The sequence below is a fragment of the Mesocricetus auratus genome, unplaced genomic scaffold (genome assembly GCF_017639785.1).
Source record: "Mesocricetus auratus isolate SY011 unplaced genomic scaffold, BCM_Maur_2.0 Super-Scaffold_100691, whole genome shotgun sequence".
Lineage (NCBI taxonomy): Eukaryota > Metazoa > Chordata > Mammalia > Rodentia > Cricetidae > Mesocricetus > Mesocricetus auratus.
Window position 1 is genome coordinate 38,778,367 of NW_024429267.1, and position 121,896 is coordinate 38,900,262.

At 42.0% G+C, this 121,896-nt stretch overlaps 3 protein-coding genes and 1 long non-coding RNA gene across 11 annotated transcripts; 1 reads left to right on the forward strand and 3 right to left on the reverse strand.

Annotated features, from left to right (window-relative positions):
* Positions 1-16,371: 16,371 nt before the first annotated feature.
* On the reverse strand, positions 16,372-43,720 carry Il20rb (interleukin 20 receptor subunit beta). Its single transcript, XM_005072012.4, has 7 exons — positions 42,961-43,720; positions 33,467-33,593; positions 31,480-31,670; positions 26,488-26,612; positions 24,497-24,647; positions 20,646-20,788; positions 16,372-17,854 (listed from the first exon to the last, which is right to left on the reverse strand). The coding sequence occupies exons 1-7, from the start codon at positions 42,998-43,000 to the stop codon at positions 17,741-17,743; spliced, it is 891 nt and encodes a 296-aa protein (XP_005072069.1). The 5' UTR covers positions 43,001-43,720; the 3' UTR covers positions 16,372-17,740.
* Positions 43,721-51,251: 7,531 nt separating this feature from the next.
* Positions 51,252-93,912, reverse strand: Nck1 (NCK adaptor protein 1). Of its 5 annotated transcripts, XM_021228337.2 has the most exons (5): positions 93,779-93,896; positions 93,118-93,196; positions 66,644-66,887; positions 55,151-55,863; positions 51,252-53,071 (listed from the first exon to the last, which is right to left on the reverse strand). In XM_021228337.2, the coding sequence occupies exons 3-5, from the start codon at positions 66,867-66,869 to the stop codon at positions 52,877-52,879; spliced, it is 1,134 nt and encodes a 377-aa protein (XP_021083996.2). In that variant the 5' UTR covers positions 66,870-66,887; positions 93,118-93,196; positions 93,779-93,896; the 3' UTR covers positions 51,252-52,876. The 5 variants fall into 5 exon arrangements, with proteins under 5 accessions (XP_021083996.2, XP_021083994.2, XP_021083997.2 ...); XM_021228335.2 differs by lacking the exon at positions 93,118-93,196 and having other exon boundaries at positions 93,779-93,912; XM_021228338.2 differs by lacking the exons at positions 93,118-93,196; positions 93,779-93,896 and adding an exon at positions 93,449-93,578.
* Positions 93,913-93,976: 64 nt separating this feature from the next.
* On the forward strand, positions 93,977-108,685 carry LOC121137437. The gene is made up of 3 exons (XR_005874657.1): positions 93,977-94,108; positions 98,180-98,227; positions 108,408-108,685. It is a non-coding gene; the product is annotated as an uncharacterized LOC121137437 (long non-coding RNA).
* Positions 100,420-121,430, reverse strand: Slc35g2 (solute carrier family 35 member G2). 4 transcript variants are annotated; one of them, XM_040739459.1, is made up of 3 exons: positions 121,124-121,430; positions 103,243-103,380; positions 100,420-101,855 (listed from the first exon to the last, which is right to left on the reverse strand). In XM_040739459.1, the coding sequence occupies exon 3, from the start codon at positions 101,835-101,837 to the stop codon at positions 100,599-100,601; it is 1,239 nt and encodes a 412-aa protein (XP_040595393.1). In that variant the 5' UTR covers positions 101,838-101,855; positions 103,243-103,380; positions 121,124-121,430; the 3' UTR covers positions 100,420-100,598. The 4 variants fall into 4 exon arrangements, with proteins under 4 accessions (XP_040595393.1, XP_040595394.1, XP_005072070.1 ...); XM_040739460.1 differs by lacking the exons at positions 103,243-103,380; positions 121,124-121,430 and adding an exon at positions 120,787-120,806 and having other exon boundaries at positions 100,420-101,017; positions 101,324-101,855; XM_005072013.4 differs by lacking the exon at positions 103,243-103,380 and having other exon boundaries at positions 121,124-121,425.
* Between the last annotated feature and the right edge of the window lie 466 nt (positions 121,431-121,896).

Sequence of the window (121,896 nt, forward strand, 5' to 3'; positions counted from 1 at the left end):
GCAAGTTGGAGGCCACCATGAGCTATCTGAGTCTCCCTCCCTCCCTCCCTCCCTCCCTCCCTCTCTCTCTCTCTTTCACACACACACACACACACACACACACACACACACACACACACACACACACATCTATTCACTCCAGACAGAAAACAAAAAAAAAAAGTTAGACCAAAGTAGTGATTCTAGCAAAGTCCAACTTGGTGAACCATTGAGTTTATTGGGTTCCTTACGGGAGTGTGGATGAGGAGTTCTTAAAGGGGCAGGGAGAACTTAGTTGCACTGTGAAAAAGCGCACACCCCACCCCACCCCACCCCTGTGAGTCACAACTCAGAAAGGCTGAGAGTCTCAGAGCACTCTGCTCTGCTTGCTGGCACCCTCTGAAGCCCGCTCTCCGGACATTTGTTTACTGTGCTTACATCCTTGAGCTGGGGCCTTGTGGGTCTTATTTTGTGAGCTCCCCGATTCTCGTAAATTTTGCTAGCTTTCTAAGTCTTTTGAATCCCCTTTCTCTTTCCAGGAGGGAATGCTTTTATTAGGAGGAATAGCGAGTGACAGACACAAGCCGATGGTGCCACTTTAGTGTAACGGGAATTATTTAAAGCATAGCACTGCAGCCCAAGGAGAGTGGAGAGTGGAGGGATTGGGGTTGAACTTTTTTTAAAGAGATGAAAGACACCTGCAGTCTATCTGTAAGCTCGGGTGACAATCCCTCTGCAGACCCTGGAGAGCGCAGCCATCTTCGATCAGCCTGGCTTTCGGGGAGGGGTGATGTTGAGAGCATCCGACCCTCCCGTCCCAACCCGGTCCGGGCTGTACACGCGGCTCCCCCACTGGGTCCCCTCTCTGCAGTGACATCTCTATGGCCCATGCAGGACTCAGCCTGCTCAGAGAGCATCGCTTGGCCTCACTTTACCTCTCTGTAATAATCTCATACATCAAAGCCTGAGAGCCTGGGCCTGCCTAGGAGCGACTGCGGGCGGCGTTTGAATATCATTAGCAGGGGCCTCGCGTTCCTCGGCTTCATATGCAAACTCCTGAGCTCCCTGGAGTACTTCCTGAAGAAAGTACTCTGCATCGTGGACATTTGTTATTTTGCGAGAGAGGACTCAGAGGATCCGCAGAGACCCAACCAAATCAAGCTCAGTCCGGAACTGACAACAACCAAGACCTCTATTGACACCTAGTGGCGACTTCTGGAATGACAACCGGCTCTGTTTCACCCTCCAAAGTCACTTTGGAAAAGGCCAAATATTGCTGATCCAGGTAACTTACAAATATCCAAAAAAGAGGACAGAGGGAAAAAGAAATTTTTGTTCTCACTGTCTCTCTGAGGATCTATGAACCAGAACGATGTGATTAAATACTTGAAGTTGGCAAAGGGAAGGAGAATTGACGTTCTAACTATCTTCCTCTGGACAAAGCTTGGTCACAAAGAAAAGGAAATAGAGAAACAGAATCAAGAGGCAAATGAGACCCAATTTTACAGTGCACTTGCTCCAATCCTACACATGCATGAATGTGTGGTCTTTGAAAGCCAAGCATAGCGACACATATCTGTAAGCCCAGAACTTGGAAGGCTGAGGCAGGAGGACTGTCATGAGTACCAATCAAGGCTACAGAGAAATTATCACTCTGGGCTACAGAGAAAGATCCTGTCTAAAAGAAAAAGAGAAAGTCAATGTGGGCTAAACATGGTGGGATGCACCTGTGATCCCAGCACTTGAGAAACTGAGGTAGCAGGGTGATCGTTTTAAAGCCAGTCCAATCTACAGAAGAGGAGGGAAGAGAAAGAAACAAAGACATATGGGAAGGGAAAAGAGTGGAGAAGAAGGAGGGGGGAGAAGGGAAGAGGACAGAAGAGGAGGGGGAAGAGGAGAGGAGAGGAGAGGAGAGGAGAGGAGAGGAGAGGAGAGGAGAGGAGAGGAGGACAGAGACAGAGAACATTGTGGCAGTATTTGGGATAGCAAAGCTTGGCATGCCATACAAATGTAGACATATCTAAACAGAGACATGTTTCAAGCAATAAAACTTAGATATACATGGTATTTCATGACTAGGTTCTTCATCAGTTTACCTGGTGGGCTTTGCTCTGTGTGTGTGTGTGTATGCGCACGCGCGCGCACACACACGCATGTTTATGTACGTACACATTCATATATTAATATCATTTCTCGTGAGTTACCCACCTTTTTATTGAGACAGGATCCCTTTCTGGCGTGAAGCTCACCAAGTAAACTAGGCTGACTGGCCTGTGGGCTCCCCCGGGCTCCACCTGTCTCCACCTCGCCAGTGCTGGAGTTAAAAGTGTGTACCACCACACCAGGCTTTCATTGTTGATGTTTAACACGGGTTCCAGAGAGCAAACTCAGATCTTCATGCTTGCTATGGAGCTGTCTACCCAGCTCTTTACTCGTCATTCTCGGTACAAAGACTGTGAGTGATTGTGAGAGCTGGGAAGAGGAGGAAGGGAGGAGAGGGATGAGACCAGACAAGACTAGCATCCCCCTGAATCTGGAGGACTTAGTGTGTGCTCACATCTTGATCTTAATCAGATGACTACAGTCTTTTCTCAGACACCACTGAGCTGGACAAGCGAGATCTATGGGCCAGATCCCAGCTCTCACAGTCTGCCAACAGAGTAGGCAAGCCCATTTTCAGAACGGCATGGTTTTCTGGGTGATAGGAGGACTTTGTGCTTGTGTGGCTTTAGAAGAAATCCATCCCTTCCTGTCCAGTCTGGCCTCTTTCCACTGATGCAAGGCAGACTGGTTCAGTGGCCTGAAAAAACTCAGTGCACTGGGCCTCTCCATTCCCTCTTGTACATAAAATACCTGAGAGTCTAGACATAAATCCCGGGTATGAATAGTGAGGTCACACAAGCCGGTGTGCCCAACAACCCCAAGGGTGCAACTCACGAATTCTTGTTCTCTCCTGCTCGGCTGGCCAGCCCAAGCCAGAAGCCCCGATAGCCAAAGCTAAAGGAGTGACGCTGTACGGATGTCTCACTTAGTGGTTAAGGCACTGGTTGCTCTTCCACAAGACCCAGGTTCTATTCATGGTGAACCTGGATCCTGTGATTCACAAGCATCTGAAACATCACATGGTGGCTCACAACCATGTGAAACTCCAGTTTCAGGGAATCTGATGCTCCTCAGGCAGCATACACATGTGTGGTACACAGACAGATATGCAGGCAAAACACCCATACACATGAAATAAAATGAAACTAATTCAAAATCAAAGGAGCAAAAAGGTGGTCTGGGTACTGCCTCAGGAACTGCGTTGATTGGCAGATGACCACGTCACCCTGACTGAAATCAGAACAACTAGCCCATTTACAAAAGCTGCTGTTAGCTGGGATCACTGGGTAGGTAGCGGCCACCCGCCAGCCACTGCACAGGTTATCTCATTTGCGTCTGCATTGTGATATGGGAGAGATGGTTAGTTCCATTTTTCAGATAAACAGCTAAAGTCAGGGGAGTTAAGTGACTTTCCCAAGCCTACAAAACTTTCAAATAACTCAACCAGAACTCAGACTCGGGGAGCCTAAGCCCGGATACAACACTGGTGCCTCTGCTCTACTGCCTCTGGCACTATGAGTCTCCAGGGTGAGACACATGCTATTCTGGACAAGACGAGACGAGCCACGGCCTGCTGAGACAATTGGGGATGGAGCAATGCCTGCAGCATGCAGGGGAAAAGGTATCTATCTGCAGAAGCAGAGCAGGAGGACCCTTCAAGGTAACTCGTCCAGTCTCCTTTGCCCCCTAGGATAGGGCCTGGGTACAAAGAAAGGGGACAGTAATGCGTCCACAGTCATAGAGCAAAGAACTAGCTACCCAAACCCTCAGCATCTGCCTCAGCACAGGAACAGCCTCTTCCCTGCACGGCCCAGAGCTTTGTTCTCCCTACTTCTTTTCCTTATCTTTGCGTCTGCTTCTTTCTTTCTTTCTTACGGTAGTTTACCGCATTCGCCATCTTCAAGTGCTCTGTGTGAGTCTGGCCTGTCTATTTCAGTGCTTCTCTAGGCAACGCTGGCTACTTTCTTGTTCTGCTTCTTTTCTTCCTGTACCTATTTCGGGAGCCACCACCCTTCATTCATCTCCACTCCAGTCTTTCCGAGCTCCGGGCAGTGAGACACTCTGCACCCACCACTGACATGGCCCTAACAATCATCTCTGCCCCAGGCCCCTTCCCTTTCTACCTTGTGAGCCCAGCACTCAAAACCAATACATCCCCCAATCAAGCTCATCACCTTTCTCCAGGACCGCAGCCTCCATCTCCTTCATTGGCTAGTACTTCAACCACAGGCAGGGCCAAACACACAGTATGCGGAGCCTCTTGAGCATAAAGTGGGGGGAAAATGTCACTACGGGCACACAAACAAGCTCTTTCATTTCTCTTGTGGCCTCTTTTTGGAATTCTCACCTTTAAGTAAAAAAAAAAAATGTTCCAAATGTGGGTGGGGGACAAGGAAAATCATCAGTACAAATTTTACTCTCCATCATTATATTGTATAATATTAATTGTTAAATGCAAGCATTAAAACATTTAGATGTCATGCAAAATCACCAAAATTACACACTTCAGTGTGTGTGTGTGTGTGTGTGTGTGTGTGTGTGTGTGCCATAGCACACTTGTAGAGCTCAGAGGACAACTGTGGGAGTCGATTCTCTCCTGTCACCTAGCTTCCAAGGATTAAACTGTGGTCATAGGGCTTGGTGATGTACAGCTTGACTCCCTGAGCCCTTCTGCTGGCCCCTAAATCACACAATCTTTTGTCATGATTTATCACAAGGGGAACTGGCTGGAAGAGACAAATACAAGCCAGATTTAGTAAGTATGGAGGAGGAAAAGAGGCACAGAGGGGCTGGTGAAGGGGTACCCCCACACACCTGAGGGCCTGCCCTGTGACGTAATATATGTGTGCCCTTCCTGTACCAGCCAGCCAGGGTATCTCACCTCACCCAGTACGGACGGTCTAAGAAAGACAAGCCAGTTTTTCTGTCACATGGTCTACCACCTCCAACACACAAAACATAGGTGATCCACAGTCCCATAAGCCTGCCTGTAGAATGCGCTAAGTACCTGGATACAAGACACAGACGCATCATGGTAACACAAACCTGGCGTGGGGGCCAGTCACAGCCATGCCATGACCTCACTGGGCCCTGTGAGCTTCTAGGATCCCATGTGCACCACAGGGTAGGGAAGGGGGATCCATTTGGACATGGGAATTAGAGGATAGAGGGTTAGGCAGCTGAGAACTCAACCAGGGAGCACACCATGAAGTGAGGGTAAAGCTGGGTCTCCAGGCTCAGGCACAGGCTCCATTGAGCCACCATACCTCACTTGGAATACATAGATTCAAAGGTGAAATTACTTGAGATTTCAGGACAGTAACCACAGAGCACCAAGCTCCTTAGAAGGAAGGCCATCTGAATTCAGCCACACTAGCCAAAAGCTTTGAAAGCTGGTCCTGACCAGATCTAGCCACACTTCCTACTGCCCCCTGGTGTGGTAAAAAGAAAGTAAACTCCATATGAGTTTCTTCGATGCCCATCACCCTGGCGTGGTGGTGGAAACCATCAGAATTCTCTCCCTCCCTCGGGCCACACCTCTATTCTATGGTTCTACTGCTGGCTCGTTCTGGAAAAGCTCTGCTGCTGCTGTGGTCTGAGATTTTACCTGACCTGGTCATTCCAGTCCACCATTCCTAGGCTTCTGTCAACTCCTGGCTGGCTTGGGGGAGCAACAACACCACTCAAGGTTTGGGGTGAGATGACTGCAGCACATTCCCCTTAAAACAGTCTTCACCTGGACCCAAAGGGTCTCAGTGTACTCTGGAGGAGGACCTGGTCCTACCGCCTTGGTTGCAGTTCTGGGCTCCGCTCTGAGACTTACCTAACCCCAGACAGGCACCCAACTCAAGTGCCGGCTCAAGCAGATCCTCTTTTGACAGAATCTAAACCAGAGAACCCAGACGCTGGTTCCTGGAGCTAAGATTATGGCAAAGCTCAGGATCTAACCCTGACGAAGGTCAGTGAAGGCCTCATGAGCTGTGGAGAAAAAAAACAAAGAACCAACCCATTCAGGGAGAAGATGAGGTAGCCAACCAGGAGCCACACAGACAGACAGACAGACAGACAGACAGACAGACAGACAGACAGACAGACAGAGAGTGCTGTGCTGATTCCTGAAGACAAAGGAGGACCGGCAAGGACATCCAGAGCCTGTTCAGACCTGAGGCTTAAGCAGATGGGCACCAGCTTAGAAAAGAATCCAAACTCTGATTACGAAATCGAGACCAAAAGAGAATATTTAGTTTAGGAACTGAAAGTGAATCGTAATGGTACATGCTACTTGGTAAACTATGCGTGTCAGAAATCTAGAAGTCCTGGTGTGGTTTTGGTCACTTCTTGTGCTGACTTTGTAGTCATTATCTTAAGAGGTCACAGAAAGGTAATTAGTCCTTCCTCTAGCAGAGGTGATCAAAATTCACCTTCTTACTGAGAGTTCATGAAGCATTTCCACCATTTTCGTGGTGACCAATGTCATGTGCACATTTGGGACTGTTGGTTTTATTATTTTGTTTATTGTTTTATGTGTTTATTTATTCAGTCATGTGTACTTGTGTGTGGGGTGCATGTGCCTGTGGAGGTACAAGGTTGATGTTTAGCGACTGCCTTGATCACTCCCCATTTTACTTATTGAGACAGAAACAGAGTCTCCCAACTGAACCCAAAGCTCACATACTCAGCTGGTCTAGGTAGCCAGCTAGCTGGATCCTCTGTCTCTGTCTTCTGAGGGATGGAATTACAGGCAGGCCAACACACCCACTCAGAATCTACATGAGCTCTAGCGATCCAAACTCTAGTCCACACAACTGTGTGGCAGCTAGCTGCTTTATCCACTGAACCCTCTCCCAGTCAGGTTTGGGAAAAATCCAACTTTGCAAGTGTGTGTGTGTGTGTGTGTGTGTGTGTGTGTGTGTGTGTGTGTGTGTGTATGCACGAGCATGGGCACACCATGACTAAAACTGAACACTTAAATGCAGTTGAACTTGATGGCACTCACTCATTGACTTTCAGTCACTTTCAGGGCTAATTATGAGATTTGCACTGTTTCTTTCAAAGTAACTCTTTTGAATCAATGCTGTGAAAATGAGACATAGATCCAAACAATCTTACTTTTCAACAGTGCCTTTACAACGAACTTAAGAGCTGTGTACAGAAAGAAAGAAGCCTTGGAACAAGCCAGAAGCCAGGGAGGGCCATCAAATCTCAGCTCCCACACATCAGTTTTATGGCTCTGATCAAAGACAACGCAATGCACCAAGGATCAAACCAAGGGCCTCACATACACCCACACACAACCACTGAACCCCAGCCACTTTTATTGCAAAGTTAAGCGTTACAGTTAGTCCACCATGTTCCTCTTGAGCGACAAAGCTTCCTCTGGCTGATGCTGCTTCCTCTTCTGTTTTGTCTGCAGCCGAAGGGTGGTAGCAGCGTGCCACCAACATGACAAGCTCCTTCTCTTCAGCAGCTTGATATGGACAGTCTCTATGTATGTGCCATCTTAGACTCGTGACTCCCATGTATTTTGAACACTGACAGACATGTTATCTCATCAGCGGCCGGCAGGACTCCCGTCACGATTCCTGCTTCCTTTGGATTTCACTACTTCATGTGAGCAGCCATGATTTCCTGGCCCTTTTGTTCAATATACTCACATTGATTTTGAGTTTTTGCTTAGGGTGGGATCTGCAGGAGTGTTTGATTCATGGGTAGGAAAGAATACAAGTGATCAAAAAGCAGGAGTGTGTTAAGGAATAACAGGGCTACTGGCCATTTCCATAGACACAGAGAGAAAAAGTATGTTTGGTGTTTGTTTGTAGGATGAAAGTTGCTTGCTTGGTGGGTTCTGGTTGGTTGTTTTGGGGGTTGGGGTTTTAAGACAGGGTCTCGTTGTAGCTCAGGCTGGCCTCAAACTGGCTTTGTAACCAAGGATGGCTTTGAACTCCTGATCCAACTACTTCTGCCTCCCAAGTCCTAGGTTTACAGGTGTGAGCCACCACACCCACCAAAAATATGCATTTTTAATGTACTGCTTTGTTCTCTTAAAAAGTATGAGTTCAAGCTGAAGAGATGACTCAGCAGTAAAGGGCACTGGCTGCTTGTTCTTCTATAGGTCCTGAGTTCAATTTATAGCAACCACATGGCGGCTCACTACCATCTACGGTGGGAGCTGGCACCCCCTCTTCTGGAATAAAATTGTACATGCAGAGAGAGCACTCATATCCATAAAATTAATTAATTAAGATAAAATTATGAGTTATATTGATGTTTCTTATCCAGTTCTAGCAATACATATTCCCACTCAAATTCTTGATTATCTAACTGGAGTTCTTCTTATAATAACAAAAGCAAATTCCCAAGTAAACCTAATTCCTTATGTCCATTATGTGGAAATAAAGTAGTTCCAAAAGTTGCAACCTTGTCTAATAAACTATCCAATTATCAAATAAAACTAAATTTTCCTAATGCTTTTGCTGTTGTAGCTTTAAGCCACATTCCACTAAGGGTCTGGGAAAATCTCTTTGCTCTAGAGTCATTCCCACCCACCCATCCTTTGACTACATGAATCTGCCTCATAGCCTAAGATGGGAAGCCAGCTCACCTGTCTTGCTTTACTTTCATTTTGAGGGCCAACCAAAGGTCTTAGAAAGAGGAAGTTCTAAGACAAGTGTACCTGCACACACACACACACACACACACACAAGGGGAGGGGCTGTCAGTCACCAAGACACAGGGCATTTTTCCTCTGTAAGACAACGGAGAAACCTTCATCAGTAAAGTGACCAACAAGTTACCCCATGATGTGGGTAGGATAATACCCAACTAGACACCACGTTCTAGCCAATAAAAACCCCAGTGTAGGAATGGATTATCTCTTTGAGTCATTGATCAGTAGAGTCCCAGACATTATAGGGAATTGCTATTCCCCCAGGTTACTGTCTACAACTTCACAGTAAGACCCTATTGCTGAAGACACCACACACTCACGGGATACGTAGAAACCAAGCTGATGCTGACCTGGAAGCGTGTTACCTACTATCTAGCTCTTACAGAAGATGCCATGTGTGCTAGCAGAGGAGACATGTAATCACCAATCTCACTCAACTATGAATCCTGCGAGCTACAATAATGACTGGTGTGACAAGATACACCCAATGGTGTGACAGTGGCATGAATGTTATTCCACTTTCTGATTGGCTCTGAGGCTTGCCCCGTGAGGTAGAACCCATATATGTTAACAGGGATAAGAACCTATGGATTATAGGTCATAGGCCCCAGGGAAGAACCTAATACTATTATTCTGCTAAATGTATAAAAATGACTCCTGGTGACTTGTTACTATAGTCATAGGTCAGCCCATATCTCATGCATCTTCAGATAAGCTTCTTCCTGCAGTAGATGGACATTAACACAGAGATTCGCCCCTGCTATACATGTAGAAAAAAAGAAACTGAGCCAGGCACTGGTGGTACACGCCTTTAATCCCAGCACTCGGGAGGCAGAGGCAGGTGGATCTCTGTGAGTTCGAGGCCAGCCTGGTCTACAGAGTGAGTTCCAGAACAGCCTCCAAAACAATACAGAGAAACAGAGAAACCCTGTCTCAAAAAACCAAAAAAAAAAAAAAAAAAAAAAAAAAGAACGAAAGAAAGAAACTGGAGTGTGCTTGACCCTAAATGTAATTTAGGGATCACACTCCTTCCCCCAAGGCTCAGGGATCTTTGAGAACAAGGAGGCAGAAACACTGTAAGAGCCAGAGATAGTGGATGATTTCACTGAATCTGTTTTCTGCACACAGCAGGGCAGTGGCATATATAAACCCCCAGGCACTGTGACAGCTTGCACAAAACCTGTGCAAGCTCAAGCCAGACACAGTCCCAGTGTGGGAAAAGATGGGCAAAGCCCCCACCCCTAGCTGCTGGGAGAGGGAGAGCCAGTTTTCTTTTAAAATCTAACTCCTGGTGGGTCGACCACACTCCAGGGCAGGCCCCGCTCCCCAGAGCAGTTGGGTAACACAAACTGAACTCATTTGGGGAGGAGACTCTTAAGTGGGTAGGTGAGTAAGTGAGGATGGGAAGGTGATCGTAAGAGGTGTTAGGGGAGAGGGTAAATATGATCAAAGCCATTGTATAATATTCTCAAAGAAGTAATAAACCCATTGCCTTTTTTTTAAAAGTGGACATTTCTTCACAGAATCCTACAGTTTATAATCTTGCGGGTTCTCCTGAAAGACAACAGTATTTCTAATCACAGTGGCATCGGATAGAGGCTCTGGCTGCATGTTGTTCCTAGGGAACCCCAAGTCCTCCCCCTGAAATCAATTATGAAAAGCTCCAAAGCCCTGAGCCAGCATTCTCTCAAAGCTTCGTCTATGATTTCAGAGTAAACTTAAAATGTTGAACTCCAGGCAAATGGACACATCATCTGGTTTTAGTTATCAAACTATACGGCTCTCACAAACTTTTTTAATGACACTCAGTTCAACAATCCCAGCTTGAAAACTAATATTTTAGTCGTAAAATAAGGCATTGGACTAAGGCCCCCACTTCCTGCAGCACTAGATGAACAAGTTTTTCAGCAACACGGACGGACACTCAGCCACACCTCACATCCAAGCTTTTGATTAACACTTCGACTTGAGGCTCTCCTCTGCCTTCAGAAGAGCGGGAAGATGGAGGAAGGGAATGAGAGAGGAAAGGGGAGGGGGGAGGAGAGAGAGGGAGCCAGGAGGAGAAAGGAGTAAGATGGAAGAAGAGGGAAAGGGGAGGAGATGGCAGGGGAGGGGAGGGGGGGATAGAAAACGCAGAAAGGTAGTTGGAAAGTATGCAAATGACAAACCGCTTAATTCCATGGAGACGCAGACTCGAGTCTGTGCGTGTAAAATCAATACAGCATATTCAGTAAAGACCAACAGCATGTCTCTACCTTAGCACCCTTTACAGCCCCACTGTTTGTCCAGAGGCCCCTCCAGCAGCTAACACCCTGACGCCTCTGAGTATTACCTGACACCGGATTCGTTTGAAACGTATCCCAATTAGAGCCTTCCAAACTTTTTTTGTAAGTGGGAAAATCCTTTTATCTGAAAGAGTACCTTGTAAATTACATGTCAGCATCTTCCTTCTGTCATTCCCTAGAGGAAAACTCCTTAGTGAAGAAGACACAGCAGTCTCCCGCGCAGGCTCCGGTACTCTAGGAGTCTTCTAAGAGCCAGGCTGTTTAACTTGGATCTGTCTCCAAGGCCCCAACAGCTGTGACAGTGGAGCTGGGTGAATGAAGTGGCTTCACCTGGCTAAGGGCCACAGGAGGGTGTCAATAGACCACACCTCTGCGCCTTCCACCATGGTACCCCGGCCTGTGCTTGCTTTGCAGGCAAGTGTGAGAAACTTGTCTGCGGTCCCTAGACAATCTGGAAGCGTGTGGTAGGCGAGAAGTTCAGGAGCAAGATAGGAACTACCTTGTGCTTTTTCTGGTCCCCGGAGGGCTCCTACCCAGGTGCTCCTGGTGTGGAATGAGAGTTCACAGCCTCTCCAGGGGCTGGCAACTGCTCACTAAGGGATACAAAGAGGGGAAACCGTGTCTTCCTTTGTGAATCTCCAACTCTGGCAAGGAAACGTGAGGGTCTCAGGAGCCAGAAAAACAAAACCAAATCTACAGTTTGGGTCCGCTCTGATGTTCCCAACTTCACAGAGTGTGCACAACGCTTTCATGGCTGGACGAATTGGGATTCCCCACGGCTGCTGACCCTTGGCCTGAGGAACACCTTGAGAAAGTCAGCGTGGTCCAGGGACAAGTTAAAAATAGGGTGTGCAACAAAAAGAGGAAGAGGGATAACTTGGTTTAGGTTAGAGTTTGTTGTTGCAGCCTCCGCCCTGAAGTCATCATCGCCATCATTTTCTTTCCCCCTCCCTTCTTCCCTCCCTCCTTCCAGACAAAGGTTCTCTGTGTAGCCTAGACCGACCTCGAACTCGAGTCCTCCTAGGGGTAGGATCTGAGCATGTGCCTGCAGAGTGAGTCAGATGCAGAAACCTAGAAAAGAAAGCGAGCCTCTCTAGTGTCAGAAATGGAGAGCAAGGACATGGTGGCCGCTAAACTGCAAGCGACTATGGAGCTGTGTTCCGGTCTAGGATGGGGGCTTTCTCCAATTGATTCCTGTTTCCCGGGAAAACTAGCCTATTCCCTCTAAGCGAGAAACACAGGGAGCTTCATCTCTAGTGGGAACAGAAGGATTTCAGAATTCACCACAAGGTGGCACCAGACACCCGTGCACACAATGAAGTCGCTCCCTCCCGGTGGGCGGTGGAATTGGACTACCGGATCAGGCCCGGCCAGATTCAAAGGAAACAGATCTGCATCCGCAAAAAAGTCACGCCGGCCAAAAAAGAAAACAGGCCCACGGAAAACAAGAAAGATGCCTATTTTAAAGAGGCAGGGAGGCGTAGCACGGAGACCAGATAATCATCTGTAATTCCTCCGTAAAACGAAAAGTTTCCCAGAAACCCCTTGACACGCCAGGAGATAGTAAAGTGTGGGAGACAGGCAGTGGCGAGCCCAGAGATCTCAGCAGTTAGCGGCCTACAGGTGGGCATAGGTGGTGTCTGGAAGCATGGACTGGTGGTGGAGAAATAGGCCTTGTGACAGACTTCCTTACATTTGCTGGTATTTTTCACTAATAAAAATGAGTGAGCCAAGAAGCCCAACACAAATGTGTACTGTGAGGACACAATAAGGAAGCCGCTGAAACGGCCACCCCATGAGTAGGGGAAGGTGTTTGTTGTGAGTAAGAGAGAGAGAACATCCAGAGGCGCCTGAAATAGTCCAGGACAGAGGCAACAAGAAGCAGACTGGACGGAGCCAAGGCTATCTCGTGGGAGCAAAGAGCAGCAGGGAGATACATAGAGTAGTACAGAGAATAGCCAGAATAGCAAAAACGAGAAGAGTAGTTGCAGCAGGTGGGGTGGGGGGCATCATGTACAGAGCTAAGCCACATCTAGACAGAGAGCCTGGACACCGCAATAGCCTGGGAGGGGGCGGAGCCAGGATGGCCTGGGCTTTGAGATCTAAGTAGGGACTGAGGGAGCCTGGAGACCAGCGTGGACTCTGATGTGCAACCATGGGTATGTATCAATGGAGAGGCATATGTCCCCTCTGCCAGAGGCAAGGGAAATGACTCCTTTTGGCAGAGGGGAACCCATTTCACAAGTTCCTGAGGATGCTAGCTTTTATCTAACCACGAGAAATCTTTCTACAGTCCAGCTTGAGCTGAGCTGAGACTCATTCCTGGACACAGGCACTTCTGAGACCTTACAGGTTCATAGTAGAAATACACACTGTTGCCTCTTTTCAATTTTTTACTTAATGTGTGTGCGTTGACACTTTGTGCATGTCAGGGAACAACTTTGTTGTTGTTCCTCTCCTTCCCAGGGGTGGGGGAAACCCAGGTCTCCAGGTCTGCTGGGCCAGCGCCTTTAGTCTCAATTCATGCTGAGAATTAGCTTGTGGGAATTTCTTTTGGGGTATTATTACAGACTGATGGTTTCAGATCGTGTCAACTGATACTGGCCTTTTCTCCTAGCGTGCACACTGCCCCACCTTCAGTCTGTAGGGACTCATTAGACTGGTTGTGTCAAGCTTTGACTGACCAACCGTTCAAAGCTTGTTTTCTGACTGAATATGGTATACATGGATGTCCCAAAATTCCCAAGTGCCTTTCAGTCCCAGGCCAGACATGGAATTAGCCATTGCTACAAGACATGGAACTAGACATTGCTCTAAGACACAGAACTAGACATTGCTCTAAGACACAGAACTAGACATTGCTCTAAGACACAGAACTAGACATTGCTCTAAGACACAGAACTAGACATTGCTCTAAGACATGGAACTAGACATTGCTCTAAGACATGGAACTGGAGCATCGACTCTTGAAAGATAAACAGCATTGGGAACTAAAATGGGGTCATCGGTGTGCATTGTGAAGGGTGGTATTTCTACCCTGCTGTTTTAGCAGGAAAAAGTCAAGTACTTTTTTTCTTTTTTTAAACACCAAATTATCTGCCTATGGGTTTCAGATGGTGCAACTTTCAACATCAGGTAGTTCAAAATACTCGTGCATTTTATTCAGACCTGGCCTCATGTTACCTTGCTTAATTTTGTCTAAGTTAGGGTTTCTATTACTGTTATAAAACACCATGACCAAAAGTAACTTGGGAAAGGGTTGACTTTGCTTTTACTTCCAGTCCCTCACAGAGAGAAATCAGGAACCTAAAAACAGTTGCTGACACAGAGGCCATGGAAGCCAGGAGGCTTGCTCCTCATGGCTTGTTCAACTGGCCTTTTTCATAGAACCCAGGAAGACCAGCCCAAGGATGACTCTATCCACAGTGAACTAGGCTCTCCCACGTAAATCACTAATTAACGAAATGCCCCACAGGCTTGCCTACAGCCCAGTCTTAGGAAGGCATTTTCTCAGTTGAGGCTCTCTCCACTCAGCCGTCTCTAGCTTGAGTTAAGTTGACACACCACTAGCCATCAAAGATTTGGTTATAACGACATACTGTTCTTATGCAAATTTTGAGGTCTACAATTAGCCCTCCAGTTCACTGATCCCCAAAGCATGCTCCTATCAGAATAAACACTATTTGTTTGCTTTATTTCATAGCTCAGGAAAATAACTTTTTAAGGAACTATCAATAGAAACAGTACAAACACTGAATACATTTGGTTTTAGACAGCCCATCCCTAAGGATTTGTTGCCAAGTTACTGTGCTCTCAAGTCACACATAATCTCTCACACCATGTGGCTACACAGGAACACATCTAACAGAGGTGTTTGCACTCATTTTCATCTTGAGATGGCTGCAACCTGTCCCAGGCCTATTTTGTGTTCTCTACCTTCCCATCTTTCCCTAAGGCTTATCAACTCTCAGTATACTAATAATTCAGTAAATAATAATATTCTATCATTGTTTAATCATTTTCCCATTGCCCATTGAAATCCAGGCTCCATGGAGCAGGCTTTTGGTTTTGGATGGTGACAAGTATTCCCTGAAGGCAGAACTAGAAAACCTGGGTCTGTGGGAAGCTTCTCTGTGAGCAAGAATCACAGATACAACAGAAGCCACCCAGGACTGCTCCCGGATGACTCCCTTGTAACCTCTTCCCCTAGTGTCCAGGGACTCTGACTAGCTCTGGAGTGAAAGCAGAATTTATGCTGAGCTTGTCCCTAGGCTTCCGGTCTTCCCAAAAGAGTGCCAGCTACAGCTACTGCCTTGTGATAATTGCTAAATACACTCCTGTCCCTATCCATGTGGGATGTTCTAGGTTAAAGGCCAAGGCTGTCCTAGTTTAGTTTCTGTTGCAGTGATAAACTATCCTGACAAAAAGCAACTCAGGGGATTAAGAGTTTATTTTGGCTCCCAGTTCACAGTGGGGAAGTCAGGGAGTCAGAAACAGTCCATGCACCGTCAAGAGCAGACAGAAATGAATGCATGGGTACGTCTAGTACTTAGCTGGCTTTCTCCACTCCTACACAGGCCAGGAACCAAGCCCAGGGGATGGAGCCACCTACAGTAGGCTGTGTCACCTCACATCAATCAACATAATTAAAACAGTCCCCCATGGACATGGCCACAGGCCAACCTGGTCCAGACAGTTCTGTAGAGCGAAGCCTTTTCCTTGCCAGCCACTTTGGTTTTTTCCCACCAGTCACCTGGGCTCTGCCGCGTTGCAGCCCCCAAATAACACACAAGACGCTGTATTAATTATGAAGCTGTTGGCCTTACTTGTTTCTTACTGGCTAGCTCTGACTTAATTATTTATCCCATAATTGTTATTCTAAGTATTTCTCTTACTGGAGAATAGTTCCAAACTTCTTACCCCTATTGCAGCTACATCTTGACTCCTTGTGTTTCTCCTACCCATCGTCCTCCTGAACTCCTAGTCCCACCTATCTTGGTTCTCTATTGGCCAACAGTGCTTTATTGACATATGCACACGACTTCCCCATCACAGTTCCTCACCGAGTCTCTTCCTATTCTACATAGTCTTAAGTTGACAGTTAAAACTGTGACACAGGTAGAGGGGAGGAGAGGGGGTTCCAGGACAGAGTGGTCAGCTTTGAGAAGGCAGCTACTCCCCCATCAGAAGCAAGTTGGGTTTATGATGCTTGGGTGGAGTCCAATAAACACATGTTGGGGACATGAAAGACAACAGACTAACTGAGAGAGGTATATATGTAGCTAAAGAGGCCAGCAAAAATGGACAGAATCCCAAGAGAATCTGTGACAGAGGAGGGCCAGGTTATTTCTTTATTCTAAGCCTAGACAGGTGGCAGAGGAACAAGGCCCCTGGAGTGAAGAGGTGAGAAAAAGAAGGAGCAAAAGTGAAGACCGATGTTAGGATGCATTTTTTCATTTTGCAGACAGTACATATGCTTCCAGATCAGTTGAAATATAAAATTAACACACTTCACAAAACCGTCATGGCAGAAGTGTACCGAGCATTACAAAGGCAGAGAGCCCCAGTCCACATCCCTGCAAAGACCTGCCCTCTTCCTCCTGGAGTCCCCAAGGTGGAGATAGGGCTGTTGGCCTCTGTGCTGAAGACGGGAAGCACCTGGTAGAAACAGCTGGCCTGTCTCCACCCCTGCTGGCTGGAGAAGCCCAGGAGGTTGGGGCAGAGACGAGCCAGCTCTAGGTTCCAGAGCTGGGAGGGGTAGAGATCCTCACTCTGCAGGGCCTCTCCCCTCAAGAAGGTTGCTCCCCCATCATCCTCAACACAGCTCTTTTCCTAGGTAGGAAGGAGTGGTACCACCTTGGTCAGGGAGTCCTGAAGAGCATCCGAGTGAACTGTCCTCAGGAAGAGGGCTCGTGGGATTTCCTGTGGACAAGGCCCTAGGATCTGATGGCACTTCATGTACCCAGAGCGGCATCCACGCATGTCCCTCCACATCACCCTCAGCAGAGCCTGCTGACTGTCACTTCAGCCAGGAAATGAAATGGCCTCCACTTCTTCCTTCCCTCAAGGATTCCTCTGGGAAAGTGGGAAGTCCAAACCAACAGCGGTTTGTGTTTGGTTTTCATACAGGAGTTGTGTTACTCTTTGATTTTTGATCGTTTATTTGAGACAGGGTTTCACTCTGCAGTCCAGGCTGCCTCGAACGTGTGATTTTCTCACCCCTTCCTCCCAAGTACGGAGATTACAGGGATGCGTCCAGATCCGTGTATTCTGTTGTCATTCTTAACACATATGTATACCCCACAGTTCACAAGATCTGAATTCCCTGTAGTGCATGGCGCCACTGGTCTCCCTGCTGCCCTGCAAGTGCTAGCGTGTACACAAACAGGGACAAGGACAGAGACATTTGAATACTGTGGTTAATCCCCACTACAGGTGACAGAGCTGGGGGTCCAGAGGGACGAAGCCATTTTCCCCAGTGTCATTCAGTGAGCACGTGGTAACTGCTGCTCTGTGGTCTCCTGTCCTCATCACTTGCTGTCTGCTGGCTGTACCACTTTGCCTCTGATGGCTGTCACTGGACATGCACACAGCAGGCTCTTTTTGCTTCTCTTGTTTTTTGTCCCCAGAGGAAAACAGCAACACGAGCTTCCCATCCTGGGGTCTGAGTCCTGCAGAGCAGGTTGCTAATCCATCAGGCCCTTCCTCAGGTCTGTGAGATCCAGACCCCGAAGAGATGCTCTGAGGATAACACAGCCACAGCACAGGCATCCGCCTCCTCCCTGCAGGTGATCAGCTTCTGGGACGAACCAGTGATTTTCTAAAAATTCATTGTCACAAAAAGCATTCATTAGTACTGTAGCAACAGAGAATATCACAGAAATCCCAACTATTTCACTGGTGTGTGTGTGTGTGTGTGTGTGTGTGTGTGTGTGTGTGTGTTCTCTCATGTGTGAAGGTGGGTACATGTGCTCATATGTGGAGACCCTAGGTTGGCACTGGGAGTTTTCCTTGGTCCCTCTCTCGGCATTTCTGTAGGTTCTGGGGATCCGAACTCCGATCCTCACATTGGATGCTTGTGTGTCAAGCACTTTAACCACTGAGCCATCTCCCCAGCCCTAGTTAACTTTCATGCAGCAAAACCCTTCAGGACAACCCAAGGCCCTAGATCAGGGCTCCCAGCATCTGTCTAGCAATTCCCACAAAAGCTGCATCAGTGCTTTTCTGTGAGAACTGGTCCCACAAAAACTCATATATAACTCTGGGGGTGGGATGACCACCCTTCTATACCCGAGAGCTCTGAGAAGGACCTGCTATGTGAGACTTTAGGACTGTACCTAACCTGGTGCCCAGTCCAGACAGGATCTCAAGTGCAGGCTTGTTCCTAGTCCTGTATCACACTCCTACAGTGTCTCCCAGAGACCCCAGGCATGACCAGAGCTGATTTTAAACATACAGAGGGCAACTTTGCAGACAGTCCATTACTAAGTAGCCTGCTATGGGTTTGAATCTGAAGCATCTCCTGTTGGTACTGCCGGGTTCTGGGCAAGTGATTAGAGCGATGGAATAATCCCTCGATGTGTTCACAATTTGACTTTATTGGAGGTCATGAAAAAGAGGTAGGGCCTCATTAGAAGTAGGTTACTAAGAACTCCCTGGAAAGATATCTCTTGTTCCCTGACCTGCCCCCTCTCTCTGTAGTGGTTTGCATGACAATGGCTCCCATAGGCTCATATGTCTGAATGCCTGCTCCCCAGTTGATGGACTGTCTGGGAAGAATCAGCAAGTGTGAGCCGGGCGTTGGTGGCGCACACCTTTGATCCCAGCACTTGGGAGGCAGAGGCAGGTGGATCTCTGTGAGTCTGGTCTTCAGAGTGAGTTCCAGGATAGCCAGAACTATTACACAGAGAAACCCCATCTCAAGAAAAAGAAAGGAAAAAAAAACCAGTACTTAAAAATACATGAAAAGCTGCTGGGTATGATGATGCATGCCTTTAATTCCAGCACTCGGGAGGCAGAGGCAAGTGGTCTCTATGAGTTCAAAGCCAGCCTGGTCTACATAGTTAGTTCCAGGACAGTCAGGGCTATGTAGAGAGACCCTGTCTCAAAAAAAAAAAGTATGGAAAGTTTTCATAAAGGAAGAAACAGATGTAGTTACGTTCATAGTTAGGTTCTTTGTGCCCTTCTCTCTGTCAATTAGTAGAACTACTATACAGAAGCCAGAGCGAACCCAGCGAACTGAGTTAACATAGCAACATCCTTACCACAGCCCTGGCACTCAGCTCTGTGTTACTGTCGGCTAACCCTGTTGTGTCCACTTGGAAGTATCAGAGATAGGAGAGCTGGCATTATAGGGCAGAAGGATGGCAGGGCATCCTGAAGACGGGTTAAAGGGAGAGGCAAGAACAAACCACAGAGATGTTACAAGAGTGCCGTCACTGTAACTGCAGACTGTTAGGGAACTCCAGCAGTATGTTGACTACAGACAGATCTGGTTCTGATGGCTCTAGAGCAACTGACAGCTAACTCCCCACCAGAAGAGAACTGTGACACCTTGAGGGTGACAGGGGTGGAGGGGGTTGCTCTGGTTCCTGTTGGTTCTTTCTCTCTTTGATTGTGTTGTGGTTGAGATCCAGGGGGACTCTGAAGAGCCACAGCTGGAACATGTGTGAGATGCTGGGACCTGCCCTGATCTTCCCTGTCCAGGGCACCTGCAGAGAGGCTCAGAGCCATGGGCCATTGTTTTCAAGAGTAAGAGAAGCATCCTGGGCTTGGGGGGTGGGGATCACTGAGAAGACAGCATCTTGAGCAGTCACTATGAAGGTTGCCCTTGCCCATTCCACACCTAACCAAGGCAAAGCATATTCCACGCCACATGATCTTAAACGTGCAGGCATGAGACTCTTGGCATACAGACTGAGTATGTTGAGTCAGAACCTGCTCTTGGCTGTAGCTGCTGTTACGAGTGGGGGAGCTGAGGGAGCTCGGAAGGCGCTTTGGAAGACAAGACTGCAAAGCGTATGGCTAAGCACCCTAGGCTGAGCAACATAGTCACCCTCTTGGTAATGCCAGGTGCTATGGGAAAGCAGAATGGCCGGTCAGAGCCTCAGGGAGGTTACTATACCCTGGAAAAGGGAGGACGCACCCAGACCTTCTGATTAGGGGTTGCTGTGACCTGAGCAAATCCCCCAAAAACCACAGGCTGGAAACAAATCCCCAGTGTAAAAGCGGTGGGGCAGGAAGTGTGGGACGTGAGGAGGATGCAAAGGCCTCGGCTTCGTGAATGTGGGCTATAAGGGCCGTGGGCCGCATGGTGATAACTTGTTCAATGACTTCGGTGACAGCTTCAGCCATGTTACAAGAACATACGGCCCTACAATCTTCATTCCACCACCCCCAGCCCCCAGAGGCCAATGAACTTCTATTCTCTATAAACTACCTAGTGTGTGGTGTTCTATTACAGCAGCACAGCCTAGCACAAGTGAAGTCCCATTAGCAATTTTTCCTCTCTCTGCCTATCTTCATAAACCATGAAAAATGTGCCTATGCCCAGCTAAGGCCCATGATGCCTCTGGGCGGTGTCACACTGAAAGTTAAAAGAATGCTCTTACCAAGGTGTCTGGGAGGACCACAGTGGGGCAGCAAGAGTACTGGAGCAGCTGGCCCATCTTCCAGACGGAGAGCAGTACAACCATGAGAACCAGCAAGAAGGCAACAAATGCGAACAGAGCCAGTGCCAGCGGGAGAGGCTCTCCTGTGAACAAAGCAGAGGAGACGGCTTGGGAACAGCAGGGAGGGGAACCACCAGTCCCACACCACACCTCTGAGGGTTCCTTAGAGCGTTCTCAGGCCAAGACGGCAGGTGCCAGCATTTGGTGTGTCCTCCAAATGGCTGCAGTTACCACCATTCTCCTAGAATCTCAATTAAAGTACAGTTTTCCAGAAAGTCGCACAGAGGATTACCATCTCTATCTTGGGAAGGGGAGGGAGGAATGTAAGGCATTGCCCATGGCAGCATGTACCTGGCACCACTGCCAGAAGAAGGCAGGCTGCCAGGCCCCAGGCAGGATGAGGGGGAGGTGTTGGAGCAGAACAGCCCAGAACAGGGCTGGGCGGAAACCAAAACCAAAGTGTTTCACAATTTGCTCTTGGCATTGGCTCCTATGATGGATGAAAATATTAAGTCCCCAAACAGTCACATTAAAATGACAGATCAAGCCTCTGTTACACGTTTGGTCTGCTTCCCTTTCCCAGCATCCTGCTAAGTTCTAGGTCCCTGCCCCTCACAGTGAGTATCCCTTCATAGAAGATGGCATTATTTATGCTCGAGATGGTTTAATGGCCTACCCCAGGATGAACAGCTAGGGCTACCTCCAAAGTCCATGATGAGTTTGCTAACAAATTAACAAGAAGCACCAGGTCTGAGTATCTGGAGATGCAGAGGAGGGGATGAGCTAGTTTTTCCCCTCTCTGTGTTATCTAACCACATGCAACCGTTTATCACTTCCTGCCTGGACCATTCACACACAATGTCAGGGGTGACTTGGCCCATGTGTCTGTGGCATGTGGGGTGGGGCATGTGCATTGTTTCACTTTTGGGAAATATTTTGGCAGTAGATATTAAGAAATGAACAATGTTAATGCCCTTCCAATGGACTCCTGTGATGTCCGTTTCGGAAAATAGTTCCAAGAAGGAAATAGATGTGTGCATCAGTCAGTTCACAGGAATGTCCAGACCAGAGCCACAGGCTGTCACCAGTCTTCTGCCCAGTGGTCCACTGTCACTCATGACTCTCCTCACAGCACGCTCCACACACGCTGGGCAGCGACTCATAAGCGCATTATCCTGCTGTCTGTCTCTGCAGCTGGAGGCAGGGACTCCCTTCTCTGCCCCAGTGTACAGGCCAGGACATGGCATGTAGTCAGTGCTCTGCAAACCCTTATTTAATAGAAGGAAGAACCACATCTTCCAGAGCAAATAGGAGTGATTTAAATGCTAAACAAAAGGGACTGACCTAAGATATTACGGAACATTGGCATGGTAGGTTAGCAAAACAGCTGTTAAAAGGAGAAAAGGGATAGACATATCACAGTTTGACCAATAACGGAGAAAGTTAGGAAAGTACATAGTATTGCCATCAGTGAGGACATACTTGTATATGTTGGCTTACTGTGTGTCTTTAAAAGGTAATGGCAAGCTAGGGACAGTGACACACGCCTTAAATCTAAGCATAGGTGGGTCTCTGAGTTCAAGGCCAGCCTGCTCTACAGAGTAAGTTTCAGGACAGCCAGGAATACATAGTAAGACCCTGTTTCAAAGGGGAAACAAAGTAAGGCAGACCCACACTGACACTGTGAGCTGATCCAGGTAGAGAGTGGGAGCACTTGGGGCCCTGTGTTGAGGAAGCACTGGATTCTACAGACGACAGTGGAAGAGGAAATGAAGGATTTGCCAGCACAGACATATCTGTGACTTTCCTTGGTGTTGTGATCAAATTCCTGACAAGAAGCACCCAGAGGAAAAGTTCATTTTCTCTCGTGCTCCAAGAACGTATTCTGTCCCGGATCAGGAAACTGTATGCTTACATCCCCATGGCTCAGGAAACAGGACAGGAAGTAGGGTTGAGATTTAAACCTCAAGGTCTACCTCCCCGAGATGCACTTTCTCCAGCTAGACCCACCTCCCAAAGGCTCTCCATACCCCCAAATAGTGCCACTAGCCAGGGACCAACTGTTCAAACACATGAGCCCATGGGGGACATTCTACATCCAAACTGTCACAGCAATTCTCTTGAGAAGCATGGAGAAGGACAGCATATTTAACTCATATAGATCTGTATTATTTGGACTTTTCATAAGCTTGGCATATAATTTTTAAGTACCAAGAAATATTACTCAGAAAGAATGAGTGGAAAATGTTATGAGTGTATTTGTGACGGAAAAAAATGAATAAGCCAGGTATATATAACATATGTGTCACATAGAGTTACTGTGTATCTTCTCATGAATAACAACTGAGGGTCACAATTCTATGGAGGGCGATTTTACAACAGTGTCAAAGCTAAATGTGTGTCTTTTGACCAAGCTACTTTACTTCCAGGGATTTATCTTTCAAGTGTGAATTGTGTGTGTGTGTGTGAGAGAGAGAGAGAGAGAGAGAGAGAGAGAGAACACGCGCACACGTGGCAAAAGTGATCTATGTACAAGGAAATGAATGCATTAATTGCAATAGCAAAGTATTTGGGGGTAGGGAATCCAAGCCCATCAATACAGATCAGTTAAATTAGCCAGCACACACATACTCACAAGTGGAATAGCATTTGGTAATAAAGAAGTGATGATGGAATTTCTCTATCGTTTGGAAACATCTACAAGATACATAAAAACAAGATTCAGAACAGTGTATATGGTATCACTTTTGCCCAAAAGATGATATTTATGTACATACTCACATATACATGTCCTCATTTACATGTATATGAGTTTAAAAGTCTCCAGAAGAATGTATAAGAAACTTGCATTGAAGGGAAAAGATGCAGGAACCGTGTGAATGGAGAAGAGACAGAAAAAGATAACTTACATGCACGTTATGTATTCTGGACCACATGAATAGACTCTTTATTCAAAATAGTAATTTTTTTACATCCAAGAAGTTATGCTGAAAAGTAACTAGTGGTATTTGCATGGTGGGATCATAGGATGTAAGGTTTTGCTTCTTTTCAAAGAGTTTTACATTACTGTAGGTTTCTTCAGATCACAAAAAAACTAAAAGGTCTAGGGAGATGTCCCAGTCAGTCAAGTGGCTGTAATGCAAGCATGAGGACCTGGGTTCGGGCCCACAGCACCCACATGAAAGCCAGGAGTGGTGATGTACACCTGTAATCCTGGAGCTTGGGAGTCACAGAGCTTGCTGGTCAGTACGCTCCATTCAGGGAGAGAGGCTGCCTCATAAAATAATGTGCATAGGAGTCCAGGAAGATGACTAATATCAGTGTCTGTCCTTGACACCCACACTTGCATAAGTACATATATACACCTATACGCATGTACACACACCAATTTTTAATTGTTTTAATTCAATGAAAAATTTTAGTCAAAAAAGAGATTCTATAGACTGTAAGATCCCTTCCAGACAGAGGAAGCTGTGATATTGTTACATAGTGCGCTGCCTCCTTCCTAGACCTAACTCTTTTACAGTCATCTCTGCCCCACAGGAAATAGCCTCTGGCAAGCTAGCCTGTACCATGTGCCCAGGATGGAGAGGCTTTGGGAGAAAGTGCTCCAGACAACTGCTCAAGAAATCCCACCCAGCCCCCAGGGTGGGCCCTTACTGCTGGGAAGAACTAGAGTTTACCTCAGAACCCACCAAACCTGGAAGCAAATATGTAAAGCCAGGGAAAGAACTGGAACCATTGGTAGGGCTGTCAAGCGCTGGGACCCAGGGGCAGGCAGTTATCCTTACCTTGCATCTCCACACACTGAGTCTGGCTGAAGGTGCTGTGCCTCCCAATGGCCTTCACCCACGCCTGCGCCTTCACACAGTACATGGCCCCTGGTTCCATGGTTTCTATGTGCACTGGCGTGTCCCTACTCTTCACCACCTTAACATGTTCCTTTAAGAAATCAAAATACAGTTACTGACTAAGGGCAGCAAAGCTAAATACAGTGGAGAGAGATGGGCAGGAGAAAGGGCAGACAGTTCTTTCCCAGAACACAGAGAACAACCCTTCTCACTCGTACATGGATGCATTCATTTCCTCATCATCCACTCGTATTTAGTAAGCCTGTACTATGGACATGGGCACCCCAGCATGGGAGCTTGCGTGTGGAAGAGAAATATTACGTAAATACATCCCATGTAATGATTAGGGCTGTGAAGAGAAAGCAGGGCAAGGCAGAGAGAGTGGCGAGGGGGAACGAGGCTAACCAGGGGTTTAGAAGCAGCCTCTCCAGCAGGGTAACATTTGAGGGGAGCCCATCCACCTGTCTCCCCATCCTTCAACGCCAACTCTAGGCCCCAGGCCTGCAGAGGAACCTGTGGACGCTTGTATGACCCAGCCCAGATGACTCAGGGCACACACTCAGCAGTGAGCCTCCCAGTTACAAGGGTGGAGAAGAGACTCCCGCCCCCAAAGAATGTGAAGTTGATACATGCTCCTTCCTGCCAAGCTACAGCCTTTCTCCCACCCGGTTCCATCTGCCTGGCTGGCAATGCCCTGTCCTACCAGTGTGTCCTGACCCAGCAGGGTCAACACTGGCCAACAGCCTGTCCCACCTGGCCACACCATGTTCCAAGGATCACTACCCCACTCAACTGAGGGTTCACAGGAACATGTGCACAGCCCCCAGACATTGCTCTGTGACTCTGAGCACCCCACTCTGAGAAGGGTACCCACAGAGCTCAGCTGGCTGCCTGAAACCCACACAGCTTAAACTCATGAGCACAAGCAATGGTATTCATCCCTGGAGGATTTGCTCTTGGGAAACTGGATACCTCAGGCTGGATAGGAGGGTAAAGGGAGAAGACTGTGTGAGAAGGGCCTGTCTGAGATGCCTTCAAGGAGGCACGGTCATGAGTTTGTATAGGACCAGCAAGGCTTCCACAGGCCAGGGTCCCCAAGCAGTTAAGACTATACCTCTGCCTGGTCCTGTGCTGGTTCTGCTCATGGATTTAGCGAGAGTCTCTGTTGCCCATATTGATACTTCTGAGAAAACTAGCTTTCCCTGTGTCTACTGGAGTGGGTCACTAGACCTTGTCATTATATCAGTTTAAACAGGACTACACAGGAAGTGGTGTCCCCTGTGTCTGCTAGAGCTTCACCCTGCTGCTGCTGCTGCTACTGTGGTTTAGCTGACCATCCTTCCACGAGGGCCTGCCTCCCACTCACCCGGACTACAGCAACCTCCCTATGGGGAAGGGCAGCTCCCTTCCAGGCTTCTGCACGACCCACCCGATCATAATTAGATAGGCTTCTTCATAAGCCAGTTCCTGGCTCGCTGCCCCACATCTCCACTCTGCCAAGACACACACCCTCGAGAAGTTCGCGCCCACCTTCTGCGCTTTTGAAATCATCCGGAACACCCTGAGCTGGAACATCCTGGCCTGCTGCCCCTAAGTGTCTGAGACTAGCTGGTGAAGGAGAAAAAACAAATGCATCAAAAAGGCATTAGGGGGTCCAGTGAGGTGGGGCATCAGAGAGAGACAAGCAGCTCCCCAGACTTCAGTAGACCTGGCCTAAAAAGGGCTCGGGTGTCCTGCCAAGGCCTAGGATGAACAAAGGTTAAAGGTTATGTCTTTGAGGCAGAGTTCTCTCATCTCTCCCTTTCACACTTCACCCAGATCGGGCCATTTATGCCATGAGCACTACAAAGCCAAACTTGAGTCCCTCATCCCCAGAAAGCTGTGTTCCTCTAAGGCCTGACTCTAAGGCCAGGGTCAGTGGGAAGCCTCACCGTGGCGCCAGGCTCCCTCCTCCAGTAGACCACAAGGAACTCAAACTGTGGCCCTGGGTCTTCCAGCTTAACAACCAGATGCAAGCCATGTTCAGTGACCTCCATCCTGGGTGCCATGAGGACAGCTGTTGATGAGAAAGAAGAATCAAAGCCAGATCCGGACAGAACTGATTGTCTTGGGGTAAAATGATGAAGTCATCAGCGGACACATGGCAGCCCTGCGGGCAAGGGAGAGGTCTACTGACGGGTAGTAGTGATGGAATCATGTACATGAGCACTCTCCTACACTCCATGGAGGCTCATGAAGTTCTTTTTAAATTCTATTTTTATTAAAACATGTCTTTGGGGCTGGAGAGACGGCTCAGCGGTTAAGAGCACTGACTGCTCTTGCAGAGGGCCCTGGTTCAGTTTCCAGCACCCACACGGCAGCTCACAACTGTCTGCAACTCCAGTTCCAGGGCATCGGATACCAATGCACATTAAATAAAAGTAAATTTAAAAAAAAACATGTTTTCAAAAATTGTGTGTGCACATGCACATATGCACACACTTTCCTATAAAACATAGAGGCCGTTTTTCTCTTTCCACCAGGTAGGTCCTGGGAATCAAACTCAGGTCATCATGCTTGGCAGCAAGTGCCTTTGCTCGCTGAGCCATCTTGGTGGCCCTCATAAAATGCTTTTTGAATGATGACTGAGGGAAAACAAATGGTAGAGACTTACTACAATTCATTTTTTATTCCAAAGTCATCTGTCCCTTCTCCAGGAGCATAGGCTCAAGGGAAAGGATGAAGGACTCAGGTAAACACCACCCTCCCGTTCAAAGTTCATGCTGTCTCCTCTCCCCACCGCTATCCCACTGCTCTTCACCTTTGCATCCAGTGATCAGACACTGTTCATTAATGCTTGCTGAACACCTGCCTGACTCTGGACTCCTCTGGGCACAGCTGGCCTGGTCTTCGTCCCTTGGGAATGGACCTACCTGGCAGGGTCAACCACAGCATTCCTAGTGCCCACACAGAGCATTAGTAAATACTGATATAGCGTGCCTTGCAGACATCAGCAAATCAGCATCTCGGGTGACTTGGCCCCTCAGTTCTTGGCCCTAGCATTCTTCATGTCACATAAAAACTGTCAGCAAGTCAGAAGCTTCTTACAAACTTACGCAAATCAGTTCTAGAAATTACAAACACCATCCATCCTCACTTTGCAGGTTCCCAAACAGAGAGACCGGCAGGCCCTGGGGACACTTACCTACCAAGAGGCCAAGAACAGAAGGCCCCACACAGGTTGCCTCCCCTCCCTCGATATCAATCTAGAAATTGCAGGACCAGGGGGCCAGTGTGCCGATTCGTTTGGGAAGTAGGATGGGATGCCTCATGGGCTAAATCCCTCTAGCCTGGGGCCAAGGGACGTGGAGAAGGGCAGTTCCTAGGTGGGACATTCAGAGAGCAAAGTATTTTTCCCTTACCATTCTCACTGGAGAAAATACCCCTGGGTTTGGTGAGCTGTACCTGGAAGGGACAAGAGGACTTGGGAAGTCAGGCCACCTGCGCAAATGTAGCTCGTCCAGACACAGCACCACTGCCTCTGTGACACCTGCAGACCAAGAAGGTCCACCTCCCCCATTTTTAAGTCACATATTATTGGAATCTGAGCCTCTGGTTGTCATTTTTTTTGATAGACAAAATGACCTGAAATTTCAATTTAGAGAATTTTCTTTTCTCTTTCTTTTTCCTTCATTCAGCACTAGGGCAGAAATCTCTGTCCTACACTCTATACTTCTCTCACTTGATCCAGCCAGAAACTTCAGAAGGTAAATCTTACTCTTGTGGCACAGAGATGTTAAGGGAGTTGCCCAGAGTCACAGAGCTAACAGCCAGAATTAAAGCCCATGTCAGTTTCCGTTTCCAGCCTCCCCTGTGTGAGGTGTCCATCTGCTGCTGTGGAGAATCACAACTCTGGCTGCACATGACAACAACACATCATTTAAATCAGACACCCCTGGAAGGACCCCAGACAGGTGGCCTTGAAGCTCCATATGATTATAATATAAAATCAAGGTTAAGAATGTCCACATTCAATAAGCTTAAGAACAGGAGCGCTCCATGGAAGAACATTAAGACACAATTTTTCAAGGGTCAGAGTGGGCCTCTCAAACGGAAAAGGGAAGTGGGGGGCTCTTAATAAATTCAGTGCTAGTCAGGGGATGGTGGTATACACCTCTAACCCCAGCACATGAGAGGCAGAGGCAGGCCAATCTTTGTGAGTTCAAGGCCAGCCTGGTTTACAGAGTGAGTTCCGGGATAGGCAGGGCTGCACAGAGAAACCCTGTCTTGAAAAACCAAGGTGTGTGTGTAGGGGGAGTGTCCAGAGCCACTCCAGCTAGGCCACTGACTCCACTATCCACGATGCCCACAGGATTCTTGAGAGAGGTTCTACCTTCTTCAACACCTGCAAACTCCTATCCCTCAGATTCCCCTGCAGCGAGGCCTTTTCCTGTTGATGCTGGCCTCTTGAGAAGCACAAATTTGACTGCCCAGCCCCTCCCAAATAACTGTTGGCACTCCCTGATCTCCATCTGACCTGGCCTTCCTTCCAGCAAGAGTTGCCAGACCCCAGTGAAGTTCTTGGCTGGAGCCCCAGGCTCCCAGGTGCCAAAGGAAGTAGAGCTGGGAGCTACCTGAACTCTGCGGGCACAGGGAGAGCTGCAGTGTTCACCAGTGTCCCTTAGCCTCCAGGTGCCTGCCCCGGGTCCTGCCACGTCAGCCATGTCTTCCCAGCGCCTGGGAAAGATGCCTAGCGGAGAAGTTCACATTTTGCAACTAAAGCCTCCCTGGAATCCCGTTCCAACAGTCCTGGGCTTCTCCTCTGCTCCCTGGCTCTCAGCTCCAGCATCCCCAGGGCAACAATACTAATATTAACAAAAGTTGAGTGCCGTGGTAAGACTGGACTGCGTTGAGCATCGACACGTTTCACTTCATGTGGTCCCCTCGACTATCCCATGAGGCAAAATGGTGCATGCACACAGCTCTCAAGTTCCAAGTTGGATTTGAAGCAGCCCTCATAATTCCTAAGGGTCAGTTTGGGAGCCCTCACCATCTAAATCCTCGTGACCTTACTCAGCAGCCTCTGTCCTCAGTAACTTGACGGACCCCGTTACTGGATACTGGGACCTAATGTTCCTGAGCCCTCACTTCAAGCAGATCTTCTGTCACATGAAGAAAATGGGCCACCGAGGGCCCTGCCCCTCCCAGCACCAAACTCCTGGCATCCCTCCCATCCCACCTTAGACAAGGAGCTGCCCCTTCCCACCTCCTCTCTGTCCTCTATGTGTGGCAGTTACAAACCACCATCGCTTTCTCAAGCACCATCCAGGGACCCCCACCCAAGCTTATCAGGAGCTTCCTGCTCCTTCCACCTACCCAGTCACCTCCTCACAGTTGTCCTCTGTCTACATTTTAGACCTTGAGGTTTCTGGGACCCTGTCCTGGATTCTCTTCATTCTCCCTACCTTGTCCCTGGACATTCACATCTATTTCCAGGCCGATAGCTAGTAACTTTGTGTTGTGTGTTTGCTTTCACCCCCAAGGGTCCCAAGGCCTGATGTCCAGCTGCTTGTCAGACACCCACAGCATGCCATGTTGCAGGAACCTGAGCTCTAAAAACTCATAGACAGAGTGTTTCCTGTTCTTCAAGATCTGTTTCTCCTCTTGGGTCCTCTGCCTTCGACAGTGTTCTCACCCACCCAGGTGGTCTTCCTACTCCATCCCCAATAACTGGTCCCCAAGCTCTGTCCATTTTAAATGCAGTCATGTCTCCTGAATTCATCCACTCCCCTGTCTTCATTAGGGTTTCTATGGCTGCAATGAAAGACCATAACCAGAAAGCAAGCTGGGGAGGAAAGAGTTTACTCAGCTTATACTATCACTGTTCATCACTAAAGGAAGTCAGGACAGAAACTCCAGCAGGACTGGAACCAGGAGGCAGGAGCTGATGCAGAGGCAATGGCGGGGTGCTGCTTATTGGCCTGCTTCCCATGGCTTGCTCAGCCTGCTTTCTTGTAGAACCCAGGGCCAACAGCCCAGGGTGGGTGCCACCCACAATAGGTGGGTCCTCCCCAATCAATCACCAATAAGAAAATGCCTTACAGCTGAATCTTATGGATGCACTTTCTCAATTGAGGTTCCCTCCTTTCAGAGAACTCCAGCTTGTGTCAAGCTGACATAAGACTAGCCAGCACACACACACCCCATCTACTCTGCTCTTCTACAGACAAGAACCACTTAGCTGAGGGTAACAATTCCCTTGTCATTGTTCCTCTGCCCTGCAGGCTTACCCTACTCTAGGTCACTTTTCTCCCGGTGGCCATAGTGTTTGCTCTGTAAGAAAGACATGGCCCAGACTCTTTCTTCTCTCGTTGCTCCCATCGACTGACTTAATCAAGCTTCACTATAGGGCCAGTTGCTTCTCTATACCACTGCCCATCCAGTCCTCACCTCATTCCAAACACACACACACTTTTACACTCTAGCCATGGCATTTGTCCACTTACCTGGATTCCTCTCTTCCCTTTCAATCATTTTCCAATTATAATTGCAACAGAAAAGTTACTTGCCAGCAACCATAGAGAGGAAAGGTCTCTAGTAGCTGTTAAATATACAGATGTTTTTAAACAACCAAGCTGCTCTCAGCTGTATGGGGGGAATGAGGTGAGGACTGGATGGGCAGTGGTATAGAGGCTCCAGATGGGAGAGATGTATGGAGGCATGATCAGAATAAGAAGCCTAGTGCCAACGCTACAGCTTCAATACCTGTAGACCCTAACAAGGACTGACTTCCAGAGTGGGGGAGGAGAAAGACAGCACATGAGTTCGGCAATTTTACAAGCATGTCAGTAAGGGTGGGTTGTGTTTACAAGTACGACAGTTAACTTGATGCTGAACATCTAAGTAAAGGTAGTTCCTGCAAGGGTGAGAGGGGAGTGTCTTACTTGAGTTTCGATTAAAGGGGCGCTCCAGGGTGCTCCAGGCTGAAGTCTGTGAGCCCAGCAAGGCCCTGACCCTGAAGTTATATGGTACTGTGGCAGTGATGTCATCAGTGACATCACATTCCAGACTGTTGGTAGGTGAGCACCGGCTGCTGGGGATCCAGATGTGGCTCATGTACAGGCTCTCGTACTCCCTGGCCAAGGAGAAGAAGACACAGAATTATATCATATCCTTTGAGGCAGACTCAAAGATGAATGTAACTGCCTTGGTTCTGCCTTTGTGGGTCAGCAGAATAAGTCTCCTCTCCCTGACTCCAGATCCTCTACTTGCTTCCCACCCTAGCCATCACTCTCATTTATTCCTCAGGAACCTTTGCATAAGCCTAAACCTGTCCACACTCACCACCCTCACCTCAGGCACCATCATGCTTTGTTTGCTGTGGTTTTCCAATCTCCTCACTCTGCTGTGGAGGTCCCATCCTTCAAAAACTCCACACAGCAGATCATGATGTTTATGTACCTAATGGCTTCCTGTGAGACTCTGGCCTTCTCCCATCCTGCCCCTGAGGATGCTGCTTTTACTCTACTGACCTGTGACTCTCTCCTTTAAAATGCTGGTCTCTTTTAGCCTTGGGCCTCCGACTAGACAGTCACGGTCTCAAATGTTCTGCCTCTGCTATCCCACAGGTAGGGTATAAATATCATGTCCTCCAGAGGCTACCACCTAGGACAAAGGAGCTGCAAACTCAACTCCAATGCATCAGCCTTCACAGCTTCCTACTAGGACTCAAAACCCTGCATCTGGCTCAGAGCTCTGCTGCCCAATCACTGCTTGTGATGATGGAAAGGTTTTACATTCTGTTGTTCAGAGGACGTAGTCACTGGCCATCTGTGGCTACAGAGCACGTGGAAAATGAAGAATGAACTCAAAACATGTTTCAATTGAATTTAAACTTAAATAGCTGCTTTTAATTGGTGGCTGCAAAACTGAGGAACATACACCCAGTGCATTCAGTATCTCTTCTTCTAGTCCAGTGGCTCTCAGTGCATTCAGTATCTCTTCTTCTAGTCCAGTGGCTCTCAGTGTATTCAGTATCTCTTACTCTAGTCCAGTGTCTCTCAGTGTATTCAGTATCTCTTCCTCTAGTCCAGTGGCTCTCAGTGTATTCAGTATCTCTTCTTCTAGTCCAGTGGCTCTCAGTGTATTCAGTATCTCTTACTCTAGTCCAGTGGCTCTCAGTGTATTCAGTATCTCTTCCTCTAGTCTAGTGGCTCTCAGTGTATTCAGTATCTCTTCTTCTAGTCCAGTGGCTCTCAGTGTATTCAGTATCTCTTACTCTAGTCCAGTGGTTCTCAACCTTCCTAATGCTGCAACCCTTTAACACGCTCCCTTATGTTGTAGTTGACCCCAACCAGAAAGCTATTTTGTTGCTACTTCATAACTGTACATTTGCTACTATTATGACTTACAAGCCAAGGGGTCATGACCCATGCTGTTCTAGAAGCTAGCTTCCCTGTTTTAAGTAGAAGTACTAGAGTCTAGAACAATGTCCACACATGTAGGGCTCTGTCTGTGCTCGTTGCTAATGAAATATGTTGAGCACCAACTCCACCAGCCACTTCTCAGTGACTGCAAGTGCCTAGACAGCTGGAGTAAATTAAAACCAGGCTCAGCCCTGGGTGAGTTGACCTTGTGTGGGCTTCCAGATATATGCTCATAGTCAAGAAAACTGTGGCCTTCTGTACCCCAAAGGAGTGGCTCTCCAGATTTGTCCATTCCAAATCAGGCCCAAGCTCACCAGGCTTACTGTTGAAAACAGGTGCAGCAAACTGTATTTGGTCCTCCCATACACATTCACACCAAGGGGTGGGCTGGGAAGAACATCTATTCTTGGTTCTCAAAGCTTCCTGGAGCACAGAAAGAAGGGCTATCTATCCCTTTCTGGTATGTTGTCTAAAGGAGAAAAATTATTAAACAAGGCAAACTCACCCCTGGTACTCCACAGAATAGAGCACTGGCTCTCTGGGCTGGGCCACTGGGTTCCACATCAAGAGATGTTTCATGTTGATTGACAGTACAGTTAAGTTCTGTGGGGCAGGCAGAACAGCCACTCCACCTGGGATGAAATTAAGAAAGAAGTTGACCTCTGAGTGACAGTGAGAGCTGGCATAGCTTCATATTTATCACACTTGTGCAAGTGCTAAATTTTACTCTCCTTAGTTTAGTGATGCCTTATGACAGCAGGGCATATTTGTATTAATAACAGCTCAGTTTTAGCAAACCTCGCTCATATTCTAAATAGGTCATTGCTAGATTGTTACACAATTAGCCCATTTAATTTTCTTCTTTTCTTTCCTCTCGTTTTTTGTTGTTGTTGTTTGTTTTTCAAGACAGGGTTTCTTTGTGTAGTCCTGGCTATCATGGAATTCCTTCTGTAGACCAGGCTAGCTTTGAACTTAGAGATCCACTTGTCTGTATCCCAAGTGTTAGAATTAAAGATGTACACCGTATGACCCTACTGAGTATAAGGACCATTATTTTTTCCATTATATAAATAAACAAAGCAGAGGCATGTTATTAATTTGTTCATGGATGTTTTTCATTTTATAATTTTATTTTAGTGTGTATGCATGATGTGTATGTATATGAATATGGATGTACATATGCCATGGTGTATATACTGATGTCAGAGGACAACTTAAGGGTCCTATTCTTCCACCAGTGGGAATCAGGTTCAAACCTGGGCCATCAGGTTTTCTTGAAAACATCTTTATTTGGTAAGCCATCTCACTGGCCCTATTTATTTTAATGAACATATAAAAAAGTACCCATTCTATTTATGGGTATGTATGTGGTACATGTATGCAATGTATGCAATATGTTACTTCAAGTAAAAGCAAGCCTATCTATCTCAAACATTTATATTTCTTTTTAACACAACGCCTTCAAATATCCTATGTTCTGGGCCTTTTGAAATATTTTTCCTCTGTAGTTAGTCTTCTGTGCAATAGGACACCAGCATGCACTCTGCTATCTAACTATAACTTAGCAGCTGTAAACCTATCTTTGCCCTGTCCTCTGTCTGTACCCACTGTCCTCCCTCTGTACCTACTGTTCTTTCCAGCCTCGAGTTGCCATTGTCATTTCTTTCTAAACATACATGGGGCCAACCCTTTGATGTTCCACCTATGAGTGAGACTATGTGATATTTGTCTTTCTGTGCCTTGTTTATTTCATTTAACATAATATCTTCCAGATCACCCATGTCTGCCTTTTATGGCTGAAAAACATCCCATTGTGTATAGTTACTTTTATCTATTTATCAGTTGATGGACATTTAGGTTATTTCCACGTCTTGGCTTCTATAAACAGTGCAGCAGATGTCTCAACATAGTTATTTAATTTTCCTTTGGATGTATTATATAACCAGTAGTGAGATAGCCAAGTCATATGATAGCTGCACTTTGGACTTTCTGTGGAAGCTCCACACTGCTTTCCATAAGGATTATAATAGCTTACATTCTCAGTAATAGTGTGTACCAGCATTTGGCTTGTTATTTTTAACTTTTTAATGAAAATCACGTTTACTGTTGTCCTGGGGATGAAGTCCCAGGGGCTTACACTTTTAAAGTAAGTGTTCTCCTATTGAACTACATTCCAAGTCTGGAATAAGGTGATAATCTTATTTGGTTTATTTCAGTGGGATGATTAATGATGCTGAACATTGCTTCCCATTCTTGCTGGTCATTGGTATCATGTACTTTTGAGAAATGTCTAATTTTACTGTCCATTTTCAATCAGTTTATTAACTGACTTACTATTGAGTTCCTTACAGAGTCTAGATGATAGCCTTGATGCCAGACTGACCTGGATTCAGGCTTTGACTCAGCCCTGGACTATGTTATCTTATGCAACCTCAATAACCTGAGCCTCCCACTTCATTATGGCAAATCCACTCAGGGGCTAGGCAGTTTCTCATCACGTCTCTCTCCAGCTCCTGCCATCCTTGGGCACCAGAACACATTAATTTGTGACCAACAAAGCCAAATGGAATGGGGCATCAGCAGCCAGGTGGAAAGCTGACTCAGGTCTACTAGAACATAGAACAACTCAGAGACTCCCCCGGGGAAAACTGCAGGCCCAAGAACCCAACGTGGGGCACAGGAAACTGCTCACATGGATAAAGGCCATGTGTCCAGAGTACGCACACAGTGGTACTACAGTTTGCAAGAACAAAACTGGCCAGCAAAGCCTCACCTGCACTGATAAGGGCTTGAGGAGGCCCAAAGCTCAGCCTTGCATGCAACCCTTGGGTACACTCTGCAGTCATTCTTTTTTCACATGCTCTCCTTTAGTGCCAAGCACCTGCTCCTCTGTTCTTACCGTCACACACAGTGATGGTATCAATGTCAAGGCAGACAGAACGACAGCTGGGGCCTTTACCTAGGACCTTTCTGTTTCTGCCTCCAGATTGGCACCTGCTGTTTGTTATCAGGCATCAAGTCTTGTGCACATGACAGAGAAGGGCACCTCCTGAAACATGGTGTCTGGCTGAATGCTTTGCCTTGCCTCCTATCTAACACAGGACCCTGGTGATGAACCTTCATCTCATCCTTAATCTCTGCCTGAAAGAAAAGACCTGGGACACCCATAGCGGGGGTTTCTTGGCTTTCCAGCCCTAACTTCCTTATTTTTGTTTTCTTTTTTCAGTTTGTAATTTTGCTATTAGCTTATGCTCATTGTATAAAACACTCAAATGTCTGCTGGGTGGTGGTAGCACACACCTTTAATCCCAGCATTCAGAGGTAGAGGCAGGCAGGTTTCTGTGAGTTTGTCAGCCTAGTCTACAGAGTGAGTTCCAGGACAGCAGGGCTACACAGAGAAACCCTGTTTTGAAAACCCAAAAAGCAACAACAACAAATAACAAAAACCAAAAACCTCTCAAGTGTGCACAGCATATTCTTGATCATACCCACCCCACCCCATTCTGTTTCCCTTCCTGCTTCTAGTGGTCCACTTGTCCTTCACAAAAGCCAACCTTCTACCTTCATGTCTTATTACTAAAATGAATAAACAAACAAACCTAGACTCTGCATATGAGGAAAAATAACATGTGTCTGAGTCTCAATTACCCTGCTCAATGTAATGTTTCATGTTTCATCCATTTTTCTTCAAATGATGTCATTTTATTCTCACTACAAAGCCAAGGCTGGCCTGGAGCTCATTATGTAGCTTGGCCTGGTCTCAAACTCATGGCAACGCCCTCTCCCACCCCCAGGCCATGGAACAGTCAGGCATGGTCACTCACATCCACAATCTCAGCAGTCCAGTGCTGAGGTAGGAAGATTAAGCTAGAAATAAGTGTGGGCTGTGTAATGAGTTCCAGGCTGCTACAGAGCTAGACCTGTTTCATTATTTAAAAAAAGAAAAGAAAGGGTATGAACTAGAATAACTAAAACTCAGACGGATCCACTCAAATACACTCGTTTGATTTGACAAAGATACAAAGAAATTCAGTGGAGAAAAGGATAGACTTTAAATCAAACAATAGTGGAACAGTTTGGCTTGCACAGGAGAAATAAACCTCAACCTAAACCTCTCATGTTATATAACAATGAACTTAAGATTGGATCTTAACCATTATCTCACAAAGGATGACTGTCTAGGATACATGAAGAACACTTAAAAATCTAATATCAGGAAATCAAACTACTAAAAGATAAAACAAAAGGCATGAAGAGATATTTCACTAATAGAAATACAGAGAGAACAATAAGCACATGAAAAGATGTTTAAATTGGAGTTGGTATGATAGCTCAGTGGTTAAGGGCACTGACTGATCTTCCAGAGGACCCAGGTTTAATTCCCAGCACCCACATGACAGCTCACGACCATTGCAACTCCAATTCCAGGGCCTCCAATACCTTCTTCTAGCTTCCAAGGGCACTAGGAACACATGCCACCCAAACACTCATACATGTAAGTACAATTTGTTTATAAAGATGTGTAATTCATTTGCTAAGGAGGAAATGCAAATGAGACACCACTACTGTGTGGTTAATGCTACAAAACTGAAGTCTGGCAAAGGGACAGAGAAGATGGATCCCTCATACACTGCCAGCAGACTTGTAAGCTGGCATATTGATTCTGGAAAATTGTTTGGCAGCTTCTTTCAAAATTAAATATGCAATTACTATCTGACTTAGGAGTTGTGATTTTAGGGATTTGTCCGAGAGAAATGGAAACTTCTGCCATGTATGGTCCAAATGACTATCCAAAATTGAACTCGTATTGGCCCGAGGGTCTCTCAATAGGTGAATGCTTAATTAAGCAAAGGGTAACAAGCTGGTAATGAAAGGGGGCCAGGAGCAAGGAGCCCGGGTGGCCTCTAGTGGCTTGGGATGGCAAGGAAACAGATTGACCCCATGGCCTCCAGAAGGGACTGCTAACATGCTGCAATCCTATAACTTAGCAGACAACTTAGTTCCATTGGAAATGTTTTCAGACTTTCAGCGATGCCCAATAGCAGAAGGAGCTTCTGTATTCCCTCTCCCATCGTTCTTTGCATCCACAGACATAGTGTGACTGTAAAATAAGAGAGTCACTGCAGTGTCACTGACTCCAGTCTCATTCAATTTCACGTTTCCACCTTTCATGCTTTATATTCTTTCTTCCAGGAACCAGTCCAGGACTCTCCTTGTAGTTGTCATACCAAGTTAGTCTCTTCCAATTTGTTCTCAATCCATCTTTGGCTTTTATGACCTTGGTATTTCTGAAGAGCACTGGTTGGCTGTTTTATAACTTTGTTCTCAGTTTGGGTCTATCTGTTTTTATGATTGGAGTGAAGTTATACATTTTTTAAGGGTAGCTTGTTTTACTGGATGTCTTTGTCATTACAGTACCATCTTACACTTGGGAAACTTCCCTCAGACACATGCCTGCGAGTGACAGGATGGTACACTAATTTCAGTTCCTTCTCAAAGGTTGATGAAGCATACACACACACACACACACACACACACACACACACACACACAATCCTAGTTTCCCAGAAATCAGTCTTAGGTTTGTCTCTTTTATCATTTTAACTGGAGACAGGTCTCAGCTATGTTACAGTACTGAGAGAGGTGTTCAGGTCAGCATTGGTCATTGGCTAATTCCAGACAAGCTGCAAAATCTCTTGGCCTTGGACCTGATAGTAAGACTCATGGTTCCCCACATTCCAAATTGTGGTGATATATTATTTGTGATTTAATAAAGCTTGCTTGAGGGTTCAGGATGCAAATTCACCCACAAGCTATAGAGGCCAGGCAATGGTGATACACATCATTAATCCCAGCAACCATACTAGCTAGCCATACAAGCTAGGCCCTGGTGGTACACACCCTTAATCCCAGGACTCATAAGACAGAGGCAGATGGATCTCTCTGAGTTAAAGGCCACTTGGTCTACACAAGAGTGAATCAGTCTAAAAGAGAATTAGAGTTCATGCTTTTAATTTCAGTCCTAGAGAAGTATATAAAAGACAGGAGCCCAGTGTCTTAGGCTACATTCTGAGATTTATTCTCCAGCGTGATTCTGGGGAGAGGCAGCAAACAGAATCAGCCCTTTCAGTTTGAGGTAGAGGTAAGAGCTAGTGGCTCGGCTGCTTTGCTTTTCTGATCTTCAGCTTGAAGCTTGAACCCCAATATCAAGTTACACCAAATTATATCCTTCAATTCAACTACTTTGCCCTATGAAGTACAACCATGGTGAGTGGAGTCTGGTTTGAGGCTGAATACTCCAGTTGAGTGAGGGTGTCGTTGTGTACCTACTGCAGTGAAGGTACGCATCCCCAAGGCCAAATATGCTCCTCTTGGCCCTCTTCCATGAGGTACACCAGTGGGGCATCAACATCCTCAGGCAAAGTCTACCATGCATTCTTGCTAAGGGCACTCATTTCTATCTGTGTACTCTTTCTACGTGCTTCAGAAGAGGGTAAGTCCTAGCAACCGGTTGCAAAATATACGTTTAGCCTTGTAGTCACAGAAGGACATGGTGTCAATATATGTAATTACCAGTGATGCTAATCTTGACCTGCAAAGCTACCAATTTACCTGTTAGTTAATAAGCATACTGGGAGAGGTATGTGAGAGTATGTAAATCCTTTTCACCCTTTCACACATTAACTTTGACAGGTGTTGGTAGGTAGTTCTTTTAGCCATCACTGCACTTATGATCTGAATCTCTTGTAATTGAATTGGGGTTCTGTAAGAGCCATTCCTACACCACTGTTCGTTGTTTTCAGAGATCTACTTATTTGAATAGACTCAAAGCTGATTCATTTTATGATTAAAATCCAATGCTACTATTTTTTACTTAGTTGTTCCCTTTGTCCTATTAAAATTCTTTCAGGTTGATTCTTGTATCCATTTGACTCATTGTCACCCACCTACCTTTCTTTTTCCATTCTATTTTTGTCACCTGACTTTGTTTTATAGTGTTTTGTTATCGTTTTTGTGTTTTTATTTATTTATTTTTGAGACAGGGTTTCCCTGAGTAGCCCTGGCTGTCCTAGAACTCACTCTGTAGATCAGGCTGGCCTTGCACTCAGAGATCTACCTGCCTCTGCCTCCCAAAAGCTGGGACTAAAAACGTGCACCACCACCACCCAGCTTGTATTATATTTTGTTTGTTTTTGAGAAAGGACCTAGGTAACCTTGGTTGGCATCAAAATCAGAGATCCACCTGTGTCTGCTTCTGAGTGCTAAGATTAAATGCATGGATCACCACACTCAACCTTGTCGATGGGCTTTTAAAAAGTAACTTTAGATCTACAAATTCCAAAGATAATGTAAGCTCCAACCAACGCTAACATCTTATGTAACCATGATACAGTTATCAAAGCTGTAGGACCAATGTAGGTCAATTACCATAACAAAATCCTAAACTTGATTTGGATTCTGCCAATTCTTCCACTAACAGCTTTTTCCATCCTGGGATCCAACCCAAAACACTATGCTAGATTTAGGCCCTCATCCTATTTTAAGCACTTCATTGCTTACCACAAGATGCTCCTGTCTCATCTTGCATTTTCCTGCCCGGTACTGTAAGCATTCACTTCTCCAAAGAGCCTCACCCAGGGAGTTTCAAAAATTCCAGTGCCTAGGCAGCACCCCAGACAAATGTGGAATCTCTGGCTGTGCAGCTTTGGCAGTTACATGTATAAAAGCTCCCCCAGTGACTCCAATGTTCATTTGAGACTGGGACACTGATTTAGACTTTACTTCTGATGGATAAAGAATAGTATGAAATGTGTTAAATCCCTAATGTTGTTGGTGTCGGTGTGTTCTCTGGTAAGCTTTATGTTTACTGTAAACAGAAGCCAGTTCTGTTCATCTCTAATCAGCACCCAGCCCAGACAGACGGGAAATGTCTGAAGATCAGATATTGCTACTCTAGAGTATACATATACTCAGAAATGTGAGCTATGTCTAGTGGCACAGGCTTGCAATTCCAACTCCTGAAGCAGGAGAATTCTAAGTTCTAGGCCTGCCTGAGTTACAGAGCAAGCTCAAGACAGCTTAGAAAATTTAGGGAGACTCCATATGAAACAAGAGAAAACAAAAAACAACAACAAAAACAAAAACCAGGGCTAAGACAAGGGCTCTGAGAATACAGCTCAATAATTGAGCAACTGCTCCAGCATAAGGTCCTAGGTTCAATCTCAGGGGAGAAAGGAAAGAAAGGAAGAGAGTGAGTTTTTTTTTGGGGGGGGGCAGTTGTGGCTGTCATTGTTATTAGTAAGAATGTTTCCCGAATCACTCCCTAGTATTTGGAAGGGACAAAGCAAGACACCTTTACTCCTCTGCCTAGTGATCTAGTAATAGAAGGTCATTCTGCACTTGCAAATGCTCAAAATTACATGAAGGCAACCTTAGCTAAAACAACTATTTTCTCACACCACCATTTGCATTACCAAAAGATCAGGATAATTAATATTTGAGACAGGGATGTAGACATCTTTAAAAGCTTATTTGTCTTGTTTTAACCCCTCAAGACTTCAAGGTGGCTGTTATACACATCTCACAGATGGGGAAAATGAAGTTATATGACCAGCCACTAAACTAGTCTCACACACACACACACACACACACACACACACACACACACATATACACACACACACACACAGAGACAGAGAGACAGAGACAGAGACAGACAGACAGACAGACAGACAGACAGAGACACGAGAGAGAAAGAAACTTGGGGTGGGAGTACAACACATTTGCCACAGGAAGTTTGTGGAGGTCAGAGGACAACCTGAAGAAGTTGGTTCTTTCCTTCTACCATCTGGGTTTTGAGGACTGAACTCAATTATCAGACTTAGCAACAAATAACTTTACCTACCAAACCATCTCACCAGCCCCTGTTAGAGAATTTTAACAGTAAAGGCTAAGGCAAGAAAGCAAGGATAGAATGCATCAACTGTGAAGACAACAAGTAGTCTGCAATCTATACTTATTTTCTAAAAGTAGGGAGATATAGGTTCAAATAAATATGAGTGAGGCCTGAATATGCAGATGAGAAGCGAGCAGAATTTGGACACCGCTTGCTTTTTTTTTTTTTCCCAACTTTTGGAACTGTGAAGGTTTGGAAGCCAGGATTACCAGGTAAGCTCAAGATTTCCAATTTGCCTTAGTACTGATTTGTTGTTTAAGTGCTCGAAGCTCCCACTGACACCACAAAGTAACCAATATCTTGGAGTGTTAACACTAGATGTTTCTTAAATGCAGTTTGACTTTAAGAAGCATTTGTTGGTAAGGAACTGCAGTTTGGGAACAATAAAGGAGGCAATTACAAGGAGCCAGCAGTGGCACAGAAAATTACATAATCTTACTAGCAGAGAAAATGCCCCAAACTAAATCTTCTCTTAGATGGTATGAAGTACCTTTTTCTGTGATGATCAAGAGAAATCTAAGTTTTATAAATCTTATGTTCAATATGAAGCTTATAAATTATGTCTTTTGTGTTTGTCAGAATTTTTAATCATTTTAAGCGCCACATGGAAAATGACTGCTATAACTATACTTTAACCCTTCAAACACCAAATGAAATAAATAGCAACACGTATAGACTTCTGTAAACTATATTGATGACATCTTTCTAGATTGGTCTGTGGATACTGGGAGAAAATTATCCAAATAGAATGCAGGCATTTGAGATGTGGAAGATGGTGATAAAAGGTTTAAAAAAAAAAAACCTTTAGTCCCAGCACTGGGGAGGCAGAGGAAGGTGGATCTGTGAGTTCAAAGACAGCCTGATCTACAGAGTTCCAGAATAGCTAGGACTATTACACAGAGAAACCCTGTCTCAAACAAACAAAACACCGAAAACAACCAAACCAAAACATTTTAATTCAACCCCAAACCCAGGAAAGTACTGTAACCTTCTTAACCTATATTCAGGGCCCAGACTTAGAATGCATGTAATTTCATCCTTACCTGTGAGAAAGCATGAGATCAGGCTGCAGAAAATCCACATGATAGGGCTTGTGCAGAATCCTTGTGGAACCACTGCGGGCCTGTGTTTGGTATGAGGGTCTCTGGCAAGCTCAATCTGCCCTGAAACACTGTTTCATTCCAGAAAGAATCTTTCTGTCCACCCTAGCCATGTTGCTTAGGGAAGCAGAAGTTGGTGCTGAGGTCAGAGCTCCAATGAAGCTTGAATTGTTCTGGAAAGAGGAGTTGGCCCAAATGCTCAGAATGGGCGTACTCTGCAGCACCCTTTCTGCCCAAACCCAGATATTGCATCAAGGGGAGCGGCCTGTGAGAGTTCCAGAGAAAAGATAACTAGGGAACTTGAGACATCTGCCCAAGGGAGACACCTGGGCATACAGGTTCAGTTGTGGAGGGCCCTGGCTCTTCCCAGAAGTCAGTGAACATCCAGGATATTTTCCCTACTCATCAAGTAGCATCCTCTGCCAAGTGCCTCTGTCCATTCATCCAAGCTGAGTGCTAATTAGCTGTTTGCTAATACATACTTCTGGAAAAGTGGAGAAGTTAAATGATGTTATCACTACTGTATTCTGCAGAGCTGGGGGCTGAACAACTGTATTCTGCAGAGCTGGGGGCTGAACGACTGTATTCCACAAAGCTGGGGACTGAACCCAGGGCTTTGTGCACTCTGCCACTATGCTACTACATCCCAGCCCTGTCATCTCATTCTTTTTTGTTGTTGTTGTCTGAGACAGGTTTCTCTTTGTAGCTCTGGCAGTCCCAACTCACTCTGTAGATCAGGCTGACCTCAAACTCACAGCAACCCACCTGCCTCTGCCTCCTGAGTGCTGGAATTAAAGGACCCCACACCCTAGTTCTTTTGCCTCAATTTTAAATACCATTTTAAAAGTCAAAAGGTAAAGAATAATAGTTTTATATTTGCAAGTTTGCAGTAAGAAAATCTACAACATGATATGTTAACAAGATTGGCACCTTGAGGTAGAAGGAATAGGAAATGGAGATTTAAAACATGAACAAGATTCTTTATCTAATCTTTTAAAATTGATTATTGAATCAAGAATGCACTACTAAAAATTAAAATCAATTTAAACGATTTAAAATGAAATCCTGCAATAGGAATTTAAAATGAAATCCTGCAATAGGAATTGGCCTCTTAAACTTCAACTCCCTGAGGACTTTAGAAACCCCAATGCACAAATTATAATGGTAAAATGAGCACTGGTTTGAGAATGCACAATGATTTTTGAACATATTCTGATTCCTGTTTCTTAACTTATTTGCAAGATAATTTTGGATTGTTCATTCATTGATTCATTCAACAAACATTTCCTAGGAGTTTACTATGTGCAAAATCTTGGAATTCAGTAAGTTCTTATCCTTTGTCAACTAATGAAGATGCATACAATAACAACCATGGGGCAATATTGAATACAATTAAAGAACCACTAGAGATACTGGAGTACTGAAGAGAAACACCTGATCCACTCTATGGGATCCTAGAAGGCTTCCTGAGGAGGATACTAGCACAGAGTATTGAACTCAGGAGAAAGAATTAACTACATATCATGTTTAGAAGAATCGTAAGTTTTGTACAAATAGCAAGGATTGGGGAGACAAGGTGAGGCAGATAGAAACAAGAGTCTGGTGAGCTTTGAGTGTTTTCTTAGTGGCTTCCAGTTTATCCTGAGAGCAGTATCAAGAGCAGGGTTTTAAAGCTCAGATCTGATGGTGACATTCTCTGCATTTGAGCCTTAAAAGGGACAGACTAGAGGGGGCTCTGGCAGGCATCAGGGTGAGAGATACTGTCAGCCTATGTTAGGTTTCCCATGTCTGTGGGAAGAAACAAAAACCTTAAGATGCAGGACTAAGAATAGCAGCTCCTACATGCTGTATGGATTGGGAAAGGCCGGGATGCCAAACACGACTTTCCAGTTCTGGTTTGGATAACTGGGTGGAAAGAAAGATCTCAAAAGAAAGAATAAAAAGGAACAGAGTAGGGTGAGGTCAGGGCAGGCAGAGTCAGAGGTCTGCAGAGGCTGCATGTGCTCAGACTCACACACTTTGATTTGAAGCATTTATGTGAGCAGTCACAATCCCCACTACGTAAATAATCTATCTCCAACTGATGTCAAGGAAATGATCCCTCTCCTGCCCATGGGGTTTTATGGGTAGTGGGTGAGCTTGTGCAAACAGAACATGTCCACTAAAGAGGATGTGCAGAGATATATACAGACCAGGGCAAGGACATGAACTAGGAAGACAGGGGTGGGAGTGGTAACTCAGAGAAGTGGTTCTAAAAACAATGAGGCATGATGTGATTGTTGAGGCAGAGTTCAGAAGAGTCCCCAGTGAGTTAATCATTGAAAAATGTCCTCTGGATGTAACAACTGGAAAGTCATTGTAATCCCAGCAAGAGGAGTTCCTGTGGAAGCCTTGGATAAGAACCTAGACCATTGTGGGTTGAAGAGTAAATGGAAAAAGTAATGACCATTTTATGCAAAGAGGAAGAAAACAACTTCATCAGCCTTACATTTCTTTTTCTTTTACAAAGAAAATACAGTAATGCATTGCAAAATAGTTGTGGGAATCAAGAATGGGGACAGGAAATCCAGCAGAAATAAGCCCAACTCCAACTTCTTTTCATTTACCTCAACTGCTTCCCAGTTAACACTAAAAGGGTGTGATTCATGAAACTAACAAAGGTTTAGAGAATAAGCAGGAAGTGAACCTCAGAATGGAATTTCAAGAATATACCCATCTGTGTTTGAACAGAAGGGGTTAGATGAGTTCATGATTCAACAGTCCAGATAGAAATTGAGCAAAGCCCAAAAATGGAACGTTTGAGAAATTGAGAATACATAATGAATCAGAGGATACAAAAGAAAAGGTAAACAAAATGCAATTAAGAATAAGCCTCACACAGCTGAGCTGTAGGCCTGTCTGTCACTGAGCCATGGGGTCTTAAAATCGTTAGTTCTGCCAGGCATGAGTCTATATACCAAGACAACCCAGCCCAACTACAAGGAGTTTCAATCCTGGGCAGCACACACCCACGGGGCTGTAAGAGGTAATGTCATTAATCTAGTTTTGAATTAATTTTTCTCAAACCTGGGTCAACACCCAGTAAGAAACTCAGATGCTCTGCCTCTGCCTGGCCACTAGACTAGGTTGACAGCTTCTAGATGGCTATGCCTCATTTGCTCAACTCTACCACCTGATACTCCTGGCTATGCTCTTGTTTCTCATCTGCTTTGTCAACTCTCTGCCTATACTATCTCTTCAGCCAGTTGGAATTTCTTGTCTATGCAACATGCCTAAACCAAACTATCCTTTATCCATTTGCCTGCAGGTTTGTTTGTTGTTGACCCAAGGTCTCAAGGAGCCAAAGCTGGCCTCGAACTCACTATTTAGCCAATTTATGGATAACCTTTAATTTCCTGATCCTCTTAACTCCATCCCCAAGTGCTGGGATTGATGTACCTCAACACAGTTTATATGGTGCTGTAAATCAAACCCAGAGGCTTGTGAATGTTAAGCACTACTCTACAAACTGAGTAACATCCCCAGCTATTTTGTCAGAATTTATGGGATTTTCTGTAGAATTGGAGGATCATTCAGGCCTAAAGATGAATAGTTGGATGGATGAATAGTGGGTAGTCTAAAAATAACATTTCTCCCCATTTGCTACCTAAGTCTTTAGTATTTAATTTTGTTAGGAAAAAACAATAACTTTATGTAAAGGTAAAGAGAAGTGAGGCAGAAAGAAAACTTTGATGGTCACTTATCAGACTCTGAAAGAATCTTTACTGTTTTTACAATCTTCACTTGCCCTGCTTGCACAAAGATTCCCATGTACTTATGCCTGTGTACACATATGACATTTAGCTCTCATTTCTTTTTCCTGGAAGTCACACAGAGAATTTAAAACAGTGGAATTCGTTTTAGACTCTTTTGTTTCCACCAATTCTCCTCCAGCTGTAATTTCGAAACTACAGTTTTCAAAGCTGTCTGACTTTTAAGCTTCAGCTGAGAGACTGGAGAAAAGATTCAGCAGTTAATAGCACCAGCTGCTCTTCCAGAGGATCTGGGTTCAACCTCTAGCCAATGTTGACTTACAACCTTCTCCAGTCCTCCAGAGATCCAAAGCCCTGGGTCTCCCTCCAGGAGCACAATGCAAGCAAAATACCCATCCACATTTAAAAAAAAATTAAAAAGTCTAAAAGCTCCCTTTGAACATAGTCATTTAAATCTGCTGATGGTCTTCAAGAAATTAATCTTTTGAAACTAATGGGTTAAAACCTTTAAGTCTGTAACACTGTCATCGTGTAGTTATAGCTGGTTTCAATGTAATACTACCCATAACTCCTATTAAGACAGAGAATCGAGTTTTATTCTGAATAGTCCTACAAATTAAAAGTTCCATATCTGAATAAAACAAAGACAAGTTTAAAATTCTGGGAACCAGAAATGCTTTGTAAAGTGAATATCTACATGCTATTCTAATGATTTTGGCTACTGTTTTTCAATTACTCGTTGGCTCTAAGTGGAGCCCACAACATCTAAGCCAATTTTCTCAGAGACATTCCAATCCACGTATACAAGTATGTGCTACAACTTCATCCACTTGTCTTGCAATGCACAACTCCTCTCTCCATTTAGGTATTGCCTCACTAGAATACAAATTTCACCGGTCTTGTTAATTTTTTTTTCTTTGTAATGAAGGGTGAAAGCAGCCTCATGCTTGAGCAACAAAAGAATCAACTTAAAAGGCAGGATTTAGATGAGAAACAGAAGAAAAAGAGGGGGAGGCCCCATCTCCTGAAGGTTTCAACACCTTCTGAGAAAGTGCTCCAGATGGGAATCAAGAATTTAATGCATGGTTTTGAGGTACATGCAGGATCAACTATATCAACAGTCCAAAACTAAACTTTTCATCTTGAAACTAAGTGATTATGCCTCAATGAAATCAGTATCTGTTCTCTGTAATACTTTATCTACAGTTTAGAAAGCATAGAACCCATGTTCTGATACCATTTCCTCTAGAGAAGCCATGCTTACTCAGGAGTTCCTGATTTCTTCTGTAAGTTTGCAAAATTATTCCAACTATTCCTGTGTTTTGCCTATATTTAGAAAACAGTCTCTTTTTAGAATCGTTTTTTTTTGTCTCAACAATTTTCCAAAGATAGATAACTGCATGTTCATTAAGATATATCTGAACCCAAGTCAGTTTAAAACAATCTTTTTTTCCATATATGTTAACTATTTCAAAATGTTATGTTTTGTTTTCATGTTTAAGTTGTCAATGGAGTACAACAGGATAAAACCTTTGTAGTAATACATAAACTTGCAACAGTGAGACCAGCTTTCCCTGTGTTATAAGCTTATGCAATCTGAGTGGAAACATTTACAATCACAGTTGGTTGAATACTTTCCCAGCATGCATGAGGCAACTGTTTCATTGTCCAGCAATACAAAAATAAATACATCAGCCAGCTTGTTCCTGCTAAGCTACTGAAGGCATCAAACCAGGTCTGAAATTGATACAACCAAAGCATTCTGACCAGAAAAAAAATTCTTAATTTGGTTTAAAACCCTTCTGTATATATAGCCAATGATAATCGAAATTCTTCTTTACCTCAACAAGCATAGTTAATTTCCTATTTTATTCAACAAGACTCAGCAAACCACATGCACTTCCAGATCTTCAAGAGACTCCTGTAACTAGAAACACACATGTAACAGCAAGAAACTGGGGTGTGAAGTCTGCTGCTTGTTTTGCTGTCTGCAGTGTTTAGAACACAGCAGAGCTGAGTCACACAAACTTGCTGAACATCACAGAACAAACGTTTTTTATCTCCTTTATATCTATCTACCTTGCAACAGAATCAGTAATTTGTTTTTTCAAATCCCTGGATGTGATTCAGAAAATCTTATGTTGAACAAAATTCAAGAAGTGTCCACAGTTGTGAAGACCTGAACACAGTTAAGAGAGCTATACAAAGGTTTCTTTTTCTTGCAATAAAGTATTAAAATGGAAAAGCAAGAGCTGTAATGCTACATTCCTAGTTCATTGATTTGGCCATGGGAACAGTTTGTGAAAAATGGTCATTTCATATTCAAAGCCAAAAACTGTCCAAGCAACAGGAAAAATAGGGAGAAATAAGAAATCAATTTGAAGCCGGGCGGTGGTGGCACACGCCTTTAATCCCAGCACACAGGAGGCAGAGGCAGGCGGATCTCTGTGAGTTCGAGGCCGGGCTGGACCGACAGCCTCCAAAACAATAGAGAAACCCTGTCTCGTAAAACCAAACCAAACCAAACCAATTTGGCTATATATTGTGGGGCAAGAGTTGGGAGAGACTTTATTATTCTGTTTGAATGTCTTTCACCATGTGCACTATGGGACCATCCTCACTAGGTTCCAGCTGATGATTAACTAGGAAATTCAACTCACATTGTTAGCTTATTTTTAAAGGCAATCATAAATTACAATGCTATCTGAAATCTCCCATTTTAAATGCTGTCAAGCTGAATACTACATGAGTTGAACAATACTTCTATATTTGGCTGCACCATGAATAAGGCACCACCAGCAGGTAAAATTTTACACTTCTTATACACCAGGAGACAACACCTTTTCCTAATTCCCAGAAAGGTGCCTCATAGACCATATTTTTGTAACCTCTGGATTACATGGCAGAGCATTAGAGCTGGATACAATTTACAAGCAACATTATTTTCAAGCATGTCCAAAGGACCTACGTTGCTCACTGCTAGGCCCTTTTATTCTGGCACTATGCTCAGTTTCCCGTTTTTGTTTGGTGGTGCTAGGGACAGCATCCAGAGTTCATGCATGCTACCAGAGAACTACAGTCCCAACTAACTCTACTTTTTTTCACAGTGTCTTGATAAATTACTCAAGCAGACATTAAATAAACGATTCTCCTGCCTCAGTCTCTTGAGCAGCCAAAATTATAGGTTTATAGGACTAGGTGGGGGCATTTTCTATTTTACTTAGTGATATTTGTGAAACAGTTGTAATAGTCTTAGGTGCATGTGTTAACACAAATACTGATAATATACATTATGAAAATATTCAACTCTCCCCTAAGATTTATGACCAAGAAGATAAAACAATTATAGCTTTTCTCTTGTGGCTGTTTTCACACATACATAAAGTTGTTTAAGAACAAAATAAAACATCTCTTCCAAAACTTTAGAGCAATTTCTGTAGACATGAGCCAGGCAGTATTATTAAGTATGACATGTATTTAAATTTGGGGAACTAATCAGCTCTTCATATAGAGTTGAAACTTCTGTAATAGTGCTTTCCCTAGGAGCCACCTCCTAGACTAAAACTAGTACACAGAGAGCAGTGTCAAAACACAGACAACACTAGGCTGGGGTTGTTTCTAATACAAGTTTGTCACTATCTAACTATGTAGCTATTTTCTAAGGATGTTCTCAAGTAAAACTCATGTTTACAATACTGAAGAGATGGTTTCCAAGACACTTTAAAATTGATTAAAAGTACAAAGTAAAACAGTGAGAGTTAGGTTTTGTTTCAGCTAGAATGCACAATTACTGGAGCACCTCCATTTCCTAGAAACTCTAGGTACAACAGAATGCATGCACTCCTCCAACTCAGCACTCCTACAACAGGATGCATGCGCTCCACTCAGCACTCCTACAACAGGATGCATGCGCTCCACTCAGCATTCCTACAACAGGATGCATGCACTCCACTCAACATTCCTACAACAGGATGCATGCGCTCCACTCAGCACTCCTACAACAGGATGCATGCGCTCCACTCAGCACTCCTACAACAGGATGCATGCGCTCCACTCAACACTCCTACAACAGCATGCATGCGCTCCACTCAGCACTCCTACAACAGGATGCATGCGCTCCACTCAACACTCCTACAACAGGATGCATGCGCTCCACTCAGCACTCCTACAACAGGATGCATGCGCTCCACTCAACACTCCTACAACAGCATGCATGCGCTCCACTCAGCACTCCTACAACAGCATGCATGCGCTCCACTCAGCACTCCTACAACAGGATGCAAGCGCTCCACTCAGCACTCCTACAACAGGATGCATGCGTTCCACTCAACATTCCTCCAGTGCCACCTTCACAAAGTATCAGTTGTAGAGTAGAGGATTTCCAGAAACAGCTGTATCCATGATAAAGTCCTAACTGCTGCTGTTTCTAAAGGCCCATTTTGTTTTCATGGGGGAGGGGGACACAAAAAGAGAAAGCAAAAATAAAGTGTCAACTGTTAAGAATGTTTACTACCTACTCATTCTGCAAACCACTTTTAAACTGTTTTTCTTAGCATTCATAGTATTTTACAGTCCCAAAGGTAAGCATATACAACATTTATTTACATTAAGCTAATCTACTACCATTTCCCTAAACCAAAGAGCACTCAAAGATAAATGTAAATTAAAAAGCTTTGAAAGCAGATGTTATAAAGATGGAAATTCATACATCAGTGCTTTAATTATATTTGTTAACTTCTAGTTAGTGGGAGAGGCCAGGGCTGCCACCCAGTGGCAACATAAGTCTCCAAGTGATTTTAAGATTTAAATTAAAAAATTTTAATCACTACAATGAAGAAAAAAGTGAAATTATACAACTTTAATTTTTACCAGCTATAATTTTTGTACATTAGTGTCTAAAATCGCAAAGAACAGCAATGTTCTTGTGCCTGTATGGCATTAGAGGCTTTTGTTACTTTGCTTAAATTTGCAGAATGACGAAGAAAAATGTGACCAACAGAAGATTGAATACTTTAGTCTCATTCACACAAAGTACTAGATGGGAAAAATTGTTTTTTAAATAACACTATAGCACATTTCCCCACAACACATCATTTAATTGTTCTAGTTAAAGAAACTAAAAGATAAGGAGGGGCTAGGGAGTCACTCAGCGCCAGAGCACCCGCTTATCATGTGTGAAACCTTGGGTTCAATATGCAACAGTGTCAAAACATGGTTTTCCAGTAAATCTGATCAGATATTGGAGGCGAGGGTAGGATGCTGAAAGGAGAAAACTTACTGCCATGTACAATTACTGGTATTTAGAAAGAAAAAAATCACATCTCACCGTTTACTATTTTCCTCAAACTTGGCCATGACTTACTTCACAGTGGCATAAATATGGCATTATCTAATACAACACACTTTGGTCAAGGAACACTGGAAACGTCCATTGCATTTCAACAGCTGTCAGGGACTACTTTGTTCCCTTGAACAACCAAGTGAGGAAAAGACCCCCCTTTAATTCTTAACATTTTTGTTTAGATAGCCATAAATTATGTTTTCTAACCTATATTCAGGGCCTTTTGAATACAATGAATGGATTTTAAAATGAAGGCACAAACAACATACTATATATTTACAATGGCTTGTGACGGATACAATATCTGGAAATAATTTCTAGTTTCCTGTTTATTATTGCTATTTAGTCACAGAAAGGATTAATACTTTACAAGAAATGTAGGTTAGCATATGCCATATAGATATAATTTTATGTGAAGAGGAACTATGGGAGAACAGGATGTCTTTACAAGGAAATAAAGAAACACCAGTAAAAGAACTCTTCCATATAAAGATTTTTGAACCAAATTATTCGTTTTCAGAATACAAAACCTTAAATGTTAGAAGAGAAAAATTGCAAAGAAGACAGCAAGATAGAAGACTCTTATATATAGACGCACTGCATATGCAGATATATGTATGGGTTGAATTATAACAAAAATACTCATGTATTATAGTCAGTTCTCATTTAGAACCAGCACTTTCCAAGCAAGTACAATTGGCCCAACACTCTCAGTCTTCAATTACATGATGAGTTAAAGCTGTGTAGCAGTCACTGCTGATGAGTATCAAGACAAATGTTTGACGAGATATAGTTTTTCTCCTTGTTCACTTGTAAAGATCGGCGCCTTTTTGTAATGTTCTACAAGTTCTTCCATGGTGCTGAATTTCCGCTGCCCAATGCAGTAAACAGTCTCTTTCAGCTGGACTTTAAAATGCTTGTTTTTCCCTTGCGCTTTTAGTGATACTGAGAAATCATTTGGCTAAAAGAGAAAGGGGAAGGGGGAAGCAAACATTGTGAAAGCCATGTATCAGAATTGAAAATAAAACATAATTGCTAAAATCTGAACATTAACTAAGACACTATGCTAAATTACATAATCTCTTTTATTCCTCAAAAGAAATCCTTTTTTTATGAATGAGGAAACGTAGGCTAAGAGAGCATGTCTAGGATCACATATCTGGTTAGACAGAATTCAGACAGGATTCTAGAGTCTCCTAACACTCACAGAACCCACAAAAAATCCATTACAAAAGAATAAAGGAGAAAATTTCAGAATTTCACTTCATCACCTTTCAATTCAGAGTTGGGAAGTACCTGACTTAGACACAATGCTCTGAATTTTCAAAAGTAAAGGACAAATAAGAATTCAACTAAACTTTAATAAATGGTGACAAATCACAAATTCCTCAAGGGCCAAAACAGAAATGTAAGCAAGAAAGAAGAAAGAAGGTATGGCCAGTCTAAAGATGTACTACTTACTCTTCTGTGATTGCTGCTTTGCAGCAGTAGATGTCATGTGGACTGGTCTTTGTCCTTTTTGTACCTTTATTTATGTGTATGGGTGTTTTGCCTGCATGGGCACCCGTAGATCTCATGTGAGCATTGCCTGTAGAGGTCTGAGTTGCCATGTGGGTATTGGGAATGAAACTGGGTCCTTTGAGAAAGCAACCTGTGCTCCTAATCACTGAGCTGCCTTTCCAGCATGGTCTAACTTTTAAAGCGAAATCTGAAATCGACATTTTCAAAAGATGTTTTTATTATTTTTTAAATTTTGTAGATGTTTGTACGTCTGCATGTGGGTTATATGTACAGTTATGAGATGTTCACGGAGGCATCCGATCATACTAAGAGCTGGAGCTGCAGGCAGCTGTAAACTACCTGACATGCTGCTGGATACTGAACTTGGGTCCAAGCACTTTTAATGGTTAAGCCATGTATTCAGTCCCAAAGTCTAAATACTGGCAATGAATAAGAAAGATTTTAACTGCATAGGCCAAACAAAAACACAGATTTAAAGTCTATAGCTGAAAAATAACAGTATCAAAAATAATCATATACTTTGGCTAGTATTTATACTCTACCCACATGAAAAATAACATCCTGTATTTAAGCTTCCTTCTTTCTTAATGAGGTGGTGGTTGCAGCTATTGTTTAAACCTAATACTTCTTAATCTCAGCACTTGGGAGGCAGAGGCAGGTGGATCTAAGTTCGAGGTTAGCCTGGTCTACAGATCAAGTTCCAGGACAGCCAGAACTACACAGGAAAACCCTGTCTTAAAAAACAAACCAAAACAAAAGGTTGTTGAAGTGAATAAAAAGCCCATATAGTCAGGTACAGTGTCATACACCTTTAGTCCCTGCACTGGCAAGGGCAAAGGCAGGGGGATTTTTGAGTACTAGGGTAGCCAGGGCTACACAGTGAGCCACTGAGGGAGAGAGGAAGGAATTTTAATCAAACAACTAATTTATGAAGACACATAATTGTTTTTTATAGTTAAGTGAACTCCTGTAGGACTACAATGATTACAGTCTTATACTTTACATCTAGTAGCAGTTTAACTTGCATTATCCTACTCTCAAGGAAGAAACCAAGGCTCAGTTTTCCTCATTTTTCAGTTTAATAGAACAGAATATATTCCAGAATGCAAAATCAATACAACCAAAGAAAGTCCATTAACACAACATATTCACTGCTCCAGTTAGCTAGCTTATTCAAAACAGGTACACAGCCGGGTGGTGTTGGCACATGTCTTTAATCCCAGTACTCGGAAGACAAGAGGCAGGTGAATCTCTGAGTTCAAGGCCAGCCTGGTCTACAGAGTGACTTCCAGGACAGCCTCCAAAACAATACAGAGAAACCCTGTCTCAGAAAACAAAAAACAAAAAACAAAACAAAACAAAACAAAAAAAAAAACTAAAAACAAAACAAAACAGGTACACTGGAAACACTATGATCACACCCCGGCTTAGGTTTAAGAAAGCTGCTTATTCAACCTCTCCAACCTTATTTTTAAATGCTTAGAGCTCTATTTCCATTTATCTTTGAAAACCAACTTACCGAAGATTCACTATCACGAATGAGGAAGTCTCCTTCATGTCCCCTTTCATTTAATGCCATTTCTGCCTGGTGCCTGGTGACTTTGCCATAATACCAAGGATTGCCAGCAAACTTTCCAGTGAGTGAAGGCCTAATGTAATCACACTGTGGAGGCGATGGTTCCAAACCTGAGGTTAATGGATTATTCTGCATAATGGTAACATAGTTTTTTGGTACTAGGCCAATCATGCCATTGATTTTCCTGCATTTCCACCACTCAGGGTCATTTTCCGGCTTTTCGATAACATCCATTACATCACCTTTCTCAAAATTGAGTTCTTCATCATTGGATGAGCTGAACGGGTAAAGAGCCTGTACCACATGCAGTACTTGACCTGTATTTAGGTTATTGACAACTGCTGCTAATTTCTCTGACAGAGAACCTACATGGTCACCCAAAGGACTGTCACCTTCTTCAGTCACATAGTTTGAAGGAAACCATCCAATTTGTCCATTGTAGCTACCACGCCACCACCCATCACTGCATTTCTCCATGACGATCACCTTTGTCCCTTTTATCAATGACAGTTCATCCTCTCGCTCAGCCATGTAGTTAAATTTCACAAAAGCAGGCATGTTGAGGTCATAGAGACGTTCCCCTGGATCAACAAAGCTATCATCAGCAGGAGATGCAGTATCTGGAACACTAGGTTTTCTTTTCACTTTTCCAATGCCTGTTTATTAAATAAAAAGAAAGCAGTTAGACTACAGCTTCAACTCAGTACACTTATCCCAAGCCTCTAAATGTAGAAAACAAACTGACATGATGTAATCATCTTTTGGGAAATGAAATACAAGTTCTTTTTCCAAAGCCAAACCAAATGAACTTCAGTCATCTGCTAGTCTATCTCTTTTCTTCTGCCAAACCCACAAAATAACTACATAATAAAGTTGTCATACTGAAATTTCTCTTAAGTATTAATATAGTTTATTTCTCTCATAGTTACAATTAAGAACACAAACACTCCAGTAATTCCACACTTGACATCTTAGTTTATTAACTTAGATTTTGTAAGTATCTGTATAAAAACGAAAACATTATTTAAATTAGTATCTGATACACAATATAAAATTCTATCTGGGTAATATCATTTGATAATTTCTTAGTTTCCAAAACAAGATCACTCTACATTATCTGTTTAAAATATTATTTACTCATTTGTTTCCCTTCATCACAATTCACAAAAAAAGCTTCCAAAAGGCAAGGACTGTTCTCTTTGCTCATAGATAAAACCCCAAGGAGCTTGAAGGGTGCTTAGTATATAGAGAATGTTTAATGTATTTTTATTGAAAGAACTGAGAAAATGAACCTATCATTAGTAATGCATACTTCAAGTGCAACCAGGCATTTTTAGGGCTGCTCACTTCTCAGCAGATTATCTGATGTTTTGCTTTTTACTTTGAAAAACTGGGACTTTAAGTGTAAAACTATTTAAATTTCTTTCTACACTCCTTTGTTTTGTTTTTATCTTTGGAGACAGGGTTTCTTTGTGTACCCCTGGATGTCCTGGAACTTGCTCTATAGACCAGGCTGGTCACAAACTCAGATATCCACCTGCCTCTGCCTCCAGAATGCTGGGATTAAAGCTGTGTGCCACCACAGCCTGGATTCTTTCCACACTCCTAAAAACAATTATTATTATTCTCACTCTTTGTTCAGCTAAGGACCCAAATTCTGATCCTTCAGGGTTCTTAATAACCATCTTTTCTCCTCAGAGACTCCATGCTACCCTTGTTTCGGTCTTACATAGACTTATCAATTATCTAAAAACACTCAAATCTCTTCAATACCAAAATGAAGTTATTTTACTTTGCTATTCTTTTAGTATTTTTTACATTTATTTTGCATATATTTACTTAGCCTAGCTCACACAGTCAGAAACAACTTCTGAGAGCTCATTCTCTCCTACTGTGCAGGTTTCAGAGACTGCTCTCAGGCTCAGAATAGCTCATGCTATTCTTTTAAAATTGTATCTTTTTTAAAAATTATCTTTCTACTTTTCAGCATCTTCAAATCTTGTTTGCACCCCCCACCTTTTAAAATATACACTTATAATCTATTTTGAAGGGCCAGTGTTGTACACACAACACAAAGCATGTATGGAGTCCAGAGGGAAACTTCCAGGATCAGGTTTTCTCATTCCGTGTGAGTCTAGAGGATCAAATTTAGGTCACCAGGCTCAGCAGCAAATGCTTTTACATGCTGAGTCATCTCGTCAGCCCCACACTTGTACTTATCATCTTTTTCTCTATCATGGCATAAAACCTATGATTACAACTGCAACTGGAAGCCTAATTTGGGGGTGGGATGCAACAAATTATATTGGACCAGCAGCCCCAGACATCAAACAGAAAACAAATGATGGAAAAGCAGGCAAGAATTTCAACTAGAATGGCTATGTTGGGAAGATAGTCACCACACATCTCAGCCTAGAGAACTGACATAGCTTTAAGTTTGACTAAGAATTAACTAGGGCAAGGGATAAGAGGTATACACAATGACTGATCAAATCTGAAGCTTGGATGGTCATTATCCCAGTGCTGGATCTGTGATGGGGCCTCTTTATTGCCTGAAAAAAAAAATCTAGTTCTTATGAGATTACTACTGCTGTTGAGGGATAAAGCTCACTAAGGAGAGGACTCATTATTTGTTTGACTTAAATGTTCTTAGAAAAGGTGACTGTAGGTTTAGGACAATGGCTAAAGACTTTCAGTCACCTTTTGGGAGATCTCAAACAGGATATTGTAAAAGTTAACACCAAAGAACTTTTTAGTTCTTATCTTTGTGCCTTAAGCCTTAAAAGGGAATGAACAGACACTCCTTGATTAACATGCTTACATGCAGAGTTTAACAGAAGTACACCCATAGTAAAAAAAAAGAAAAGAAAAAGGTAGATGTAAAATGAAGGCAGAGATACCAGGTTTAACTTGCTTTTAGTTACTTGTGGGCACAAGGAGCCCGTGCATTTTTAGCAAAAGCAGTGTTATTTTCCTATCACCATGACCAAAGCAACTTAGAGAGAGTTGTGGCTTACAGTTTCAGAGGGTTAGAGTCCATGACCACCATGGGGCCAGGGGAGGCAGGTTGGGCTCTGGAACACTACCTGAGAGCTCACATCTTGAGACTACCGTGACAAAGAGAGAGGTAAGTGGGAATGGCACAGGCTTCTGAAACCCCAAAGCCCTCCATCAGTGACACACTCTCTTCCCCAAAGAGCTCCACCAGATGGGGACCAAGTATTCAAACATATGAGCCTTTTGTGGCCATTCTCATTGAGATCACCACAAGCATGTGTTACATTGGTAACACCATCCTTAGCCTTTTCATATTTTCATGTGACAAATAGGATCAGGCAATGCTCTTCATATTTGCTCATGATGCCCCTGAAAATCTTGTTCCTTCCTCTTATCTATTTACATATTCTTACATGTCTCTGGTCCCCTGTAAACATTGTTATAACAGTCCTTGTACTTGCTTACTTTTATTTCCTTAATGAGAGTCAGCTCCCTGAGAACAGAAAACTAGAATTTTCCCCCTTATTATCTCCAGTGCTTAGTAGTCGATATATCAATGAACAGGACAAAGCAATTACTGAATTAATTAGTAGTTGAAAGTATTTTTTCCAAGATGGCATAGTTGGTCTACTCCAAAGAAATCACATTGATTTTTCAGATTTATTTGAAGATTTAAACTCTTGCTCTATTTAATCAACTCCTCAAATCTATACTCATATCCAAATAAGTGATCCCTCCTTTTAAAAAAATCCTCCTATACCTATAAAATGAGATGTATCCTTAACTTTCTTACTTCTGGTTAATGAGATTATCATTATGAAAAATCTTTACAGTGAGGTGACATTGATAAAATAAATGGCAGAGTAGGAACTCTAGGACGTCTTCTAAAAAACAGTCAATGAGCTGACAGATACTGTCAGCATTTGTAAACCCTGGAATTTGGCAAAACAAAGCAAAGTCCTGCTGAGGCATTTTAAGCTGCCTTTCTACCAGCCTCTATCTATCCCCCAGGTTGCTTTGAGGACAGCTATCTATAAACCTCATTAAAGAATTGTGACTACTAGGCTTTAGTTTGTCAGATCCCAGCACAATAGTCTGTCTTGGGTTCACCAGACCTCGAACATTCCAGAGGTAGGTTGTCTTCCTACGTAGATTTCACTTAAAATCATTGTTTGATACAGTAGCTTGAGACAAAAGCCTGAGAAAGAAGATGACAGGAAAGGCTATACATGGAAAAAATAAGGTATTTAAAAGCTCCTGTTGTATATTCTAGGGGATCAAGATGATCATACATATGGTCGTGGCAGAAGGAAAAGGCTAGGAAAAAAATCTCTGGCTGATCTACAACTTCTAATAATACAAGTCCAAGAGAGAATTGTAATGGCCAAGTATTAAAAAAAGTATGCCAACATATAGTATAAAACTATAAAAATGGAGATTTCTAGCCCCTATTTTCTTCTTGCTCTGTATGTTTAAGGAAACAATGTAAAAATATGAGGTATAAAAGCAGCCATATGACTTAGAATATAGACTTTAGTAAAAATGTCAAACAGTTCCTCAAAGATAAAGAAATTAAGACATTCTTAATAAACTTGTGCTTTAAGAAATGTGAAAGGTAGTCCTTCTGATTGAAATGAATAGACCCAGAAAGAAATCTGAAGTCATACAATAAAGAAAAAACACTACCAGCAGACTTTTTTTTTTTAATTTATGTACATTGGTGTTTTGCCTGCATGAGAGTGTCAGACCCCCTGAAATGGGAGTTATGAGCTGCCATGTGGGTTCTGGGAACTGGACCTGGGTCCTCTGGAAGACCAAGAGCAATCAGTGCTCTGAACTGCTGAGCCATCTCTCCAGCCCCATCAATAGACATGTTAACATGCACCCAGGGAAGTTCAGGAGGTCTTAAGCCTAGACAAATGACTATATATAGGTAACTTAGGCATGCTTGGAGCAGTTGTCCCCAAGGAAGAACACACCAATTAGTTATTCAATGCCAAATGGTCATTCTTGGAAACATACAAACAAATAACACTATACGGACTGAGCATTAGCAACACACCCCCACCCCACCCCCACCACCACACAACAAAGAAAAAATGGCCATGTATTAACAACAATAGCAATTAAAGAAAAAGTGGCCTTGTATTTGAAAGAGATTGGAGGGGGAACAAGGGTGCACTGGAGGCTTTGGAGGGAGGAAAGTGAAGGCGGAAATGTAATTCTAATCCCCCCAAAACTTTAAAAACAGGAAAGAAATAAAAAACCAATGGTAAAGATAGTTAACACAGGTAACTATAAAGCCACTAGTCGTTCATTGCTTTTGTTTGTTAGTCTTTTTTTCCTTTATGATTTAAAAATACATAAAATTATAACTAAGTAGCATATAAAGAGATAATATATAATGATATAAAGAAGAGTTATATATTCCATCCAAATCAAGTTGGGGTTAATTTAAACTTGCCAAAAACAAAATATTAGTTGTAATATCCAGAGTAACTTTCAAGCAAAGCCTAAAAAAATATGAAAAAGAAATGAGATTAAAAAAAAAAAAAGCACATTCCCCCTCCCAAAAAAAAAAAAAAAAACAGCCAGGGCTACACAAAGAAACTCTGTCTGAAACAACACCAAATCCAACCAACCAAATAACCAAACAAATGAAACACAAAAAAAAAAAGCTGCTGTAACATACCACAGCCAGAGCAACTTTCTTAAAACCACTAAAACCCTGTTTTCAAGACTAAGGTTTGCACATATTCTTCTACCTAAAACACTCCTACCTCGTTCTTCAAAACTCGGCACAGATAGCTATTTAATCCCTGAAGATTTACTTCCCTCCCCCACAAAGAGTTCATGCATCCCTCCTTTGCTATTACATATTTTTACATTTTTACTCTAGCACTAAATACTGTGTGCCACTATTTGCTTCCTTAAGGTCAAACATCATGTTTTTTTCTCTACTATCTCTGTATCCCTAGTGCAAAGCCCATAGTAAATGTTCCATTAACCTGTATCAGGAGAATGAACAAATGTGGGCAAAATGTCTCTATGAGTAAAAGTAAAAGTACTTGCCACCAAGCCTAATGACTCAACTTGATCACACATGGTGGAAAGAGAAAAACACCAAGTTGTCCTCTTACATACATATCAGTAGTGCTATGGCATGCACATGACAAGTGTTCACATGTGTGTGAACACACACAATAAATAACTGCAATAAATTTTTTTAAAATGAGTAAACGGAAGGCTGTATTATTCTTCTGCTTTGCAACTTTGTTTCTAGTGCCAAAAAATGGACATTCCAATCTTCTGCTACCAACAAAAATTGATATAAAAATACTTTATTTTAGGAATATTATTTAGTTAATTATGTTGTAACTATCAACAATTAGATCCTTTCTTTCAGATGCTCCTCAGAATCAATATTACTATTTTCCCAAAATTCCTCCTATCTTTGTTCAGGCTCCTAATTACAACACAAAAAATAAGGACAAAAGCCAGGTAGTTTATAGTTAACCAAAATTTGTTTCTCGTAGTTCTGAAGGTCCAAGCTAAAGGAACTAACAGACTTCATCTGTAGAGATTCTATTTCTTTTTTTGGGGGGTGAGACAGGGTTTCTCTGTGTAGTCCTTGCCATTCTGGAACTCATTTTGTAGATCAGGCTAGCCTCGAACTTACAAAGATCCACCTGCCTCTGCTTCCCAAGTACTGGGATTAAAGGGATGCACACAATGCCTTGCTGAGGTCCTATTTCTTAAAGACATGGTGGAAAAGACAACTAAGCAAGCTTGCAACTGTATTAGAATGTCGCAAGTCTCATTCATGAAGACTTTGACTTAATAAGCTGGTTGCTGCCAAAAATTCCCTGCCTCTTAATACCATTCCATTGATGATTAGGTTTCAACATATAAATTCTAAGAGTCATAGCTGATACATGTTAACTCATGACTATAATCTCAGCTTTTAAGGAGGATTTCAAGAACAGCCTTGACAACATAGTGAGATCCTGTTTCTTTATAAACAAACAAACAAGAGATGCAAACATTACAATCATAGCACATTTGACTTAGTATTCATTTCACCGCAATCTTCCTAACTTCAATTAGTCTTTTCTCAAACATTCTTTTAATCCATTGCTACTCTTGCTCTGATCTTGACTCTTAGAGGCTCTTCTATGAAAACTTAAACAAGGCTTAAATTTGTGTTTTCCCCTTGTCATCTTGGACATTTTACTTAATTTTTAAATTTCAGTTTCTTTATGAAATGTTGATGTGCAAATGGCTATATTATAAAGTTTGTGTAAAGAGTTTTTAAAAGTGTATATGTAAGTGTTTAGAGCACACAGCATATAGCAGGCACTCAATAGGTAACAGTTAACAGTTTTCCTGGTATTTTTCTTAATTATATAAACGCTTTCTTTACCCATACAGGAAATAAAAATAGTTTAGTTTCATACTAAGCTACAGTGATAGTACACAGTTTATTTAGGAGTAGAACTAAGTTATTATAAATACAAATATATGCTATTCTTCCCATTACAGATTTTTATTTTGTACTTCATCTGTTCATTTAGACGAGATAAGTCACAGCTTATAACAAGTTTTTTCTAGGATGATAAACACTGTAATTTTTTATTTCAAAATATCCTGGCTACCAAACAATGAACACATAACACTGTTTTCTCTATTTTTCAAGTCCATTCTGAAATAAGTGAATGAATAGCCTGTCTATTCTGACAAGGTGCTAGCAAAACAAACACGAATGTTACATGGATTCAGGAAAGGAGTATTCTGTTTACAAAACTAAAATCTTAGCCCTTGGACTACAGAGGCAGTTAAGAATAACTGTTAAATTCCTAAGACCCAGTACAGAAAACAACTCTGTCACTAAATTTATAAGTTGATACATTGAACCACTGTTCAATAATAATACATGATTTAAATGTGTGTGTGATTTTTAACACCATTTCTGGTTTACTAATAATTACCACTTATGACCACATCTAAATTTGAAATGCACTACATTATTAATAAATGGCTATCATCTAACTCCCTACCAGATTCTATGAGACTTAATATTTCATACAAATTAAAAATGATTTTATTACATTATTTGTCCATTTATTTTGGTGTGTGTGTGCATGTATGTGCACAGAATATATTGAGGAGTGAGAACTTGTAGGAATCAGTTCTTTCCTTCACCACATGGGTTCTAGGGAGTGAGTCTGAGTTGTCAGGCTTGATGGCAAATGCTGAGCAATCTTGCCAGTCCATCAAGCTGATTTTTGTACAGCTTGCACTAGATTCTCCATTAAAAATGTGTTCATAAATCAGTGAATGAAGAGCTATAGGGAAGCCTCAGTTGAAAATACACTTGCCTCACAAACACAAGAACCTGAGTTAGATCTCCAGAATCAGTGTTTAAAAAAAAAGAAACGCCAAGTATGGTAACTCAATCGTATAATCCCAGTGCTGAGGAGGCAGAGACAGAAGTACAGCTGGGGCTTGCTTGCTGGCCAGCCAATGCAGCCTAATTAGTGAGCTCCAGACCAATGAGATAACTTGTCTCCTTGGAAAGAGGTGGATGGTGTTCCTGAGGATGGCATCTCATGTTATCCTTTTGCCTCTATACACATATACCCACACGCACACAGGTGTAGACATGTACACACACACGCGCACACACACACACACACACACACACACACACACACACACACACACACACACTACCTTTAAAACTGGAACTTCAAAGATCTAAAAATATATTTGCTTTCTAAAAAGTTAGTAGGGGTCAGAAGAAATATCCCATCCCAGAAGGAATCACTGCCATCAAAGCTAACTAAGGAAACAAAGGAGCCCACAAATCACAAAGACCACATTCTTTTCCAACAGAGTGCTTACTCCTTTGTTTTGCTCTTTCCCTTGGGATCTCTCACTAGGTTATACGTGTGTGTGTGTGTGTGTGTGTGTGTGTGTGTGTGTGTGTGTGTAGACTTCTAGAATAATTTCCTCATTTGGTACAAACACTTAGCGATTTTTCAAAGAAATCCAATCAAGCATACAATTATCATAAACATGCCACCAGCAGAACCAAATTACCTTAGTATTTTACTTATAATCAGTACTTGCAGTTTAATAGAACTCTTATTAAATGCTATCTTGACATTAATTCAACAAAGCTTAAGTAAAATCTAGTTTAAAAAAAACAAACACGTCTTACTTCAAAGGTCAAGAGTAAAAGAATCTGCTCACAACTGACTTACTTCACTTCAAATGCCTAGATTCTAGAGTTACTAAACTACAACTATTTACATAACATCCAAATCATGCATATCCATCCTCTCCCTATTTATTAAGCACTCACAATAAAACACTTTAAAATTATTTATCAGATCAAACTAATAGCACTGAAAAGACTACCAGTCATTTACCTTATGTTACATAAACAACATAAAGTACCAGCTTATATAAACACACTGAGTTCTCGACATAGTTTCCCTCTTAATTCACAAAAGGAAGAATCCAATTCAAAACTTGTAACAAGAAAAAGATGGACTTAATTAATAGAATAACTTACTGAAAAAACCTTTAAAGATATTTAACCAATCCATTTTGAATAAAAATTCTGTGTTCTCTTCGGAGTTTGTTGACACAGCTCCGGGATAATTTCAGTGAGCTTCCTGGTCTGCTCTGTAACCCTGAAACTTCCCACACCCAATCCATGTGACCTGGCCCACACCCAAGCAATAGAAACATTTTCAAAACTAAGGCTTCTCTTTCCAATACTATTTCTTCTTTATCCATAAAATAACCTGTAGAACAAGTAACTCATGGTGGCAGCAAATGCCTGAGTTATAATTAGCTCATTTTCAAAGAAAATATTAAAGCTAGTACATTTTTATTTATTTATTTTTTTTGGTTTTTACGAGACAGGGTCTCTCTGTATTGTTTTGGAGGCTATCGGTCCAGCCTGGCTTCGAACTCACAGAGATCCGCCTGCCTCTGCCTCCCGAGTGCTGGGATTAAAGGCATGCGCCACCACCGCCCGGCTAAAGCTAGTACATTTTTAATAGTTAAAAATGTATATACACATTCTTTCTTTCCTATAACTCCTCCTTTTTCTTAACTTCCAGACAATGTCTCTACTAGCACAGCCACTGTGGAACAAATTCACTAAATTACATGGGATTTAAGGTACCAAAATGCGGTGCAGATATTCTGGGAAAAAGATTGGGGGTTAGATATTTGATACCAAACTTGAATTCGCAACATTATTTTCATCAAAGATCACTAATTTAATGTAGCCTTTCCAAACTTTGGGGAGTGCAGACAGCCACAACTGTAATAAGTAAAGTTAATAGAGGTTTCCAAAAAAGACAAGTTAACTGGTCAAATGCCATACTGACTGCAGATATTAAAATATCAAGTACACCAGAAATGTCTTTATGTAGGAACTGAAAGTCCAATACTTCACAAAGTCGTTTGAATTGTACTACATTTTATCTTTTGCAGGTGACAAGAGTTAAAATATAAACATTTACTCTATATTGCCAATAATTACTAAGATACCAGAATACCAATTGTGCATTAAGAATTTTAAGTACTATTTAATGTCAGTCATGCTAGCCCCAAACTGTCTGCAAGAAAACATTTCCCCCTTTTAACAAACAAGCAAAGAACTATTAAGCAATAACATGTCTCCTTGAACACCAAAATTAAATGTCTGTCCCTCCCAATTCCTTCCTGTCCATTAAGGAAAGTTAAATTAAGAAAGGGGAGGAGGTCAGTCTTCACCCTACCACTTCCTTCCTTTAGTTTAACCAGGGTCAGGGTGAAGTAGGTTCCCCTATCTCTGGCCCTAATAGGGCCAGCAAAAGTTTAAAACAAAGATAAACAGAGAAAGAAAGGTAATGACAATAAAATAGGAAAGTGACCTATCCTATAGATGCAAATATATGGCAATGACCTACTGGTGTAAAACTCTTTTCAGATAGAAGACAATAAAAATATTTGCCTTCTAAAGTGAGGTTCCCTGCATGTCAAAAGTTCACTAATGTGCCATGTAAAATAAATTACCAGGATGTCCAAGGAAACAATTCTGCAACTCGTGTACTTTTCAATTGAGGCAAATTTTCTGTAAATTAAAACTCCATGAGGTATTTACTACTCAAGAAGCTGTTACTAGAAGGTCAAAGTTAGTTCTGCTCATTAGTGTAATTTGAATGTGGACCTAGATTTATAGAACTGCTAACATGATCTTCACTAGCTTCTCAATCGGCTGTTAGGAACTCAACTTACTTACCTGGCTAACAAGACAGTTCTGGCCTTTTCCAGCCAACTCTGTACACTGCTGTAAGGACTGTGTTCAAAGAACTAAGCTCCAGAACCCATCTAAAATGAAAGCGGGTATTTTTCCCTCAATGTAAAAAAACTTACCTAAGGTGTCCTTCAGGTTCTTAACAATAGATGCTTTCCGAGCACTGTTTTTTCTTTCCACATAGTTAGAAGGAACAAAACCCGTTTTATTCATAGAATTGCGAACTCGCCACCAGGATTTAGAATCATCCAGAAGCCATAATCTCTCATTCTTCTTGATATCCAGCTCTTGCTCTTGCTGGGCCACATAGTCAAATTTGGCTACCACCACTACTTCCTCCGCCATCTTTCAGCAGCTTCAGTACTGTAACACACAGAAAAGGTTTTTACATGTTGCTGAAATAGTAACTGTTTACATGATTTTCCAAAAAGGCATGCTTAAACATTTAAAGGCACAGATATTATGAACCATGTCTATAAACCAAACACTCAAAAGGCTAAGGCAAGAGGACTGTCACAAGTTTGAGGCCAGCCTTGGCTACATGCTGAGTTTAAAGCTAGACTAAGCTACATAGTAAGATCCTATCTCAAAACCAATACACAAACCAACAGACAGAGGTTGAGGCTGTACGTAGTTCAGCAGCCTCACCCCACCCCACTGTACAAGTGAGTTCTAGTTTAGGCTTTTAAAAAGTGATGTGATCTAAATATTGAAGTGATTTCTGTTTATATTCCTATTCCTTCTTCCCCCAAACATTTTACACAGACCAATTCAAAAGCAAGTGATTTTTAGTGACTTTCTTTGATAAATCTTTCTAAAGCAATTTAGTTTTCACAAAACTTTAAGTACTATTTGTTTATATAATAAATAGTTTACCAATACATATTTTTGAAAGAAACTTTCTCAGTAAGCACATTTGACTTAATTCACGGGAACAGAACTATACCAAGGATATCTAGTTATATGCTTCTTTAACAGAAATGGATGGGGTTAACCAGGCAAGTTAGCTAAGTAACTTTTATTGTATAAAAGCATCCAAACATATGTTTTTGTATGAGAAGTAGCACTGTAAATCACTTCAAAGTAAGTTATTTAATGAAATAACTGGCACTAGAGTAAGTGTCCTATTGGAAAAAATAATCCCAAATTTCTAACTAGGCAAGACCTTTACTTTGAGGGAATTAGCCTTCTGTTAAGTACAAGTGAAATTCCTAAACACTGTGTTACAAGAGCAGGGTAGAAGTGGGGCAGCATATTAAAGAAGTCAGCTGGAGGGAGACTGGAAACCCATCTCCCCACCAAAGCTGGCATTTAACAATCTATGTGCAGAATAGATGTATGTACAAACTGCCCAATCTGCCAGGCCCCAGCACCACTGACAGTCTAACATCTTCTCCAGACCTCTGGCTTACTTCCTTATTGAGAAGTGCTATTTCTTAATAAACTGCCTCTGTCTCTATAGCCATCCAAATGTCCCCAGTCAAATTTCTTGTTCTGGGACTCAAGAATGTGGAAACAGCAGCATAGTCCTAGAGACTCCAATATCCACCAATAGCAATAATACAGTAAGACAGACAAGAAAACTGAAAAGTGGAAGCACTAAGGATGTAGTTCAGTGGTAGAATACTTGCCTAGCATGGCCAAGGCTCTGGGTTCAATCTTCAGTACAAACAACAAACAAATACATGAAAAGTGAAGAGAAAATAGCTAAAGATCTCAGGACCCAAAGAAAGATAGTGGTAAACTGTGGGTCTTATTTACGCTTGCAGGTGAAGACTGGTGAAACAGATACATCAACATCTATCTACCAAAAGTAACATCAACTTGTGTTCTCCAAATAATCAATACCCCCAAAAAGGGGGGGGGGCTATTTGGCAATACAAAAAAAATTACAGGCAATAACTACTTTACCCAAGTCAAACAGCACAGGAAGCAATTCATGGTCTCACCCACAGAAAAATCCACGTAGGAAACCTACACCTCCAGCGGCAATTATGGGAAACTGCAATCTCACCAGAAGCAGCCCAAAAACAAAAACCTAAACAACATGTTCAACCAACAGGAAACAATAAATTAACATTTATAGAATCCTCTGCCCCCAAATATCAGAGTATATATAATTTAACATGTGCCAGGGAACAGATAGAAAGATAAATCATACCTTGGCAAAAATGAATCAAACTAGGAATCAGTAGCTGAAAAGTGTGTGTCAAAGTACTTTGTCTTTTAAGGGTTCAAAGAGGTTTAGTTTATAACATGAAAGTACTAAAAGGTAATGGAACCTTAAGAATTGGGGCCTGATGGAAGGTAATTATATCAGATATACAGTCCTTGGAAGAGATTAATTTTGTTCTAATGGGTTCCCAATGAGCTGCCAAGTGGCCCTGGTACACAGAAGCTTTTGCCTTCACAGTTTACCTTGTGTTCCTCTCCTACCATACATGCCACTTACCATATGTACATACAGAGTAAAAACCAATGGGACTGCATAAATCTAGAATTTTCTATTAGCTTCTAAAACTAAAAGTTAATTAGCATCTTTTCTTTATAAACTACCTAAGCTTTAAGCATTTATTTATAGCAAAAACACCACCACCCATAAAAATACCACCAAACCAATATATACAAGTAACAGGAAAGTCTCCGTTCAGAACATAAACAATAAAATTCTGAATAATCTACAGGTCAACGAGGAAATCTTCAAGAGAATCAGATGTCATAATGAAATAAGCGAAAATGAAAATTTACTTAGACTTACAGCTAAAATAGGGAAACCCTTACATCAGAACTCTAACATCCTGTATAAGAAAGAAGAAACTGATACATCAGAAATCAATGAAATTTAGGAAAAATAGATTTAAAAAAAACAAATAAATTGGTGCTTTTAAAACTGAGCAATAGGAGTTATGCTTGGTGGTGCACGTGCCTTAAATCCCAGCACTCAGGAGGCAGAGGCAGGGGGAATCTCTGAGTTCGAAGCCAGCCTGCTTTACATAATGGATTCTCGGACAGCCAGTGCTACAAACAGAGACCCTTGTTTTTTAAAAAAAAAAAATCAACAGGAGCTGGAGATACAGTTCAGTTGGTAGAATGCAAGAGGTCTTGGGTTCAATCATCAGCACCATATAATGGCAGTACACACCTGCCTGTAATCCTCACACTCAGGAAGTAGAGACAAGAAGATCAGAAGTTCAGGGTCATCCTCCAATAACCATGGAGTTCAAAGACAGTCTGGGCTATAAGCCCTCTCCTCCTCCAGAAAAAAAGAAAAGAAAGTGATAAACTCTAGACCAAGATAGTGTTGCATATTTAGAATGAGGAAGGAAAGAAAAGACTGAGGGAGGGAGAAAGAGGACAATGGAGATGAGATGTCACAGGATTAAAAAGGATAACAGGGAATACCACAAATAACTCTATGCATGCAAATTTGATTTCTTAGAGGAATCAGACTGGTTCTTCCCAAACACAAATTGCCACAACATACCCAACACATGAGTATTTGAAAAGCCCTATAACTAACAAAACAAATTAAATTCATTAATTTTCAAAGGCCACCCCAAAAGAAACTACCATCCAATATACTTTGGGAATACAGATACAAAAAACCCTAGTAAAATATTAACAAAAATAATTAGCAGTATTTAAAGAGCCTTAATATTCTATGATCAAATGATATCTATGATACAAGCCTCTTTTAATACTTAAAATTCATCCATATGATCTGCCACATTAACAAGCTTAAAAAAATCATTAACTATCCATTCATGATAAACATTTACAAAAAAATCAGAAACAGAAGGGAAATTCCTCAGCTTGCTACACCATGCACAAAACCCCAACAACTAAAGCCATACTTAAAGGCAAGAGAACAGCTATTTATTTACTGTCAAATTAAAATCAACAACAGTGAAAGGCTAACCTCTCACCACTGGATGCTCCATTGAGGGAGCAGGAGGGAGGGAGAGAGGGAGAGGGAGGGAGGGAGAGAAGAAGGGAGGAAGAGAATGAGGGAGGGAGGAAGGGAGGGAGAGACAGAGAGACAGAGACAGAGAGAGAATATGAACAATTCTCCAGAAAGGTGAAATAAAACTAATCTTACTTTGGAGACTCACAACTGCAGAGATCCAAAGAATTCATGAAATAAATCATCTCTTAATACTGTTTAAAAAATATTATCAAGAGATGGAAGTGGTGGTTCACGTAAACAGTCTGCACTTAGGAGGCTGACACAAGGATCACAGAAAAAACACTGTCACCTTTGGCTGCTATGAGATCATATCTCAAAAAATAAAAAATTATGAAATGGGAAATCATTGGAAATAATGTGATTCTAAAGCCTTAAGTTACTGCATAAATAAAGAAAAAGAAATTCAAACTTAAGTTAGTAATGACTGGTGCCTAGACAGACTTGAACTTCCCCTTTGGATAATCCAAACAAAGTAACTTTGTTGAATGTTTAATTTTTTTGAGACAGGTCTCACTGTTACACAATCTGGATTTACCCTCAGGACTCAAGAGACCCCACCACCACCACACCCTGGCCTTAGCCTCCAAAGTAGATGTTCATACCACAGCATGCAGCTAGACTCAAGACATAAGATTAATCTGCAGTTTCTCTGTGTAGCTCTGGCTGTCCTGGAACTAGCTCTGTAGATCAGGCTGGCCTCAAACTCACAAAGATCTGCCTGCCTCTGCCTACCAAGTGCTGGGATTAAAGGTGTGAGCACTCCTCCATGGCCTCTCAATTTCTGAGTCCTGGATTCTTGCCTTGAATTCCTACCCTGACTTCCCTCCATGAAGGTCCATGATATGTACGTGTAAATGAAGTAACTCCCCATTTGCTTTTGGTCATGTTGGCAGACTTCACAACAACAGCTGAAATCCACAAAATAAATGAGAAAAAGAGGAAAGCAAATGAAGATACTGCTGGTTGTGGTGTGGTGGTACACACCTGTAACCTGAGCACTTGGGAGAGAGGTAAGAGGACTGTCCCAAGTTTGACATTAGCCAGGAGCCACATATCAAGTTCTAGGCTAGCCAGAGCTAAACAGCAAGATCCTGCCAGAAAAAAAGAAAGAAAGAAAGAAAGAAAGAAAGAAAGAAAGAAAGAAAGAAAGAAAGAAAGAAAGAAAGAAAGACAGACAGACAGACAGACAGACAGACAGACAGAAAGAAAGGGGGAGGGGACATAAAGCATCTACTGAAGAACATATAGATAACATTAGTACACAAAAAGATATTCATTAGCTATTAAAGTCACATTAAAATGCCACTATATAACTATCAGAATAGCTACTTAAAAGACTAATAATGACAAATGCTTACACAAATATGGATCATTAACACACAGCTGATAAAAACTTAAAATGGTACAGCTATGATAAAAGTCATCAGTATTTGGTAAAACTAAGTGTACAACCACCACACACTAAGACTGTCATCCTGAATGCTTCTCTAAAACTTGTGTTCATATGTTCCTTCCAAGTTTTTATGTAATTTTCAAAAGGAGCCATACTGATATCCTTTAATGGATGACTGACTTTAAAAACTGTGGTTAATACATACCAAAGTGGAGCAAGATGAAGCAAGAACCCTGGATCAAGTTCTAAGGTAATTACACTGAGTGAAAAAAGTCAATAGTAATGATTCTTACTCCATGATTCCATTTACTGGAATGGCAAGTTGTAGAAGTAGAACTAAGTGACTAGAGAGTGATTACCAAACATAGAGAATGGGAACAAGAGACTTTGTGGGTGTGGTGATTTTGTTAAGTCAGCTTTCTCTTACCACTAAAAACAAAAAGTCCTGAGAAAGCTTATGAGCTCAAACATTATCTCTGGCTCACAGTTTTGAGGGTATCAGTTCATAATTGTATTAACACAGATGCTTTGGGCCTGTGGAGCATAGGAGCACACAAGGAGGTCAGGAGTACATGGATGGGCAGAACCACTTCATGACCAAGAAGCAAAAGAGAAAGGAAGGGAGCTAAACCTCCCTTCCATCCTCAAAATGACCTGGAGACCTCTCTCTAGGCCCCACCTCTTCCCAACAGCACCAAGGGCTGGGAAGCAAGACTTAGAAACCACAGCAGCTACACAACAGCAACATAGATTAAAAAAAAAAACACTATATTGACTGTATCAACATTAATATTTTGGTTGCGATACTGTACTGGTTTTGCCAAATGTTACCACTGGAGGAATTTGTAGCTTTTTGAGGGTTAGAAGTTTAAAATAGTCTGGTAAAACTTGTAATACCTACTAAACATTATTTTCAAATGTATACACATACATAAGCCAGTAAAATAAAGACCAATTAAATTGAAATGCAGTTCCTTTTTCTTCGGTGGTGGTGGTGGTACCAGAATCCAGGGCCTCCCCCTCAAGCAATGTACACTTTCCAATGAACTACATCTAAAGGTTTTTAAGATCTTTTGGGACAGGGTCTCAGTAAAGTTGCTCAGGTTGGCCTTGAACCTGCAAATTCTCCTTGGCTAGCATATTTTATGTCTCCTGATAACACCATTCTTCCTCTTCCTTTTTTTCTTCCTCTTCCTCTGTTGTTGTTTTTCAATACAGGGTTTCTCTTCTGTAACAGCCCTAGACTTCCTGGGCCTTGTTCTGCAGACCAGGCTGGCCTCAAACTCAAGGTGATACCCCTGGTCTTTGCCTTCCAAGTGCTGGGATTAAAAGCATGAATCACCCCTACCCAGCCTCTTGCTGTCTACAGGGATTACCTTGAGGACAAAATTTTATTCTTTATAGGAAACAATGTCATTCCCTAGCATCCTTCCTTGTCTTTATCCATAGCAAAATAACAAACCAGATTCATCTTTCTTATAGTACATCCCCCATCATGAATTTAGCCTATAATTGCAATATGTGGGAGACAGAGGAAGGTTATCATAATATAAGTTCCAGGCTCCTATCTCAAAATAACTAATTTACTAACTACTTAAACAAGCAGCAGAACAGAACCAACTCCAGAGTTGTCCTCTGACCTGCACATGTGCACCCAGATGCAAACCTCCCTATAGAGACTACTTAAATTATATTCCCACCTAGCATAGGCCAATAATTTAGAGAAACTCTAATCAATGAAGTTTTATAATAATTAGGGATTATATTTGTTCATAATTTATTGTTTGTTTGTGTTTTGTTTTTCGAGACAGGGTTTCTCTGTATTGTTTTGGAGGCTGTCCTAGAATTTGCTCTGTAGACCAGGCTGGCCTCGAACTCACAGAGATCTGCCTGCCTCTGCCTCCTGAGAGCTGGGATTAAAGGCATGGTGTCACCAACACCCAGCCACAATTTTTTTTTAAATTAGGGTAAATAATAGTTTGTGTAAGGGCAACTTATTTAAACTATAAAGTCACTATTTTAAAAAGCTTGGTGACCCTAATATCAAACAGCCAATCATTGCTGTTGTCTTAACCTGGCATAGAACATAATTAATCTTGCTTTATTCATCCTCATTTCAAGATGAGGACTAGAGGGACGGCTCAGCAGTTAAAATCACTTGTTTTTGCAGAGGCTCTGGGTTCAACTAGCATCCACATAGAGGCTAACAACCTTCTGTACTCTAGTTCCAGGAGGATCCTAAACCTTCTGGCCTCCACGGGCACCATGCAAGTTCATGATAAAAGACATACATGCAAGCAAAACACCCATACACATCAGAAAATGTTTTCAGGAAAAAAAAACCAAAACACTGTACTATAGTATTTACACATGAAATTCTTAAAAATATATAAAAAGTTTTTAAAGTTATTACCATTTATATATGTATGTTAACTGGTAAATAAATGTTCTTAGTCATGTGTTCAAAGGCTTTCTATGATATATGTCTAAGGATTTTTTAAAAAATCACTATAAAGAGATCAAAGAAAATACAGCTTAATTCCTGAACTGCAATTCTATATGATTAAAATCTCAGAAAATTAAATTCTAAGAAGGAATTAACTCAAAACTTTTGACACTCTCCCTAACATACCTTCCTATTGTTTCTAGCAATATTAAATGTAAAACAGTATGCTCTCCCCCGTGGTAGCTTATTGGTTTACATAAAAAAAAAGGACTCTAAACAAATTCTCTTAAATTTAACCTTATGGCAGAACTAAGCTTATTATTTTACAGCTCTCTCAATATTAACTTGTAATTATGGCCTATAAAAATTAAATGTAAGTACAGCTTTTTGTTGTTTTGAGAGTTCCGCTGTCTTGGAACTCATTCGGTAGACCAGGCTGGATTTGAATTCCCAGAAATCTGCCTGCCTTTGCCTCCCCAAGTGCTGGGGTTAAGGCATGGGCACCTGGCTACACACTCTGTACTAAGATGCTAGCTACTTTAGCAGTGGCTTCTGGTTAAACTTACCCTAAGTTTTCTAAACCTCTTCTACTTATCAAATTTAGCTAAAAATGACTTTTTTACACAGACTACATCACACACCCCACACTCAACATGAATCCAATTGTCCACAGGGGCATACATATCTCTCTGAAAAGGATCGAGTCATAGGATGATTTATCAGTGTTGGCTTGACAAAAGGGGAGTAAAGTCAAGATAAAAAAGAAGTCATTTGTAGCACTTCCAAGAGAAAACAAACCTAGAGAAATTCATGTAAAAAGTGTTCTTAATCATTTACCTATACTTCCACTAGGTGGAGCAATTGGTCACCTTCCAACTTTGGTGCCTTCCTGTGTCCTGCTAATGGAATTCCTTTCTACTTATACACTTCCAAGTGTCCTAAATTGAATCTATGCACCGATATAGTAATAAAAAGCTAACTAGACAACACAGTACTCCGAACACCTCGAGACTGAGGTGGGGTTTATGGGGCTAGCCTTGGTCCTATGCTCATAGAAACAGAATTGTATGGGGCAGGGAAGATAGCTCAAAAAATAAGACAGTTTGCCTCACGTAAGCATGAGAACCTGAGTTCAATCCACAGAACCTATGTAAAAGGAAAGGCTGGAAATGGAAATGGTGGTGTGCTTATAATCCCAGTTCTGGGACAGGCAGATCTCTGGGGCTTACTGGCCAGGCAACCTAGTACAATCAGTGAGTTTTAGGCTAAGAGATGCTATCTCAAACACACAAGGAGGACAGCTCCTGAGAAATGATGCACACACAAGCCCTGTACATGCACACGTTAGTGCCCAGGTAAACAATTTAAAGCATACTACTTACCCCCTTAAGCAATAGAGATCATCTTAGCAACTAGCTTTTACATGGCCTAGACTGCACAGTGGAATGGAAACCCCTAGTTCTTGCCTATGTTTCTTTTTCCCATTTAACACTAGGACTACTATAACCAATGTGAGGAGAGATTAGACCTCTATTCTTTCCAATATGATTATGCTTTTCTCTCTGATTTAGCTTTGTATTTTAAAACTCAATCACACCAAAAAGGGCTTTACTATGTAAATCAACTAAATATGGAACAAATCATCACTTATATATAATATATAGGATCAGTCCCCCCATACATGATCCTATATTGTTATTCAATATATACTCAATTTTGTATACCTTCCAAATATTCACATTTTATGTGATATCCATCATATTTAACAGAGACAATTAAATATCTACAAAAATAAAAAAGGAAATTATCCACCCTACTATTATAAACTCTTTTGGCTTTTTAGATCCCTTAGACAACTACCAAGCTAAATAAATGAGTATACCAGACCAATATCTGTACCTACTTTACCTATTTCTATGAATTAATCAGGAACAGCTAATATATTTACATTGTTTGTCAAATCAGCCCCTTGTGATATCAAATACTTTTAATCCCAGAACTCAGGAAACAGAGGTGGACAGATCTCTGAGTTCAAGGCCAACCTAGTCTACATTGAAAGTTCCAGGACAGCCAGGGCTACACAATGAGACACTATGTCCAAAAAGAAGACAAACCATCTAACTAGGAAACTCCAAAGGAAGGTAATGTTTGCCACTGATAAAGGTCATGAGCAATGTGATCCTTTTTGGCAAAAGGTAGTGTGCGGGGATGGGTGCGGGGTGAGATGGGACCATCTAAAGGGAAATCTACTATGCTACCTACAAATGCAATTTTAGAATCTGCTGTACTTTAGCATATAACTTTGACAAGTTCCTGTTTCTGGTAAGAATCAGCTAAACAACAATACTCAAGTAGCTGAGTCAGGAAGTTTGATTGGGTTACAAATCTCTCAGTAAACAATGAAAGGAGAAAAGCAACAATTAACTCTGATATGCTGTAAGTATGAAAAAAAGAGAAGGCAATTCACAAGATTATTACAGTCAACATTTTAAGCCATAACATCTTATCACAGTTTATACTGATAAATATTCTTATTAACAAAACCAATTAAATATTTTACTACTTGCAAAACAAAAACCAGAAACAAAGAGAATTAAAATCAAGTAATTTCGGTGGGTTTGATTTGGTTTTATTTTCTGGTTTGTTGGTGGTTGGCTGGTTGGTTGGCTGGCTGGCTGGTTGGCTGGTTGGTTGGTTGGTCAGTTGCAATCTCATATAGACCAGGCTTGCCTCAAACTCACTATGCAGCCGAGAATGGTCTTGGCTTTGAACTGCTTTGATCTTCCTACCTCCAATCCCCAATAATGAAATTTTAGACCTATAACACTATGTCCAGCAAGATCAGACTCTTCAAGATAGGGTAACAAGGGTGGAAAGTTGGCTCAGAGGTTAAAAACACTGGCTGCTATTCCAGAGGTCCTGAGTTCAATTCCCAGGAACCACATAGTGGTTTACAATTATCTATAATAGGATTTGATGCCCTCTTCTAGACTGCAGACATATATGCAGGGCAGTCATACACAAAATATAAATAAGATTTTTAAAAGCACACAGAAACAAAATGCCATGCTATTCTATCCATTTTTGAACAATTACTTCGGATACATAACCAATATGAGAAAACAAGAAGGATGAAAAAAAGCAATAGGTACTGTGCACATAAAACTTACTTGTTCATTCAAAAAAATGTTAACTGAACAAATGTACAATAGAAGAAACCAAGTTCTGAGAATAAATAAACAACAAGCAAGCATACTGCTCATAAAAGGGATTCCAGTTATAATTCTGTTTCTTCAACATACTTATTAGCACTTTATACTAATACAAGAGACTTCCCAATATGATCGTTTTGTTAGGCACCACAAAATTTTACTCTTTGAATTGAAATAAACTGATCCAAGATCATATTAAGAACATACCCATTCTACAAGCTGAAGAGAGTATTCGGTTTTATAATTCCCAAAGCAGCAACCACTAAAACAGTAAATAATCTGGCCAAAGTAAATTTGAGAACACAATCACAACACAAACTATAAAATGTGTAACATAAAGAAGAATTTCATTAGTATAAGATGGGAGTTATAAGTTCTTACTCTAACCCTTAGTTTACATGAAGTGCTGCAGAGTTCAGTCCCCAGCACCACACAAAACCAGATGTTAAGTAGCACACACCTGAATTCCAGAATCGGAGAGGTAGAGATAGAAGATCCAAGGTCATCCTGAATTTAAAGTCAGAATGAGCTAAAGGAACCCCTCTCAAAACAAAAACAAACCTACAAAGAACATTGAATAATTTCCACTTAAAACTTCACATGTTAAAGCTAGAGATAATCTTCAACACCATGCACACACAAATTGTATGTTGAAATCCAAGCCCCAATACCTCAGAATATGACTGTAATTGGATAGCTTTAATGAGGTAAAATGAGCTTATTAATGGGTCCTTATTCAGTAAGATTAGTGTTCCTGTAAGCGAAGTTTAGCTCACTTGAAGAGAGAAAACAGTCATCTAAAAGTCCAGGACAGGGGGAAGTCAAAACCCAGAAGAGGAGGTTCTCAGGAACTCAGCTGTTACCCTAACCTTAGACTTACTATCATATCAAGATTATGATAAAATTATTTTCTCTTATTTAGGCCACTTCATCTGTACTGCTATGTTTATAGCACCTAAGAAAACTAATCAAGACACATTAAAAAAGTAACATCCCAACTATGTTCTAAACCATTTAAGTGTTCAACTTCACAGCATTAAGTACTTTTTACATTGTGTAGCCCAGAGTGGCCTTGAACTCACAGAGATCTGTCTGCCTCTGTCTTCTGAGTGCTGGGATTAAAGGTGTGTGCTACCACTGCCTGGCCTCTATGACTGACTAGTGTATCTAGTTTTACACTCTGATCTTTAATCAAGCTTTGTTAGCCCATAAACAAAATATCACCACATTTGATCATGAACACCACATAAAATTAGGTGTAATGCTGCATACCTGTAATCCCATAGCTGTTGCAATAAGTGTGGGACTAACCTGGCTATGAGACCATAGATAAAAAACAAATAAGACTCCAAAGGCCAGCAAAATGACTCAGTAAACACTTGTCATGCAAACCTGGAGACATAAGTTCAATACCCCACAACCATGTAAAGATAGGAGAAAAGAGAGAATCTATCCCCACAAAGTTGTCCTCTGATTCACCTGGCCACACTATAGCTTCCATGCTGAGATTTTTGTTGTTGTTGTTTGGTTTTACTCTTACATTTTGTTTTGTTTTGTTTTGGAGGCAGAGGTTGCAAAGGCAGAGGGTGTGAAATCCATAAAGAACCAATAAAAAGTTTAAAAAAGAAAAAAAAAGGTGGTCATGATACTATCTCATCCTAAAAGTACTTGCTATATGATTTAGGCATCATCTATTAGTGGTGGGCAGTCTCCCCTCTCATTGAGTACAACAAAAGTAAAATATTGCAACTTCCAGGTTGTCATTTACAATGTAGCAACTTCTGCTGGCTAACATACAAAATCTTATTCTTCAACTAAGAGAATTCTTCAACATTTTAGTCCTAATTTTTTTCCTCAATTTTAACGATATGATTAGCACTTCTATTATTTGGAAATTGACTTTCAAGGCTGACATTTTATCTTTTATCACCTGTTTCCTAATTTCTTTGTGAAAGGCCACTATTAACCTTCATACTTTCCTAGTCTGTTGCTCAAATTTAAAAGGCCCTAAGAAGTATTAACTAGTTTCTCCCTTGAGATTAATAAGAAAAGCATCCCCCCTCTCTCCTGTCTTTAGGCAGGAACTCACTATGTAGTCCAAAATGGCCTTGAACTTGGCATCTTCTGTCTCCTGTTGCTAGGATGACTGGCATGTACAATCACATGCTGTAATGCATTCTTTCAATTACTATTTAGATGTCAAAATAACAGGAGTAAAATGGAAGAGGTCTCAAAAAGAGTTACAGTATTGGGTACTTTTATTTAATCTATTTTTCTAGGACACTTGGTCTTCAACTATGTTTAATGCCTATCTTCTCTCCCAATGATACATTTTAAACCATTTGTAGAGGGTAAATTTTAAGTCCTGCCAAGGTATTAAAACAGGCTGTCATTCATCTGTACCAACTGACAAGAAAATCTGAAGCCAAGCTATTTTTTTGTTAACAACTTTACAGAGATATAATTCACACATCATAAAACTTACCTATTTAAAATGTACAACTGGAGCTGAAGAAATAACTTGGTGGTTATGAGCACTTTTGTTATAAGCACTTGCTGTGTAATCATGAGCATCCAAGCACCTAGATGATAAACTGGGCATCCTACACATGCCTGTAACTCCAACTCTGATGCTGGCTTCTAGACTAGATGAAAAAATACAAGCTCCAGGTTCAGGGAGAGACCTTGACTCAAAAGGAATAGCTAGACAGTTATAGGAGGATACCCAACACCCTCTTCTGGCCTCCACGCACATACACACAGTCACATATACACATGTAAGTAAATGTTTAAAAAATAAAGTAGATAATGATTTTTAGTATAGTTGGAAGGCTATAGAACCACCACATTTATATCTGCTGGAAAATACACAAACAGAATCCTATTATGTGTTTTGTTTTTTTAATAGTTTTCAAGGTTCATCTAAGTTAAAACACGACACGTCAAAAAGGTTGTAGCTTTTGTGACTTTTTTAAATTTTACTTTAAATTTATTTTTATATGTATACATGTTTTGCCTGAAATTATTTTTATATATCACTTGTATGCTTGGGGTCTATGGAGGCTAGAAGATGATGTCAGGTCCTTGGAACTAGAGTTACAGCTTTGAGACACAAGTGGTTGCTGGAAACTGAACCTGGTAGGATCCTCTTGGAAGTGCACTTAATCTTGAACCATCTCTCCAGACCTGTGACTAGGTTCTTTCACAGCACAATGTTTCCAGCATTCAACAAAGTTATAACATAAATCAATCCTTCACTCCTTTTTGATGCTGAATAATATTCCATAGTGTGCACATACATTTCACTAACTCATCAGGTAATGAGCATCTGAGATGCTTCTACATTTTTGTATTATAATTTCAGCTGCTTTTTTATGGGGGGGGGTAAATTTTATTACAAAACCTTGGGTAACTTTTTAAAATAAATATGGCAAATTCAGGACTCATAAAAATATCTTCTATTAAATCCCCAAAAGATACTAAAAAGTATAGTAAAATCAGTATTTCCATTACAGGAGATGTAATGTAAAATTTTTAAAGTGGCACTTGTTTCCTGAGATACAAGATTACAGATCTAGGCTGTAAGGCTCAGCAGGACCATCTGGTACTAGGTAATCTTGTGGGGGGAAGCCTTTTATAGTGCTCTGTCCTTTGAGATAACACACTCTTATACAAACAAATAAACAAAACAAAAACACAACTTGGAAATAGAGGGGAAGAAGAATTTCCAGAGAAATTCTTAAATATGCACCCAAGATAGGCCATAGAAAGCTTGCCAAGTTAAGTATGGCATATACTTGTATTTACTTCATATCCAAATAAAATGGTATCAAGGGTCCCTGCTATTTCAACATAACTGCTACTTATTCTGATGGCCAGTGCTGTACTAGCTCTTCCCATAATGAGTACTTCTTTGACCTCTACCTCTTCTTCTTTAGTTCCTCAGTGGCAGGAATAACAGCCAAACAACTGCTGCTGATAGACCTCTCTGGGCTAGGCCACCTTTCTTTCATGCTTGTTTCTACACTATGGAACCTTTTCTCCAGAATCTTCTTCACTGGGCTGTCAAACTATTTCTAACATTGGGCTTACCTGAAAACACTATGTCTGTACATTTTCTTCTTCTTTTTTATTTATTTCATGGTGAAAGAATAGGGACAGAGAACATCTTGGAGTCAGTTCCCTCCTTCTGTTACCTGAGTTCTAGGGAATGAGCTCAGGTCATCAGGATTGATGGCAAGCACCTTTACTTGCTGAGCCATCTCGCCATTTCCTGAAAACATTATCTCCTATAAAGATGCATTGCTGTCTCTCCTGCTGATTCGAGGTCCACATTAATTCTCTCTCATTTCTTATAGATGTTGGGGAAAAATACATGGGGAGTGAGGGAGAGAGGGATGGAGAGTGTATATGTTTAGTAGAGATGCTTTACTCTCTGGATTTTACTTATCTAAAATCAACTCATTCCCTTGTTCCCAACCAGAATTCACCCAGGAATGTGTAAGTAAAAAAAGATATACAAACTCTCATTGAGTCCTATGAGTTCTTTCTTTGGTATTTCAAAACAGAGCCTTTTGAGGCCCTGGGTTTGCAGTGCAATACAACAAAACACAACACCAATGTGATCATGTACTTTGAGCCTTTAAAACTCCTCCATTCCCCTGCCTCCCCTCCCATTATGTGAGTTGTATGTCTGACCTCAAATATAAGATCTTCCTGCCACAGCCACTCAAACAGCTGGAATTAAGACAAGGACCACGGCCTCTAGCTTCCTTTTGCTGTTTTGTTTTCTTTGAGATAGAATCTCATTATATTACCCAGGCTAACCCCAAACTCATGAATGTCCTCCTAAGTATTTGGGCTTTCAAGTATAGTCCATCGTCCCAAGCTCCCTTTCTTCTTCATTCTTGAATGTATATGAACCTCTTGACTTCTGCATTTAGATGACAAAGCAAAGAACAATAAATATTTATCATATTCTATGATTTAGTTCTTCAACATTATGCTTTTCCTACTATATAAGCCTAATAAGGTTTTCCCTTAAGATAACTTAATCAAGATGGCTGAGTAGTGGGTACCTGGGGTACCTTCCTTCTGTACAAAGAGCCCAAACAAGCAAAATACAACTACTTTACAGAATTATTTGAGGTACTGTTGAAGACGCATAAAGAAAAATGTCAACAAGACAAGTCTAAAGGAACAAAAAAAAATCTTTCTTTAAAAAGTGCCAAAGAAAAAGGAAACCAACAAACTGTCAAGAAGAAAATTTCTAATAAATGAAAACTTCAACAACAACAACAAAAAAATCAATTTTAGTCCAGGCGTTGGTGGAGAATGCCTTTAATCCCAATACTCGGGAGGCAGAGACAGGCGGATCTCTTTTTTTTTTTTTTTTTTTTTTTTTTTTGGTTTTTACGAGACAGGGTTTCTCTGTATTGTTTTGGAGGCTATCGGTCCAGCCCGGCCTCGAACTCACAGAGATCCACCTGCCTCTGCCTCCTGTGTGCTGGGATTAAAGGCGTGCGCCACCACCGCCCGGCCAGGCGGATCTCTTTGAGTTTTGAGGCCAGCCTGGTCTACAGAGCGAGTTCCAGAACAGCCTCCAAAACAATACAGAGAAACCCTGCCTCGAAACCCCCCCCGAAAAATCAATTTTAAAACTTCAGGACTAGGGTTTGAGGCCAGCCTGGTCTACAAAGTGAGTTCCAGGCAGTCAGGGCTGTTACACATAGAAATCCTGTCTCAACAAACAAAATCAGGAAATCAGGTCTAGGAAATTATAACTCAATGGTAGGACACTTGCCTAGCATGTGGGTTTAAACATGCACGTAAGCAGGAACAATCATAAGCAGTGCCTCAAATTTTGGCATTGAAAACTTATAAATAAAATACAGCTGAGAGCTTCAATAGATTAAACAATAGAAAGAATACTTTAGTTTGAAGACAGGTCTTTTGAAATCAACTACTCAGACTTAAAACAGGAAAGAACAAAGAAAGGCTTCCGGACTTAGAGACCACTAAGTAAGCAAACAGTCTGTGTGTTTAGAAGAGAAGGGAGAAAACAGAAAACCTACTCAAAATTAAATATATAAATAAATAAATTTAAAAGTTAACAACAACAAAAAACTTCTCCAAAGTATTTAGTAGTTAAGTACCTAACGCAGAGGTTGGGCTAGGCATTTAATTCAGCAATAGAGTGTATCCTTAGTGGTTCAATCCCCAGCACCAGAAACAAAACAAACAAAATACAATAGAGAAAACTCTGGAAAAAGTTCATCAGTTAAAAGCTCTTGCTGTGAAAACAAAACAACTTGATCAATCCCTGGATCCCATACAAGAGTAAAAGGAAAGCACCAGCTCCACAAAAGTTGCTGTTCTCTGACCTACCACACACAGACACACACAGAGTAATCATTGTTAATCATAAATAACAACAGTGTAGGGGCTGGAGAGACAGCACACTGGTTAAGAGCACCCGTTTCTCTTGAAGGACCCAAGTTCAGTTCCCAGTACCCACATTCAGTGGCTCACAACCACTTTAACTCCAGTTCCAAGAGATCCAATACCTTTTTTGTGCCTTTGTAGAGAACCTGAACACATCACATACAAACACATACCCATAAATAAAAAGTAAAATGTTGGAGCTAGAAAAATGGCTCAGCAGTTGAGAGCACTTGAATCTCTTTGTACTGACTGGTTTTGTGTGTGTGTCAACTTGACCCAGCTAGAGTCATCACAGAGGATAGAGCCTCAGTTGAGGAAATATCTTAATGAGATCCACCTGCAAGGCATTTTCTCCATTAATGATCAGTGGGGAAGGGTCCAGACCATGGTGGGTGATGCAATCCCTGGGTTGCTGCTGGTCCTGGGTCCCATAAGAAAGCAGGCTAAACAAGCCAGGAGAAGCAAGCCAGTAATCAGCAGCTCCCACTTCCTCCATGGCCTCTGCATCAGCTCCTGCTTCTGGGATCCTGCCCTGTTTGAGTTCCTGTTCTGACTTCCGTCAGTGGTGAATAGCAACGTGTAAGCCAAATAAACCATCTCCTCCCCAACTTGCTTTTGGGCTATGGTATCAAAACCCTAACTAAGACGCTCTTAAAGACGACACAGGTTTGATTCAAAGAACCCACATGGCAGCTCATGCCACTTGTTAACTCTAGTTTCAGGGAATCTGACACCCTCTTCTGGCCACCAGGGACACCAGACACACATATGGTGCACAAACATGCAGGCAAACACTCAGTACACATAAAATGAAAATATTTTTAAAGATCAAAATTAAGAGCAATGTTTATAGCAGCAAATGTCAACCTACATCAATAAAAACAGATTTCAGGGGCTAGAGATGTCTCAGTAGTTAAGACTACTTGTTGCTCTTGAAGAAGACTCAGGTTTGGTTCCCAGCACCAACATGATGGCCCACAATCATCTGTAGCTCCAGTTCCAGGAATCTGATTATTTCTTCTGACAATCACAGGCACCAGGTACATGGTGCATATATATATTATTTGCAGGTTAAATACTCTTACATGTAAAACAACTGGTTTTAATTTTTTAAGCAGATTTCAAACAACATAGAATTTTAAAAAGTAGCAAAGAACAAAACAAACCCAAAACTAGTAAAAGGAAATACTGGAAAGAGAATGAAGGATAGAAACCACAGATGTAATGATTAGAACCCAGAGTTACAAGGCTCCATGGCAGAGTACTTGCCTAGAAAGTTTAAGTTTGACTTCAAACACAGTAAAAATATTAACAATCATAGGATTACCTTTTTAGGTACTTAATAGGTATCTTATAAATTTCAACATCTTTTCATGATTAAAAAAAGTATAAAGTAGAGATAAAACATGCATCAGCATAAGAGGCACATTAACAAACCCACAACCAAAATCACACTGAATGAGAAAAGCTAAAATTCTTTCTTCTGTGGTCAGGAACAAAACGGGATGTCCACTTCCATCAAGTTTCACCAATGCAGTACTGGAAGTCACAGAAAAGTAAGACCAGATAAAGAAACAAAGTGCATCTAAACAGGAAATAGGGGATTCAAAATATTCCTTTGGCCAGACAGTGGTAGTACATGCCTTTAATCCCAGCACTCGGGAGGCAGAAGCAGAATTCGAGGTCAACCTTGTCTACAGAGCAAGTTCTAGGACAGGCTCCAAAGCTAGAGAAACCCTGTCAAGGAAAACAAAAACAAAAACAAAAACAAAAACAAAAACAAAAAAAAAAAAGAAGAAGAAGAAAAGAAAGAAAAAACCCTACAAATAATACAATTAAAAGTGGGCAAATAGCTGGGCTTACAGGAGCATGCCCACATTTCCAGCACTCAAGTTTGTGTGAAAAGATGAATTCAAGGTCTGAGCTACAAAATGAAGTCCCACCCCTCCCCAAAAGAACATAGTAAATAGGCAAATAATGTAAACATAATTCTCAGGAAGAGGTCAACAAATTGTGTGTGTGTGTGTGTGTGTGTGTGTGTGTGTGTGTGTGTACTCATCATCCATCACTAGAGAAAAGCAAAATCAAAAACCATGTGATACAATTTTATGTCAGTTAGAATGACTTATCAAGATGTAAAAAAAAGTAAACACAGATGAAGAGGAGAAGAGAAATTAGTGTTGGTAGGTAGTTACCTTTCTATTACTGTGATTAAGACATTATATGATCAAGGTAACTTATAAAAGGAACAGTCTGTTTCGGCTTACGGTTCCAAAGGGATAAGAGTAAATCATGGTGAGGAGATACAGCAGTAAAAGTGCAGGCATGAGGGCAGAAACAGGAAGCCAAGAGATCACATATTCAACCGAAGAGAAGGCAAACTAGAAGTAGGTGGAACAAAAAGCTCACCCAATGACATTCTTCCTCCAGCAAGGCTTACCACCTCCCAAACAGTGCCAGTGAGCAGTACCCAAGTGTTCAACAGTCTGAGTCAATTGGGGACTGCTTCATTTACATCATCACAGTAGGCATGTAAAGGACTGTACTATTTAAGTATGGCAGCTCCTAAAATAGAACTATGATAGATCCAGCATGCCCACTACTAGGCATATACCCAAAGGAACTGCAATCAGTATGTAGAAGAAATATCTGCATTCCATTTCCGTGTCTATTTTGGTTAGGTTTTTGTTGTTTGGTTGGTTTTTGCTTTCTCGGGTTTTGTTTTGAGACAGGTCTCACTGTATAGCCCAGGCTGACTCTGAAATCACTATATAGGCCACCGTAGCTATGAAATTGTGCCCTTCTTACCTTCAGCCTCCCTAGGGCACAATTTCATAGCCACCTGCCCCTTCCTCCCAAATGCTGGGATTGAAGGTGTGCATCACCACTGCCCAACTTTTTTTTTAAGTTTGAGATTTTTAATTAAAAGCATGCAGAATTTACCAAAAGGGAATGGTCTGAAGCCTTAAAGAAAAGATCTCTCATAGCCAAACACATATCTGGACAGAACATTTAATTAATGAGGGGCTGGAGGTCTCCCAACAGTTAAGCAGACACCCAGTTCTTCCAGAGGACATGAGTTCAATTCCCAACACACAAACCAGGTAGCTTACAATGCCTATAACTCCAGCTACAGCAGATCTGATACTCTTTTGGCTTCGGCGGGTATTGCACTCACATTCACACACACACACACACACACACACTGTCGGTTAGTTTTGTTCAACTTGACACAAATTAGTCACTGGGGAAGAAGAGGAATCCTCATTCAAGGAAGCACTTCCAATCAAATCAGCCTGTGGACACATCTGTGGGCATTTTCTTGATTAATGATTTATGTGGGAGGCTAGTCCATTGTGAGCACAGACACCCCGGGCAAGTGGTCCTGGGCTGTATAAGAAAGAAAGCAATATAAGGGGCTGGAGAGATGGCTTAGCTGTTAAGAGCACTGGCTGTTTTTCCAGATTTGGGTTCCAAAACCACAAGGTAGCAAGAAAAAAAAAAAAAAACTATCTGTTAACTCCTGTCCCAGGGGGATCTGATGCCTCTTCTGGCCTCTGCAGGCACTACATGAATGTAGTAAACATCAGTCAAAACACCCATAAACATAAAAATAAGTGTTAAGGGGGAGAAGGAGTGGAGTCTTGGGATCTCTATTGCTTCAATGAAACACCATAACCAAAAAGCAAGTTAAGGAGAAAAGGGCTTACACTTCAGCATTGCTGTTCACCAGTGAAGAAGTCAGGAAAGGAACTCAAACAGGGAAGGATCCCAGCGAGATGATGCAGAGGCCGTGGGGGTACTACTTACTGGCCTGTTTCCCCTGGCTTGCTTGGTCTGCTTTCTTAAAAGATCCCAGGACCAGCAATCCAGGGATGGCTCCACCCACAGTAGGCTGGGCATTCCCCCATTGATCATTAATTGTGAAAATGCCTTACAGCTGGATCTCATCAAGGCATTTCCTCAACTGAGGCTCCTTCCTCTCTAATGACTCTAGATGTGTCAAAACCAATCAGGACAAGGAGGTTAGAGAGATGGTTTTGTGGATAAGGACACTGGCTGCTCTTCCAGAGGTCCTGGGTTCAGTTGTCAGCACCAACAAAGCACTCACAACTGTCTGTACCTCCAGTTCCTAGAGATCCAACTCCCTCTTGTGACCTTCTTGGGCACTGGATATACATAATGCACAGACATACATGTAGGCAAAACAGCCATACACGTAAAAAATAAAATATATAGATGTGAGGGGAGTAAAACTATTCAGATGTTAGTTGGTTAAAAAAAATTAAAAAGTAAGATTAGCAAGTCATAGAGGAAAAAGCCAATTGCAGCTTGCCTCCATGGTTTCTGCCTCTGCTCCAGCATGAGTTTGTTTTGACCTTCTCAATGATCAACTGTAATCAGGACATGTAAACCAAATAAATCCTTTCTCTCCAAGTTACCACGGTATTTATCAAAACAATAGGAAGCAAACTTGAGCCTGGCACACAAATAATCAAAAATCACTTTAAAAAGTGTAAAAAACTGCCAGGCAGTGGTGACGCACACCTTTGATCCCAGCATATGGGAGGCAGAGGCAGGCAGATCTCTGAGTTGACACCAGCCTGGACTAAGAGTGAGTTCCAGGACAGCCAGGACTATACAAAGAAACCCTGTCTCGAAAAACCCAAAATAAACAAACAAATAAATAAATAAAAACATGTAGTCACTGAAAATGATGAAGCATTTCCCAAGGAAAATTTCCCAATGCCCTGTTACAATGTTTCTGCAATTCAGCCAGAATGTTTTAAAGGGTGCCACATTGTGCCAAATTATTGTACCTATTATTTCAGTTGCTCTACACAGCAACATGATTTAGAAATATGTGATACAAGTTTTGGAAGATGGACTAAACAAAAGAAAACACCATGTAAGAAGCACTTTGTGGTAGTTTGAATGTTAACTGGCTCCCATAGTCTCATAGGAAATGTCACTATTAGAAGGTGTGGCTTTGCTGGAGGAAGTGTGTCACTGTGGGAACAGGCTTTGAGGTTTTCTATGCTCAGGATACCTCTCAGTCAACTTCCTGTTGCCTGCAAGATGTAGGGCTCTCAGCACTATGATGATAATGGACTGAACCTCTGAAACTGTAAGTTGCCACCTCAATTAAATGTTTTCCTTTATAAGAGTTACCATGATCATGGTGTATCTTCACAGTAATACCAACCCTAGCTTAAGACACACCTATTCTTAAAAGATTTCCAGGCTATCGATATAGCTCAGTTGGTAGGGTGCCTAAATAGCATGAACAAAACCTTGAGTTTGAGACAAAGCACTAAATATACAAAGAAAGATGGCCCACACTTATGGGACTTAGAGACAGTAGATCAGCAGTCCAATATCACCCTGAACTACGAACCAGACTGAAATTAACACATTTTCCACATATTTCCACTGGTCTACTCATGTCTGAAGAAAAGCTGATATTGCCCATACTTTTTTGGTTTTTTGAGACAGGGTTTCTCAATATAGCCTTGGCTATCCAGAACTCGATTTGTAGACTAGGCTGACCTCAAACTCAGAGATCCACCTGTCTCTGCCTCCTGAGTGCTGGGATTAAAGGCGTGCACTACCCCCATACCATATTTATATTCAATTTGTCAATCACTAAAGATAATTTCTGGAATAAAACACTTAGGAATCAGCATTTCAACATATTTTAACTTGTAATATTAAGACAAGACTGCTCTATGTAGCCCATCCTGACCTCAAATCTGCAATTCTCTTGCCTCAGTCTGAGTTCCAAGATTTGGCAGTTTATTTAAACAAAAAAAAAAAAAAACTAGCCATATTAACCAGCCAAAACATAAATGAAAAAAAAAACCAGTATCTAACATGTTTCAGATCTCAAAAGGAGGAAATCAGTGGTACTTGTTGGCATACACCTCTAATCCAGCACTTGGGAGGTAGAGGTATGAAGTTCTTTTGTGAGTTTGAGGCCAGACTCATCTACCTAGTAAGTTCCAGATCAACCAAGACTGCACAGTGAGATCCTGTCTCAAAAAAAAAGAAAAAAAAAAAAAAAAAGGGAAGGACTCAATCTCCCCAGAGAAATTTTCCCTGGCAGTTTCTGTGCTGTCTTGCACCACTAAACTCTTGTTAAAGGCGCCAACACCTCTTCTATTAACAAACATTAGAGTTTAAAAAAAAACCCACCCACATATAAAAGCTCTAGTGATTTTTACAATGTGCTTAACAAGCAGACTGCAATGATTCTTGACAAAATGTGAAAGTGTTACTGTTTTAACACTCAAAAGAACATTTAGCTAACACTACATTTAGTTTCATGATGAACCATCCAAGCTTCCACCAAACCATTACAATCTCCTTCCAAAGTCCCCCAGAGTCATTCTTTTCACCAAATAAATCAAACAAAATAAATTCTAACAGCAAACTTTTTAAGGCAACCATCCACTTTTTTTTTTCTTTTTCCCTTCAGTGCTGAGGATCCAACCTGCTTGTTAAGCAAACCCTTGATCCACCAGTTACATCCCTAGCACCATCATACACTTCTTAGGGGGCCACAGGACTCAACTACAAAGACAATAGATTTCAGGAATGCTACTAAAGCATGAAGACTGAAGAAAAGTACAAAATAAAAGTTCATATGCCAGGCAGCACAGTTGCTCAGGAGGCTGAGTCAGGAAGATAGAAGATCACATTAGAACATGTTGAGCAACAATATTAGAACAATAGTTTGAAAGCCCGTCTCAAAATAAAAGTGTTGAATCTGTATGAGAAGGATTTACAAAGCAAATACTATAGACTGTACAAAGTAATAATATGGTATCACAAAGAATACATGATAAATGAGATGAATTTTGACTCTCAGCTCTACCACAACATCAAGATGTGAGAATATTAGTGATTATTTTGCATGAATTTCACTTTCCCAATCTATAAAACAAATGCTGGATCCCAGTATTTCAAGAGTAATGTTTCATGGTATCATTAACATAAATTTATATAAACTTAAAAAGCAAGGGCAAGACAGAAAGCAGTTGGGGGAAAGGAATGTTTAAGGAAAAGGCACAGTAATAAAATTGTATGCAAATGCCATCACAAAACCCATTACTTTATATGCTAACTAGAAAAGAAATGGGGATGCAAAAAAAAAGTTCAAAGAAAAACAGCAACACGACTAATAGAAAATTTTTGACAGGCTTTACTCAAGGATCAAAATTTAAATTCTGGAGGCTGGAGAGATGATGGCTCTAAATGAAAGTACTGCTCTTGGAAGGACCCAAATTTGATTCCCAGCACCTGTATCAGGAGGCTCAAAACTGCCTGTAAGTCAAGTACCTGCGCTCAAGTACACATATCACACCTTCAATACACAAATACACATAATTTTTAAAATTTTAATTATATATATAAAAAAATAGAACTCTGGTTGGGTGGTGGAGATGCCTCTCCAGGTAAAAGTACCTGCTGCAAGCATGACAACCTGAATTCAATTCCTGGGACCGGTGTGGTGGACAGAGAATGACTCCCCACAAGCTGTCCTCTGACTCGATTCATGGCATAAGCACATATGCAACCACACACATTCACACTCACATAAAGATACACAAAAATGTAATTACCACTATTTCTTTTAAAATAAAATCTGGACTGATGTTATGCCTCAGTGTGTTATGAGAAGCCCTGGGTCTGATCCCAAAACTAAAGAAAGGAAAAAGAGACAGGAGAGGGAAGAAGGGGAGGAAAAGGTCAGGAAAGGGAGGGAGGAAATTAAGGAAAGAAAAATGGAAAGCTTATGGAATTTTACTTTGGTAATTTGCAGAGACTTTGGGGGTGTGGGGGATGGACAGATGGCTCAGTGGTTAAGAGCTCCTGCAGAGGATCTAGGTTTTCTTTCCAGAACACACAACACATGGTGCACTTACACGTAGGCAAAACACTCAAACACATAAAATAAAAATAAACCTTTAAAAGACTGTGAAATCTAGAGGAAAGATATTACTGGTTCCTAAAAAGTGAAAAATATGTTCAATGTATTATTTTAAGATCAGCACAGGCAGAACATATTTGAGCCATCCAGACAGAAAACCCAGTTAGAGCTAGTGAGCAGAAATTAAAAACAGTGTAAGAAAACAAAGGTAAGAAATTTTTTAAAGAAAATGACTGCCAAAATAGGCCAATGTTAAGGTTTATGTCTGAGTTACTGAGAGCATGTTACATAATGCATCAGCAAAGAAAGACAGCATATGGAATTAGTTTTGAAGGGAAGACTTTTAAGTTCTATTTCCGAGATAGGTTAAAGTAAGAATTATCCAGGCCTGTCAAATTTCTTCGACTCAGCTGATCTGTTAAGTATTTTCAGTAACATCAAGGATTTCCTTCAATTTTACTTATCAGTGAAATAATCATTTAATTTTCTGGCACTGAAAACATGCATTTTTTCCCTCTGTATTACCAGGTTAATCTTTTTTTTCAAGTTTTTCTGAGAAGGAATTTATAACAATAGTCACATCAGACTATGAACTCTGGAAGAAAGTTCTCAAAATTTGAAAACTAACAGCATAAACTGTCACTCAGTGTTTCATAAACCATTATACTAATGTGTCAACTGTTTACATGGCTCTGTAACACCAGGAAAATCTCAAAAACTGTTTGAGGGGGAGGCAAATCTTTTAAAACTTAATGCTCACGCACACAGCTGAGATCTGACCACTATGCACTTATAGATATTCCAGCCAGTTCCTACAGATGAGTTTTCCTAAAGGAAGCACCCAATGAGAAAAGTACTACTCAACCAACGCATACGCCTTAATTTATCATCAAGATGTGAATGGAATTTCTGTTTAAAAACGAGATTGAAAATTATCTAACAAAACTTTCTTCTTGGACTGTTTCTCCATTGATTTTGGGACCTCGCTGAGGCTGAAAGCAAACAACGGATTTCCAGGTGCTTAAGAAATCGTTAAGGATGATCATAACGCTTCCGAAGTTAAGCTTTTGAAAATGAACACTTCTTGCGAAACTTTTACTCGTTTTGGCTGGACAGTGACCCTCTTTGCTCCCCACCCCAAGATGGGGTTAGGAAGTTTTCTTCACCTCATTCTTCCCTAATGCCCAAGGATTCTTACCTAACATAAGGGGCAGAATTTTCTTTGGGTGACTCCAGCTCCGTTCGACATTAACCGAGCGATGTTACGGTCCTCAACCCTGAACAAAAACCCAGCTTCACCAGCTGTTCCCATCAAAGCGAACGGAAACCCGTGCGAAACCGTACAAACCCAACCCAGCACGCTGTTTTTCCTGGACCTACCCCAGCTCAACAGCCCCCGGCCACCCCCATCTCTCCTGCTCGGGGCCGGCAGGGGGAGGGGAGGGCGCGCCCCGAGGATGTCCCCCTGACCGGCTTCCTCCCGCTGCAGGCTGGAGGTGAGAGCGCCCTTCCTGCCAACCCGTTCCTACCTTCCCGGCCTCAGACACTACCGCAGACCGCGGCAGGGCTTGCTGAGAGGCGCTGAGGCGGCGCACGCTGGCCTGCCCACCTCCCCGAGCGGCGCTCGCAGCGCTCGCAGCTCAGGGGAGAGGCCGCAGGGTCACCGGGGTGCACGGCGGATACCCCGAGCTCCACCGAGCGGCCTCCCCGCCCCCTCCGCTCCGCCGCCGGCAGACGGCGCCCCTGGGCTAACTTCCCCGGGGAAGAGGAAGCGACCACACTAACAGACAGCGCAGACGGACCGGGAGGGGGTGGGCGAGAGGACCGTGCGATTCGGCAGGCGGGCAGGGCCGTCTCACCTTCCCTCCGCCGTGCCTGCGGCTCCCGTCACCTGAGGACCGCACCGGGACGCCACGGCGGCTGCACGGAGGCCGTTACCGCACGAGGCCTGTGCCGCGCCGCCGCGTAGCCCTCAGAGAGAGGCGGGGCGAGAGCAACCGATGGGGGGGCCGGTGCGGCAGGAAACCCGCTCCACGCCCAATCTGATAGGCTCCATCGCCTGCGGAGCCCGCCCCTGACGTCACAGAGGAATGCGCCGCTTCGGGATTGGGCGGGCTGGCCTGTCAATCAAGCGCGGCGCTGAGTGTGCCGTGAGCTGAGACTGCGCGGCGGCGCTCAGACAGGAGACGGTGAGGAGCGCCGGACCTGTCTGTTGGCGGTGTTCTTCCCCCAGCTTCCTCGGTGGCTGGTTTCTTTCCGCCTCTCTCAGCGCTGCTGAAACCTGTCATTACAATCGCTCGTTAGTGTCGGCCCCGAGACCAACCCAAACTGTTCTCTCTGGTTCCTGCACCTGAAGGGACCGACCAGCTGCAGATTCTTAGCGACAGGGAGCGACAAAGAAAAACGAGCCTCGGAGAAAAAAATCTAAGATGTTTGTTGATTAAAACCAGGACCAAAATAAGCTGTCTAAGGAACTTCCTAATGCCCTGGCCCGTGAGCAGCCTTGACTCTGGGCTTCCAGCCCTGCTGAAAAGGACAGTTACTTTTGCCCTGGGGCTGGGCATGGCACAGCCCCAGCCAGCTGCCAAGGCACCTGTAAATCGGTTATCCATCCTAACTAGTCTTGCAGCCTCCCATAACTTCCTCACTGTTTCTTAACCACTTGTGTTTCTTAGCGTAGGTGTGGCACCTAAAGAAACACTCCAGGTTAGGTAACTTTTTTGAAACGTGATTTTGCCTCCAGCGTAACTACACCCATATTCCTAAAGTGCAAAATCTATTAAATGAGGAACTGTGTCAGCGTCCATCCATCCTCACTCCATATCTAGCATATCATCGTCAATAATAGAGGCATTAATACATCTTCCTTTCACTTTTTGTTTATTTTTTAGTATATGAGTGTTTTGCCTTTGTATATTTGTGTGCCATATGCGTGCCTATAGGATCTTCTGGAACTGGAGTTACAGGTGGTTTTGAACCACATGTGTGCTGGGAATCAAACCCAGGTCCCCTGGAAGAGCAACCAGTGCTCGTAATCACTGAACCATCTCTCCAACTTCTTCCTTGCACTGTAATACAGACCCTACCTGCAAGTCCTAAAAATTCACTTTTTTGCATTTAACTTAGTTGTTCATGGAAAGATATGTGGCTTGACATGTCTTAGGAAAACCACAAATTACTGTGGCCCCTTCTTAGCCTGACTGTAGTTAAGAAAAGTAGACCATAAAACTGGGCAAAGGATATTCTTTACATTCTGTTGATAGTATCAAAAGCAAATAATGCACATTATGTATTTAAAAACGTACAAAGCTGGGCAGTGGTGGCACATGGGAGGCAGAGGCAGGCAGATCTCTGTGAGTTTGAGACCAGCCTGGTCTACAGATCGAGTTCCAAGACAATGTTACACAGAGAAACCCTGTCTCGAAAAACAAACAAAAATAAAGCATATGGACCACCACACCGTTTATCTCAGCATTGGAGAGGCAGAAGCAGATTCAATTTCTGCAAGGTCAAAGCCAGCCTGATCCATGTAGCAAATTGGAGGACAGCCAATGTTATATAGAGCGACTCTGTCTCAAAAGCAAGCAAGAACAATACAGGAAGCTCACCCCGAGTAACTCCAAAGGAGGAGATTTGGAGTGATAAAGAAAGGAATTGTGAACCCTCCATATCTTAAGACCTTTTCCAGGAAACTGTTGATAGCTTATAGTTAGAATGATGTAGTTTAGTGTTCCTATCAGACAGGAATGTTTAGAGAAAAAAAAGTTCTACCTATCTGCTAGCAAGAATTTATTACAGGCTTGATTGACAGGTAGAAATCAGTGGGCCCTACTAACTAAATTTAATTTCTATTACAGGAAAGAGTCTAGTTTGTATGGTAGGCACTACAATAGGCACTGGATATCGTAAGAGTCAGATATTGACATTTAAACCAACCTGTATTATTAATATGCTAATCCCCAGAACAGTTGTATCTAGGGACAGAGAGACATTAATGTGTAGTAAGACTATTCAGGCAAAAAGAAATGGTTGAAGGGTTACATAATATAAAGACATGAAGCAATTGTAGTATATTGATGAAGCAGGCAGTGGCTAGAATTTAAGCAATATGTTAGGAAAGCTGAGGGCCCTAGAGTTTATCCCATAAGCATTGAGAAGTCACTAGAGAGTTGTTGCTTGTTTTTTCAGTACTTTAAAGATCATTCTGGTGTTTTCTGACCTTCATTGCTTCTACTGAGGAGCAAGCTGCAATTTGTTTTTTTGTTTTTTTAACTGTGTGTTGGATGTTTGGATTGCATGTTAAGTGTACTGTGTGTCTGCAGTTCCATCAGAGACCAGAAGAGGGATCAGATCCCCTGGAACTGAATTAACAGGCAGTTACAAGCTGCTTTACTGGTGCTAGGAACCCAACTTGGGTTCTCTGAAAGAGCAACAAGTGTTCTTAATGGAGGAATCATCTCTCCTACCTCAAGTTGTAGTTCTTGATATCTTTTATGAACTGTGGTATGAATGTAATTGGCCTGCATCATCTCCTAGGGAGTGACGCTATTAGGAAGTATGGCTTTGTTGGAATGGGTATGGCCTTGTTTGAGGAAGTGTGTCACTATGGAAGCACGATTTGAGGTTTCCTATGCTCAGGATACCTCCCAGTATTTCAGCTGACTTCCTGTTGCCTGCAAGATGTAGCACTGTCAGCTCCAGCACCACCTCTGCCCGCATGCCGCCGTGCCCTTATCATGATGGTAATGAACTGAACCTCTGAAGCTGTAAGCAAGTCACCCCAATTAAATGTTTTCTTTATGAGTTGCCATGCATAGTGTCTCTTCACAGCAATAAAAACCTTAACTAAGACACTATTTATTTATTTCTTTGGAATATGTCTGTGTGTCTGCACACATGTATGTGTAGAGTTGATTCTCTCACTCCACCACGTGGGTTCCAAGGATCCGACTTGGGTCGTTAGGATTGGTGACAAGAGCCCTTTTCCACTAGGCCATCTCACGGATCCTGTAGCTCTTGTCATTGTTTTTCTGTGCATCATATCTTTCTGCTCTGGATATTTTTAAGACTCTATAACTTCATCCTCATCAGCAAAGATGCACTGTTAAGTTGCACTGTTTCTAGATGTCTTTTTCTATTTATCCTGCCAGACATTCGTCTAGTTCCCCAGTTTTCTGAGTTGTTAGTGCTTATTTTCTACCTTTAATCCAAAACTTCTCCACCTTATCTTCTCTTCTTCAAAGACAGCAGTAACATTTATGCTGCATTTCTTAGTACAGACTCTGTTCTCTCTGGCTCACTTTCCACCACCGTCCCTCCAAATCCTCTTTCTCTGCTATCATTTGCTGTCTGTGTGTTTATGTCCATGCAAATCCACTGCAGGGTGCACCCAAGACTTCGTGTATGCTAGCCAGACATTCCATCAACAGGATATATACCCAGCCCTTTTAACTTTTTAAAGTTTGTATATAGGATCTTGCTAAATTACCCAAGCTGTACTCCAATTTGGGAGCATCATGCCCTAGCTTCCCAAGAAGCTAAGATAATAAGCTTATATCTCAATACCTGGCTCAGGTTGCATAATGTCTATTGATAACTAATGTCTAGTAATCCCTGGAAATCTAAATATCAGCATTTTCCCAAAGCTAGGTATCTTATTAGTGCCTTCAGATTTGTTTGAAGATGATTTGGACCCTTTACTCAGAAAAACGGAAATAACAAGATATCACAATGGAGAAGATTTAGTATTATGTGTTATGGACTGAAAATTCGCACCTGTCATCCCATCATTGGAGAGGCAGTTGATCACTCCAAGTTCAAAGTTACCCAGGGTTGTATAGTGAGACCCTGTCTCAAATAGACCACAAAACAAAAACAAAAAGGTCAGGGGCAAAGGGCCAGGGATGACACTGAGGTAACCCAAAAGAGATTGCCCTTCATGGATCAACTACCACCCCTAGGGCTAGGAAAAGGGAGAATCAGGTTTGGATTATAGGATTACCCAGTTGGTTATAGCTCAGACCTCTAGGAGGAAGCTCTGCAGCTGGCCCTCCTACTGCTCAAAGGGAATGATGTTGTGGCAAGGGCTTATAGGAAGGAATGATTTCAAAAGTAACTTAAGGATTGCAGGGGTAAAACAGCAACATATGCTACAGGCAAATAGAAAGAGGAAAGTCCCTTCTCTTTCTACCGCCTAATCTTCCTCTATTAACTTTTTTGCTTTCTCTTGTTTGTTTATTTATGCATATATTTATTTGCAGGACACCCCCCAGTGGTTGAATCTACAGCAGCAGCTTGCTATATAGCAGGTAAGTGCTCTGCCACTGAGCTATATCCCCAGTAGTTGCCCCTTTTTTGAAAACAGGTCTAAGTTTCCAAAGCTAAACTTGAGCTTGGGATCCACCTGCCTCAGCCTCCTAAGTAGCTAGAATTACAGCCCCTCTGTAATGTCCTTTGTAGGCAAAACTCTGTGAGACATACTAGCTAGCATAAAAAAAAAACAGCAAAAAAAGCAACAATGCAATGTGTAGAATCTGAGCCTTATCATCGAATAGGAAAGTATAGAAGGGTGAGTTGGGAGCTAAGAGACAATACTTAATATGCAGAATAATGGTTCAAATTAATGCTATCTTGTATGAGTCTACTGACCTAAAGGCTCTTTTTTGGGGGGAGGAGGTTGTTTTATTTTGTTTTGTTTTTGAGACGGGGTTTCTCTGTAGCTTTGGAGCCTGTCCTAGAACTGGCTCTGTAGACCAGGCTGGACTTGAAGTTGCAGAGACCTGTCTGCCTCTGCCTCCCAAGTGCTGGGATTAAAGGCATGCACCATGAGGAGAGTCTTGAGATACTGTGTCAATTTTCTGCTACATCATGATACTGCTAGTGTGTCAAAAACAATTTAACTTTACTTTCTCTTTATTCTTGAGAATTTCATACATGAATACAATGAAACATGGTCATATCCAACCCTGTTTCCCTCCTCTAACTCTCCCCACATGTCCATATACCCCTCAACGTGTCCCCCTTCCAACTAATAACCTTTTTTTCTGACACAGGGTTTCTCTATGTAACTCTTGACTGTCCCAGAAATGACTTTTTTAAAATAACCTGCTAAATCTTGGTGATATTTTGTTTATGATCTAACAAATAAAGCTTGCCAGAAGATCAGAGTGGAGAGCTAACCACACTATTAGCCAGAGGCCAAGCAGTGGTGGTACACACCTTTGATCCCAGCATTTGGGAGACAGAGGCATACAGACCTCTGTTAATTCAAGGTCACCCTGGGCTGTATGAAATTGATCCAGTCTAAAAGAGAAACACAGCCAAGCAGTTGTGATTCACACCTTCAATCCCAGTACTTGGAAGTCACACACCTTTAATCCCAGTGCTAAAGAGGTGGAGACAGGAAGGGATATGGCCAGGTGGAGAGAGGAATGTAAGTCAGGGCAGTTAGTCTGAGGAGCAGTGCACTCTGAGCAGCAATCAGTCTGAACGAGAAGTCTGAGGACAGGATTGCCCCTTTGGTCTGAACTCTAATGGCTGGCCACTCTGCTTCTCTGATATTTAGCTTTCACTCCCTGATAACTGGCTCTGAGTTTTTATTATTAAGACCTATTAATAATAAAAAATAAAAAAGACCTTCTACAAGTTCATCTGTAGTGGTGGGGTGGAGGGGGCTCAGGGAGACTGGAACACTAACATAATAGTAGGAACATCCTCCCCCAGCAGGTATCAACCACCAATAACTCAGGAAGGCATAGGTCCTGGAGAGTCCCTCTTCAGCTATGCTGAAATTGTGGCTGGCTTCATCTTGTGCAGGTCTTGCATAAGTAACCACATCTGCTTTGAGTTCATCGTGCAATAGACATGTCAGTGTCTTTATTTTCTTAAGACTATGGCATATCTGCTTTGCTTACATACTTACCATAGAATCATAAGCAGGGGCAACTATACAAGATTTGCATAAATGACAATGAGGAGGCTCTGTCCAAATATTAACTCTCACATTATCAGGTACAAAATGGTATGGATTGGCTTTGGGGGAGCATGCCTTTAGTCACAGTACATGGGAGGCAGAGGCAGGAAGTTCTCTGTGAGTTTGAGACTAGCCTGATCTACAGAAAGAGTTTCAGGACAGCTAAGGCTACACAGAGAAACCACGTCTCAAAAAAACAAAACAACTAAACAAAAAGAATAAACATTTTCCCCAGGCATAGTGGCACTTGCCTTTAATGCCAACACTTGGGAGACAGAGGCAGGCAGGTCTCTGTGAGTTCCAGACAAGTCTGTTCTACATAGCAAGTTACAGGACAGCCAGAACTACATAGAAATACCCTGTCTCAAAACAAAACAAAAACATTTCTCAAGTTTTAGAAGTTTATAACCACAGGCATTAAATCTGAGACTCCTAGTCATGTGTCTTTGGTGATGGAGAATGATAATCTTCTAACACAGTTACTGTTTATTAATAATTAAAAAGACACCAAGTTCATGACACATTTCATCAATTTAATATATATGCTTTAATATATTAGTCTGAAATATTTTTCTTCATCTGTATAATTATTTATACTATATAGCACTCTATCAATTATATAACACAAAGACATCTACAGGTAAATATTAAAATGGCAATGTACATGTTAATAACTAGACATTAAGAAGATAATACTAACCAGGTATTCATTTAATGGGAGAGTCCAGTATTTCCTGATAATCTTCCCTCCTTACATTCCTCCAGTACAGTTTATAGCCAGCAAGGACGAATACACTAATCATAATGATCACACCTCCAAAAACATCATAAACACTAGGAAATATGTGTAACACTAAAAGCTGTAAGATCATAGCTACCACAATCTCCAGATGCTGTACTGTGCTGACCAAAGCCGGGTGGAATTTGTCTAAGGCATAATAAACTCCTAAGAACGCTGCAGTAGAACAGATGCATATAGCAATGAGATAGCTCCACGTTTCTCCATCTAAAGGGATGATAGGTTCTTGAAGGACAAACATAGTAGAAACTCCCCAGATTGTTCCAGTCCAACCAAAGGTAAACAGTGCGGTCCACATGCTGATCTTCTCCCTGATGGACCTGTACACTATCATAGAAAGAGCAGTGGTCAGTCCGGCCATCACAGTCATAGTGTACCCGAAGGCTTCTTTCCAGGCATTTAATAACGAATTGTCTTCATCAACAATGTTAGGAATCATGACAAGACAAACACCTAAGATACTGCAAACCACGGTAGCCATGTCAACATAAGCCATTTTCTCATCTACAAGTAAAAATGCTAAAATGGCACTGAAAACTGTGGTTGTGGCTCTCCACATTGTAGTCCCATTGCTGGGAGGAACTATTGAAAAGGAGGTATAAGCACAGGTGATAGAAATAACATTGCATATACCATAAAAGAAAAGTCGTAATCTGTATCCACTGGGTCCAAAAGGAGCTTCCTGGTAATAGCACACAACTAACACCGATAAGACCTGCAAGACAGAACGGATAAAGATCAGTTCTAAAGATGGAACTTTAGAACGATCAGAAACAAGCCTAGTGATAAGAGCCACGCATCCATGAGCCAAGGCAGACCCAAATAGCACTATCCACATTTTTCGGGACTGAAAAATGTTTTTTTCTGCAAAACTCTGGAATTGTGCCATCCCACTGGCTCTTAAGTCTTCTGCTAGTGGAGGCTGAGTGTCCATGGTTCCAAACAAAGTTCTTCCTTTCCTCTTCATTTCACTCAGCAGGCTCTTCTTGGGATTTTCTTCCATAAATCTGCCATAGTCTTCATTGATTTCTTCATACCCGTTGTCCGCAGGTTGGGGATAATGAGAGGTGTATTTCACCATGACTGTGTTGGGATGTATTTTCACCCGTTTTTTAACTGGATATTTTTGGGATGGAGAAGTATCCATTTCTTCAGATAACAAATTCTATTTAAAGAGAAAAAATATATACATGTTTATTGCATTGAAAATGGCATTACTATTTTACATATCTATACATGTATGTATATATAATTTCAATGATGGAAGGTAGAGATTATAACAGGAGTCTGCAAAGAAAACATAATAGGAAAATTTGATTTGTCATATGCATTATCATGTCTATGAAGCCCAATGGAATTTTCCAGCCTGCTATCATTCCTATTGTGAGCCTGTCCCAATGTCTCACTGTATTTGTTCTTATTTAGCTCTTTTGTTTGTTTAGTTTGTTTGTTTTTTCAAGACAGGGTGTCTTTGGAGCCTGTCCTGGAACTCCCTCTGTAGTCGAGGCTGGCCTTGAACTCACAGAGATCCGCCTGCCTCTGCCTCCCGAGTGCTGGGATTAAAGGCGTGTGCCACCAACACCTGGTGTTTATTGGTTTTTTGAAAAAGGGTCTCATATAACCCATGCTGGCCTTGAACTCTTCACCTTCCTGCCTCCAACTCCCAACTGCTAGGATTAGAGGTATATGCCATATACCCAGCTTGTCTCTTTCAGCTTTATACCTCATTTTTATATGACATTTTACATGACACACTGATATTTTCCCATCTTTTCATTTCTACCCATCACACACACAAAACAAAAGCAGCCTTTTTAAAATAGATTTTATTTAATTTTCTTTCATGTGCATTGGTACTTTGTCTGCATTCATGCCTATATGAGGGTGTTTGAATCCTCTGGAACTGTAGGTACAGACAGTTGTGAACTGCCACGTGGCGTGCTGGGAATTGAACCCAAGTCCTCTGGAAGAACAGTCAGTGCTCCTAACCACTGAGTCATCCCTCCAGCCCCCACACCTTGACTTTTTGTTGTATCCATTTGTCTATGTTCTAAATTGTTAATACATAAACCCGGAGTATTTTAAAGATGTTTTAAATTTTGTATGTGTGTGTCTGTCTGTGTGCATGTGTGTGTGCTTGTGTGCATGCATGTGCACATATGTAGGTATGCAGGTATCCTCACAGGCCAGAAAAGGGAGTCAAATTTCCTAGATTGGAGTTATAGGTGGTTGTGAGCCTCTCCTGGGAACCAAACTTGGGTCCTTTGAAAAAGCAGGAAGTGCTTTTAACCACTGAGCCTCTTATCAGTTCCCAAAGGCATTTTACATAATTTTATATATCTAAGCCAAGTGGCACATATCTATAATTCCAGCACTTGATATTGTGATATACTTTTGGTTAGGAAAATTATTAAGCTTCCTTCAAAGTAAGGATTAAAGAAATACTGAATATAAAGAATTTTCCATAGAAGTATATATAGTAAACTCTCAATAAATGTTAACAGTAAGTTTGGCTATTTTCACCTACAGTTGCCCTGTGAAGCACTGGATACCTTTTACAGTGTTATTCTTTCTCACTCAGTCTGCCTTCTTCCCTTTCTTTGAACAGTTTCCTTTTCCTTCTCAGTGATTCTCTTCTTCCATCCTAAAAGGTGATCTCCAGACATGTGGAGCCCACTGGAATGTCCACCCTAAAAGGAAGAGGCAAAGGAGAGGAAACTTTTCTCTCCTCATGATCCCCAAATACTTGTCCAAACTCATCCATTCCAGGACTTAAGCCATGACCCCAGAATCAAATCCAGTTCAATTCTTTTGACACCATTTGGATATCCAGCTGTTCTATTTACTCCCTCTTCTTCTGAAAGTCCTCTTCGGCTGGAAGAAGTCATGGAAAAATACAGCCCATGCCTCCAGACCCCCCAGACCTAACCAGCCTCCTCCTCCTGTCTCCAGAATACTGGTTTCAAGAAACCCCACTATTCTTTATTTCTCACTTCTAACCATTTCCATTGTAAAATCGTGGTTTTAGTTTCAATAACCTCAAATTCAGTCATAGTCTCAATAGCCAAGAAAGTACATTCTTCCCAGATCCCTCGCTTGTGTTGGAGATCTCACAGTCCTCCCAGATCCCCAAGCCACACTCTGAATTCTCCTTTCTGCCATCACACTCCAAATTGGCTCGTTCTTACTGTTTTTGTCTGTGAAATATTTCCTGGAGTTTTCTTTTTTCTCTAATTCCATGTTAATGTCATCATTCTAGAAGAGCCAGTATGGGTTCCAGACTAGATCATTACCCTGACATCCTGTCAGGCCCCCTTGAGTTCCAGCCCTCTTCTAAATCCTGTTGTCACATTAATCTGTCTTTAAAAGATTCAGACAAGGCGGTGGTGGCACATGCCTTTAATCCCAGCACTCGGGAGGCAGAGGCAGGTGGATCTCTGTGAGTTGGAGGCCGGGCTGGACCGACAGCCTCCAAAACAATACAGAGAAACCCTGTCTCATAAAAAAAAAAAAAAAAAAAAAAAAAAAAGATTCAGACAAAAACTTTCCTCCACATTTTCCCCATCCAAGAATCAAGAGTTCTCTACAGACCTCCTTTCTGCATTATCAGTATTAATTAACCCAGTGCACCTGTGTAATCCCAACACTTAGGGTGTAGAGGCAGGACAACCAGAAAGTAAAGGCCATCCTCAGCTACATAGTGAGTGGGTTTGAAGCTAGCCTGGACCACATGAGATGCTGTCTCACAAAAAAACAAACAAACAAAAAGCGTTAACTCCAGGCACTTGATACCCTACTTAGCGTGGCCCTGGTCTGTACTTAGCCCCTTGGCCTTCACACTATGCTCCAGGAATCTGTGTGGTATCACCCTAACCTTGTACCATGTGTGTAAAAGTCATTTCTCAGGTTTCTATTCCACTAATCCCTCCTCTGCTCCAACATTCTAAACAGTGATCATCTGTTAGGAGCTAATTCAAATTCTGTCTTTAGGAGCAAGCCTTCTCTGACTTCTCCAGACACTTCTTCATCTAAACAATTGCAGCACTTGTAATCTAATTTGTATAATGTAATCATGCTGCTTCCTGCTTGGTTCAGCTCTGGAGTTTTATGTTCCTAGTTACTGTACCCAATTTAACTATGTCAATTCTCATTTCCTTGATAGCCAGTAATTATCTTAATGAAATTTTACATTCCATAACTTCCCATTTGCTGCTATTGTTGAAAATTTTACCTTATATTCATTCAAAGCTTCCCCCTTTCTGCTACAGGTCAAACCTAAAGCTCTAGGAACGTGATTAGGGAGTGAGAGTGAGTTGACAGTTTATTCCTCCTATTCTCTCCCTTTGGGAATTGCAAAAGGGGTTATCAGGTCAGCAAGATGGCCAAGGCTCAGTGACCAAGGGTGCATTCCAAAAAAGGTTGATGATCTGAGTCCAATCCCAGGAAGTCACATGATAGAAGGAAGGAACTGACTCCTACAAATTGTCCTCTGGCTTCCATACACATGCCATGGCACATGTGTGCCCATGCATATACCCTCACACAATGAAGACATGTTTTAAACATTGTAAAGAAAGCTACAGAAAGGAAGGAAAATGAAAGGAACACAGGCACGCACTGGCTCCTCTTGTGTGATAGCCTATTGATGTAAAAACTGGGTCAAGCTGAACTACAGGCCTCACTTATTTAATCAAATGCAAATATAAATGCTGCCATGAATGAATTTTGTAGATATGATTTAAAACCCCTAAACCAGGGGCTGTGCAAGCCTGTAATCCCAGCACTTGAGAGATGGAGGCAGGAATAGCAGGAGTTCAATACCATCCTCAGATACACAGGGTGCTCAAAGCTAGCCCAGGCTACATGAGACCTTGTCTCAAAAAAAGAAATTCTAAATCAGTCGACTTTAACTTAATAAAAAGTAAGACTATGTCTCAAAAGAAAAAAAAGGCAGGCTGGAGAGACGGTTCAGTGGTTAAGAGTACTAGCTGTTCTTGCAGAAAACCCAGATTTGGTTCTCAACACCCACCTGATGGTTCACAACTACCTGTAACTCCAGTTTCAGGGGATCCAACTCCTTCTTCTGGTTACTGAGTGCATGTGGTATGCATGAAACCATGCAAGCATTCACATATACACACAAAAAATAATATTTTTAAAAGAAAGAAAAGGGAGTGTCTCAGTTACTGTTCTGTTGCTGTGAAAAGACACCATGGCTAAGGTAACTCCTATGAAAGAAAGCATCTAACTGGGGGTTTGCTTACAGTTTCAGAGGATTAGTCAGTTATCATCTTGGCAGGGAACATAGTGGCACACATGGCACTGGAGCCGTAGCTGAGAGCTACTTTCTGATCCACAGGCCATCTGGGAGAGAAAGGCTAGACCTGGCAGGGGCTTTTGAAACCTCAAAGCCCATCCCCAGTAACACACTTCTCCAACAAGGCCACATCACATCACCTAAACCTTCTAATCCTATCAAACAGTTCTACTCTCTGGTGACTAAGCATTCAACTACATGGGCCTAAGAGGCCAATCTTATTCAAACCACCATAGGTGAGAAGGCAAAGGAAAAATACCATTTAGTACTCATGTCCACATTATTGGACAAAGTTCAGTTCAAAGCAACACAGTGAGAGCGTGTTTCCTGAAAATTCAGAAGTTGGGGTTGAAGAGATAGCTCAGTGTGAAAAGCCAAGTTGGATCTCCAGCCCCCATGCAAAAGCTTTTTGATGGTACATGCTGCAATCACAGCACTGTAGGGCCAGGGGAGGAGGATTCCTGGGAGTCACAAGTCAGCCGGCCTAGCCAAACCAGCGAGCTCCAGGTTCAGTGAGAGACCCTGTCTTGGAAAACAAGGCCAACAGCTCCTGAGGAATAGCCAAGACTGGCTTCTAGCCTCCTCTTGCACACATGCTCCATACACTCATATGCACCTGCACAAAACCAGAAATAAAAACAAAAGCCTTAAAAGCTGGGTATTTATTTCATTGTAGAGTACTTGTCTGGTATACATATGGTCCTGGATTAGATCCTACCATGCAAAAGAGAAGTGGTAGAATAAAGGTTCTTCGCTCTATCCATGAACTTCTTAATGCTGAAGTAAGCAGTGGCAAGCATTCTGCTCTGACTATAGCTCTTGGCCCTGATGTTCAGCCCTTAGAGAGGCTTCCCCTCCTGACCCTGGAACCATCTTACAAATGTGCATTCTTCCTTGTCCAAATCCATCTTCATCACCGTACCAGTCTGCTGATTGGCCAACGGTGGCACGTCTGTGATGATGACTGCCTGCAGTGCTTAACAGGGGTGAAACAATGCCAAGACTGAGCGACATCCTACTTGATCTGGGCTATAAAAACAATCAGCATACACCAGGCTAAATGAGAAGCACCTCAGCATGTTAACTAGAATCTGCTTCAGGGAAAGCTACCTGAGTGAGAAAAGCCTCATTTAAGGCTGAAAAGCAGAGGCTTCCCAAGAAGTTAAGACTGCTTTGAAGGGGTTAGGCTGACTAGAGCCAGGGCTCTCAGACTGCACTGAATTAGGCAAGCTGATACTAGATTCCATAATGAACCACATAAGGAAGAGCAATGAAGAGTGTGGTCAAAGGCAGTTTAGGAGAGTTTAACTTAATTATTAACAGTAACTAGGGACATTTCTGAGCTGGTTCACTCTGGCATGTAGGAGGAATAAAAATTACACTTATGGGATTTGTAAATGACAGGAGGGAAGAAGATGGGCCTGGAGGGTTTGGACTTGGAGAGTGGGATGCCCACTGAATAGGGAAGATAGTTGAAATTTGAGCTGGAGACTCACCTGACAGTTCTGGAGCCCAAAGTCAGGAGGTGATTGGGAGTAAGCTACCCAGAAACTGTGAGGCAACTCACAGCTGCACTGAAAGGAAAAGGGGGAAGACTGGAGGGGAAAAGAGCAGAAGGTATTGGGAAGGGGAAGTAGGAGGAGAATTAACAGTCTGATTAGAGCCAGGCTAACCACATTCAGTCTGCCGTCGACTGTCCATGCTGCTTTAAGAGGAGACTGTTTCTTCACCACTCAGTGATGGTTAATGACTTAGTGGACAGGAGTAAGTCATGCATACCAGGATTTTTGGAGGCGTGGGGGTTTTGTTTTTTGTTTTGTTTTGTCCTTTGAGACAGAGTCTCACTATATATCCCTAGCTTTCCTGGAACTCAATATGTAGACCATGCCTCTGTCTCTGGAGGGCTGAGATTTAAAGCATGAGCCAAGCCGGGCAGTGGTGGCACACCTTTAGTCCCAGCACTTGGGAGGCAGAGGTAGGTGGATCTCCCTGAGTTCGAGATCAGCCTGGTCTACAAGAGCAGTCTCCAAATCCACAGAGAAACCCTATCTTGAAAAACAAACAAAACAAAAAACAATAAAAGCATGAGCCACCACACCTGGCAACACCAGTTTTTTTGAAAAGTGTTGTTTTTTGTTTTGTTTTCCTTTTTAAGCTTTTTTAAATAAAATGATTATAATAATAGTTATTATTATGGCTGTATGTGGCAGTTTTCAAACAAGTAGACAGATTTGACTTGTGTGGAGGTGATGATGCCTGGTTTGGAACAGAGCAGTTATGCTGTGACACTTTAAAATTCATTCTGGCACACTGATGAGTGTGTTGGCTGGCAGCTAAGAACATGCTAGAAAGCAAGATTTTTACCATTTATTTATTAACCTTTTTATTCTTTGATTCTAGAGATCGAACCAGGGCCTCATGTATGACAAGCTAAGGAAAACCAAGGCTCACAACTTATAATCAGCACTCTCCATTCCAGCAAAGTGCATTTCTAATCTCTGAAGAGTAGTTTTATCAATTTACATAAACTATGCCATTCTCAGGTGACACATACTTGTCATCTAACACTTACTTTCCTGAAAGAAAAAAATTAAGCAAAATCAATTTGCAGCAAAATCAGCACTTTTAGATTCAGCCTGCTGATGATTATAAAGGATAAAGGGGGACATGGCTAGAAAGGGGGGGCAAGAATAAAATGATCTTTTTCTCTTTTTTGTTTTTTTTGGGGGGGCGGGGACTGGAGGGATAGGATCTCACTCGTAGCTCTGACTGTCCTGGAACTTACTATATAGACCAGGCTAGCCTCAAACTCACAGAGATCTGCCTGCCTCTGATTCCTGAGTTCTGGGATTAAAGGCATGTGCCGCTATACCCAGCTGAAATAATCTTTTTCTATTTTATGATCTTTTTATATGTATCTACATGGTTAAATCATTGATTTGTTGCATTGATTACATGCTATTTAAGTATAAAACAAATTCTTGGTTGTTGATGTATTTCTGGGCTGCTTATTATTTACCTCAGTCTTCTGAAAGAGTTCAAAGAAACCTTGCAACCATCTCAGATATGCAAGAATCTCTGAACAAAAAAAAGGAACATCCCAGGAGCAAGTCTGCTCTCAGATCCCCAAAACACTACTTGTACCACCTGCTCCCATCTGCCCTGCTCTTCCTGCTGTTTATCTATGCAAGCACCAAGCCTGAATCTCCAAACCCCACTTCAGGCCAATGTCTGGAGATACTACAGTGAATTAGTAACAAATTTTACAAATCTTATTTGTTTTACTTATAACTTATTCTTCACATAACAGACTGATGTTATGATTAAGAAAGTTACAATCCAGTCACCTCTTTCCATAAACTATATTTCAGTAAAATCCCAATGATAAGAGCATTAAGAAATGGCCATTAGATGCCTCCTTGTTTCAGAGCAAACTATAAGTCATATTTTGAATTTAATTTTTACAATACCTGGCAGGCAACACAGTACACATAGACATTAAAATCACCACACTCCATTAATGTCTATAGAACACATACACAGGCACTGCAAAGATGAAGAAACTTATCAAGTCTCTGTTATTGCCAAGGACTCTGTACATTAACAACAACCATTGCATAATCCATCTCATCAAAAGTTAGTTAGCGGCCGGTGCTGGTGGCGCACGCCTTTAACCCCAGCACTTGGGAGGCAGAGGCAGGCGAATCTCCGTGAGCCGAGACCAACCTGGTTTACAAGAGTTAGTTCCAGGGCAGCCTCCAAAGCCACAGAGAAACCCTGCCTCCGAAAAAAAAAGTTAGTTAGCAGTATGTATCAAAACTTTATATGTGTGAGTTCTCCCAGCCATGCCATTTGCAATAATAGAATCTAAGGAGAAAATCAGTAAAGCACATAAAATGCACACATAAGGGTAGTCACCATGGCTCTCTTTATATGATGAAAAATTAGAAATAACCTAATTGCCAATTAATGGGGAGGGGCTAAAGGAAAACATCAATGTAATACACAGTCATTCAAAAGGAAAATATATGTGTATATAATATAAAATATTTATGTCATATTGCTAAGAAATTTATAAAAGTGTATTCATGAGATGGGGTTGTAGATTAGTTGGAAGAATATTTGCCCAGCATGTATGAAGCCTTGGGTTTGATGCTCAGTAACATATAAACCAAGCATGGTAGCACTCTAAAGGTAAAAGCAGGAGCATTGGGAGTTAAGTACCATTCTTGGCTACAAAGAAAGTTTGAAGCCTGCCTAAGATATATGAAATTTTGTCTCCCCACTAAAAAGACCCTAAAAAATATTCATGGTAGGGTTCTATTTATATAAAATAATGTATATGCATGTATATACTAACTCATATGCATATGTATTTATGGATTTTTACATTTTATATATAGATATTTGAAATCTAAAAAAGTTTAACATACTTTCTTAAGAAGAAAAACTAATTCATTACTCTGTGTTTTAGTCTGACGAGTCACTCAAGAGCCAAGTGTAGTTCTTGTATATCTGTGCCATCTGTGGGAGGAAAGCTGTGGATAAATAGACCATTTTACAGGGAAAATATGAATGGATGGTGTCTAGTGCTCAAATCAAAACAGAGGTAAATGACTACAAACTGAGGGAGATGCCTTTGTTACTGCTTTTGAAAGAATCCAATATATGCATGTGTATATAATATGGTATTTTCACGGCAAACTAAAAATATAATGTAGATTCCAAATGGCAGCAAAGAACATAACATCATTACCATTGGCTTTTCTTACATAAGTTTCCACCCCATAAATCTTCATGTTAATGTGAGAAATCTGACCTGAACAGATGGACCTCATGCTGTTCTCTAACGCATGCACAGATTTCTGCTCATCTGAACCAGGAAATGGAGTCAGCACTAAAACAGAAGACAGTATCATTCATCTCCTAGGATTGCCATTTCAGAAGCTGCTCATAGAAGCAATACTTCCCTCTTCAGAAATAGAGCAAGTGATATTTTTATGCCTTAATGCAATGTGTTCTTAACACAGTAGAGAAGGGGGATGGGATGTTGGTTCAGGATGTAAAGGTGCTTGCTATCAAGCTTGACAAGTCCAACACAGAAAGACCTGACTCTCACAAGTTGTGTTATGACCTACACACACACACACACACACTTAATAAATGTAACAAAAAATTAGAAGCTGGGCAGAGTGGCACACGCCTTTAATCCCAGCACTCAGGAGGCAGAGGCAGGCAGATCTCTGTGAGTACAAGCCAGCCTGATCTACAGAGTGAGTTCCAGGACAGTCAAGGATATTACACATAGAAACCCTGTCTCAAAAAGAAGAAAAGAAAAGAAAAGAATGATAAAAACACAGAAGGGTATCTGTGACATTGGGGATGCTAGGTGAATGGTCATTGAACCTTAACCATGTTTGAAGAATCCTCTCACCACTGCTCTCATTTGGCTGCCTCTGCCCTTGATCCCCGTGTCCCTCTTGTATTTTTGGTTGTGAGCCTAGCCTTTAATGACTGAGTCATCTCTCCAGTTCGATCCCCATGTTTCTCATGGAGGTCACACCCCTGGGCATTGACCCACTCTCTAGATCTTCACTTGAACCTGCTTAGCTCTTTGTCTCACTACCTAAGAGCCTCTCTTACTTGAGTATCTTCATTGGTGCAGTTTTATAAGTAGGCATCCTTCGGCTTGAAGATCCAATAAAGGACTCTAACAAGTAATTAGCACCTTTGAGATTTTAATTTCTTGGTTCACAGCTCTTATTTACTTAATGCTTTGAAGATGCTGGCAGGGCCATCAGGATTGACTCCTAAGATTTGGGTCAAGTAGCTGATATGGTCAGGAGATGGGTTACATCAAAGGAGAAAGAGCAAATAAATATATCCAGGATAACAGGAGCCAGATTCGCATCCTAAGAAAACACACGGCCATTGTTTAAAACTTGAGACAGTCAGCAGCTGGAAACTCACTTGGAGAAGCTGCTCTCTGAATTATCTGTTCCTTCTCTAGGTGCTGGAACACTTTGTTCTGGAATGTTCCAGCCGTCCTTGACATACTTTACCACTGTGGGCTGTGTATGTACATAACTATAGTCCCTGATAAACTGTTTCCACTCCAAGAATGAGGATGATGACTGTCTTTTTTTCTGGATATCTTGAAGGTCCTATCTCAGAACCAGAATCAGCAAATTCTGACAGAACAGGAGCTCTTTGGCCTAGCTGGCCTGCTCTGAAGAGAGTCACTGTTTCACTGTTGGCCTTTAATCCTTGATCACATTAGCTGATGCAGAGCTTCTTCTCCACGGCGCTTCAGTCCAATGCCCTCATACTCCCTGACTCTGAGTTAAGGGACCCAAGAACTAACTAGTAAGAGAGTCTGGCTGTCTTCCTCCATCACTTTCAAAAGCCTCACTTAGTCTCCTTCCAGACTTTCACTCCTGTTTAGAACAGTGGCTCAGCTAGCAATAATAGAAACTGAAGAGAAAATAAATACATAATATAAAAATGGATCAACAAGTATTTTCTTTCTTTAATCAGATTCTTAAGGTAAAATGTCCAGCAAAGCTGCTTATTGATACTGTGGTGTCTAAAACAAAACAAAGCTTCCCAAGTCAATGATTATATACAGTCAGAAAGTGATTAAACACACACGCCTGTAAAATGTTAGGCATGAGGATTGATTTCATATATGGTCCTAACAGAAACAGGGTTAACATTTACATAAAGAGTTGTACTGCATTTGCCTGTTGGTTATATACAGCAACCATTATGTGAACCTAGAGTAGAAAATTCAACACTACAGTATTATATAAATGACAGTATTTTAAATTATGTATACACATTAACATTTATAGGGCAAAGTAAAATTTTGGTCAAGAGTAAGAAAAAAGTTCCATGATCTCAGCTGGTCTCTGACATTCCCCTGCCAACTTAAGGGTATTTCCTCGATACAAACCAGAGAGGAAATGAGTGAATACTGACAAAGGGGAGGCAGTTGAGTGATTATCATTCTCCTTCCCACATCTTCCCACTATTACTAAAAGTTAAAGGTGAGAAAAATAGTATTAAGTGTTGTTAGGATACTGTGCGTGGAGGACCTTGGAAGATTACATGGCGGGCGAGGGTGACCAAGGCCAGCGGGGGGTGGGGGGGTGGGGGAGTGGGGGGGGGGGTGGAAGGGGTGGGTGGGGCACAAACATGCCAGGCAATAGAACTCAGCGAGAGCTTTCATTAGAAAGGGAAAGGGGGAGAAGAAAAGAAAAAAGAGGTAAAGAGGCAGATAGAGAGAGGACAGAAGAGAAGAGGGAGACAGGAAAAGTCCTGTCTGCCCCCAGGGGAACAGCAAGAAAGAGAGAGAAAAAGAGAGGGCAAATTGTCTTTCTTTTAAAGGGGTCCTTTGCACCTGCGTGAAGGCTACATAACCATGGAACCCTGGGCTCCCCAGGCTGACAGGAACAGGCCAGCATAATGCCTGAATCCTTACAAGTGTGGTGATGAAAAAGATTTCTGCCTGATTTTATGACCAAAATATACAGGAGGAACATCAAGTAAGGAAGGAGTAGCAGTGACTCACGGAACAACCATGTGTCAGTGTGTAAGAATTCCACCTGTAGCACAAGGCATCTCAGCAAGAAACCCAAGCAAGATTCTGACAACCAGCACTGAGTTCTAACGTACTGGGGGTAGAGCCCAGTTAGAATATGGTTACTGCGCTTACCTCTTCCCTTACCCCAGACTCCAAGCCAACAGAACATATCTCTCTTCAAATCACCAGGAAGTAAAAGTTCCTGTAGCCTGTAATAACTCAGAAGACTCTGATCCCCATTGCGGTAACCACAGGCTGTAGATCACTAGTTACGTTAATGCTGACAGAGATCCGCCCAGGAGATCTCAATTGTGGGTAGCAATGTTGTCTACCCAAGTTGAAAAGCATCAAGGAATGTAGCCATCTTTGTGAATTAAAGTATTTTGAAAATCAACTTTATAAGCTTCAATTGAAATTGGGTTTGATTATCAGATATAATTATGTATACATATACTCTCTTGACTTTATTAAGCCCATTTCTTTGAGGAGATTCAAAATCATATGCAGGCATTCTTAAGAATTTATGATTTGTGTGCTGACGCTGTAGCTCAGTGGTAGAGCATTTGCCTATATATGCCACATCCCTGGAACTACCAAAAAGGTGGGTTAAATTCTGATTGTTAATGTATTTGTCTCCCTGCTAGCCTGTGTCTTCCCTCCTAGAAACTCATATGTGACAATGTCTGGAGGTAGTGACTTCAGAAGGTGACTAGGTCATGAGGGCAGAGCTCTTGCCATTCTGATACACAGGGACACACCTAAAGACCACCATTTACGAACAGGAAGCAGACCCTCACCAGATACCTAATTTTCTAGTATCTTAATCTTGGACCTCTCAGTCTTCAAAATGATGAGAAGCAAATTTCTGTTCTTATTAAGTCATCCGTTGTGTTACAGCAGCCTGAAGGAACTAAGACTCTGTCTAAATACTATCTTTAAAAAAAAGAGTTTAGTATTTAGTGTTTAGTGTGTGTGTGTATGTGTGTGTGTGTGTGTGTGAGAGAGAGAGAGAGAGAGAGAGAGAGAGAGAGAGAGAGAGAGAGAGAGAGAGAGAGAAACTATGCGCCATGTGTACACTTGGTCACAGATGCCAGAGGACAGCATCAGATGCCTGCAGCTGGAGTTACAGGTGATTTGCAGCACCTTACAGGGGTGCTGGAAGAACAATAAATGATATTAACCACTAAGCAATCTCTCCAGACCTCAAATGCTATTTTTATATGACTGAAGTAATTAACTCCTATTTCTAATAGCTAACATGGAAGTGTCAGCTGTATTAATTAAGAAAATACCAGAGTGAGTGTTGGCCTGTTCAGTGTGTATCTGTCTACTTGATTCTACATACTCCCAACAAGGTGACAGGTGTACTAACACATATAGAAACCCTTTTAAATCGTGCTCAGAAACAGAACTGGTGACTAGAAAATACAGTATTATTACTATGAATAGATGATCCATAAAAGAAAGACACAAATGACCAGTAAATACACACAAATTCTGTTAAAGATACAGAAACAAAAATGTTTTGCCACTTAGGTGAGAAAGATGAGGAAGGCTGTAAGACTCCAGAAATCATTCACTGTTACCCACAATGCAAAGTGTGACGCCTCCTGAAAGACTAACTTTATTTAGGAACGTATCATGAGGAAACAACACTGTTACACAAAGTTATATTAAGCTGCCAGCAGTCTAAATGTACATAAAATATTGATTGAAGTCTTAAAAATAATGTTCTGATGAAAAGACATTTATATATGGAAAATGGAAGAATTGGGACACTTGACTACAATTTCAGCACCTGGGAGACTGAGCCAGTGAGCCAGAGAGGGTAAGGCCAGTCTGACTACAAAGAAAGGCCTTGCCTCAAAAATCAGCCAATAACAACAACAACGAAGAAGAAAAATATATATCATGATTCTATTTATGATACAATAAATTCATGATGTGTATTCTTCAGATTTCTTAAGTTAAAGGTGTCTTAAAGTTGAGGACTTGTCATATCCATTGTTAGGAATTCGGTAACCTGAAACTATTTACTTCAAGCTAATATCCGTGGTGGTACCTACAGAGCTGGACTGACTAGGAGGATTTAAATTTATAACCTGATCTTTTTATTTCTTCTAATCAGCTTGTTTTTAAACATATCCTCTAAAATCAAACAAGTCTATTCCAAAATGACATTAAACCCTAGAAAGAAAATAATACAGAATAGTTTATCAACACCCAAATAATCATTTTTTTTGTTTTTGAAAATATGTTACATTTATCCATAATTGACTGAATTTTAAAAGGAAATGAGAGAATAAATCTTTTTTGGTGAATTATAAATGAATCATTGACTGATTCAAACTTAAAACAATGTTCCCATGAGAAGATATTTAAATATGTAAATCAATAGAAGCAGATGCATGCTTGTAATCTCAGTATCTCAGAGGCTGAGGGAGATTATCTTTATTATAGAGAAATCAAGGCTGATGTAAATGCCAGAAAATATAATAAAAATATATTAGTATGCATGGAAATGTCCCAGTCAATGAACTGCTTGCTGAGCAAGCATGAAGTCCTGTGTTCAGATCCTCAGCACCCACATAAAAGTCCACCAATAGCACATGTCTGTAACCCTGGTACTGAGGGGGAAGAGGGATGGCAGGTGGATTCCTGAAGCACACTGGCCAGCCAGTCTAGTCAATTGGTAGGCTCCAAGTTAAGTGGGAGTCCCTGTCTCAAAAAATAAGGTAAAGAGCAATGGAGAAAGGCACCCATCATCAGCCTCAGCCCCTTACACACACATACAGAAAATACATACACACCTCTAGGAATGTGCATACATCTACAAGAATATGTATGCACTCTGTGATGCTAGTGCTGATTGTTCACCTGACAACATCTAGAATTACCCGAGAGATGGGCCTCTGGACACCTGTAAGGGATTGTCTTGGTTACACTAGTTGAGATAGGAAGGCCCACCTGCTGTAACGGCACCATTCCCTGCCCAGAACCTGGTCTGTGGAAGTGGAGAGAGAAAGCTGAATACCATGCATGGATTCATTACTCTCTGTTCCTGATTAAGGAGGTGATGGGACCACCCATGTCCAGCTCTTGCTGCTTTGACGTACCCTCCATGGTGAACTGTACTTTGAATTATAAGCTAAAGTAAATCCTCTCTTAAGTTCATTTCTTAGGATAGTGTATCATAGCAGCAGTTAAATAAATTGGCACACACACACACCGTTTGAATAGAAATTTTAAAAATATATTGAAAATTTCTGTACAGCATACTAGAAACAAAGTTAACAAAATTAAATAGAAAAAAATGTGGTGGCATAGGCCTTCAATCCCAGGTACTCATGGCAGATCTCTTGCATTTGAGGCCAATGTAGTTTACATAGGGAGTTCTAGGCCAGTCAGCACTCGCTACATAGTGAAACTTTGTCTCAAAAGTACAACAAACAGAATACAATAATATACAAAGAGCTCATATGAGTGAAAAAAGTAAACATGGCAATAGAAAAATAAAGATATGAGTTAGCAAGTCACAAAATGAGAAATAAATATTGATAATGAATAAACAAATGTTCTTCTCTGTCCAATTAGAAAATACCTCTGGAAGATTGGTAAAAACCTGATTTTAGTGAAAGGATGGGGCTGTTCTAGAACTTGCCCTGTAGACCAGGCTGACCTTGAACTCACAGAGATCTGCCTGCCTCTGCCTCCTGAATGCTAGGATTAAAGGCGTGAGCCACCACTTACCTTGTTGATCCACTTTTTAAGGCACAGTTTGTAATTAGTGTTTGCCCAGTAAATATTCCTTAAATGTGGTGCCCTTGAGGTGGTTAAAGGAGCAAATAAAGGAAATAGATATTTGAACAAATTAGTGTATCCAAAAATAAAAATATTCATCCTTTGAACCACAAATTTTACTTCCAGAATTTTGTTATAAGATTGTAATTAGCCAGGTAATAATAGCACACACTTTTAATTCCAGCACTCAGGAGGTAGAGGCAGGCAGAACTCTGTGAGTTCATGGCCAGCATGGTCTCCCGGGCCAGTTCCAGGACAGCCAGGGCTACACAGACAAACCTTGTATTGAAAAAAACGACAGGACTGGAGAGATGGCTCAGAGGTTTAGAGCACTGACTGCTCTTCCAGAGGTCCTGAGTTCAATCCCAGCAACCACATGGTGGCTCACAACCATCTACAATTCAATCTGGTGCCCTCTTCTCACATGTAGGCATAACACTGCATATCTAATAAATAAATCTTAAAAAAAGAAAAAAAAACGACAAAATAAGATTATAATTAAAAGCCGGGCGTTGGTGATGCACATCTTTAATCCCCGCACTTGGAAGGCAGGAGATCAAGGCCAACCTAGTCTACAGAGCAAGTGTCAGGACAGGTTCCAAACAATACAGATAAACCCTGTCTTGAAAAACCAAAAAAAAAAATTGTAATTAAACAAATGTGTGTTTGTTCAAAGATGTTATATTAGGTGGAACAATTTAAGTGTCCATCAATAAATGGATGGATCTTTTAAATGGAGCATATATAAATACAAAGAAATAATATTCAGCCTTTAAGAAGAAAGAAATTCTATCATCTGGGAAAATACAAATGAAACTTGGGATGTTATGCTAAGTAAAATAAGCCAATCACAAATACTGTGTGATCCCACTTACATGGAGTATATAAAATGGACAAAGTCATAGAAAAGAGGAGAATGGTGTTTACCAAGGGACTGGGAGGTAGGGAGAAATAGGGAGTTACTAATTTATATGCATGAAGTTTCAGTAAAATAAATAAACTCAGGAAGTGCTCTATCTTGTGCCTCTACTCAGTTCTAATGCATTATCATCAACTTAATGCATTTAAATCTTTGAGAATATAGAATTTACGTATTTTTACCATAACTCTTTCCTTTAGATTTATTTATTTATTTTTATTGTGTATGCATGACTGTTTGCCTGTATGAATGTATGTGTACAATGTGTATGCCTGGTGCCCTTTGAGGACAGAAGAGGGCATAGATCATCTAGAATTGGAGATACAGAGAGTTGTAAGCTGCAGTATAGGTGGGGGAGATCAAACAAGTCCTTCAAGAAAGGCAGGCACTCTTATCTACTGAGATATCTCTCCAGCTCCATTCTTACAATAATGAATTTTAAGGATGGTATTAGGCATGGTAGTGTATGTTTGTAATCTCACCTTTTGGGAGGTGAACATGGGAGGATTAGGAGTTCAGGTCATCTTTGTCTACATATCAATTTTAGTCCAACTGTAGCTATATAAAAATCTGTCTAAAAGGAAAAAGTATGACATTTGCTGGGTATGGTAGCACATATCCATAATCCAGCACTTTAGAGGCTAAGCCAGAACGATACTGCAATCAAGGCCAGTGTGGGAAACAGTTCAGACCCAGTCCCCTAAATGGAAATAAGCACAGAAACTATTTGCAGAACTGTCTATAACAGTAGTTCTCAACCTTCCTAATGCTTTGGTCCTTTAATATAGTTTCTTATGTTGTGCTGACCCCCCCACCATAAAATTATTTTGTTGCCACTTTATAACTGTAGTTTTGCAACTACTGTTGTGAATCATAATGTAAATATCTGATATGCAGGATATCTGACATGTGACCCCAAAGAGGGCATTACCCATAGTTTGAGAACAACAGGCCTATAATAACAAAAAAAGCATTAGACATAAACATTCATAATTACAAGACTAGTTAAAACAACAGACAGAAGAATGGTCCATCTAAAGTTCATGTGCTCATATAACAGAAAATCTCTTCAATTTTTTTCTGGTTTTGTGCACTTCTCTATTACCTAAATTTCTTTAAATAAGCATTTTTCTTTTCTTTCTTCTTCTTCTTCTTCTTCTTCTTCTTCTTCTTCTTCTTCTTATTATTATTATTATTATTATTATTATTATTATTATTTGTGGCACTGAGGCACCCACATAGTTTCTTGCATGCTGAGTGGATGCTCTATACTCCTGGTCCTTCTAGAATAGCATTTTTTGGAATTTAAATGTGTGTGAATACTTAGTTACTTGGCCAAGCACCAAGCACTTCAATCTACAGGCATGGTGTCTTTGGAACAGATGATTATGAAAATTAATGGTGCTGTAGAGTTCAGAAACTGAAGCGTTGTCAAAAACTAAGATGAATTACAAAAGATTCTTGGAAATGTGTGACTTGTAGTGCATGATGGCTTTGAAAAGAGATGAGCGTTGTGTATGTGTGCATGTACTCACACACATATCCTACACATGTACATGGTGTGCTTGCTCCGTATGTACTTTCACTTAGGTAATCAAACAAGCTGTACATATGCTTTATCACCTCCCCCAAGGTAAACCACTTTTCCCTCTTAGGAGACTAGGCTCAACCTATCTGTAAAGGGTTTCAATGTCTGGCCGGCTCCATCTGTCCACTTGCCTTGGTAATAGGTTATTTTGAGCAAAGGTGCAAAACAGGAAGCTATGGCTGGCATGAGCCCAGGAAGTCATAAATGAGGAAAGGGAATGAGACGCTTCAGCACCACGGACACCGTCAACTCTGCCCAAAGTTCTTTTGGTGGGGGGGAGAATAGCCCGCGGAATGGCCCTCGGGTCCACTCCCCCGCCCCAGTGTGAGACTGTCCTGGGCCCCCCTAATCCTCACTGGGATGGGAAGTTGTTCCAGCTCCTAGTGGAGGCGGGTGACAGCCTGGGCAGTGACGTGGATCTGCGTAGCGCCCTCAGCTGCCCCAGTTTGAGTGTCCTTCCTGTCAGTTCTTGCGACCCCTTTCCTCCTCTAATGAGCCAAATGGACGCATACTGCTTAAAATTCTAACCCCAGAACCAATTCCGTCAAGGAAATTCGCATTTTCTTCTCTGTAACTGGATGAGGTGGATCTGACTTGCCCGAGCCTCCACCTCCACACTCGGCCAAGGTCGGGGCCCTTCTTCCTCCCCATCCTCTCTCTGAGGCAGGATTTCTACAACCACGAAAACCTCAGCCCTTCTATACTAGAGTTCAAGACTCGTGGGCACAGGACAGGAAAGTGATGACAAATCCAAAATCTCAACCAGACTCCTAAAACCACCCAGCAATCTTTGAAAGTTGCATTTGCAATCGTTTCTATGACGCCACAAACACTCGCCGAGATTGTGTGGGCTCCGGGGGAGCAGAGGAGGGACAACACCCCTGACCTTCATCATGCAGACTGGGGAAGGGCCCACTCTAGCAGCGGTGTCAGGACCCGGCGTGAGGCCGCAGGCTAATGCTGACTTTATCAAGCCGTTGTTCCGGTTCTCCAGGGCAGCCTCGGGGGAAAAGTGGGCACTGGGTGGCCTTTCGGACGTCCCGCAGAGACGCGCGCCCCACGGAGGTCTGCCAAGTAGGCGGGGCCAGTCTACCTTTCCCCAAGTGAGGCTCTCTACCCGTGGGGAGTGGGGCTCGCCCTCTCCCTCGTCCCCCGGGACCAGCCCGCAAGCAGGCAGAGTCCTGCACCGCCCGCTGCTGCCCACCCGCCGCCTGGCCGGTTACCTGGAAGTCGCTGCAAGGCGGATGTGCTCAGGGCTCTCGCGGACTCAGGTGGAGCGGCGCTCCGGTTCTGGCCTCCCTAGCAGCTGAGGTCACCGCACGCTTGGCGGGGACCACTGCAGCCTGGACTGCCAGGGGCCACCAGAAAAGAGAGGGGCGCCAGACGCGGGCACTGCGCCTGCGCTCTTTGCTGCCCCAACCCCCACCGCGGCCGCTGCAGGAGTGAAAACCTGCAGGAGACCACCAGGATGTTTGGCTAGACCCAGGGGCTGCCCCCCACCCTCAGGCATGAGCGTTCCAGGCAATGGAAGCTGCCAACGCCCTTGGGGGTGGGCAGAGAGCTGTTAGAAACAATCCACTACCAGCCAGGGCAGCATGGTCCTCTGGGAAATCTCAGAGAGGCAGTCTCCATTGATTTCTATCTGGTTGTAAGAACTAAAAATGATTCCTCGATGTTCAGCATGGTTAAACTTAGGGACAGAGTTTTGGGGCATCCTTGAGTCTTCTTCAAGGTGGGGGTAAGTCTTGACAGTGCAAATGTTTGTATACCCAACCCCCAAGCTAGATGAATACAGTCTTTTAAAAACAGACTAAATCGCCAAGGCAATGAGAGTCCTGAAGACAGGCTGGAAGGCCACGACCTTAGGTCGCACAAGAAAGAACCAGGCTTGAACTATGGTGCTGGCTGTAGAAAAGACAAACTTCTCCTGCCAAATTTTCCTTAGTCCGTTCAGATCCCCTTCCATCATCCTCTGTGAGGCAGACTCACCTTGATG

What these genes read in the sequence shown, in the direction of transcription:
- Il20rb (XM_005072012.4), bottom strand. Translation starts at nt 43,000, where the DNA reads ATGTGGATTTTCTGCAGCCTGATCTCATGCTTTCTCACAG. An exon ending in TATTCTGTGGAGTACCAGGG is followed by an intron (nt 31,671 to 33,466) that starts GTGAGTTTGCCT and finishes CTCCTTGGCCAG; the next exon opens with GGAGTACGAGAGCCTGTACA. An exon ending in TCAGTGTGTGGAGATGCAAG is followed by an intron (nt 20,789 to 24,496) that starts GTAAGGATAACT and finishes CTTTGTTCACAG; the next exon opens with GAGAGCCTCTCCCGCTGGCA.
- Nck1 (XM_021228335.2), bottom strand. Translation starts at nt 66,869, where the DNA reads ATGGCGGAGGAAGTAGTGGTGGTAGCCAAATTTGACTATGTGGCCCAG. An exon ending in GAACCTGAAGGACACCTTAG is followed by an intron (nt 55,864 to 66,643) that starts GTAAGTTTTTTT and finishes TTTAATAAACAG; the next exon opens with GCATTGGAAAAGTGAAAAGA. An exon ending in TTCGTGATAGTGAATCTTCG is followed by an intron (nt 53,072 to 55,150) that starts GTAAGTTGGTTT and finishes TTTCTCTTTTAG; the next exon opens with CCAAATGATTTCTCAGTATC.